The sequence below is a fragment of the Lycium ferocissimum genome, chromosome 2 (genome assembly GCF_029784015.1).
Source record: "Lycium ferocissimum isolate CSIRO_LF1 chromosome 2, AGI_CSIRO_Lferr_CH_V1, whole genome shotgun sequence".
Classification (NCBI taxonomy): Eukaryota; Viridiplantae; Streptophyta; class Magnoliopsida; order Solanales; family Solanaceae; genus Lycium; species Lycium ferocissimum.
The window spans coordinates 52,111,538-52,255,716 of NC_081343.1; the positions used below are offsets into that span (position 1 = coordinate 52,111,538).

The following is a 144,179-nucleotide window of genomic DNA, read 5'->3' on the forward strand; positions in this document are numbered from 1 at the left end:
ATTTTATACACTGCAAGAAGGATTAAACCCAACACTTACTTTGAAATCTAGTTTATTTGTTAATTAATTAGTATATTTTAAGGATTATATACAAATGGATTTTGTTGTACGTTTGCAACTACTGCATCTTTGTATATCAGGGATGGCTAAAAATATGAGTACAGTTACATGAACTTTGGCACTATGGGCATGTGATTATTGTAAATAATTATCCACTAAATCAAAGGTACTTTTAAGCAATGGATTGATCATCCATGATTTGAGCAAATCACCATGGTAAAACACTTCTTGTGGTTTGTTTACTTCTACAGATGTGTTTAAACTTTAGTTATCCAATATTCCATTATTAGTTTCGAGCAACTTTAAGTATGACTTTGTTGCTGGGCCAATATTAATTAAGATTACTTGGCCGATACGTTAACAATTTCTTGCTAGCTAGAACACATATCTCTTGTCACTCATATCCTTTGACGGACCAAGTTGTTTCTCTGCTTGTGTAGCAGGGGTTCTATCTTTTGTTTCCCAAAGCAAGCTTGGTGAGCCATCACCATATTACATTAACTAGAGTAATATATTTTTTTGTTGTTTCCAAAACACTTAATTTTCTCTACAACTTATCATTTTGAAAAGAAACTTATTACACTTGTTTTATCTCCCTAAATATTTGTCGTCACTTTGCTCGCTGCCCTTTTTAAAAAAAAATAAATAATAACAGCTTTTCCTTGCCCTATGTTTTGAGATTCTTTTAAGTTTGATCATTGTGGGAAAGAACTGAAGTGAGGGTTTTCCTTTTGTCTTTTTTTTTTTCATTTGGGTCTGTTTTGAAGTTCTTCCCTTTTTACTGTTATTGCTTTCATCTTGATGATTTTGTGAACTTGTGTTCTTTTTCTTTTCTTTGTTTTTGTGGATTGTTTTGTTTTGTGATTCTCTCTGTTCATATGATGTTATTATTTGTGTTTTTGTTTACTTGGTTAGTTTATGGTTAACCTTCATGTTTGGTAAGTGAAAAAAGAAAAAATGGTAAGAGTAATTTTACTGTATTCTTCTTGTCTTTCAGATTCATATTTTTTCATGTATTGATTTTTTATGATGTTAAGATTATATTTATTCTAATCCTTATCAAATGTATTTATGCGTTTGTGATCTTTTTATGTGCTTATAAGACGTGTCTATATGAACTGTCAATACCACAATGTGCCAATTGCGGTAATGAGCTCACTCTCCAAATACTTGGTGTATTTGGTCCAAATGCTAATCTCTTGATATAATTCATGAGCAAGGTTGTCACCAATAAAGTTCAGCAAATGAATGTTTTTCTAGTTGATCCTAGTCAACTACATGAAAATAAAGTTGGATGTTGTTATCTCATCCGATGGTAAGCTTCTGCACACTAATCAGTTTAGAGTAAGAGCATTTGAGAATACAATAGTTTAGTTGTGCTATTTTGGAGTTTTTATCGGAAAATTGACTTTATATTGCTGGAAAATGACAAGTCGATTACCTTTAATAAACACTTTCGCTTTCATATCAAAAGCTGACCTTTCTAATTTCCTGTAATGGAAATTTAATAATTTATACATCTATTGACAATGTTAATAAATTCGTGTTTGCACTATCTAGACTTCTCTTCAAGTTATGTCTGCATTACTTGACTGAATATTGTCAAGGTAAATGAAATGCTTTAAATAAACTAAGTAAACTTCTTTGGGTGCTTGCAATTTTGCATTTCATTGTTCTATATCTCTATTGCCGAGATGGTAAATATTCGCAGGACGATGCGAGACTTATTGTTGTTCAAATTTTAAATGCAAGCATTTTGTCATTTCCAAGGTATGCTCCAAATGACTCGAAGCATGAAGTTTATAGGATTTTTATTTTCTGTGAGGACTAATTGCTTCTGTTTTATTTTGGTGTTGTGGTTAACAATGGTTTTCAATTGCTGGCATTACATAATTTCCTTTTGACCTCTAGAAATAAAGATGCTAATACAAAGCTTATTGATTATAGGCTTTCCGACTTTATAAGATGAGGTAACTTTTTAAAAACTCTTTCTTAAAATTTGTATAATTACTGTACCACCAGTCCGAAGCAGTCAGCTAGGTTAGCACACGTAGGGGTGGGCTTCAGTTCGGTTTTTAAGAATTTCCGTCTGGTGCCGCAATTTTTGTTTTTTGTTTTTTATTTTTTCGGGGGTATATACTGAATATCTAATCGAACTAACTTCGATTATGTATGGGCCCGGTATACTAGGCTCTTTTTCGGCTTAAAAACTTACTAGTAAAAGAGATGTAACAATTCTAGTTGAGATGCTCTATGCCTTTGTCATTAAGACAACCCAGAACAGGATATTTTTCTTGAATAATTCCTAGCTTTGATATCTAAAAACTTGAGAGAAATTATCCAATTTTGAATACCCTGTGAAAGTTTTTGTGTTGTAGTTCAATCACAACTTTGACAATTGACTTAGCACACCAGCTAATACTCAAAGAAGCTGTATTATTTAAACAATCTTGTTCTCTCAGTGCCATATACTGTCATATGAAATGCAACAGAGGTAGTAGTAGATTAGTGGTTGAAGTGTGTTAAAGTCTCTTTCTCTTCAAAATTGACAGGGCATGTCCATTTAAGTGGTTAGATACCATTTATTTGTGATAACACATAGGTTGAAACATACAATGAAAACAATCATGGATCTGCCTTCAAATAGTTACTTTTTTCTTTTCACTAGGAGACATTTCTCGTTATTTCTTTGCCTTGTATTGCAAAGTATAGTTGCTTTCACTTTCATTGCTAGAAAAGGAAGATCTGCCTTCTTTCATCTATTAGAGTGATTTGTATTAATCTCTTACAAGACTTGTAGATCGATAATGTATTAAGGCACACAATAACTGTAACCTGTGTAACCAGCAGGAAGTAGCTAAAGTAGTATACAGTTTCTATATTATAGAAAAGGTGGTTTCAACATGGTTGCTTAGGTGTCAATAAAAATCAAGTTGAGGGCATTTCAGACTTTTAACATCTAAGCAACGTGTGCTTTAACCCTAGAAAAAATCCGCCATCACATCAATTGTTTACTTTCCCTTTCCACGTTGCTCTAAAACGTTCAAGATCGCCTTAATTTTCATTTTTTTAATCAGGTTTTCATTGCAGTCTAGCTTTGTCTGTTCTGCTTATTTGCTGGTCAGTTCACTCGAAAAGAGAAAGGGCCGTCTACTGGTCAACATGACTCTAGTCCAAAACTCTTCTACTTTAGGAGCATGTACGTAATTGCCCCATGTCCTGTATTTATTGAGTCTTAATAAGCGTTGAATTTCCATTAAAGCGGTAGTTTAATTATTACTTTTAATTAATGGCATGGTTAATCGTTGATTTTTGATTTGTAGATTGCTTGGATGAAGTTTGCCGGCGTATCACCTGCACAGAGGATTTGGAGCTGGAGCAAACAATTGGCTTTTGCAATTTGAGGCAAGTAATTCCTTTTGGTGTTTTCTGTTGGGAAGGAAAAGGGAAAAAGATTCTTGTCATTGTGTATAGTTGATAAAGGAGTAGTTACTGGGACTTCTTTATTTGCTTGGTTTTCTTTAGTTCCTGCTTTGCAGCCTTCCTTTAGAGTAATGAAATTAGTTCTCTCTCACGAAAAGATTTAATTGTTACTTCTATGCATAGCAGTTTGAATAGAATTGAGACCACGAACTAATGTATTTATACTCCTTTAGTTAGTGGTTAGGAAAATAAATGACTAAAAACGTAGTAAAAGAATTAGTAAAAGCTATTAGATTTAGCATCATTATAGTAAAAGACAAAATAAATCACTATTTGAGTCGGGTTATAATAGAGAAGTAATTCTACAAAGAGTGAAATATTTCTTGGTGCTTAATTAGAGAGGGCGAGTTTGAATTCTGAAATAATAGTATGGAGTCTCTATTAAGCCAACATCTTCTCTCTGTTTATTGGCTGTGATGAGGTATTGGAAAACAAGATGAAACATTTTTTCTTTCGCTAATTGTATTGTGTTTGGAATCAAAAGGAAGAGTCAATTCAAATGTATTAACAGCATCTTTGTTAACTGATAGTAATAGATTTCACAACTTTGAGAGAAATGAGGAAGAGGAGTGGTGTTGGAATTGAATTCATGCCTTTGCCCCTCCCAACGTGCAACAAAATTTGAAGAGCAGTGATCGTCAAGCAAGCCCTTGGGTGACTGGTATGATTATTCACCTTTCTTCGTTTCCTTGGCTGGTACTGCTCAATTTGAGTGTTTTGCATATTTATCAATATTATACATATAAAAATATGTTTCTTGACTCTCGAATCTCGATAACATAGTAAAACTATTTACCAAGAAAATGGGTATGACCAAATTATTTTATTTCCGCTGAACCTCCGGAAAGTCACATACATAACTTCAATATTGTTGAAGAAATTGATTATATGTTAGGCTTCACAATACCTCTTCACGTATGCTCTGTACTTTTTAAAGTGGATCATGCCATTACATGAGAAATTGTGTTCAGAATCATGATTTACCTGTTACCGAAAATATGTTAATTGTTTATCTACCATATTGTTATATCTTCTATGTTAGATATTAGGACTACAAAATAAGGAAGTACTCAATAAGAGAGAAAAAAATTAGCACTCTATAGCCCCTTTTAGAGGGGTTAAATGCAAATTTACCATCTGGTTTGTCCTCCGCATAGTGAAAAGAAGTTTTTGTAGTGGATGAAGCGAGTGTACTTCCTGATTTCTCATGAAGACGCATCTTCAGAATTTTCAATATTCTAACGCTAAAATTCTTCATAGGTTAAATACGTTCATGGTTTCCCAGTTCAGACTTTATTCTTCATTGGCCGCTGCGGGTGAAACCAGTGTCCGGAGAAAGTCGATTTTCTCACATAATAGAGGTGTATCTGACTTGTACAACAAGGAATGAAGATAGTGTTGAAGGCAAGAGGTAAAGATGGAAAGAAAACGACAACAAATGGAGACAATGGTTGTGGTTTCCCTTCGGACCAACATTGACATAGTGGGAATTAATGTAACTCTTTATTAAGTTTAAGACTTATTTTATCTCATCTATAGGAACGTTTTTCATCTTTTGAGATTAATGGTACTGTTTGAGAAATTTGTACGAGATTCATATATAAATATCAGTTATCAACAATTGTGTTCTTTAATAAGCTTGTGAGAAGTGTACCAAATTAGCTTGAAAATGGCTCGGGAGAACTAAGATAATTTATAGTGACGAATTAGGCTTGTCAGTAATAGCACCATTTTCGTTACGCAGATAGTTTTCAACTACGAAATTGGTTCCTTTCCTAGACGAACAAATATGTCAGTTTATATATTTAGGGACGAAAACTTCGTTTCGTACACAAAGCATATACCTTTTAGTGACGTAATCACATTCTTTTAACTACAAATTATGAATAGCTTTAAAGACGATTGGCATCGTCACTAATTAAAATTATAGTTAGTGACAAAGTAGATTTGTCGGTAATAAACATCTTTTTGGCGACGATACAGAGTTTTTCGCTACAAAGTTTTACGCTATTTATGACAAACAAGTTTGTCATAAATACTATGCATTTGGAGACGAAATTATAGTTTGTAGTTAATAAACTTTATTTAGTGACGAAACACTAAGTTAGTCACAGAATCACCTAACAATTGAACCCTTGGTAACTCTTGGTCCTGTCCTTTAATTTCCTCGTGTTTTTTTTTTTTTTTTTAAATTGGACGAAAGATTGACGATTTTTTTTTCATTACGTTTCCTCGTGTTTAGTAATTATTTTCCATTGAAGACGTGACGAAATAGCTTGGGGTCGTAACGTCTCTGCCTCAGCTGTATGTTTGGCATGACAACTAAGGGTTATCTAGTAAATTAGAATAAAGTGCTTATTTTGATTGGTCCAATTAAGTAAAATAGTATGCATGCATTTTCAGCTTTTGACTGCAAAGATAATTTTGCCCATGCAATCGTGTATACTACGTTTATAGTGGACCGTTTCCACTTTATCAACTGATTTGATGCCAAATGGTTTGTGATTATTTTGTCCATATTAATTACTATTCCTTAAAATTATCTTGACCACATGAATTTCTTTTAAGGTTGTTAGTTTGTCATTTTTTTCTTAATCCAAATAGTGCTTTAACTACTAATGCTTAATTTAACTAAAGCTCTGCTAAACTATAAAGTGGACTAAACAAATAATACCAAAAAGATATTTTAATATAATGAATCAAACATCAGAGCTTATTAATTGGCCTAATCTAACATACTTCTTATGGCCTAATATGTCAATGATATCCACTTTAATGAGAAATTACTATTAGAGATTGTAAATGGGTGAAAAGAATCACTTCACTCTTATCAAAAGATTTCGGGTTCGAGTTGTGCATACGGAAAAAAAATTATACAATTATCACCGCCAGCTATCATCACTATTAGTCATTATGCATCTCAGGTTCATCATCGCCGTCCATTGACCAACTATTTCTAAAGCCCCACAATTTTATAAAAAATTACTGACAACGTAAAATTCAAAAACACTAAATTACTATTGCCATCATTTATAGATACTTTGGTTCTAATTACTCGAACCAATTTCAAAAGAGAAAAAAGAAAGAACTCCATAGTCACTGGGCCCGGGCTCAGCCCGGGGTTATTTCAACTAGTTTGTAACTAGATGTTGAACGGCCCGTAAACGGGCCCAATATTTCAATATTAAATCGTATTTACACGCATTTTTTTAATTTTTTAAAAATAAATTAATTATCAATGTTCTCAGCTAAGCACGCCAGGAAATTACATTGGAGATCAGAGTTTACAATTTTTTTTTATTTCTATAAAATTAAATAATAACTTAAAACTTGTCTAAGTTACCACAATTAACATTAAAAGATTTTATGCTTTAATACTCATTGCAACACTATGTCAAACACATACATCAAATTAAATGGTTAATTTCGATAGTATTCGTTCTACAGTGTATTTGAAAATTTTACAAGCAAATAGATTAAAACTATAAGTGTAATTATATTAACAAATTTTATAGAATTAGAGAAGCAAAAAGTATATCAATCTATGTAGGACCTACTCATAAATCCACACAAATTTGTCTTTCAAGTGTTCAATCAGTTTAAATATTCACCTACTTGATGAAGGTTTAAATGAATCACGTTATTCTTTATAACATGATAAAAAGATGAAAAAAGAAACTATGGTTTTACTTGATATCCTACACACAATAAAATTAAGAGAACAAATTAATACAATAAGCCAAAAAAAAAAAAAATCAAACGAATTTTGCATACATGATCAAAAAGCACCAAGGAAAATCAATGTGATATAAATTGTAGTAATTTACTGAGCCAAGTTAAAATTATGTTTATATAACTTGTTTTAACAAAAACATTAACTGGTGATGATATAAACAACTTTTGGATATTATTCTACATATATATACGTATTCTAATTTTTTTCAATTAAAAAAATGGTATAGTCTTCTTTACCTAATATGAGTAAAAGTAAATAAAATAATGTTCTTTAAGGAGATGATATATTTTCATAATGAAACAATATACAAATTAGAAAAGATAAAATCAAAGACAATTAATAAGAGAAATTACTCATGGAAGAATGGAGTATAAACAATACTACAGTCTATATAGCAAATGCATTTATGTCATATATATTGTCAGTATAAAGAAATTTTACATTATCAGGTACATTTTTTTTTATTGTAACAAGTAAGTTTGATTTCTTTATTTTTTTTAGATTACAAATCTCACCTATAGATATTTTTATATGACCTAATAGTAAGAAGTTCTTTCCTTTACATTGCATGTTACTTAAATTGAATTCTCACATCGATTAAGTACATAAATTGTAATATCATAATAAAGTATGAACAAAATTCATTGCCTAAATTTACTTTTGAGGTTCAACAAATTATATTTTTAAAATTACCCTTAGACATAGTGAAAATTTTCAATTTGAAATTAGTTTCAAATAATGTGGATAGATGAATGCCTTTGGATATTTATTATATCTTTTTTATTTTCCATTATTCTACTACAATATAAGTTTGTACTGTAATCAAATGTGCAAACAATAAAATTAATTCGTTTTTTTTTTTTTTTTTTTTTGTGGACACTTTCATTTGAAAAGTGAAAATTTCACCACATAAAAAGGGAATAAAAAATGAGTATTTTTACCGTGCATATACTCCCCATAAATATAGGCTAGTCATTTCTTAGAACCGACACAAAGCATTATGGAGAATGTTCTACCAAAAAGAAAAAAGCATTATGGAGAATGTGATTTGGTTTTTTTGTTGTTACGGATTTTTGACCAAGCTCTGAGGCATACAGCATAACCAAACAATGCAGAATATTTTTGGAAATTGACATTTTTGCCCTTGATCGTCCAACTCTTCATCTTTCTATATATACTAGTCATATATGCCCGTGCGATGCACGAGCTGAACATGTTTATTCACTTTAATTAGCCTGTCTTTAAGGTTTGTATTTTGTAAATAATTTTTAAAAATTTATCATAGTCATGGCAATGAAAGTTGTTCATCAATGTGAAAAAGAATATTAGTAAGAAGGTGGGGGAAAATTAATATTTTGATTTTAGATTTTTTTTCTTTTAAATTGTTTAATATCTTATATGTATACCGACAAATTGATATCCATCTCAATCAATTAACTGTTCAGATCTAAACATAAGAACCATTGTTGTATATATTGAATTTTTTAAAAGCAAAACTAATAAAATATTTTTATTAAATTATTTAAAAAATATGAGGAAATAAATGTGTCGGATAATTAAATTTGAAGTGCATACGTCTATGGAATAAATATTATATGATATATTAGAAATGTAATATGTTATATCGTAAATCACCAAATTTTAATTCCGAAATGAAAATATAAAGTAATACACTTTATAAATGTAAAGAAACAATAATCAGAGAATGCAAAGGAGAGTAAGATAAGTAAAGTATTGACAAAGAAGGAATTCCTTCAATCTTAATACTTTAAGCGTGAAAAGAGGACGAACAATAGCAATGCAAATTTGTACCAAAAGTTATATAAAGTGTACACTTTAACTAACTACTTTTTTATCCCACTTAGACATTTGTCATAGTCTCTCTCGAATAGACTATTTTCAAGAATATTTATTAGAAAGGGTTAATTTTATTTTGATTTTATAAATGAACAAGTAATTTGGACACACACACACATATTATATTTTTCAAGAACACGAAAAGTCAAGAGTGAACAAGTAAAAGTGCACGGAGGAAATAAATATGTGTCGGAGAATTAAAATAGAAGTGCACACGTGTATACCTGAGAAGAAAATAAATATTCAGTACTATGGCATATATCCACGTAAGATTTATTAATTGTCAAAGAATGTCAAAAGTCAAAAATGAACAAATTAAAGTGTACGGAGGAAATAAATTGGTGTAGGAGAATTAAAATTGAATTGCATATGTCTATACATGAGAAGAGAATAAATATTTAGCTAGAACACGAAAATCAAAAGTGAACAAGTAAAAGTGCACGGAGAAAATAAATGTGTCGGAGAATTAAATTTAAAGTGCATATGTCTATACATGAGAAGGGAATTAAATATTAAGTACTATGACACATGTCTACGTTAATATGGACGAAGGGAGTACTTCATTTTTATTAATTCTTAAAGAACATGAAAAGTCAAGTATAGTAATGTGGTCAAGTAATATAGGACGGAAGGAGTACTTCATTTATTAATTCTTAAATAATATGAAAAGTCAAAATGAACAAGTAAAAGTGCACGGAGAAAATAAATATGTGTCGGAGAATTAAAATAGAAGTGCACACGTGTATACATGAGAAGAGAATAAATATTCAGTACTATGGCATATATCCACGTGGGATTTATTAATTCTCAAAGAATGTGAAAAGTCAAAAGTGAACAAATTAAAGTGCATGAAGGAAATAAATTTGTGTAGGAGAATTAAAATTGAACTACATATGTCTATACATGAGAAGAGAATAAATATTCAGCTAGAACACGAAAAGTCAAAAGTGAACAAATAAAAGTGCACGGAGGAAATAAATGTGTCAGAGAATTAAATTTAAAGTGCATACGTCTATACATGAGAAGGGAATAAATATTAAGTACTATGACACATGTCTACATGGGATATGCATACGTCTATGAAATAAATATTAAGTACTATGACATATTAGAAATGTCCACGTGAGATAGGAAAATAGTTGAGTAAAGTGTACAAGTTATATAGCTTATGGTATAAGCATTCATTGCGTACAATAATCGGGAAGCTTTTGGTACGGTATTTTAAAGTTGTGTTCGTCCCTTTAAGGGACTTATATATAATAGAAAAATGTAAAAAGCCAAAAGTGAACCAGGTAAAAGTGCATAGAGAAAATAAATTTGTGTAGGAGAATTAAAATTGAACTGCATATGTCTATACATGATAAGAGAATAAATATTCGACTAGAACATGAAAAGTTAAAAGTGAACAAGTAAAAGTGCATGGAGGAAATAAATTTGTGTAAGAGAATAAAAATTGAACTGCATATGTCTATACATGAGAAGAGAATAAATATTTAGCTAGAACACGAAAAGTCAAAAGTGAACAAGTAAAAATGCACGGAGGAAATAAATATGACGGAGAATTAAATTTGAAGTGCATATGTCTATACAAGAGAAGGGAATAAATATTAAGTATTATGACATATGTCTACGTGGGATATAAAAATAGTTGAATAAAGTGTACAAGTTATATAGTTTTTAGTACAAATATTCATTGCGGGTACAATTTGAAAAGCGGTGGGTACAAGGAGGGATTGCTGTGTTCGTCCCTCGTTGGCACTTATTATATATATAGAAATGTTTAGGAGAATTAAAATTGAACTGCATATGTCTATACATGAGAAGAGAATAAATATTCAGGTAGAACACGAAAAGTCAAAAGTGAACAAGTAAAAGTGCACGGAGGAAATAAATATGACGGAGAATTAAATTTGAAGTGCATATGTCTATACATGAGAAGGGAATAAATATTAAGTGTTATGACATATGTCTACGTGGAATATAAAAATAGTTGAATAACGTGGACAAGTTATATAGCTTTTGATACAAATATTCACTGCGGGTACAATTTGAAAAGTGGTGGATACAAGGAGGGACTGCAGTGTTCGTCCTCCTTGGCACTTATTATATATATATATATATATATATATATATATATATATATATATATATATATATCATACACGACATGTAAGTAAAATCTCACTGGCATACATGACAAACAAAAAATAAGAATGACATAGATATAAATAGCTACATAGCGGTCTTTCCTTATTACGAAGATGTTAAGAGGCAACAATAGAGAAAAAGAAAGTAAATAGATAAGCAGTACTTACCACACACTGATATTACAATAGCAAGCGAACAAACAGCTACCACAATGAAGTGCAGAAAATGTAAAGAAAATAAAACAAAACATTATTAAAAAGGTACAAATAGTAGTCAACTCTAATCAATGAAGCAAAAAAATAGGCCGACAAACACTTTTTTGTTTAAAAAGATTATAGTAACAGGAGATGAGATGGAAGTAATAGTTGGTATTGTTCATCCATATATGCTCTCAATTTCGCAGCTACATTTTCAATGTAATAAGACTTTCGCTACTTTACGATTCTTTTTTCTCTTGATGCTTCGTTATCTTTTTAGAGAATTATCAAGGTTAGTTCTTGCGAATTAATAAATCAAACTATATTAAATCTGTACATAAATTGAAATGTCATTTTTTGACAATATGCTTTTTAAGTTGAAAGGCAGAGCTTTATTTTTCTACTATAAAAGCTAAAATAACTTAAGATTCCGACGACATAACCTGAAAGTTGAGATACCTTAAGATTCCTAAAGAAAAGATTTTATATCCCTACGTTTGCAATACTAAAATCAAAAGAGACACAGACTCTTAACTCATTATATGCGGACTATTTAAATAGAAACATCTAATGACATTTCTAGAAATATCGGTTCCAAAAACAACGCTTTTTGTATGACGACATAATGATTTTTAAGTAATACCAGTAGAAACATATATATTGCCAGTTTATGTTTTAGTCCGCAAGCTCGATACATGACATTCATGAAGTTTAAGCAACTTAATTAGGTTTCATCATGTTTATAAGAGACTTCTGGGAAGAACATCAAAGTTAACTAAGTAGTGAAAACATACTCATATTTCTCATAGTATTATTTCGCCTTTGTTAATACCATTTTTTGGTCCCTTTTTTTCATTATTTAAATTTTTTTCAGACAAACTGAGAAAATGTAAGTGCAGGAAATCAGCCTAAAGAGGATGATTTTGGCGGCTTATTACTACTCGATTAACAGAATAGGTAGAATAATCCGCAAACACCAAAAATCAGTTCGGTTTTCGAAAAATATTTTCTACAAACCAATAGGAAAAATATAATCAGTTACTATATACACTGAACAATATTGAGTTATGAACATTTGAATGAAGTGGTAACACCCATGAAAGGAAGATGAAGAAAAATAGAGAAAAATGGGAGGTAATTACCGATGAGCAGTACTGAAGTAGTAACACGCAAAATAGTCCAAAATATTTCAAAATAAAACTAATATTTACACTGATTAAACACCGATGTAACTGATTTTTCTTTTTTTCATACAGAAATCTATATCTTTATTTCTTTAAGTTCATGAGATTCAGCCATGGAATACAGACTTTTGATGAAGTTTAAAAAAATTGAAAGATTCTGACAAAGTTTAGCTATAAATTGTGAGCTTCTGCGAAATTGTTAAAGAACTTACCTGAAACCGGAAAACACAGAAGTGTAGATGAAGATGATCTGAGGAGAAGAAAACCCAAAGGTTTATTTATAATGACTCCGTGTAACTTACTATGGCTATCTGCGTCGGATTGTAAAACACGTGGTACGCGTGGAGTAAAGGAGAAATTTCAATAATGTATAATCCAGCATATAAAATTACATATAAAATTACATATACATAGCCAACTTTTTAATTTATATTCGCATAGCTATTTTTTTATGGTATATAATATTATACAATACTATATAATTTTATACACCTACTGTAGATAATGTATCAACCGAATATAAAAGTGTATAATAATATATAAGAAGTGTTTATACATACTTTTACACTAGTATACGATATTATACAAACTTATACAAGAGATATTTATACATAAAAAGGATTTATATATAATGCGTAAGAGGTGTTTATACACACTTTTACACCTTATAAAAGAGTATAATAATATATAAGAGGAGTTTATACACACTTTACCTGATTATTTTTGCTAATTGCTATTTGTAATCAAATATTATCTAAACGTGGTCAAATAGCATTTGAACACTTGTTAGGTTTGGTTGAATTGTCCATCTAGCTGGCCAAATATCTGTATCTAGACGTTATCCTATTCAACCTACCTTTGGTTACACTGTCCTTATAAAATATATGCTATTAGTATTTTAACAATTTGCGTTGGGCTTAACAAATTTTATATTATAAGAAGATATAATATTATAAAATATATATAGTTTCTTGTATTAGCTAGAAAACGCGTGGGTTAGGTTATTATCAGACAAGCTGTTTCTGCATCAGAGCTAATCACTTATTTGATGACATATTGCTGAGGAGAAAAAAAGAAGAACGAGAGAAAGATCTCAGCGGAGAAGATGCAGCTAAAGCGGGTAAAAGAAATAATATGGGCTAAACCGGATAATCATTTTACCCTAAATAACATAGAGCTAAAAATCCTGTTTTTATTGGCAAACTGCACGTGTTGAAGATTCTGGAAGTGTGCGAATTAACAAGTCTGCCCTTATCGTCCCAATTGTTCATTCTTCTATATACTCCTAGTAGAGTAGATGCGGCATGCCCATGCCTAGCACGGGCCCAACAATTTGAACCGCAATTATTATTTTATTCATTTTGTATTATCTATTTCTTAAATTTAGTCGTTATTTAATGAATAAAAGGATACCATGGGTATATAAGAAAACTAATGTTCAATTTCAGATGGGAAGTCAAATGCTTCCCTTTTGTTGTCAATTTCCTTTATAATTTCTTGAACAAAATGTAAACTGGTACTTACAAAAATTTGATGAATAGACGGCAGAATTTATACATTTTACCAACAAATGCACATGATTTACACTAATTAAGAAGCTAAACAACAAAAAGAAAAATACAAAAGATATTTGCGCCAATTTCCTCCCCACTGTTGCACATGAAACATCTGCTATAAAATGATACACCTCTCTTCTGTAGGTTGTTTTTGTATGAGACATGCATCATGCAAAAAATTGCCTTGCCAAGTCTTTTCATAAGAATCAAAGTAATCTTCAAAGTTGTTTCTTCAAGACCGTTGATAAGTGTACACACTCCCTTCTACCAATTTCAGTTGAACTGCAGAACTTAATTTCCACATATAACTATCAAAAGGGAAGAAAATCTGACCAAGTGTTGCATGTGTTCCAAAGAGAGAAAACGAACCTTTTACATGAAGGTATGCAAGGCAGTCAGGGATCTTCTTATTCAAGATTTTAATGTGCTGGGTTGTCCTCAATCCATATATACTGATTGAAATAGAACCACGTATTTTGAACCATTAAGAGGAATTTAGATAATAAAGCAAAACCAACTCCATTGCATGTATTCATTGAAAGCGACATTGTAACCGAAACCATTTGCATATCATCATAATCTAACAGTAGCTCATCTTACTAATAATATCACTAATAAGCTGCATTTTCCTATTAAACTTTTGAATGAATATTAATCACACCCTTTTCTAGTGCAAAAGACATTTTAATCTGCTTTTCTAGCTAAACATAGAGAAGAGAGCTCAACAAACTCTTTCATAAACTTCTCTTACTTTAATAGGAGATTAAAAAAAATTGTTTTAAGGGATGATGCAGAGACATCTTTGACCCAAAAAAAAAAAAAAAATTAAAAAAGTAGATTTTAGGTCATGACTGGTTTTAGTCTTTAGGTAGTCATTTCCAACAGTGTTTCAAGTACAACATCATGATTTCCCAGATTTACTCTTTAAAGTTACACCGGAGTTGTCCACATATACCGTTCCACCCTTTCTAAAGACAATATCTCTTTTAAATCTTTTCGATTTTGCTCTGAACAAGATAGGAAGACTTCAATCTCTTTGATAATAAATACAGACCGGTAGATAGACTCCTTTGGAAGCTCAAAGATAAATCATCTCCCAGTCAAATTTATAGCGCTATATCTTGTGTTGGATCCATTTTCAGGTAGATACCTAGAAGTAATAGAAGTGTGCACACAGTAAGATGAGAGTCTAAATTTACATAATCCTCCCAACTCCACACATCCACCAGCAGTTGGATCCATTTTCAGGTAGATACCTAGAAGTAATAGAAGTGTGCGCACAGTAAGATGAGAGTCTAAATTTACATAATCCTCCCAACTCCACGCATCCACCAGCACGACTTTGGAAGTCAATTCACAGAGATGGTGGAGAGCGGAAGTCAATTCACAAAGATGGTGGAGAGCGCACTTGACACCATTAGTGGCATTGTTCAGAGCAAAAGAGATATTAATCATCTGATATACGTACCGACATGAGCACTCTATGATGAGTAATTCATCATCGTGTTGATAAACCAATAGCTTTTGCTGCACGGCTTCCTAATGGATCTCGAAAGCAAGTACTCGTTCTATTTTTGAAAAAGAAATTTCAGATTTATGAGTTCCGAACAGTTTAAAAGGAAGTCATTAAATAAGAATGTTATATGTGAGTCGAACACCCGATAAATGATTGACAAGTTCTCCCCAAATTTATTTTTATACATTTTTAAATTGAAATGAAATGAAGCCATGTTCTAACCTGAGAAACATATTCCCTTAAAGCGATAATGTTTTCTACAAACTTTCACCGTGCAGCACGTCTTTGTATTGTTTGGTTGATGCAGCAAAATTCTAAAGCTTAAAGACCAGGAAGGTGTTTAGAAATTGGGTATTGTGATACCTAAAAATATCATATGACTCTGACTTTGAGTTTTCTTTAAGCTTCAAACAGTAGGATCTTCAATAAGCTCACAGTACTCTTAACCATGCTCATAGTTGAAGCTAAAGGAAATGAGATAAGGATTATTCAAAGCAAGATTAACAGAGAACTTGTGTCAGTCTCCGAAGCAACCTTTATTGAATTCATATTGCTTCCGTATCTGAAAATCCAAGACGGAAAATTGTATCTCTAGACCATTTTGCAAGTGAATCTACAAGGATGTCAATAGTGCTAAAATCCTGTTCACTAATTAAGCAACTTCTGATAGTATTAGCAATTGCAAAGTTATTTAATAAAGTTTAAATATTTGTGTTGATTTCTGCAATTCTAAAAAGGCAATAGAACTTTACTACTTTATCATATTATTGATAGAACTCCAAACATGGAGGAAATATATCATGCTAGACTAGCAGAATATAGTACTGTAATTAAACGACAACTAAACACAAGATTCAGGATCAATGATGCATGTAGCATATATAAAGTCTTTTTATTTGAAACGATAACAAGCATAGCATAAATGAAGTCTTATTAACCAAAGGTTCTTAGTACCAAAACTGTTTGGCCTAATAATTATGGGGTGTAAGGTTCAAAGGTAGAAAAGAAAATAATGGAAAAAGATTGTAAGGGGTGCAATAAGTAGCTAAGAAGACAGACTTCGAATGCAACACTCCTTGTTTTAGACATATTTCTAGGAAAGTAAGAAGGAAGGTGACAGCGAGGGATAAACCTAAAGAAAGCACACATAGACATACAAAACAGAGCAGTGCACATGGAATTTGAAACGAAGATGAACCAGTTATAAACTTGTCTTCTTCATCACAGGAATTACTCTGAACTTAGGTTAGCCTTCGCTCTCAACCAAAAAGTTTCATAAGCTTTAAAGTTTGTTTGGTAGATATTATACTTAAGTATGCTAAAGTAATGGGGCAAGATTCAAATTCAAATACGAAATTCAAATCCATTGGAGTTCAAATATTGGAGAACATGAATCATGTCCATACACTGCCGAGGAACTTACTTACTAATCATGATACAAATCAATCCAAAGGGAATTTAAATGCAACGGGGACGCCTATTTCGGTGCTTAATTTAGGCACAATGAACACCTCGGTGCAAGAGGAAAAACAAGGGGAAACGAGTGCTCCTAGGTGAGCAGATTTAGTTGAGGAAGAGAAGCATATTACTTCACCTCCTAGGAGTAAGTTAAGTCCTCAAGCACCTATATTTGTGCCTTCAAGTAAGACAAATCCATCAATGGCAGTGACAGGCACCTCTTCTAATTTATGTGCTACAAAAGTAAGATTGGCTAATAGAGATATCCCTCATTCTCTTGTTTCGCATGATATGGATACATTGAATGCAATTGATAACTCTAAAAAGAGCTTGGCCATTACCACCAAGGATATGGGAGTATTGCCGTGTCGCTAAGCCGAGTCGTAGTTTCAGGATTTAGTCCAAATACAACTAATGATATTGACTTGGGCGATGACATGTTCGATGGGGATGATGAGGACGATATGCTGGACTTATGCTTTTGATAAGGTGGCCAAGGATGGGGATCTCTCACCTAGGCAACAAAGAAGTGGAAGCAACAAAAGTAAAAAAGAAAACACATGGAAGACAACATAGTTGGGATGGCAAGGTGACAGATGAATTTGTTCCGAGGCATCTACCTATGCGACTGGCAAAGCAAAATCATATGACAGTGTCAACAACTTTAACAAGATCCAACAAATCCAAGAAGAAGTGATGAACTATCAAGTGTTGTTGGACAAATTTGAAGAAGAAGACAAGAGAGAAATACTTCAGGTTACTTTAGACGGCCAAACTATCTTTTTTAGTTCATACCTATATAAAATGAAGTTTGAGGTTGATAACTCAATTTTATTCTTGGCTTTTATATTTTTACATTACTTAAGTATCCTCATTTGTAATACCATCATAGAGTGTATTGTAAACTCTGTGATGATCATAGAATACTTAATTTTCTCTAGCTCTTATTTTTTTCATGTTTGTTAGTTAGTAGACGTTTTGTTACCTCATTAAGATTAGTAAGGTAAGGCCTAGCCCCCCTTGCTTGTACTCTTATCTGTGAGGTTAACTTTTATTTATTAATTAAAAAAAAAAAAAAGATCTAACCATACAACTATAATGTGGGTAAGGTATCTTAAAATCTTGACAGACAGACTGCTAACGTGCCCGGGGGGGGGGGGGAGGTGGCGCGCATACACAAAGAATGGCTTCTATTTCAATATGTTGCTGGTATTGTGCTATCCTCTGAAGAAGTAGGAAATATTTTCCTAATATATTTATCGAACACTTTATGGGTATCAGTCTATCAGAAGCATCCCCTGATCGTCCTCTAAAACTTAATTGGTTATTAGTATTAACATTACTTGTCATCATAATCATGTGTGTAGCAGTCAGCCAAGAGGGTCTATTAATGTGATCAGATACATTGGAGCTGGAGAAATAAGTGTTAGCATTAGAGATAATTCGTAGAATCCAGATAAACGTTATACTCATAAAGAACTGAATCGTTGTACTACCCAAGCTTCCAAAATACTCTTTCTTCACATGAATCAAATCCACATAACTTTCATTATTAAAACTCAAAATATAAAGAAGGCTTTTTCACTCTTCAAAACTGAATTCCCCACCTATTTTTCTCTCGAGCCGAGGGTCTATCGGAAACAGCCTCCCTACCCCACAAAGGTAGGGTGTAACACCTCGTGAAATTCGTACTAAACCATATTCATGACTTAGGAGGTTAAAAACCCAAGAAGGAGAGTGTTGGAGTCGAAAATAGGTTTCAGTTCAGAAAATCCAGCGTTACGCCACAAGGGACGGCCCGTAACGTGTGTTACGGACCGTCATTCATACCGTAATGGGTAGGCTTGAAAAATCACCGTCTCGTAACTTTTGGACAAAGGACGGTTCTTGGAAGAGAAGTTTTAGAATTCTATAAATAGAGTTCTTTTCTTCTCATTCAACAACACAATAGCATCCACAATATAGTCGTTTAGAGAGTCTTATTTATGGGGAGATTATTCTCTCCATAGTTTTTATGCTTTCCTTTATTTCCTTTATATTAGTTTTTTCCATAGTTCTTATGCTTTCTTTTATATTAGTTTTTCATATGTAGGTCAATTGACTGAACCCTATTATAATATTATGCCTTTTTAGTATGTCTTGCTTTGTCATCTGATTTATCGTTGTTCACGGTTTGCAATTGTTAGCTTCCGCATGGCCTTGATTATTTCGATCCTAATATCAAAATGGGGGTTTCGAAACGTAGCGCATCAGTCTCCAAAACTGATTGACTCGGTCGATTAATTGGTGTGGAAAAGGGTTAAATTTACCCCTGTACTTTGAGAAAAGGTTTATATTTATCCCTAGTAAGTTATACTACCAGCCCCTGTTCTCATCGTTAACAAAGTAAACAAAAATGGCCCTAAACCTAACGGCTGTCCACCGTGGCGTTGCCATGTCAATTAATAAGTCCACGTTGATTGTCCACCGTGGCACCCCAATCTCTCAAAATAACAAACTTGTCATTTCCTTATTGGACATTGAATAACCAAGTATGTTTAAGCTTCTTTTCTTAAATAATATCTCTTATTTTGAAATAACTTTTACTAGTGGGTCCCACTACCCATTTATCTTTCCCTTCTCCTTTTTTTTCGTCTCTCTCTTCAGACCCAACATGACCCACCGCCATCCAAATCCGTCCGCCATCTCCGGCAAGATGAATGGGTCTGAAGAGAGAGATGAAAAAGAAGGAGAAGGGAAAGATAAATGGGTAGTGGGACCCCCCAGTAAAAAATATTTCTAAATAAGAGATATTATTAAGAAAAAAAGTTTGAAAACACTTGGTTATTCAATGTCCAATAAGGAAATGACACACGTATAATTTTGAGAGATTGGGCTGCCACAGGGACAGCCGATGTGGACTCGTTAATTGACATGGCAATGCCACGGTGGACAGTTGTTAGGGTTGGGTGCATGTTTGCTTACTTTGTTAACGGTGAGGACACAGGCTAGTAGTATAACGAACTAGGGGTAAATATAAACCTTTTCTCAAAGTACAGGGCAAATTTGACCCTTTTCCCTTAATTGGTGAGAAAAAAAAATGAAATTCAATTGGCTTTCTTAAATTACAGAATTATAAAAATGTGCCATCCGGTGAACCAAGGTATTTACCATGGCAGGATACTATTCTACCACTCGATCATTGGTATTTGTTGGTTTAAAACTTTCAATTTTTTATTTATACTCTTCAAGCGTATTTTTTCGCAAAAATAACTGACGGACTCGATCGGGCCTTTTTAAATAAATGAAATCACTGACCACATCAGTCGGTAATTCGCTCGACTTCTCAAAATGAGTTGTTCGAAGATTTAACCATTGAAAATTATTTTAAATAATAAATCGACCATGTCGGTCCGTTTCTCAAGAAAAAGTTCCTTGCAAAAATGACTGACTGAATTGATCGGTTATTCTATTTTTCAGGTTTTGGTACTAAAAATTGATTGGTTTCTTACGAGGGTGTTTAGGAAACTATCTACTGACATGCGATGTGGGATTGCATACGTGCAGGCGCAAGCTAGACAGCAATGGGGAGACATAGACACCTACACACTTGTCACTTGGTGCAGCCAGCATTAGGAGGCTTTCTAGTGAGCCATGGGCACGCCCATGAGGCATGAGTATTAGCTGAAAAGCAACACATGACATTTCCCCCCTCCCCTTATATGGCGATATCCTCGGTGCCTTCCCGCAAGATATTTTTCAATGAAGTTCTTGAAGGCCTTGAGGTCTTTCGCTTTTTCCCATATGTTTTCCTGAGCATCACATCCTTTCCATTACCTGGAGTTCCTAATGGTTCTTCCTTAAAGAGTGAATCATCTGGTCATCATGTGTAGCTTCCACCTCTCTCTTGTCTGCTAACTTAACACGGATGTTTCGCTTGGTGAGCTAGCTCATTGAGGGATCTTCCATGAAAGGTTTCAGTAAACTAACATGGAAGTCTGTGATTTGATATATCTTTTTAGTTTTTTTTTTTTAAATCTATGCTAAGAAAACGATAAAGGATTTTGAAAATCTTTGTTAAAAATGTCACTTCTACATAAAATTGTGTGGGAGAGTTACATGTACTTTCCTTAGATTTGGACTCGTAACATGTGTTTCTCTTCTGCGATTTCAAATGTTACACCTACCTCATTTTTATGTTCTCTGTAATAAAAATGATATTATAATAAAGAGGCAAGTTTCTCAGTCTATATGATTTTTCCACCAAGTTGGGATATCAGTACATTAGACAACTTCCAAAATGTGTGTGACAATGGACAAAGGTCATGTACTTCTACAATAGGCGAGCGTCATGACTTGCAAGCAAGTATGTCTTTGGGATTTTAATTTCACCTGCACTTTATCTCCAACTTGATGTTCTACTAAGCAGTGATTCTAATGATCATCATGCTTCTAATCCGCTTTTGGGCCTTTTCAAGATAGCTCAGCACTATCTCTAGGCTTCGCTTCCACTCTTGCGAGAATTCAGCTCGAGGATAGATATTTAGATACATTTGGAGCATCCACAATATGTGGAAGGAACCGCTACTCCCAGGTTAGTAAAAAATTCAAAAACATTCTTATTGGTAGTCAAGCTCTTTTGTGCATTGAAACACAATTGTAGCAACCTAGCGAGCTTCACCTAGTTCTTTTGCTTGCCAGTAACAAATTAAGTGTCAAAGGTATTCGTCCAACATTCCATTAAGTCGTTTTGACCTCTAGATTGAGGATGAAAACTCGAACTATGGTTCTAGTTGGTCCTGAGTCATTTAATGAGCTCGGTTAAAAAAATTCTAGTGAAGCATGAGTCACGATCACTACAATGTCCTTCAGTATTAGCTATAACTAGTATACGTACCCGCGCAATGCGCGGATCGTTTCAAAGGAAAAAAATAGCGGCGAGAGACAATAGAAACAGTTGTATACGAACCATGTGTGACATGTTGCAGATTTTATATTCTCATCTTTTTGGAGACTAACATTTTCTATGGTATATGTAACTGTTATGATTCATTACTGATCATTTCTTCAAGCAATATACTATATCATTTGTGTCTTTAATGAGGGTAAAACAAATGTATGACCTTAGAAATGGCTTCATTATTATGGACCATTTGAATTTATTATTGTGGAGAAAATGTCGGCCTTTAAAGCCAAAGAAGGTATAAGCCATCTAAGGTAAGTGCCGACTGCCTTGTTAATAAAATATGGTATGTTCATGACGGCCCTGTATCTTCACATTTCTCTTTTGCTTTCTCTGATTGATAATTTGCTTTCAGGTCCATGCTATTGTGGGGCCTTTCTCCGAAAATGTGTTGTTAATCCTGCTCATTACTACCCCCAAAGCCAACAAATGAATTATCAAAAGACATTGAACTTGCAATTTTATATGTGCATTCCCAATGTTATCTAATCATCGTATTTACGATGATTAGATAACATTTTATAAGTTTTCGGAACAGTAATCCTGCAAATTGGTTTGCTATTATCCAATTCAATGAAGACTTGTCTATTGGATGAATCCATAATTATTTTTAGACCAACATATTCCTCACTTCTATTCAGCCAACATCCTCAGTTTTTAGTTTTTAGTTGACAAAGATGATAGCCGTTAAACAACAATAAGGTATAATGGGCTTCAAAATATCCATGAGACGCCGATTTAATGAAATATGTATAGCAAGATATAAAATAAGATATCTATCCCAAAAGTTGATCCATACCAGAAACCTGGATATCATAAGTAGCATATTTTCGAATAACCAAAAGAAATTTCCTAGGAAAAAAATATAAAAAAAAAAAAAAACCATAATCATGACTAAATAATGATTCTCCAAGACTTCTAGATACAGTAACCTATGCAATTTTCTTCTTCTTCAATGCTCTCTTGATTTTGTTTTCGGATGGTTGTGCATTTGGGTCATCATCAACTACCGTTCTAGTATCTGATATACCTATCTTGGCAGGAGTATTTACAATAGATATATGGTCAGTGTATTTACAATAGATATATGGTCAGTATTATGAGCAAAATCCTGCAAAAACCTCTGAACTCTCAGCAAAAAGGCAATAGAGTTACCCACGAAAACAGTTACTGCAGAGTGAACCAACTGAATTGTTTCTCCTCAAACGGGATGTACCTCTACCATTGCTTTATACTAAAGACTCATCGTTTCTTCTACCAACAACTGAGTCGGTTACATATCTGCAGCTCAAAGCTCTATTAATAGAGGCAACTGACATATAAAAAGATGCGACACGAACATCAAAACTATTGTAAATCATTCTTAACTACTATATAACACCGACAGTATTCATAGAGAGCATAAAGCACACACTTAGATAATTCCTGTTGCATGCTAGAAATAACTTACCTTTAGCATCTTTGCAAAGCTTGTCCTGTTGGTACCCTTTAACAGTCAATTTTATGAAGATTTCCTTCGTACTTCTTTTTTTCCTTGGATGTCGAATCTTTGTGTGACGGTAAACACATTCCTATCAATTCATCGAATATCATGGCCTCATAAAATTTCCACTATATAATACACTGCTTGTTTTATTTTCTTTTCCCATGTTATAGTTATGATATGAAGTGTAGAAATCCTCATAAAAACATAGACAATATTAAAAATGGGAACTTTTCTGTTATTGTATGAATTTGTCGAACATGTTTCATCTTTTCAGAAATGCAAACATACCTGTCTATTTGTCAAATTGATATTCAAAAAAATTATACTATACTTACAAAAGCTGATCTTTAACATAGCTCCTATGCTTTCGCAGGTTTTATTCCACTCCTTAGGCACACCGAGAGAGCATTGCGCAGTAAAGATTGCAGCAGCTGCTAGCAGTGATGGTGGGAATCGAAGTAGATCAATCAACAGACTTTTCAGCAGTAACAAATATGCACATTAGGATACCTCCAGAGAAATCAACACATACACAAGGCATTAACAAAAGATTTCTCTCTGGCTAAATGGTTCCAACATAAAATTTAACTGAAAGAGTTCCAAATTTCCTTAGCTTAATGTTCTCCTCTCCAAATTTCTCCACAATATTTTCTTCTTTAGGACCAAAACTCTTTTGGCTAAAAGTATTCCATTTACACAATTCCTGCTAAAAGTCTTCTATTTTACACGTTCGTTCTAAAAGTAATTCACTTTACACAATTCCTATGATAAAGCTGTCTCTTTATTTATTTATTTTTAAAAAGAACCCCAGCACACATAATCATAGCCTTCCAAAAACAAAAGAGAAAAGACCACTTCATTTGAAAGCTTTACAGGTTTGACTCTACAGTTATAACCCAATTAGTATCTTTGGAGGAAAGAATATAGTAGGATGTGGTTCTAATTACTTACCTAAAAAAGAGATATAAGGGCTTACTGCTGCACATTTTACTTCTAAAGCTTCAAACTGTTCAACTATTTGATTAGTGAGCTCTCTGCAATTCACAAATAAAGTAGTTGTATGTTAAATCATCAAAGAGCTTCTTAAAAAAAAAAAAAAAAACTCGATAACAGAAGAAGAAGAAGGGACTATAAAGCTCACCACTACACAATTCACTCCAGTTCTGGATCCTAAAAGCTTCAAAGTGTTCAGCTAGTTGAATAGCGAACTCTCTGGAATAAACGAAAAAGCAGCTGGAAAACTCACAACAAATGTCAATTTTAAAATCAAAGTATAAGATTCAATTTACTTCAGCAACGAACAGAAGTGTGTGGAAGGACAAAAAGACAAAGAGTAAAATGAAGGGCCAGAGTTGTTCTCAAGTGAGAAACCATTTCACAAGCATGTGGTTAGTTATGCACCCAAAAAACAGTTTGTTACTTCAAAAAAAAAAAAAAAGGTATCTACTTGCCACAGCGTACACTTGGTATTAGCCAACAATCCTTTTTGTCAAATGTTTTTGTCAAAAAGAGTCAAGCGGCGTCGTCACTAAACTGTTTGTCAAGGTTATACATCAAGTTGTGAATTTAACAAACATACTGAAATATAAATTTTAATAGATAGACTACCCATTTATTCCAGAGATTAGATCTTAAGATAATCACAAAACGCTGCTTCTTTTTCCAACAATTCCAGCAATGAGTTGACCTAATTCTTCACCACTGAACTCCTGTACGTGATGCCCTGACTCCTGACTGCATAATTCAGAAAATATATATGCCTTTTCTTTATAAACCAACAGTAACTTGAAACACAAGAAAGATATAACGAATATTTAGCTTTCATTATTTTTATGCATCAATGTAAGCAGCTTTTATCGAGCGGATCATAATTTAGAGCCATTAAAAGTTAAAACCATAGTGTAGGACTAAGAGTAAAAGTTGACTGCTAACCTTTTTGTCCTACATAATCAACTCAAATTCTATTACATCTTGTTGATGGTGATTTTGCTAATGAGAAGGTAGATTACGCAAACAAAATTGTTAAAGAACAAACATATTAAAAATAGTGTAAATCTTCTTATACATATACACAAACTAAACATATGGGCTTCAAATGGAGCAGACTACAAAGAAGGAAGTATTCAGACGGTTGCTTAAAAAAGTAAAAGCTTTTACTTGGCTATTAGGTTAGCGTAAAATCTTCAAAATCGCCTCGAATGTGGGTTCAGCCAGACCACACATTTGTGTATTTTTTTCAACAGTCATCCCTTTGTTACAGCGACGTTATTCTTCCATCTCATAAGCAAGTATGTATTAACTGTTTAACACGACCCAATGACTTTGACATGAAGAAAGTATAATAGGATTGCAAATGATCATCAAAATTTACCTCTTGATTATTCCTCAAAATTTACCACATCATAATTTTTTATGTCACAACTCCTAGAGATGCTCCTGGCAGAGTCATATGTAGCTTCCATAATCAATGTCATTACTTAATAGACAACCTCAGAGAATATTTTTTACATCCCATGTCCTTATTTATTCAATTTCTTTTGGAGAACAATCTCTCATATACTTTCTGAAAGAAAATGAAACCTTGCACAAATACATAGTAAGGAAAAAATACAGAAGGTTGACAAAAATCAGATAAGATATTACACACATTCCTTGTGGAAATCGCATTACAATGTGTCGTACGCTTAGATAAAGAGCAAATGAATTCTGAGAACGCTACCGAATACATTTAGATCCGACCACAAACTCATGAAACCATAATACATAAATTATTTCAAAAGAGGAGGAAAATTATGTTTACCTGATATGATATAGAATCAATTTTCAGTAGCCAAATTTGCAATATAGCATCCAATATCCTTTCACCATCCCTGATATGATATTAAAAAAAAACTTATACAACACATACCAATATGTAAATATTGATATTAATAGATTTTAAAAACGTTACCCTGACGTGGAGAATAAAAAGGAGGTTCTCATATCATTTTGCCATTATTCCATGACACAAGTTCCACAAAGTTCCTGGTCAAAGCAATTCCAGCTTTTGCATAAAAAATGCTTGACCTGCACCAAAATTTCACATTAATTTAAATGCAATTTAATAATTAAAATACCCCCTTTTGAGTAAAACTGAACAAAGTAACTACCTGTTGTCACCAACAAAGTCTGTTCAAGATACCCTTCATTATGATAAATTTAACTTGATCAAACTTTTTGAGAAATATTATTATATTAGCAACTTTCTAATGTATTATCTTACCATGTAATTAGCCGTTCAAACAAACGCACGAGAAGAATATGGTGGAATAGTAGTCTGCTCTCACTTGATCTCTTCTTAATTTCCTTGTTTTGTCACAACACAAAATTCTTGGGTATTTAGAACCTGCAAAATGTAACATATCATCAATCTGAATCAGATCATGCCAAGCATAAAGAAAAGGGTGAGATGGTGAATGGAACATGAGATAGACCTCCTGTAATCGAATTCCCTTGAACAGCCAAAAAAAAAAAAAAACAACTTGACAAATCTTTCGCTGTGCAGAAGTTCTGGAGCATATATTCATTTAACACCAATGCTTCATAATCAAATGGCTATTTGTTTATCAGTGGAAAGAAATCTCCGTTTCACCGAGAGAGAGTGAAGATTATTAGTGAGAGACGCGGTTTTTTCTAGCAGTCAATATGGGCTTTAATTTTAACGCCACTTTTGAGTAGTGCAGCTATCTGTTTGAGTAGGGTTTTATGAATTTGCAATTTTTTACAGTTTTTTCGTGAATTTGTATTTTTTTTCTCTTTTTGTTTTTTATTTCATTCTTTTTTTGTCTTTTAATTTTTTTTTTAAATAAGATTTTTTTAGCGATGACACTTGTCATCATATCATGCTTTTGTCTCTCCTCTTATATATAGATAGATATTTAACAATATTGGTGAAGAAGATTCAAAGTCACGTCTTTCGTCAATACATAGTTCGGAGATGTAATGGAATTAACATACGTGGAAACCGGTTGACCACTACGAGTATTATGATGAGGTATCCCACTTTTACCGAGCCGGTGATGAACTCCAGCTAGAAGTGTCAAATGGGCAGGTTGGGCCGAATTTGGGTGGGTTAAAATGAGCTGAGTTAATAAATGATCCGTGAAGATTCTTGGGCAATTCGCGAGAAGACCTCCTTCTTTTGGGGTGGTCTTTAAATTTTGCCCCTCATTTGCGGTCTTTAAATTTTGCCATTATATTTGTGGTCTTTAAGTTTTTGCCGCTTATGTTTGATACTGAGGTTTTGGGTTCGAACCCCGCTCGAAGCAAAAATAAAAAAATAATTTAAGGAAAACTTTGGAGGGGAGTGTACCCTCCCAAGATAACTTCCTTAAGGAAAAACTAAAGTTATCTTGGGAGGGGCATAACTTTTCCTCAAGACATAGTTTAGTTATCTTGTATGGAGCAAAACTTTTCCTTAAGGAACTATGCGCCTTAGAGGCGTACTTTTAATTAAGGCATAACCAAAAGTATGCCTTAACTAAAAGTGTGCCTTGAAAAGTTTAAAAAAAAAAAATGTCTCGAGGCAAAGTGCCCCTCCGTATAACTTCCTTAAGGAAAAACTAAAGTTATGCGGAGGGAGTAATTTAGTTTTGCCTTATGGGGCAAAACTTTTCCTTAAGTAATTATGCCTTATGCGTACTTTTAATTAAGATACCAAAAGTACGCGCCTTAACTAAAAGTTAAAAAAAAAAAAAAAATGTCTCGAGCGCAAAGTCTGCCCTCCGCATAACTTTTAGGAAAACTAAAGTTATGCGGAGGGGCATAACTTTTCCTCAAGGTATAATTTAGTTTTGCCTTATGGGGCAAAATTTTTTCCTTAAAGCTATAACTATGGCACTTTTTTTTAATTAAAGATATTTTTAATTAGTAACCAAAAGCGCATTAACTAAAAGTGTGCCTTTAAAAGTTAAAAAAAAAAAAAAATGTCTCAAGGCAAAATCGCTCCCTAAGATAACTTCTTAAGGAAAAACTAAAGTTATGCGGAGGGGGCTTCTTTTCCTCGAGGCATAATTTAGTTTTGCCTTATGGGGCAAAATTTTTCCTTAAGGAACTATGTCTTATGGGGTATACTTTTAATTAAGGCATAACCAAAAGTATGCCTTAACTAAAAGTGTGCCTTGAAAAGTTTAAAAAAAAAAAAAAAAAAAAAATGTCTCAAGGCAAAGTCCGCCCTCCGATAACTTTGGTTTTCATCTCATGAGATTGTATCTTCTTCAGATCCGACACTCTCCCATTTCGTCTTGCGAAATTATTTTTTTATTTTATGCACGAGCGGGGTTCGAACCTAGAACCTCGTATCCAAGCGAAGGCAAAACTTAAAAAACAATAAATGAGGAAGAAAATTTAAAAACACCCCAAAAGAAGGGCAATCCATGCAAAAAATTGAAAGTTACTTAGGCTGAGATGGATTGGGCTATAATGGGCTAAAAAGCGGGTCAAAACTTGACCCCCAACCCCCTAATTCTTACTAAGTTTTAATGTCTTTGTTTGGTCTTTTATAATTTTTAGTAAAAACTATTTTTTCTTTATTATGGCTATATATAACATATCGAATTAAAACAAATGACTTTTTGAAAATATTTTGACAAGATTTTTCATGGGTCATTTGGGCTACATATCAACCAATTATTTGATGGACGGGTCAATAATCAACCCAATTTGGACGGGTTGGGCAGGTCATTTTTCATGGGATAATTTTGTAACCTGTAACTCCGGCGAGACACTTTCCCAAGGGCCAAGGCTTCTTTAGGACAGGCAGGGCCTATTTTTGGTATGTTGAAAGATTTGATATTCGAAACAAACTTCAAGTGCAAAATGATTTTCACTTATGTTGCTACAACGAACTAATGTAACTGCGAATATAATATACATGGTTGATTTGACTTTCTATGAGTATTATTGTGTAGAAACTAAACTCTTGCTAAATACTCCTTATATTAATTCATGTGATATTTCTGTTTAACAATTTGACAGGCACAATTCCCAATGAGATCGGTCATCTTTATAACTTCGAGTATTTACGCATGGATGGAAATAAATAAGAGGCTCAATCCCTTTAACCTTATTCAACATTTCATCACTTGAAAGGTTAGATATGAGTGATAACATGCTTGAAGGACCTTTACCGAGAGAGGTTGGAGAGTTAACTATGCTTTACGTGCTTGATCTTGGAAATAATAACCTGACAGGTATGTATAAAAGTATTTGTTGTATAGAATTTTCAAGATTCAATTAAATCTTTGGATATGTCTAATGATCACAATTCAAAATACATGTAATATGATTGATGAATAATTGACCCTATCTTTTTCTCATAAATAACAATACAATTATTTGAGTTGTTGATGTTAATATGGTTCTACCTTGCATCAAGAGGGTAACCTAGCTGTAAATACAACACGAATGAACCGTGAGAGACTAGAGATCCAAATTACTTAGATGACCAAAAAAACTACGTGTTTTATTTCTATTTATTTAAGCTTTGATGGAAAAAATTACCACATATTTGTGTTGATGGTAGGTGGCATATACTCAACAGATTAGTCATGGACACCATTATTAGTCAAAAGAATTATGATTCTGCCTTGTGTGATAATTAAAAAAAGAGACGAGTTCAGACTGAGCTCTATGAAAAACATAATTTAATCTTCAAATTCAAGTTAATTGGTTAACTTTTGATTCTTTGGCTATTCGTTATTTTCTTTAATCTTTCTCTAGTTGGAGTTGAAACTCAAATTGAGTTAGTGATACTACAGAGTAGAGCAAGAATTGCAATTTCCACAGTAGATCATTCCGTGCCTTCTTTTTTAACCTTATCTCCCTCTTAACTTAATGTGGCTTATAAACATTATGGTTCTTAGATTCAAACTAAACATAGATGATTTAATTTACTTTTGATAAGGTTCATGCCATCTATTGTCGAACACGTGCTTCCCTTTTTCAATTCAGGCATCTTATCATGAAAAGGAAAACACTTCAAACGTTTTTCTAAAAACAACTACTATTGAATTTGCCTCTCCTAAACAACCATATGAGAATTTGTTACACCATGAAGTACAACTTGTGCTTATTTCTATTAAAACTATCTGATAGTTATTTAAGGAGGAATTGAGATTTGTACTACTTAATTTCTCAAAATATATTTAGTTTATGCGCACAATAAAGTTCATGGTTTACCCCCATGACCCCATTAAATCAGTTCTTTCAGATTATTTAATTTGTTATTTTTGGTTTACAACTTTACAGGCATAATTCCTGATGAGATTGGTCATCTTCATAAATTGAAGTACTTGTTCATGGAAATAAATTCATTAATGGGTTCAATCCCTTTAACCATATTCAACATGTCATCCCTTCAAGTTTTAATTATTACTGCTAACAAAATTGAAGGACCTCTACCAAGAGAAGTTGGAAATTTGACTATGCTTAACATACTTGATCTTTCAATGAAGAAACTGACAGGTATGGGAAAATAACTAATCCACTGTCATTTTAGAGTTCCTGTTTTTGCATACTTCTGCCCATCCTAATCTTATTGAATTTTGCAGGTGTAATTCCAGATGAAGTTGGTAACATTCAAGAGTTGGAGGACCTTGCATTGTATTTGAATAACTTTAGGGGGTCGATCCCTATTGGTATCTTCAATATCTCATCTCTTGTATATATTTCACTCACAAATAACCACATTTCAAGCAACCTTCCTTCCACTATAGACCATGGGTTACCTAATGTTGAAGCAATATTTCTAGATGGAAACAACATTAATGGTATCTTACCTGGTTCATATCAAATTTGTCTAAACTTACCCATCTCGACCTTCGTGCAAATGAACTTACTGGTCCAATTCTTGAATCTCTAGGAAAATTAAGATTTCTTGAAATTCTCCATTTAGACACTAACTCGTTCACAAGCGAATTAAGCTTTATTACTCCTTTGGCCAACTCTAAACACTTGAGAATTTTGGTATTGTCTTTGAATCCCCTAAATACAGTGCTCCCAAAATCCATCGGCAATCTTTCTTCTCTTCAAACATTTTATGCAGAAGGTTGTAACCTCAAGGGCCATCTTCCAAACGAAATTGGAAATTTGAGAAATCTATCTTCTTTGAGGCTGGAAGATAATAACTTCATTGGAATTGTCCCGCCGACAATAAATTCGTTGAAAAAGCTTCAACATCTTTCACTTGGTGCAAATAGAATAAGTGGTCCTTTTCCAATTGTTTTATGTGAGTTACCCTACTTGGGCATGCTAAACCTTTCACAAAATCAAATGTGGGGTAACATTGCTAGTTGCTTGGGGGATATGACTTCTCTAAAGGAAATTTATCTTGATTCCAATAACTTCACTGCTAGCATACCTTCAAGTCTATGGAACCTCAAAGACGTTTTAAAGCTGAACTTGTCTTGTAATTTCTTTAATGACTCTCTACCACTAGAAAATGCAATACTTCTAGATCTTTCCTGGAAGCAAATCTCAGGCAACATTCCAAGTACATTTGGAGGACTACAGAAGTTGATTCAACTATGTTTGGCTCATAATAGAATTGAAGGATTTATTCCCCAGACATTTTGGAAACTCGTAGATTTAGAAGCATTGGATCTTTCATATAACAAAATATCTGGTGTAATCCCAAAGTCACTAGAGGCACTTAAGCAGCTAGACTCCTTTAATGTCTCATTCATAGGTTACACGGGGAAATTCCTAGTGGAGGACCTTTTGTTCATCTCCCTTATCAGTCTTTCATGTCGAATGAAGGATTGTCTGGTAACCCTCAAAAGCATGTCCCAGCTTGTCGGTTTAATTCAGAGAATCATTCTAATTCAACGAGAAGTAGACTGATATGGCCTGTACTTGCCTCTTCAGTTATCATTGTAATAGGAATTGCTTCAGCAATAATTTTCGTGTTGATAAGACGTTGGGGTAAAACAATCAATGCTGAAGATGAATGGTTGCCTGAGGTAGCACCACAAAGGGTTTCTTACTATGAACTTCAAAGAGCAACTCAGGGCTTTGATGGAAATAACTTGCTAGGTAGTGGAAGTTTTGGTTCTGTTTACAAAGGGATATTGGCAGATGGGATGACAGTAGCTGTCAAAGTTTTCAATGTGCAACTTGAAGGTACATTTCAAACCTTTGATAGAGAATGTGAAATCTTGAGGAATCTTCGGCACAGAAATCTCACGAAGATCATTAGCAGTTGTTGTAAGTTGGATTTTAAAGCATTAGTGCTAGAGTAAATGCCAAATGGGAGCTTAGATAAATTGCTATATTCTCGAGATTACTGTTTAACTAAAATGCAAAGATTGAATATCATGATCGGGGTTGCATCTGCTATGGAATATCTCCATCATGGCTACTCATTACCTGTTATTCACTGTGATCTGAAGCCTAGCAACGTGTTACTTGACAACGACATGGTGGGACACCTGACTGACTTTGGCATTGCAAACCTTTTAACTAAGGAAGAATCTATTGCTCACACTACAACCTTTGCCACAATTGGTTACATTGCTTCAGCTGAATTCTTTATTTAGCTTATAATAATGTTATGGATTAACGCGTTAAAAGTTTATTTTGACATACTTTCTTTTTTCTTTTTTAGAGTATGGTTTCGAAGGTCTTATATCCACGAGGTCTGACGTTTATAGTTATGGTATCATGTTGCTAGAAACCTTTACCAAGAAAAAACCTAGTGATGAAATGTTCGGGGGAGATTTGAATTTGAGAAGCTACGTGCATAATTTACTTCCTCATGAGTTGGATCAAATCTTAGATGCTAACTTGCTAACACTAGATGAAGTGAACTTAAGTCAGAAGCTGCAATATCTGTCATCCATTATGGAGTTAGCCTTGAAATGCACAACTAATATTCCAGGGGAAAGGATGAACATGACTGATGTTGTAACAACACTGAAAAAGATCAAACAAAAGTTTTCTTCTTGTTATTGAACGACCTAGCGACATGACATCAGGTACTTTGCACATACCTTTTGTAAGAACAGGAAAAAACAGCTGTATGTTCACTATGTACCATATAACTATTAGTAATTGTTCCTCCATTTTTTAATACACTCTGAGATTGCGTTTAATCTGCTTATATAATTAGGTGGAAGAGTTCTGGAAGACATTACTATTGGTATGGGAGAATGGGGAACAACAGAAATATGGTTTCTTGTCAATGTTGGCCGCTGATGATTTGCTCAATATCTTGTAGAGTTAATCCTCAATTATGTTTTGAAAAATAGTCTCAGATGGAGCTACCTACGAGTAATTGTTTTTATTTATAGTAAACGCTATCTTTTGTGTTTTCCCTTGTTTCATTAGAAGTGGACTTTTGGTTTTGGTTCTCTTGTTTACTTGGTTGCTACCAATTTTCAGCTCTGTAATGAGATCTATGTATTCTAGGCTATACATTTCACTGCCTTAATGTGGAGTTATGTTGGCAATATGAATTACTGGATACATATTATGTCAAAAGCTCCTATTCAGAAGTTAGCTGACAGCCACTATCACTTGTCATTTGTGCAATGGTATCAATATTTTGACCATCAACTTGTATCAAACAAGGAGGTTACTTGTTGGTTTTGCACTGTCTAAAACCGCTATCAATCTCTACATTAGAGGTGTTAACAAATACTCATATGTAATCACCATTTTTTGCTCATGTTAGAATTAACTATGAGGAATTATCAGGGTCATTGTGGTGCTTGGTTCCAAGAGTTTTGGACATAAGACAATCGTGAGGAAGAAAAATGAGAAACTTGGGTTTTTTATTTCCTTACAATATTGAGAGGTAAATATTTATTAGCACCAGGTGTTACACCTATCTAAAAGACTAGACGGCGCATGTCCGTGCAGCGCATGGGCCCAACACTTTGACATGTAGTGTATACATGTGTATGTAGTTGTGTGAATACAAAATTTATGTATTGGGTAGTGATAGATATATATATATATATATATATATATATATATTTTATACTGCTAATAAATGTACCTAAATTTGCACTGTCGATGCATATATATAAATGAACATTAATACATATACACAAATGTTATTTGTTTATTAAGTGGAATTATGTGACCATGATAAAACAATGAAAAGTAAAAGGAGTGTAAAAGTAACATGTGGCCAAAAACATAATTAATACCTTCCACTTGAAATGACATCATCTGTTCTGATGCAATTTTTATGAGCAGGGGCAAAATAGGGAAAGTATGAATATGTTTAAAACTAAGCTACAATAAGATTCTACTTTTAACTAATGGAATTATTCAATAGCAAGTGCTTTGACCAAATTGCCCTTGGTTGCCCTTGGTCGACGATCCACTTCTTCAACTCATGCTTTTATATAGTTTAGTTTTAAAAAAGGGAATTTGTCTATTACAAATTAAATTGCACGAATTGTCCTTCAAATGGGTTGGTATTTAATTTTTGCCTTTAGCAATTAATTTTAGGAATAATTTCAATAATATACAATCCAGCATAAAATATTATATTCACGTAGTTATATTTTTAATTTACATCCGTATAGCCAACTTTTTTTACAATAGTGTTTATACACACGATATACAACATTATACACTTACTGTAAATAATGTGTCGATCTTATATAAAAGTGTATAATAATGTATAAAAGGGTTATTTTGGGTAATATAAAAAATATGAGTCATTTCAGGTAAATATTTTTTCCAAATAGACATAGGCTGCTATTTTTCCTAAATTTTATGCCTAGTGGCGATAAGTTTTTAATGGTGCGGAACATAACTTGTGAGATATTATGATGCAGAAATATAAATTTATACCCCAAATTTTTTTTTTTTTTTTTAGGGACAAAAATTAAACGGCAATACAAAATAAGGGCATAAGTGACAATGAGCCTAAAAAATGTGGAGAAAGTTTTGATAGGACCTATAGCACAAAATAAAAGATGGAATATCCAATAAAACCGTTAGAAAAACAACGCAATAAGAGAAAGTGAATACTTTGATCTACCAACAAAGGGAGCCACTTTTTTTGGATAGTCATTCAAAAATACTGCAAATACAAATACAGGTGTATAGAAATTAATTGAATGAATCCACCATTATCGACTTAATGGATACTTTTTATAATTACGATATATTCTTGATTTTTTAATATGGTCCACATTTTTTTTTTTTTGATATTGCTTATTTTTTAATATGGGGTCCACGTTTTTTTTATTTTTTATTTTTTACATGAGTTGGAGGTAAAAAATAGTACCACCTTTTTTTTAGACTGTCTAAAAAGGAATGGTATATTTTTATGTTTAGAAATCATTTAACTTGATTTAAATTTACACAAATATCTATAACTTCTTTTAGATCACAAGTTTCAAAGATCTTTCCTTTCTTTTTTAAACTTCGTGCCTAGTCAAATTATGTCACTTAAATTAAGACAGAGAGAATATCTTTTAGTAATATAATTATGAAATTTTTATTACAGAAAGTATTATAATTCAAGTAATTGAAAATATCAACAAATTATTTTACTTAATCCGCTTCTCCTATATATGACTTTCCTTGTTTGGTTCTCGAATTGAAAGATTTGAAATACACTTTCTCCTATCAAGTTTCATGCCATCATCTCTTTCTAATCAACAACACTGAAAAGCGCTTTCATGTGTCAGCATCTCTGTAGTCTTAAATTTTTAAGTATAGACCAACGTCATCATTTTAAGAAAATAAGTGTATACGTTTCTTGACCGTTTATATTTCATCTTATCGATGTTATTTCTCATTATTTGTGTGAGACGTATGTGTCTAAACTTATACCCAAAGGTATAAGCTTTAAATCTTTTAGTTTTATGACTTCTTTAACAGTTTTTGTGTTCAATTTAAATCGTTATTTCTTTTTTCTCGAACTTCTCTTCTTTACATTTTCTCTAAGCGTAACTTTACCATTTTCTGAACTTATTATCATTATTCAAATATCTTTTTTTTCTGTTGCAATTGTCTCCAACTTCTTCACGTGGACCCACCTTAATTTTTTTCCTAGCAATTGTCTCCTACTTCTTCACGTGGACCCCATCTTAATTTTTTTTTTTTGGCAATTATTTCCTAATTCTCCATGCGGACCCCTGCCTTAATTTTTTTTGGCAATTATTTCCTAATTCTCCATGCGGACCCTGCCTTAATTTTTTTTAATCTCTACTATTATAGAAGAGTGGTCCCCACCTTAAATTTGTTTTTTTTCATTCCTACTATTATAGAAGATTGGGCCCCACCTTAAATATATATATTTTTTTAGAATTTTTCTACTATTAAAGAAGATTGGGGCCCACCTTTTTTTTTTTTTTTTTTTTTTTTTTAGTGGTGACTGACGACGTCTATATAGTAGAAATTAGATTAAGCCAACTCACGGTGACTCGCAAGATGTCATGTGTTTTAATTAAAAAACAGACAAAGGAAACCGACAAACCCCATCAACCTGATAATCCGAACCAAACTGAGAAAAAAATCTGATTCGTGGTTTGGTTTGATTTTAAAAGAAAAAATCCGACCACTCTTGGTTTGGTTTGATTTTAGCTAAAAAAAAGTCAAACCGAATCAAACCAACCCGATATTACAAGTATAAAATTTCAAAGATATTTTATACATAAAAGTATTTATTTATAATGTAATTTATAAATATTTGTTAAACTTTTTCATTGTTTTTTGTCTTTAAATATTATTTCAAGCTTGAAATTAGAATTTTGAATAGTCCAATAAGTTTTATAGCCCATAGATATTAGTAACTCAAATAAAACCCAACAAATATCAAATCAATACTAATGCTAACAAAAAAAAAGTTCAATTCTAACACTAGGAATGATAGTAATGTTGGATATCTATTCTTTAGTTGTCATTGGTTTAGAGAGTGAAAATAAATAACATAATTTTACTTTTTTCTTTAATATTTAGTCACGTAATTAATACTTATTAGCCGTACTTATTTTAGCATAACTTAGTACTTTTATTTTCTATATGCCTTATAAATTAGCCGTATTTATTATAGCATGCCTTAGTACTTTTAGATTATGATCATTTTATTTTATGCAATTTCATTGCTTTTTTTGTTGAATATTTTAGTACAATGTCATCTCTCATTTAACATTTTATGTTATTTTTTTAAAAAGATCTTAATTAGATAGTCGTATCTTACTAGAACTAAAGAAATATTTGAAGTACAAGTTATATATTTTGTAGAAGACTTTACCGAAAAAAAACCCAAAAAGCCCGAGCAACCCAAAAAAACCCCGAAAATCCGAGGTTGAAAAACCCGACTTTTATTGGTTTGGTTTAGTTTATAGATTTAAAAATTCGATGCAATTGGTTTGATTTGGTATTTGAAAAATCCGAACCAACCCGATCCATGTACACCCCTAGTTTTAATTATCAATCTTCTGTGCTATATTTTACCGTGAAAAGGACTGTATATAATTATAAAAGAAACATTTGGAATAGACCACAACATTGATTTTTCATTTGGTTCAACCATGCATTCAGTTGATAACTACTGGAACAGATAGCGCCAGAAGTTATTCCTCCATAGTACTCCATCCGGATAAAAAAGAGTGTTCACTGTCGACTTTGCCTTTTTTTTTTTGAGGTAAAAAAGAGTGTTCATTTATCAAATCAAGATATATTAACCTTATTTTTTCAGATTTGCCCATAGTAAATGCTATTTGATCAAATCCAATACCTATTTAATTAGGATAGTTTAATCAAATTGTCTATTTTTGCCTAGGAGTTAGTATTTTGTTACGGGTGTGCAAATGACTAAATGAACACTCTATTTTATCCGGAGAGAGTAATTTTTAAATGGACAGATATGCTAAGCAAATTGGAGATGAAGCTACCAAAGGAAGTTGAAGAAGTGAATAAATTGCTCTTTGTTCCAAGATTTGTTAGATTTACTTGAATTGTTACAAGTTATTCGATTTTTTCGAACATGGATTAAAAAATACTATTATTAGCCTATTTGGCCAAGCTTTTTAAATCAGGTTGGAGGTGGAGGTAGAGGATACTTACCATATGAGTAACGCCTTCTTGTCATTATTATCAAGTAATTAAGGTTTTCCCGCAAATATTAAACTGTCATATATTTTTTTTATAGTAATCAATAAAATAAAAAGAACGGAAAAGAGCCAAATATACCCTTCGTTATACTTTGGGTCCAAATATACTCCTACTGTTATACTTTGGGCCTAAATATACCCCTCCTCCGTTAAAGTTGTTAAAGTTGGACATCCAATCCTACGTGACACTGCCATTTGATGATGTAGACGCCACATGGCATGCCATCTCATCATCCCTAATCCATTTTATCCTCCCTCTATTTGTTCTTCCACACTAAAATCTCTTTCCTAATCGTTGCCACCATCATTACCATCAATTGGGACTTAATTTTTTTTTCCTCCCACCATCGTTGCCTCCTTCTACTAAGTTTCTAAACCCCAAATTCTCCAATTCTTTTCTCAATACCCGTAAGGCTCCATTTCAATTCTCTTAATGGGTTATCTTTTTTTCTTTTTCTTTTTGAAATTGGGTTATTATTGTCTTTGACATTGTTACTGTAAACTATTAATTATTGATTATACAAAACAGGGCCAAATATATTCCTCGTTATACTTTGGGTCCAAATATACCCCGCCGTTAAATTTTGGGTCCAAATATACTCCCTCCCATTATACTTTGGCACAACTATAACCCTCATTTTAACGGAGGGACACATGTCATCATTCTATTGGCCTATTTTAAATTAACTCTTAATTAAAAAACCCATACCCGAAATATTTGAGTCAAGCTTCTTCAATGGCTGCTTTCTCTCTGTCACTGAAAAATTAATTTGCTTCTTCTCTTTCAATGGCTGCTTCTTCTCCTTCTTTTTCTTCTTCTTCAACACAAAGCATCTTCGTGGACGCAAGTTAAAATAATAGTATTGGTTTGCACAATGGACCTCCAACTGGATGACTGTGGATGAAAATTTCCCTTGGTCCAAAGAAGAGAAAACCAAAACAATGACAGAATGAATAGTCTTTCGTGCCTAATTCTATTCTTCTTTTATTTTTCAAGGGTAAGCACATATACTTTCCAAAAACACTCACTAGTAATTGTCCTAAAACACTTGCATTACGCACAAAGACTGCATAAAAACGTACCGCATCCATTTCTTAAAAAAATCAAAATCGTTTGTTTACAAAACCAACGCAAATCTATAACACCCGTAGTTGATTCTTCGTTCCTCATTTGTAAACACAACCATTGGACAATACTACTACTGTCGGAAAAAGGATTGCAGAAGCAGCAATTGAAGAAGCTTTGAACTTGAATTTTATGGGTCTTTTAATTGGATATGAGTTATAGGTTGGGTTTTAATTAATTAAGAGATAATTTAAAATAGGCCAATAGGACCATGACACGTGTTCCTCCATTAAAATGAAGGGTATATTTGTCGCTAAAAGATAATGATAGAGATAATTTGGACCAAAGATATAATAGATATTTGATCCAAAGATAACTAGAAAAGCATATTTGACCCTTTTCCGATAGTACAAGGGTATATTTGGCCCTTTTAGTTGATTATATAAGCAATTTGGTTGGTGGTTTTTTCTTGAGTTGAGTAGTTAGTGATTGAGACGAATGTACGAATGCAATTTACAGTGTTTTATTCCTCTCGATGTTATTAAAGGACTAACTCGTTGAACTTAGGATTTGTTTTTATTTTATTTTGTATTATAGTTTTATTGAAAAGTTAGCGACTTTATGTTTATCTACTGCTGAGACAAGCTTCTTGTGTTGGCAATTATGGTAGATTGAAGTGGCGAGAGCGATTTTCGAGAGGTTCCAAAATACGAAGAAGCGATGTTTAACACTTACTATATATACATAGAAAAATAATTTTAACCTTCAATATATATTATAATTTTCTGCCATCCGAACCCCCTCGGTTACAGTTGGCTCCGGCCCCCGTGGAGGGGAAGGAAATTTTAGAGGGAAAGGGTAAAATGAGTTAGGGGTGATGAGGTGGCATGCCACGTGGCATCCACCTCATCAAATGGCAGTGTCACGTAGGATTGCATGTCCACCTTCGACAACTTTAATGGAGAAAGGATATATTTTGGACCTAAAGTATAACAGCAGGAGTATATTTGGACCCAAAGTATAACGAGAGATATATTTGACCTTTTTATGATAGTACAAGGGTATATTTGACCCTTTTCCGTAAAAAGAAATACTTGTTGGTTTTTCAACTTGTTTTTGGTGACAACTTTTTCTATAAATGGAATTGAGCTAGAAAAAGCTAATGCATATAATTTGAAAGATATTTTCATTCAACAAAATAAATCGAAGTCGGCAATTATATTTGGATAAAAGTTTGCGGAATGTCTAACAATGCTCTCGTCCTCAGTGTCTATTCCTGTATCCGAAAAATAAAGTAGTGGCGTGAGTTCACTAAATCAATGAATGATTACATTATCTACACTTATAATAATATAGCAGTATTTTAATCATATCTTATAATGCAAGTATTTTTTTCTAATATATATAGCACTATACAGGTAGATAAAGGTTGAGGTAAACTATAAAAGCATCTGATCGTGAAATTGATACAAAACTAATAAATAAAATATCATATTAACAGAAAATTTTAGGTAAATTACATCTTAATAATTATAAAATTTTGTACAAGATTTAAACGAATCAGATCTATTAAGAAAAAATAAGTAATTGTAAGAAAAATTAAATGCACTTAATAAATGAATATCTGAATATACTTCTATTGTGAAAAAAATAAATAACATAAACAAGGAAAAGAACAAAGAGAAGTAGGGGAATAAAAAAAGGGGGAAAGTCTTTAGGGAAAGTAGGCCTAGGCTTGAACATTAAATTGTCGGGTCTAGTTTTGCGAGTCAAATTCGGCTTTCCAGTCCACCTTCAATGACCCCACCTCTCATCTTTATCTTCCCCAAATTTTGTTACTTCGTCCGTTTCAAATTATCTATCGTGCTTTTAAAGAAATAATCGTTAAGATTATTAGTGATTTTAAGAAATTCAAGATAAAATTTATTTTTTCCATTTTAATCTTTATGTAGTAATTATTTTTGAAGATCACAGACACTTTAATTATGAGTAGATGACACATAAATAAGTAAATATTAAATGAAGAGATATTATAGAAATAAGTGTAAAATAGTCAAAATTCCTCTTAATTGCTAACGGGTTGTTTGGTAGCGGACTAAATTATTCCGCAATTATAATTCTAAAATTATAATTTTGGGATTAATTTATCTCATCTAAGTGATGGAATAAAATAATCTCACGGTTAATACGATATCGTGATATCCATTATTAAGTTTGGGCTTATTTTATATCCTGTTTGATAGAATGTATAAATTTACATCATCTATCAAATAGAGTACAAAATTAATCCTAAATTTAGTGCTGGAATATTCCACCGTATCCTGTGTTCCAAATGACCCGTTAATATAAGAGAGAAACATGACAGGTAATTTGAGACAAAAAGTGAGTTTATTAATTGGGTAAAATTCGTAATTACCTGGAAACCTAGGGGCTATACCAAAAAGAGAAGAAAGTAGAGGGAGAGAGAGAAAACGCAAAAGAAGAATAGCTGGATTCACATGGCTAGCTAGCTATTTTACAAAATGGGTCCTTTTTCTTTCGCTTTCTCTTCACCTAACCGACAATTATGATCTTTGAACCTTAAACAAAACATAAAAAAACTCAACCAAAAACAATTCTTTCTTCTTCTTTCTCATCCATTTTTTTTTACATTGATTTTTTTTGAGCTGGAGAAGTTATGGCTGATGATAAGGTATTGTGGGGCTTTTCTTGTTTACACAAAAAGTTCATTTCTTTACTTGTTTATAGCTCTTTTTTTTTTTTTCATTTTGGAAATTATACTGGGGTTATTGGGTATTTCTTGATTTTTGAAAATTCAGTGTGTATTGTGTGGAAAGATTATTTCTTTTTAGCCAATCTAAGTTCAGGTTTGTAGTCCAGTGCAAATCTAACTTGTTTTAAAAAAAATATTATACAAATCTGGGTTTTAGTAGAAAAGTTGTGGAATATTTAAAAAGAAGATAATGTGTTTTTGTTGCATGTTCTTGCTCATTTTATTATGAAATAAAAATGAAATCTTTGTTTAGTATCCCTGGGCCTGAAGTTAATAATTTGGACCCTGAAATTAGATTTAGTTTCAAATATCTGATCTTTTTATCTTGAGGATGCTATATTTGTTCAGGATCTGGTTTTGTATGTGTATTTACCTGTAGGGGTTTTTTGTTTTGGAGATTTTTTTTGTGATAGATATGTCTCTAATTTATTTGGATGTGTTGTTATAGATCTGATCTTAGCCGTCCAAGATCTGTTGGTATTAAGTACTTGATCTAGCCTCCCAGTTTCGCTTAGTCAAATAAATCTCTATTAGCAGTTGCCAAACTTTTTTTTATATTGTGCTTCAGAATGATAGTCCCATGTTTGTTTGCATGTTTTGCCCCAGGATAGAGTTGAAAGAGGAAAGGGGGGGATGTTGTTGTAGTCTTTCTTGTTTTTGTTCAATATGCTGTATCTTAGTTATTGAAATGTTGTTTTTGTTGGTCTGAGATATATGTTTGATGTGGAGTGTAGGAGATGTCAGCTCCTGTTATGGATGGGAACGATGCGGTGACTGGTCATATAATTTCCACAACCATTGGGGGCAAGAATGGCGAGCCAAAGCAGGTAGACGCGATGTCTTTATCAGAATCATAAGTTTATTAGTTAGACATAGTTTTTTGTATTTTTGATATGTAATGCTTCTTCACTGGGTATGTTGTTGTTGTTGTTGTTGATATGTAATGCTTCTTCACTAGAAGAATGATCAAAATAATTCTCGCATATTACACTTTATAAATTGACACAAATGATTTACCCTTTATATTCTTATTCCCATATTCGCATGTTCCATATTGAATCATGAGCATGTGTAACCTGATTTATTACACAAAATTGAAATTCTGTTTGCCTTCCAATATAATCTGGTGCAGACGGTCAGTTACATGGCTGAACGTGTTGTGGGGACTGGATCGTTCGGAATTGTCTTTCAGGTATTTGAATATGTATCTTCTTATTTTACTAATCATTTTTTTTTTAAACAAACTATTTGTTTGACGTATGCTTCTCTTGTGAAGGCAAAATGTCTGGAAAACGGGGAGACTGTGGCAATAAAGAAGGTCCTGCAAGACCGTAGATACAAGAATCGTGAGCTGCAGCTAATGCGCACTATGGATCACGCAAATGTTGTTTGCCTAAAGCACTGCTTCTATTCAACAACGAGTAAAAATGAGCTTTTTCTCAATTTAGTCATGGAATATGTTCCTGAAACTATGTATAGAGTGCTAAAGCATTATAGCAATATGAACCAGAGAATGCCGCTCATCTATGTTAAGCTTTACACATACCAAGTGAGTGAAATGCTTTCCTGAGTGGTATTTTTGTTTCCTAAGTTTGAGCAATACTAAGTGGTATTATTGTTTCCTAAGCTTTGAGCCATACTAAGATTTAGACGTATTCAGGTATTTAGAGGGCTGGCTTATATGCATACTGTTGCTGGTGTATGCCACAGGGACTTGAAGCCTCAGAATGTTTTGGTAATGCATCTTTCAAACTGCTAAATTTGTGTAGCAAATTATGGCCCTTTTTTTCCTTATTTCATTGTTTCCTATCACAGGTAGACCCTCTTACTCACCAAGTAAAGATTTGTGATTTTGGAAGCGCAAAAGTGCTGGTAAGTGTAGAATCATAAGAGTTTATTTCTGTAGCTATCCTCAATTTTTGTACTAAAGAATTATGGATTTGTTCCTTGTCTTCATTCTAAGTTACCTCCCTTAGCATCTCCCCTGAACTGACCACTTCATAATGTAATGCCTTTTTCTTTTTCTTGGGAGGGGCAGAATGGGGGCTATATTTACATGAGGAAATTTATATTCCTGCCGTGAAATACCTTTGATGGGGTTGTCACTTTTTCAGTGGCTCTAAATAAAAACAGCAATAGGTTCCCCACTGACTGTGACTTCATTAGCTTAAATTAACTTTTGCAAGCTTATGGCGTAGACTACGTCATTTCAGAAAGCTCCTTGACTTTTTGTGAGAATTACTTGATTTTGAAGTTGTGGTTGGTTCTTATATTTATGGAAGTACCTTATTTTATCAGGTTAAAGGAGAAGCAAACATCTCATACATCTGCTCGCGGTTTTATCGGGCTCCTGAACTCATATTTGGTGCAACAGAGTATACTACTTCAATTGATATCTGGTCAGCAGGCTGTGTCCTTGCTGAGCTTCTTCTGGGCCAGGTTTGTAGTGACTTAAAGACTTCTATGGATTACATATTATCGTGAAATCTCTGCTGGTGCACTATTCCAATTTCTAACCAATTTTTGCAATCATCTTCTTGCAGCCATTGTTCCCCGGAGAAAATGCTGTGGACCAGCTCGTTGAGATAATCAAGGTGCCGTGTGATTAACTCTTATAAACTGATGCAAATGTTGTAGTGGAATGTGGTTTCATTTGCTTCATCTTATAGGTACTTGGAACACCTACAAGGGAGGAAATTCGCTGTATGAATCCAAATTATACTGATTTTAGGTTTCCACAAATCAAAGCACACCCTTGGCATAAGGTATGCTTTCATTTGATTTTAGTGGTACCTAGTGGAGCAACAATTTGTTGTTTTGCTGCTTGCTGTGTAGATCATTCCGAGCTCGTGTATATCATGTTCTATGATTCTATCTGCTGCTGACTTACTATGTTATGCCTGGTCTCAGGTTTTCCACAAACGGATGCCTCCTGAAGCAATTGACCTTGCTTCTCGGCTACTGCAGTATTCACCAAGTCTACGTTGCACTGCAGTAAGTTCAATTTAGTTTTTTCCTTTTTCTCTAATGGGATTGTCATCCATTAAAACAACAATTCCTGTAGCACGATTGGCATGTCTCCATTTGGGGTGGCCTTTTTTTTTGGTTCCTTTTATGCTCCCACATCTCCTTGTGCTGTTTTTACTGACTTGTTACCAGTGCTCAGTTCGCATATTGTTTCTTTGTTTATTGAACAAAGAATTCCTAAATCTATTAAATTAATATGCTTCTCATCTTGCAGCTTGAAGCATGTGCTCATCCTTTCTTTGATGAACTTCGTGAACCAAATGCACGCCTTCCCAATGGTCGCCCATTGCCGCCTCTCTTCAATTTTAAGCAGGAGGTACGGCTTTCACATGTTTATTCTTAAATTAAAGGTTACACCATCCGTGCTTCATTCTTCCTGATCTCAGCTGAAGGGCACTCCAGGGCAGGCACAGTAGGAATTCAATGTGATTAAATTCTTCATATTTCCCAAAGGGCAGAATGTAGAAGTATGTTTGGCAATTAGCGAAGATTAGAACGATTGATTCCATGAACCCACTGGAAGGCAGATACTTTTTTCCGACACGCTGTAGCTGGTGGTTGATCCAAGTCCATAGTATACACTGGAGAATGAACGTAAGCAAATTCTTATTCTGGAGCATGGTTGGGTTATGCAATGACTCACCTATTATACTGAGTTCATGTTTGAAGTTGATATTTTGGAATGGCAAGCCTGAAGAGGGTAATGCAATCTTGCATGTAATAAGTTATGCTACTTGGAGGTAGTTCCGGCAACTGGTGTTGAAACAACATGATGACATGGGACTCATTCTGGATTGGCAAAGAATGAGGGTTCCCTGACCAAGGAAATGAAAAATTGGGAGGACGAAGGAGATGGAGATGAGACAGAAAACAGGAGGAGAAGAAAGAAGGCGGCAGAAATTCACAGGCATCCTTTATGTCTGAAGATTGACAAAAAGGATCTGTAGCCTTTCCTTGTACTCAAGGAGAGTAGGTCCCTTGGTAACTGGAGTTATTTTTGTTTCTTTTTTTTTTTTTTTTGGTTAGTAGCTGGGGTAGACTAGGCTTCTAAGAAATGGACTGAACCTATACTTATTTGGCCAAGAATAAGTTGGGCTACTCAAAATACAAAATTAAGGTTTACACAATACCACTGGATTAAATGGCCTAATCGTGGTCCTTCCATATTGTTCTTTGAGACGAGCCTTTGAGGTTCTTACGACTCTGTAAGAAAGCTATGTTAGAGGTTGGGTGAAAATCTTTCTACAAGAAGTTCCGATGATCAAATTAGTGTCGACAATGAAAACGAGTAGAGAAGTCTAGTGGTGAGAAACATGTCCAGTGGAGAGTGTCAAGTATTTATTGGAGTGGTTTGACCTTGAGGTGTTTGAGATGTTACACCTTGAATAACGGGAACGCCCTTGCCCATCGTGTCAGATAACAGGCTCTAAGTGAGGTATGTTGGTACAGCATCGACTGTAAAGAAGCTATGTATTGTCACTGAATCTTAATGAAAGAAAGCCCTTGTATGTTTCTGGGAGAAAGAAGCTGAAATAGGTGTCCGTAAAGCAGAAAACCTCATTCTTCGATGATCTACATTCTTATTGGCTACTGAGATGTTAGTCACAACAGCATTTCAGTTCTAAAGATGCAAGCAAATTGTTAAAGCATGTATTTCTACAAGCATAAATTAACTGGACATATCTTTAGCTGGAATTTCCATCTTCAATTGTCCATTACAATTTAGAAGCATGTCTTCGCCATTTATATTGTATAACTATGTTACTGTCACAGTTACGCATTCTGTACTTACCTATCTTAAGTTAACTCCATTGCTTATCCAACTGTATTTTCCCGGTTTCAGTTATCTGGTGCCTCTCCAGACCTCATAAACAGGTTGATACCAGACCATATAAAAAGACAGATGGGCCTACATCTTTTTGCATCCCACGGTGACATGACGTAAAGTAACTGCTTAGAAAAGTATGCTAGTTGATGATCTAAATATATGAAGGGATCAAAGTTTACATCCCTTCCAGAGGAGTCCAGCCTGACAAGCGACAGCATCTCCTGGTCGACGAGGACAACGTAATGGGCTGCAGTGCATTTTAGTTCTGTATTTGGTATTATCTTTTTTGTTCCACTCTTCAAATTATCCCTCTTAGCGGCCAACTAGTGAAAAAGGAAATATGTTTTTGTACATGTTTGTTAGTAGTAAATTGATCAGAAAGCTTCCAGGGAAATGATTGAATGTGACATGTATGGACAAGTTGCAAGGCTCCAAAAGGATTGCCAGGAGTTGAAAAGGGCAAGTGTTTTTCTTCTTAAGTTAATCTTGCACTTCAGTTTGTATTTAGCAGTCTTTTGTTTTGGAAAGAGTTGCCAGCAAATTGTGTTACAGTTGCTCTATGTGATTATGATTAATGGAACATATCTATTGTATTGCCTCTCTTGATTTACTCTTGTCGTCTTTGCCTTAGTTCTTAGTGATTTCCTGCTTTTCATCTCATATTTTGTGAGGCTGACGCCTTTTGGTTTGGAACTGTTCTCGCTATGCAGGTTGATAATTACATTGCCACCGTTGTGAGATGGTAGAAAATAGATATCATTTTTGTTAACAGTATTGGCCTAGAGTTGGTATAAAAAATATAGCCAGCCAGCCTCTTATTCTTTAGACCTTTCATTGCGAAGAATTCATATTTCTTTGTTTTCCTTCTCCTCAACTTTTGTTTTCCTTCTCCTCAACTTTTGTTTTCCTTATGGCTTTCATTGTTCAAAAAAGAGCGTTAGTGAAAGTTTTCCTCGTAGTGCTCTCTATTAGTTTCTTCTCGTTTATTTATATTTAAGGTTGTCTGCTTGCATCTTAATTTATCTGATGTCAATACCACTAGATAATTATGGATTTATTATCCTTCTACACTTGCTCAAGTTCCTCCATTGTGCGATCATGGTCTTATGTTGTGGGTAGGTAATTTGCTCTGCTTACTGATATGTTCTTGTTCCTTAATTTATCGAAAGCCATTTTGACTAATTAAATCTTATTGATCGTGAAAATTTCATTTTTTTTGCGCGGATTGCCCTTCTTTTGGGGTGGTCTTTAAATTTTACCCCTCATATTTGTGGTTTTAAGTTTTGCCCTTCGCTTGAAATGGTGAGCGAATACCTGAGGTTCTGGGTTCAAATCCCCGTTCAGGCATAAAATAAAAAAATAATTTCGCAAGGCAAGGTTGGGCGTGTATGTCGGATCCGACATATACTCCTTAAGGAAAAATTAAAGTTATGTCGGAAAGTCTGCCTCATAGGTAGAATTTTTCATTAAGGCATAGTTTAGTTATGCTGGTGCAGACTTTTAGTTAAGGCATAATCAAAAGTATGTCCCATAAGGCAGAATTTTTCGTTAAGGCATAGACTTTGCCTTATAAGGCAAAAATTTTAGTTATGCTTTAAGGAAAAGTTTCACCTTATGAGAAAAGATACTAGCTTATGTCTTACGATAAGATGCTTTCTCATAAGTTTACCTTAAAAATATTAAATATATGTTTCAAGGTAAAGTCTGTCCCCTCCGGCAGATTTTAGTTAAGCATAACTAAAAGTTTGCCGGAGGGGGCAGAGCGAAATTCAAATTTCTGCCTTGCGATTTTTTTTTTAAATTTTTGACTAAATGTGGGGTTCGAATCTGGAACCTGTGAATTTTAAACGAAAGGTAAAACTTAAGGGCTAGTAATTTGAGGGCAAAATTTAAAGACCATCCCAAAAGGAATTGCCGAAGTTTCTCCGGACTTGACAAATGCAATCAATTTTCCGTTGTAAACTAATTCCCTTAATCCAATTGTCATAAAGACCCAAAATCGGTATCTAAACTTATGCAGCGAAATATAAACTCAAAACTCCACCTTAAGGTATAGTCTCAAGCTCTCAAAACTCCACCTTAAGGTACAATCTCAAACTTAAGGTAGAGTTTGCCTTCAGGCATAATGCAAAATTCTACATTAAGGGATTTTTTTTTTTTTTTTTTTTAACTTAATTGAAATTTTACAAAATTTCTATCTTAAGGTTAATTTTTGCCCGAATAGGCCTAATTTTGCTACAAATTTTTGTTTTGCAATTTTTTTTTTACTGAGCTGAAGTTCGAACCCAGAACCTCGGGATATTAGGCGAAGGGCCAAAATTAAAGATCACAGGGACAAAAATTAAAGAACAGTGCCTTTGAAGGGTAATCCGCACAAAAAAATGAATGGATACCATATTGGGAAAAGGACATATATGGCCGCTCGGCCATAAATAATCCCATCCTCTAGCCCAATTTTTTCCAAACTCAAAATGTAGCAATTAAACAAATCCCATCCATTAGCCAAAACTTAAATAAGAAAATTTTCAAATAAAAATTCAAACACAAAAATGTTTGAGGCGATTTTTATATATAATGTGTCATTTGTGTATAAAATATGTATTAGTACCTATCTGTGATGTTCAAAAATTGTATAAAATATGAATCACTAAGGTATGTATCAATTTTGTATATAATATGTATCACTTGTATATATAATATGTATCAAGACAACAAGAACCGTCCCCGTATAGAATAGAAAATTGTATCATTTTTGTATATAATATGTATCATTTTTGTATAGAAAGTGTATATATAATTCCGACGTGTATATATAAAGTACGTATCGCTCTTATATAGAAAGTGTATCATACGTATAAAAAATGTATTATAGAAACCGTATTATTGTGGTATATAACATGTATCACTATTTTATATGTAAAATAAATAAATAAATCATATCATTATTGTATAATATGTGTATAATTAACGTATAATTTATGTATAATAAATATATAATTAATTCCAAATTATGTATATAAACTGTATCATTCTTGTATATAAAGTGTATATGCAATTCCAACATATGTATATATGCTCTAGCAGCCCTTTACGTTGCCACAAAAAATCTTTTTTTTTTTTTTAAAGCGCCTGGGCTGTTGGGTCTGCCAGCCTTGGCATTATTTTGAGCCGGCCGGTCATTTTTTGGCATTAATTTAGACCGACCGGACTCCTAATGAAATTAAGCCCAAATAATAATTAAATGTGAGATTAATTTGGCTAAATGGACACACAGTGTCCTTTTCCCTTTCATCTACTAGACTTGTGGTGGCCCAAGCCCGTTTAGTCAAGGTTCATATTCAAATTTTGGTACTAACAGTAACACATCTGAGTAGGAATCCCCTTGCCAATCAAGTGTTGTTTCAAGCTTAGAGCCTGTTTGGATGGGCTTAAAATAAGTTTTTATAAAGTTTCGAATAAATTATAGTCTTCCAAAAAAAAAAAGTTAGAGTAGACTAACTTTTTTTTTTTTGGCTTTTATAAGTCGTTTTCGCCTATAAGTTCGCTTAGATAAGCTAAGCCAAATGGTCCCAATTATTTTTTGGGCTTATTTTATACACAAAATGGCTTTAATTTGCCACCCAAACACTCAAAAAAAAAAAAATTTATAAGCAACTTATAAGCCAATCCAAACGGGCTCTTAAATGCGCGTCGTCAAATTTGATGTCATTTTTCATTTAGACATCTTATCCTAGAATCATTTTTTTGCGCCGATTGCCCTTCTTTTGGGGTGGTCTTTAATTTTTACCCCTCATATTTATGGTCTTTAAATTATGCCTCATATTCTTTGGTCTTTAATTTTTGTCCTTCGTATTTAACTCTCGAGCGTTTACGTGTAACTCGAGGTTCCGAGTTCGAACCCCCACTCAAGCAATTAATTAAAAAAAATTTGCAAGACAAGGTTTTGTCGCGTGTATGCTGGGCAAGGCGATACACTTCGTTAGGAATTACCAAATTTATACCACACATACTCACGCCTCGATTTACAGATGGATCCGATAACTTTGGGAATTCCTTAACGTTTATACCCGAAAGTATAATTTTAATGGCAAACTTTTATGCCGAATTTAAACTTCGTAAGGAATTACAAAGTTAAAGCCGACACTGATACTTAGCCAAGTCTGCCCCTTTAGGCAGAAACGGTCCGATAACTTTTTAATTCCTTAACAAGTTATGCTCGGTGATACTTTAAGGCAAAATTTTCGACCAAAATAAAACCAGTGAAGGAATTAAAAAAGGATACCGGGCACGATACTTATGCCAAGTCCCCATAAGGATAACAACGGGTCCGATAACTTTGAATCTTAAAAGTTTACGCCGGGCATACTTTTAAAAGAAAATTTTATTTGGGCCGCATAAACTTGAAAGGAATTACCAAAGTTATCGGACGATACGCCAAGTCTCCATTAATAGGTAATGCGGTTCGCATAACCTTGTAATTCCTTCACAAGTTGTATGCGGACAGCATAAAATTTAAATCCTGTCTTGCGAATTTTTTTTTAAAATTTTGATCCGTGTGGAAGTTGAACCTAACCTATTAATTTTAAATTAAAAAAATTTAAAGATTTCAAATATGAAAAAAATTTAAAGATCATCACCCCAAAGCAGAATTGCCTCTCCTAGAATTGACCAATTAAACACATGAAATTAACATATATTTGCCTATGAAGTCTTCACTGACAGCCAAACGAATAAACGAGGCACGTACAATTTACATGCGGATATTGTGGTAAGAAACGAATGGAACAAATAACTTTGGCTTTTGATGCCAAATAATTCAAACCCTTTTTGAGCCAAAAAAAAGAAGGTCGTCCATACATTTAATACGAAAGAAGAAATAAAAATAAAAATAAAGGTATTCTTAGAGAAATATTTATTGACATTTGATGTCACATCAAATAATAAATAAATAAAAGCAAGAGCTGTGTTTTATTCTTAATCATTTCAAAGATACTTTAGTATAGTTCTTATGGTTATATGATTAATTTTTATGTGTTTATTGGGCTGTGGATTAATTGTCAGTTCCATTTGATTAATTGTCAGTTCCATTTCGTAAGAGTCAAACCACTCACACAGCAAGCGCTAATAGCGAGCACATCAAAGCTTATGAAATGATTCACTGCTTCTTCACTTTTACTACCCACATGATACTATCTGTTGATTGGTTAAAATACAGGGTAACCAATGAATACCATGTGTTTACTATCCTTCCAGTGTTGCTTAGCACACTGAATCTCATCGTAAATGTACTATTGCTGTCCTCTTACGGAAGACAAGGCGACACTCCCCACATCTCAAGATTTCTCTTACTTATCTTTTCCCACGCACTTAAAACTATTCGTTTTGTCTCAATTTATTACTTTTCGCTTTTTTATATTCAAATGGGAATTTTTTTTACCACAATTTATTCATATGTCGATTAAATATTTTAAATTATTACTCTCTTTATTCCATAATAAGTGTTATCTTAGTTAAAATAAATTATCCCATAATAAGTGTCACATTAGGAAATCAAGATATAAATTGACTAGTTTTTTCCAACTCTATTCTTAGATAAAAACTGACAAATTAAAGTAATATTTAAATGATGATTGGAAAAGTCACATAGTAATTTGGTATTATTGGATTCTCAATATCAAAAGAATTACTACTTTTGCATGCTCTAATAAAGAGGAAAAAGTAATTCATTTTTATTATATAGGGGTAATTTAGTAAATTTTACATTGCTTTATTGGTTTCTTAATATGCGTGGTTTTGGCTAATGTGACATTTATTATAGGACAGAGAGAGTAATTATTGTGACTTATAGTAGTACATTTTATGTTGTTTATGAATATATAATTGTTTTTTAAGAAACTTAAAAATTGTATGATCGAATTTACTAAACAAAAAAAATTGATTCTCGATACCAAATTATATCACATAAATTGAGACAGAGGAAATCCTACCACTATAATTTGCTTGCATTATAAGAGTAATAATTGTTTATTTTTACTTCTCCCAAAAGTTTTCTTTTTCAAGAAAATATCTTATTAGAAAGTGTTTTTTTTGTTTTGTTTAACCATCCATATCCTGTTCTCATTTATCGGACTAACTCAAATTTGAGTTGTGTAGTCCAATTAAATGGAGGAGGACGTCCTGTAAGAGATTTCAGTATTTTCAAAACTCAAACTCGAGATGTGTAGGGATGCTATTTATCCCACCACCCTTTGACATAGGCACCGGTGGAGCTAATATTCTGCTAATGTGCTCGGCAGAACCCGATAATTTTGACGTAAATTCTGTATTATGTGTTAAAAAATTCATTTAGAAGGCATAAATAATTTAGCAAGAACTCAATAACTATTTTCAAAAAAAAAATTAAATTTTTTATTTAAAATCCTTGGACAGATATACTAAAAAGTGCTTCTTGCTGCAATTATTTCGTGGGGTTTCCAATTTGGGTTGTCGAGGGACTATTTATTCAGTTGACCATTAATAACAGTAAGAAAAAAGGAGTACAAATTTACACTCCTTTGCAGGATGAATCTGATTAGTAGTTTTCTAGTTACAAAATTTGGGGAGTATTTTATAGTTACAACTTACAGTGAACCAAAAGGAAGTTGGTGCAAATTACTAGTGTACTACAACTTCGGATTCCTTTTTCTTAATTAAATAAAAACCAAACAAGACTTTTCACCCATTTATAAGCTCGAGGGAAATATTTTATAGTTCTAGTCTACTGCTACACAATGATGAATGCTGCTAAAAAGAACCTTTTTCTGAAAGCTCTGCACCAAAATCTTTCTTTTGGTTAGTTAGCTTTTTGGATCCAAATGGTAACTTTAGTAGTACTACTTATTTTCTCAATCTTTCTTCTTTGGGTTGGCATTACTCCAGCTTCCATGAGTCTTCTTTCACCTAAAGGTGTCAACTATGAAGGTAAATTAAGATTAAAACATTACTGTACCCTTAACATGCATTTCTTGTTTTTCCAGTGAAAAGTTAGAACTTGTTGCTTAACACTATTTATGAGCATGGTTTTTGTTTTTTTGTTTTCTTAGTTAAGAGTGGAAAAGATTAAAACTTTACTTACATGTTTATTGAATTTATTGTGGGGTAAGCAGTGGCAGCATTGATGTCTATGAAGAATAAAATGAGAGATGAATACCATGTGTTAGATGGATGGGATATAAATTCAGTTGATCCTTGTACTTGGTACATGGTTGGTTGTTCTTCAGAAGGCAATGTTGTTTCTCTGTGAGTATTTTTCTGTTACATCTTGTCCATTTTTTTTTTCTATGAAGAGATTTTTCCTTTTTTTGTTTTGTTTAATGCTTGGTTATTTCTTTAGATTAGTGTGGTAACCATTCAGGATGAGCTTTTTGTTGATTCTTGGCAGTGAAATGGCGAGTATGGGGTTATCTGGCACACTTTCTCCTAGCATTGGGAATTTAACTTATCTTCGGACACTGTGAGTAAAATAAATCTGACTTGAATTTCCTACCTTTTTCTTGGTTTTGATGCTACTCCAGTGTTTCTTCAAGATATGCCAACATATGTGGTTCTTGAAATTGAAATTACATACTTAGTTTAATGCTATTAAGAGTGACAATTAAGTGCTTGAACTGCAAGATATTTGAACAATATCTTTTAGTATGAACTGTTAAAAGCCATTTTTTTCATTGGTTTTTGTTGTAGGTTGTTGCAGAATAATCAGTTATCTGGTCCAATTCCTGCTGAGATTGGAAAGCTCTCTGAACTGCTGACCCTTGACCTATCTGGTAATCAGTTTGATGGAGAAATTCCTAGGGCGTTGGGTCGCCTGATTGGTTTAAGTTACTTGTGAGTGTGGGCTAAACTCTTGATTTTGTTTTATCTGTGTCACTCATATGTTACAGTGCCCTCGTTGGCTTTGTGTGTAATCCTTTTGGTATGGCAATTTTCAGGAGGCTTAGCAGGAACAGGTTGTCTGGACAAATTCCTAAACCTGTGGCATACCTTTCAGGTCTTTCATTCTTGTATGTCTTCCATCCATGACATTTTTATGTCCAATACAAGGGCTAGAGGAGAGTTAAATAACTAGTGAATCGTGTTGTGTAGGGATTTATCATTCAATAACCTTAGTGGTCCAACTCCAAAAATTTTGGCCAAAGACTACAGGTAATTTTTGTGCCTCTATGTTTGCTTCTCAATGTTTTCAGTTTGTCATGGACTGGAAGAATCCTTCTGGTTACACTTCTACATTTTTACTATTAGGAGGATGATCTATGCCACACTAATGTGCCAAATATCTAATTCATTAATGGAGTTTACGATATAATGTAGATCTTGTAAATTCAAATGTGAAATACAAATGCTTGATACAATGATGCATCTGCGATGTGCCATCTGGCCCAGTGCCATAAATGATGTTTGTGTCGTAGTAAAATTACGTTTTCTGTAGTTTCAGTAACTGTCATCTTGCATTACTTGAACTGTTGTTTGTTGTGGTATGTCCCTTCACTGGGAACCAACAGTCAGTTTCCACAGACCTGAAAGTAATATCTCAAATCTAATTATTTGAAGTATTATCCTTTTACCTGGTCTAATAGAACCTCCACGTTGTTATTTTTATTTGTGTATACTTCCTATATCTCTAATCTGCTAATATCAAGCAGAATATCTGCCTTGATAAAATGTCTTATGTTATAGAAGTTTTGTATCCTACTTGCAATGTTTATTGTTCATCCTCCACAACATTCCCCATTCCCCTCGACATCATTCTTGCAACCTCTCATGTTCTTTTGTATTCTATTTTCAGCTTATATTTTTTTGTTGTTGCCTTAGTATTGCTGGAAACAGCTTTCTTTGCTCTGCATTGCACATGCAAAATTGCGGGGGTGTGCCAAGACCAGTAAATGGTATTTTTGTAAATTTACCAGAACTTATCTATGATATTGAGGCTGAAGCCTTTTGATCAAACTCTAGATTTTTACCATGCAGAAACAAATTCAGACAGGAAGACTAGCAATCATCATCGATGGGTTGTTTCTGTTATCATTGGGGTCAGTTGCACATTCATACTTACAGTCATGCTGCTTGTTTGTTGGGTGCATTGGTACAGGTCTCGTTTCCTCACAGGATATGGTAACTACAAGATTAGCAACACATCTCTGATCTCCTGCACATTAAGCCTAGATACATTATGAGTCTCTAATATTTTAATCTGCAGTGCAACATGATTACGAGTTCACCATTGGCCACCTGAAGAGGTTTTCATTCCGTGAACTGCAAGTTGCCACTGGAAATTTCAGCTCTAAAAATATACTAGGACAAGGTGGATTTGGAATAGTCTACAAGGGATACCTTCCAAATAGGACAGTAGTGGCTGTCAAAAGATTGAGAGATCCAAGTTTCACTGGAGAAGTGCAGTTCCAAACAGAAGTTGAGATGATAGGCTTGGCTGTGCATCGGAACCTTCTACGTCTGTATGGATTCTGTATGACTTCAGAGGAAAGATTACTTATTTACCCTTATATGCCAAATGGGAGTGTTGCCGATTGCTTAAGAGGTTTGCTTTGAAGTATATTCACTTGGAGCTTTTGCTGAACTAATTCTTTTTTCTTGTCACTATTGATTCCTTAAACTGATCAAGTTTCACCTATGAATTTCACTTATTTCCTAGTGCTCTTAAAGTTCATCTGGCATAAATTATAGAAAGGTCATGGACATGGTTTGTGGAAATTGAGGACTTTGTGCAATTTTTGTACTGTTCTCCGTCTGAAAACCCAAGGACCTATGATGAAAATACCTTTTGATTGATTAGTTAAAATTGGAGTTACATTATCAATGTTTCTTGTGCAGTGGAACGAAATCTATATGTCAAAAAATCAATCAACTATGCATCAAACCCAAACTAGTTGGGGTCGACTATATGAAATCTCCGTATCCATTGCTATTAAAGCCCTTGATGTGGCATGTTCCTTGGTAGGCATGTTCTCTAGCAATCTACTGCAACCTTCTTCCGTTCTGGTTTTTGACTGGTGTGGTTTTTGTAGCTCACATAAGTGGAGTTGGAATAATAACAATATATCAATAGTTATTGCTATAATGGTTAATGTGGGAGGTAGTTACTTGCTAACAATTTCTACCTTTTGCTGAAAGTTACCCTAAACTTATGTGTTATTAGCTTAAAATTTTATGTGATAAAGTTTCTATCCATCTTCTGAAACTCTACATGTCGTTTGTGGTATCGACTTACATCATCCATGAACAAAATAGATTGTTATTTGGCAGTAAGGTAAAAGGCGTGTTGTCATTAATTTTTAAACATGACCAATTTACATTCAATTTTAGGTATATGAAATCTAAATCAAATTGGAATTTATATTGGGATGTAAACAGATTAGCTTGACGTAGTGACTGTCATCTTTTGCTCTATTCTCACAAAAGCTTTGGTTCTCTACCAGACAATGGTCAGGATAAACCATCTTTGGACTGGAGCAAGCGCATGCATATAGCTCTTGGAGCTGCCAGAGGACTTCTGTATTTGCATGAACAGTGTAATCCTAAAATAATTCACAGAGATGTTAAGGCGGCTAATATTCTGCTTGATGAGAGTTTTGAAGCTGTTGTTGGTGATTTTGGTCTTGCGAAGCTTTTAGACTGTAGAGATTCACATGTTACAACCGCAGTTCGTGGTACTATAGGTCATATAGCCCCGGAGTATCTATCAACTGGCCAATCATCTGAGAAGACAGATGTGTTTGGATATGGGATACTACTATTTGAACTCATTACCGGACACAAGGCATTAGATGCAGGCAATGGTCAGGGTCAGAAAGGAACTATCCTTGACCGGGTGTGTAGCTTCTAACCCTCCTACTATCTGAAGCTTCATATATTTGTGTGTGCCTATAATTTCTAACTTCTATTTGATTAACAAGTTAATAGCTAATCTTCATGCAGGATTTTGTTTGAGCATAACCAAAACCACTATTTGACTTGAAATTTTCACCAAAATTGATGCAATAACTAGGGTGAGAAGCAGAAGTTGCTTCCTACGCACGTTATGAGAGAAGTACAGTTCCGAAATTCTTAAACATTGCTCGATAACCTGCTCTTTCTGCTGACCGCATAATCTGGTCATGCCTGCGGGGCTTGTGGAAAATCTTATTCAAGGGTTTTTGAATATCGCTTACTGATCACTGTGGTCTTTGATGAACAAAATTATTGCCGTGTATTACCTTACTCTTGCATACTTTAAGCCCTTAAATAAATTATTTGGTTGATATTTATCACATAATAATGTAAAACTTGCATACTTAAGCCCTTGAATAACTTATTTGCTTGATATTAATCATGTTATGTCGTTATCATGTAAGTCTGAACAACCATATGTATTATGCTAGAATAGTCGTGTGGAAAAGGGTACCAGTTCTATGCTTCTTCAGTTATGATTTTTCTCCCGTTTCAGGCTGTTTTATGTGGAGCAGAGATTTTCAGAACATGATAGAACTCAGACTTTGTTATGTCTATTATTCGGTCCTATTCATTCTGACAACCTGTCCATTTTACAGGTCCGGAATTTATTTGAGGGAAAGAAAGTGGAAATGCTTGTGGATAGGGATCTAAGAGGATGTTTTAATGCAGAGGAGCTAGAGAAAACAGTTGAAGTGGCTCTACAGTGTACTCAATCTAACCCCAATAATCGGCCTAAGATGTCGGAAGTTTTGAGAATCCTGGAAGGCGTTACGGAACAAATGGGGCATGTGGACGAATCACAATGTGGAAGCAACATCTGTGAAACAAGGGCTTTCAGCTTCTCCAGGAATTTTAGCGATATTCATGAAGAATCCTCATTTACCTTTGAACCAATTGAGCTTTCAGGACCCAGATAACAAAAGTAGCCTGCTTTGGCCTAATCCTAATAAGCGTGCAATCTTGATATATCTAGTTCAGCCGTACATGTGCCTATATTGTCGCTTTAAGTGTATGTCCTAGCACTTTGTAAGTTACTGTAACTTGTAAATTTTGCTGCAAGATATTCATTATACTAGTTTCATGGTAGTTCACAATCTGTGTTAGAACTAGCTAGACTAACCTTACTTTGAAACTTCATTCTTTGGAAATGACAAACTGCCATACTAGTTCTGCTGTGTTTGTTGAACACGTGAGTGATAGCAACAGGTCTATGCATCACAGAAGCTTGATTGTTACTGATAATTTGTAGTGAGATACACAAGAATTTTAGTTGAAGGATATGCTCATCGTATTTTGAGCAGCTGTTGTTGGAGTGTTTATATGGAGTTAAGACAATGCAAACTTATTTCCATGTTGAACTGTTAAAGATACTTAAAACAAACCTATGGAACTATTGACTTTCATCAACATCAATAGATGAAGCAATCCAACTGAGAAGCTGCTAGGAAAAACTGATGAGAGGAATAAAGAAAACAAAATTATCACTTATCCGAGGGTCTTGAAATCAATAAATTACAGTTGATGTAATGTGGAGTTGCTTGTTGAGCTTCCTCATGGTTCCAAGGTAACTACTATAGGACTCCTAACAAAGTGCTTGGATGAGGTCCATTTCAAAAATCCTTGAACGAATGTGGCATTAATGCTCGAAAATAATTGGTTAAATGTTACTTGATACGTTATCTTCTGATACATCTCTGAGAAGTGCAAGGTGGAAGGCTCAACTTTCACATCAACTCCTTCAGGTGGCATAATCTCCAGAGCATAAGATGAGTCGGGCTCGCCAACATTGGTCACAGTCCTTGTGTATACCTGAATATCAGATCCAAGTCTAATTGAAAAGGATGGATAGTTTAGTTCTGCTTCAGGAATGGTTGATGAGCAGTTAACTTCTTGCAATACAATCAAACTAACACCTCTACTTGGGTACAAGTCACATAAATAAGGTATGTAATCGTTGGGTTGGATGTCATAGATCAGCCCTGGATCACTGGCTCTTAATGGGTTAACGTGGCCTGCACCAGTAGCAAAGAAGTCAGCACGGTGGCCCCTTTCGTCTTCAACGGGATTATTGCCAAAGTTCATAAGATCAGCGGTTGTCATGATTGCAGACTTGATAGCAGCTGGAGACCATTCTGGATGTGCACTTTTGATTAATGTCACAACTCCCGAAAGGTGAGGACAGGACATTGATGTACCAGACAGTGTGTCAAAGGTAGACTTTGTGTTGGTGTTGTTCTCCACCGATGTTGGCCATGCTGCAAGGATGCTGATACCAGGACCAATAATATCAGGTTTCAATATGCCAGGGCTCTCGGGAAAAGGTCCTCTAGATGAAAAAGCTGCAACTGCTGGAGCATGATCATCTCCAAATATCGTTCCTTTAAACAAAAATGAAGCCAAAGGTGTCGACGTTGAATTTATGTAGGCTTTGATCTTCAGGCCATCAAGAAAACTGATATGTGCTGCTGGAAGAACATGAGGTTCAGCTTGTATAGTGAAGCCTTGTGGCTTCTCATTCATGAGTATCATTCCAGCACCCCCAGCACCCTTCACAAAATGTCCTTTATCAAGTCTTTCTATCTGACCGCCAACTTCACAAAAGACAATCTTTCCCTTCACATCAATATTTTCCAAAGACTCGGCACTGCAAAATGGGGCCATAGGATCACTAGTATTCATTCCAGGGTAAACTAATGGCAGCAGAGTTTGAGAGAAGCCTTCGGGTTGGAAAGCTGATTCACCATGAATTTCGTCACCGTTTCCGAGCAGTACTGTTGCTCTTAATTTTCTATCAGTGGTGCTAGCACCAACAGTAAGAAGCCATGGAGCTCCATTTACAACTGTGCCATGTGCTGGACCTGTATTACCAGCTGTAGTGCTCACAAGAATGCCATTCTGAATTGCAGTAAATGAACTGAGTGCAATAGAGTCTTTCCAGAAAGGTCTAGAGATATCGTCAATGGAAATTGAAATTACATCAACGCCATCTTCGATTGCAGCATCCATAGCAGCAAATGTGTCACTCTCAGAGCAAGCAGCGCTAGCATCACATACTTTATACATGGCAACATGGGCAAGGGGGGCCACGCCAGAAGCCGTCCCATTAGCAAGGCCAAAAACATTGGCACCATAGACAAAGTTTCCAGCAGCCGTGCTTGAAACATGCGTGCCATGCCCGTTCTCATCCAATGGCGTCCCATTTCCAACCTCCTGGAAATATCTTGCTCCAATGAGCTTGTTGTTGCAGGCGGTAAAGTTGAACTCACACTTGCCCTTCCACTTAGCTGGTGGAGGAGGCACTCCTTCGTCATGGAATGATGGATGATCGGGTGTTATACCGGTGTCTAAAAATCCAATGATCATACCTTTACCATAATTTATGCTTTGCCAGAAGCCTAAGTTCTGGTGCAGCCCCATGAAATGAGCACTATGGGTGGTTCGTGCATGCAGTAGTCTTTGCGGCCGGACCGATATGATCCCTTCTGTCCCCTGTAGTAGCTCTGCTTCGTCTGGTGTTAGTCTAGCGGCAAAACCATTAAGGACATTGCGATAAGAGTAAACTATGCGCGAGGATGACGAATCGTTTGAGATTGTATTCTTTGAGGGCAGAAATAAATGGTGCCACTTCTGTAAATCACCCAAGTCAGAGAAAAGTTGGCCATGAAAAGACTCAAGATGTACTATGTAAATATCCGAGTTGCTCTGCTGATTGGTATTATTGGCATGTATGGCTGAAAAATAAAGACTAAGAGTAAAGATGAAGCGTAGAAAAAGTGTCAATGCCATGTTTATCAGTGCAAATTAATGAGCCACATTGCTTGTAAGCCTGATATATATAGTGTTAATTTCTTCTGGTTTCTTTTGTTATCATTTTTTTTGACAATGTCTTCAGTATTGAAGTAATCGAAAGAATTTGAGTGAGACTGAAGTTTTGGGAAGGAAGTGATTGGTTCTGTATTCTCCAATTGGCTTGAAATGCAATCTCTGTTTGATCTAAGAAATCAAAGGCTAAGACAAGCCATTTGGAGCTTGCTTTGGTTGTTATTGCAATAAAAAGATCTTTTCGACTAGGCGGCTGCAAACTAATTTGATTATCTAACAAGTTTAACTTGGGAAGTAACCAATAATTTGCAGGCTGAAGACTGTTTGTTTTATTGCAGGAAGGATCTATTCTGATGGAAATAAATCCAAAGACTTGCTTACAAGCATTGTAGATAAATTCAAGAATCACTTATCTGCTACATGGTTAAAGTAAAATATTTGTGGGGGGTTTTCAGTTTCAACCAAGGATTTGGAATCTTAGGAATAATTAAGTAGCATTAGAGCATTATTCCAATATGATTAGAAATTGCTTTTAATATTGTTGCACACTTTCCCTCTTGATCAATTTTCCTCAAGGATGTTTGCTTTTCTAGCTGATATGCATGTGAAAAACACCCGAACAAGAGTGAAATATCTAACAGATTTATACTTGTTTGCTGTCCATGTTACGATTTAGGATTTGCTTTCTGTATGAATGATAAGTTCATATGTCGGTCCGTGAATGCACAATGATTAGAGGTAATAAAACTTCTAAACATGAACTCCAATGAAAAAGTAAACAAAAAGGAAGATTTCACAACTTCTGTTAAAACTTGAATGGTTCCGTTTCAATTTTTTTTTTCTACAGCCTTCTGAGAAATTTATGCAATTGAAATTAGCATATTCTTATGGAGGCCATTTGATCATCAAGGACAAGACGTAGACATTGACAACCTCATCGTTACCTGATTACGTGGGCTGGAAAATATTTAGAAAAAGTTCTGTTACAGTGATAACTGACAACTAGTCCATGAATGATGAATGTTCATACAATTATCATATCAAGAAAATGTATGCGGCAATACTTATGAATTGGGAATTAGTGAATAACTATGTATTGGCTTTAAACTAGTCCAGGTTTGAATAACCTTTGCACTATTAGTATAGTTTAACTAGTTAAAACCACGTTACTTACCACTCAATTTAAGGTTAATTACCCATGACAGAGTTTACACGTATAGTAGTCATCCTTTTATGAATTGCTTATGTAAATATTTTCACAGAAATTCAGTGAGTTCAAGGAAAGAAACTCATTTCGATATGCATTCAAAGACACCTACAATAGATGGACAAGTAAAACTTGAAACCAAATTGAGTAGCTTCTCAAAGTACATTAAGGAAAATCTGATATACACTAACTAGATAAAGATTACTCTAGGTCTTGAAAGTAAGATATCCCTATGGTTGCAGGGAAAATCGTTATGAAGAATGCATATTGATCGATACATGAAAAGTTTCCTCACTACTGCAACGTGACTATGATTGGGCTCCTAACGAAGTGCTTGGATGAAGTCCATCTCAAGTATCCTTGAACCAAAGTGGCATTAATGGTTGAGGTAGTTGATCGGCTAAATGTTACTTGATATGTTTTCTTCTGGTCCAACTCAGAGAAATTCAAGATAGGAGGGTCAACTTTCACATCAACTCCTTGTGGAGGCACAATCTGCACAGTATAGGACGAGACAGCTTCACCAACATTAGTCGCAGTCCTCGTGTACGTTTGAGCTTCTAATCCAAGTCCAATTGAAAAAGAAGGATAGTTTAGTTCTGCTTCAGGAATTTTCGATGAGCAGTTCACCTTTCTCAATACAATCATACTAACTTCTCTGTTTGAGTAGTTTAAACTACACAAGTAAGGAACATAATCCTCAGGTTGAATATCATAGATTAAGCCTGGATTAGTTGCTCTTAGCGGATTAACATGGCCTGCACCAGTGGCGAAGTAGTCAGCAGGAACACCCCTTTCATCCTCAATTGGTTTATCGCCGCAGTTCACAAGATCAGTAGTCGTCATGATTGCTGATTTGATAGCAGCTGGAGACCAGTCGGGGTGTGCACTCTTTACTAATGTTGCAATTCCAGATACGTGAGGACAAGCCATTGAGGTGCCAGATGAAATGTTAAAAGTAGACTTCGTATCCATATTGTTCTCAATGGAAATTGGCCATGCAGCAAGAATGTTAACACCAGGACCAATAATATCCGGTTTCAAAATGCCAGGACTTGCCAAGTTTGGGCCTCTACTTGAAAAGCCAGCAACTGCTGGAGCATGATCATCTCCTATTACGGTTCCCTTGAATAAAAATGTGGCTAGATGGTTCAATGTTGAATTGATGTAGGACCCGATCTTTAATCCGTCTGCATAGCTGACATGTGCTGCTGGAAGAACGTGTGGATCGGCTAAGATAGTGAACCCTTGTGATTCACCATTCATGAGTATCATTCCAGCACCACCAGCATCCTTCACAAAATGTCCCTTATCAGTTCTAGTAATCTTACCACCAGACATACACAACACAATTTTTCCTTTGACATTAATATTCTTCAGTGACTCCGCGCTGCATAATGCAGCAGTCCAATCACTGATATTTGTTCCGGGGAAAATCAGGGTTAACATCATCTCGGAGAAGTCTTTGGGCTGGAATGCTGATTCACCATCAATTTCTTTTCCATCTCCAAGGCGTATTGTCGCTCTTAGTTTTCTGTCAGTGGTGCTTGCACCAACAGTGAGAAGCCATGGAGCTCCATTAACCACAGATCCTGGTAGGGGACCTGCATTGCCAGCTGCACAACTGACGAGAATCCCCTTTCGCATAGCGGTAAATGCACTCAGTGCAACAACATCTGACCAAAAATTCGTAGAATTTTTACCAATGGAAATAGATATTACATCGACCCCATCTTCGATTGCAACATCAATCGCAGCCAACATATCGCTCTCAGAACAGGTAAGAGTAGCATTGCAGACTTTATACATGGCAACGTGTGCAAGCGGTGCCGTACCAGATGCTGTTCCGTTAGCCATGCCTAAAAAGTTGGCCCCATTCACAAAATTTCCGGTACGTGCCAAAGTATGTGTACCGTGACCATTTTCATCTAGTGGCATCCCATTACCAAATTCATGGAAATATCTTGCTCCAATGAGTTTGTTGTTACAGGCCGAAAAGTTGAATTCACACTTCCCCTTCCACTTAGCGGGTGGAGGGGGCACTCCTTCGTCATGGAAGGATGGATGGTCGGGCGTTATTCCACTGTCTAAAATTCCAATTATGATACCTTTCCCATAGTTTGATTTTTCCCAGAAGCCTGAGTTCTGGTGTAAGCCCAAGAAATTTGTGCTATGAGTGGTTTGTGCATGAAAAAATTGTCGTGGACGGACTGATATGATCCCTTCCTTGTCTTTCAAAGTTGCCACTTCTTCTGGATTTAGCCTAGCGGCAAAGCCATTGAGGACGTTGCGATATGAGTAAACTATATGTGAAGAGGAAGAATTGTCTGTGTTTGAGGGCAAAAATGAATGGTGCCAATTATGCAAATCTTCAAAATTCGAGAAAATTTGAGCTTGATCAGGTGACTCTAGATGTACAATGTAAATATCTTTGTTGTTTTCATGGCTTGCAAATATGACTAAGGGTTGAAGAAAAAATATGGAAACGACACTTAGATAAACTAGTGCTGGAGTCATATTCTGTAAGTTTGCTACTGATTCACTTCTTCTATAGAACCTACATATTATATACTGTTATGAAGTATGAACTATGAAGTGAGAAGGAAAATAATTTATTCATAAACCCAATAATTCTCCACTACAAGAAAAAATTTAAAAGCAATCTGTTTCTAATAGTGCAAAAACTATTTTAACAAGAAACGAAAAGTCTATTCCTAATGAATAAGACTATAAATCATAGACATGAATTAAATAAACTAGCAAATATGAAATTCTAAATTTTTTTGATTTTCTACAATTTAAAATTATTTTTCAACAAATGGACGTTGTTCTATTTAATTATTATACACTTCGTTTAACAGTTACTTCTATTTAGAAGTTATCGGAAGTTCAGTGGAGATTTGAGAACGGAACTGTGATTTTTTTTATTTCTGTTCCAATTGGATTGATTTGAAAAGTCCCTTTTTGGACTATGAAATAAACGCCACTGGCGTAGGCATTTGGAGCTTTTTTGGTTGTTTGCCGAATACATTACTCTTATTTTTTTTTATATTTTTAAAAACAATCATTTGCAGGCTGAAGATTTTGTCATACAAATGCATAGTTTCCCAAATTGCCAATTATCTCTAAGGGTCTGTTTAGAAGCCACCTTGTAATCGAATTCCGTGTAATTACTATGGCAGTGATTATATAATCCAGTAATTACACATCATAATAATTACGGAAAAGGCTTAACTGTCGAATTTTTATGACTCATTTATCCATTGGAGGATATTCGGGATAAGGTCCTCGGTGGAAGACAAGATGCGAGAACGCCATTGAGATGGTTTGGGCATTTGAAGAGGAGAGACACGGATGCCCTTTTTGGGAGGTTGAGAGGTTGGCATGGTTTCTTATTTTTATATTTATTGGGGAGAGGTAATTAGACACGACATCAACTTTGCCGAGGACATGACCTTAGATAGGGAGGGTTTGTCCCAAATTAAGGTAGAAGGCTAGTAGATAGTCTCGTTATCCGTTCTTATTAGTAGTCGCATTATTGCAATATAAATTTTTATGTTCTCTATTATCCGTTATTTCCTATGCTTTGATTATCCACCCGATTGTATTCGTTATTTCCGTGTAATTATCTATGGTGTCGCTTGCATTATTTCTTCCATATCGCTTTGAATCTCTCTTTTCCGAATCTCTTAACTTTATCTACTTCTTTTTATGCTTTTATTGAAGGGGTCTTTCGGAAATATCCCCACTGGTGGTAGGGAGTAAGGTCCTAAATGACGGCTACCCTCCCCCGGTGTGCGTGGGATTTCACTGGTTGTTGTTGTTGTTGTTGTTGACTCATTTATGCCTTCGAACTATCGGAAATGATTCATTTGTGCCACTCATCAATAGTTTGACTCATTTATGCCATCGCCCGTTACCAAAATGACTCATCCATGCCATTTTTTATTAACGCCGGTTTTATAATACTAGATATATCACATGGCCTCCAATTAGAGGTCTACGTTGTTTAATTAAACCAGCCCAATTTTAAATCCGAAATTACTAAAGATCCGACCCATACACCTGCATGACCCACCCACAACCATAATCTATTTGGAGGTCACGTGTCATATCTGGTAAAACCGGCGTTGACGAAAAATGGCATGGATGAGTCATTTTGATAACGGCGATGGCATAAATGAGCCAAACTATTGATGAGTGGCATAAATGAGCCATTTCCGATAGTTCGATAGCATAAATGAGCCAAACTATTGACGAGTGACATAAATGAGTCATTTCTGATAGTTCGATGACATATTTGAGCCTTTTCCGTAATAATTACAATGATTTGTTTATTTGTCATAATGTAATTAAAAACATAACACTTGGTTGCACAAGTGCACTTACACCGTTAGATCTTTTAAATTGATAATTATAAAAAAGAAAATGTTAATATTTGGCAAATATGTGTCTGTATAAGAAATATTACCACATTTTACCTACGTATTGAAGATGAATATTATCTTTTGAAAATATAGTATCAAATAATTATAAATATAATTGATATATGGTCGTTTCAATAAATAATATTTTGGTTGAATCAATTGTAAAATTCTAACCAAGCATACATTTTTCAAGAACATCACGGACCACGTTTGACAAAAAATCAATATCGACAACTACAATTTCATAATAGTGCTCAAATGTTTGATAAAAAGTAATCTATCAATTCTGATATCACTCAATATAAGTCAAGTTTGTCTATAACCTCATTCAACAAGGAAATTCAACTTTAATGACATAACTTATGATTATAAACCAAGTTTGTAACTGACTCACTTTCTATGATTCAGGAGATAAAATTTCAAGAAATTAGAATAATAACACAACTAAGCAAAATGAAGAAATTAAGAAGAAAACAAAATAAGAAAGAAGCCAAAATATGAGAAATTACATGGAAGCATATGAAGTAAAGGTTTGAAAATGATAAGTAAAGAAATGAAATATAAACGATGTAAAAAGAATAATATATTCAAAAAATAAAAAAGATTTTAAAAAAGCAAAAATAAAAATAAATTAAGTGAGGGTAAAAATAATAGAAATAGAAAGATAAATGAGAAGAATAGAAATTAAAATTAAAATAAAAAGGAAAAGAAATTAAATTAAAAAATAACCTTATAATTACACCATGTAATTACCACAATTCTCGACCCCCTTGAGAATTGTAAAGTGTAATTACTCCTCCTCAATTACATGCTGACCAAGTAAATACTTGATCAGGTAAATATACCATAATTACATTCAATTACGCTCAATTCCAATTATAAGGTGTCTTTCCAAATCGGAATAGGTCCTAAGTTTTCTTTAGTTAGTAGCCATACATCTCTATTTCTAATGGAAAGAAAGCCAAGTGCTTACTAACAAAGCTTGTTGTAAACTTCAGGAATTAAGTTTTTTCTTCACGGAGAACTCAAGTTGTTTTTATGTATAGTTGATGTTTCTTCTGTCCTCACCGGTAGTTTCACCTTTTCTAGTGTATTTCTTAATCTTTTAGATTTGTTTGGTAGTATTATAGAAAATGTAACCGAAATAAGCCACTTTCTGATATTTAGTTACTATAAGATATTTTTTCAAAAATAAAATTTTCCAGAAAAAGGAGGAAAATGACTTAAGGTAACTTACGAGCGAAACTCATTTTCCTTAACAACTATATCTACTTTTAACTTTAATTATATCGCTTCTCCAACAAGCACTTAGGCTTGCGTTATGTCAAAATTAATATTAAAAAGTTTCATCATAACACTATTTGATTTTCTAAGATATTATCAATCTTCAATAATCTTATTATTGAAATTAAATATATTTTCAACTCATTAACCAAATACCTGATAACATTTTCCAGAATTTCATAAAATAGCTTATTATCTAGAAAACATATTCCATAAAATGACTCTCGCCATACCAAACACATGTAATTCTAGGGTACAATACAAATGCATTTGAGCTATACTAAATTCAATACGTCTTACCTGGAGAAAATGATACTAAGCCCAAAGTTGTGGTATGCTTAAAACATCTTTAGGTCCAAAAAATCCGTTTTGAAACTTCGATTAGTTAATGGAAAAAAAGTCGATTAGGTCAAAATTATAGGAATCGAAGATGATATTTTCCTCGAAGAAGTGAAACGAGTAGTTTGGTGTACATATTACATCATGTATTTCATGTAATGGTTAAGGTATATATCATTTCTTCCATTGCATCTCTTATACTTTTTCCTCCCCCTTCACACACACACCCACCGCCTTTTTTTTTTTTCTTGTTTCAGAATTGTATCATTTGAGCTAATTTGGACTAATGATAATTGCCAAAGGTTAATTATGCAGAAGGTCACTCAATTTGTCGTATAATTATAGTAAAATTCTTACTATTTTTCTAAGGCCGGAAATCAACCCATTTTATTAAAAATAATCATGCTTAAGCTGTTATTATTTGTAGTATAACCTATATATGACAATGAGATTAGCTGAGAGTCAAATTAGGAGCCTCTATATGATCAAGAGATATTCATTTTCATCGTTGACCTACTTCTGCTTGCACCTAATTTTTCTATATTTTTTTCAGATTATTATTTCTGCAGTTTAATTGGATTTGTCTTCAAGTACAACCTTTATTTAATGCATAATCCAATCTACTGCAACAAAAGGAAAATGTGTTACAAAGTGAAGTTCAAATCTCAAGGGAGGTATAGACAACTGTCCCTAGAATTTGTTGATCAACATTGAAGACGCCTGATGGTGCATTCACTACTCCAAAACAACTGCAATGGGACTTCGAACGGAGTGCATATCAGATGACCATTTCAAATATCCTTGTGCAAAGTTCGTGTTGCTGCCAGTGCCTGATGCTGAGCGTGTAAACGTCACTTGATAGGCTATCCTCTCGTTTACTTCAGAAAAATTGAAACTGCTACGACTCACAGTTACCTCAACACCTTCAGGTGGAGAAATCTCCACATTGTAAATTGAATTAGCCTCACCAACATTAGTTACAGTCCTTGTATATTCCTGAGTCTTCGAACCAAGTTTGATAGAAAATGAAGGATAATTTAGCTCTGCCTCCGGTAGACTAATTGCGCAATGCACCTTCTTTTGCAAGATCGCGCTAACTTGTTGATCCGTGTAGTTTAAACCGCATAAATAAGGCACGTAATCCTGAGGTTGGATGTCATAGATTAGACCAGGATCATTTGCTCTCGACGGATTCACATGTCCTGCTCCAATTGCAAAGATGTTAGCTGGTAAATGTCTTTCATCCTCGATTGGATTGTTGCCAAGATTGACCAGATCAGCGGTGGTCATAATCGCGGACTTAATAGCAGCAGGAGACCAATCTGGATGAGCACTTTTAAGCAAAGCCGCTACTCCAGCAAGGTGAGGACAAGCCATTGAGGTGCCAGAAATCATGTTGAATGTCAAGTTTGTATGAGTATTATTTTCAATAGAAGTTGGCCAAGCTGCAAGGATGTTGAATCCGGGCCCAATAATATCTGGTTTTAATATGCCCGGATTTGCCCTGCTGGGGCCTCTGGACGAAAAGAAAGCAACTGTAGGAGCATGTTTATCTCCAATTACAGTCCCTTTAAATAAAATACTGGCCATAGGGGTTGACGTCGTGTTTATATAGGCTATGAGATTTTGTGCATCTGCATAGCTAATGCGTGTTGCAGGAAGAACATAATCGTGTGCAGGTATAGTGTAACCTTCAAGTTCATCATTCATTAGAATCATACCAGCAGCACCAGCATCTTTCACAGGCTGTCCTTTTGCAATTGCTGTCGCGCCACCCGTTGCACACAACACTAATTTTCCTTCAACATTTGTAAGTGATTCTGGGCTACAAACAAAAGCACCATAATAACTACTGTTCAATAATGCTGGGTAAACTATTGGTAGCAATGTTGGAGGGAAATCATTTGGTTGGTAAGTTGATTCACCATCATATTCTACGCCATTTCCAAGTGCAACAGTTGCCTTCATTTGTCTATCGATCGTGCCAGCACCGACAGTGAGAATCCAAGGGGCCTCATTAGCTAAGGTGCCATTATATGGACCACCATTTCCAGCTGAGCAACTTACAAAAATTCCCTTTGCCATAGAACTAAATGCACCAAGTGCAATATTGTCATCCCAAAAAGGGCTAGAAATTCCACCAATGGAAATGGATATGACATCAACACCATCTTCAATTGCGGCATCCATCGCGGCCAACATGTCACTTTCGGAACACGCGCCACTTGGATTGCAAACTTTGTACATAGCCAAGTGAGCACGGGGTGCAATGCCAGCCGCTGTGCCATTAGCACTGCCAAACACATTCGCGCCATCAACGAAATTTCCAGCAGCAGTGCTTGAAGTATGTGTACCATGTCCATTTTGATCTAATGGTGTCCCACCTTCAAACACCGAGAAGTCTCTTGCTCCAATGAGCTTGTTGTTACATGCTGTAAAATTAAACTCGCACTTCCCCTTCCACTTAGCAGGGGGAGGAGGCATTCCTTCATCGTCAAACGAAGGATGTTCGGGGTATATTCCAGTGTCCAACATACCAATAATCACACCTTCACCATAGTTAGATGTATTCCAGAAGCCTAAATTTTGGTGCAACCCAAGGAAACTTGGACTATGAGTTGTTTGTACGCGCAATACCCTTTGAGGTCTTATGGAAATAAAGCCATCTTTCGTTTCCAATGCCTTCACTTCGTCTGGTGATAATTTAGCTGCAAAACCATTGAAGACATTTCGATAGGAATATATTATGCGCGAGGGCACATCAGATAATAATGAATACTGATGCCAGTCATGTAAATTTTCAGGTGACTCAACGTGAACAATATAGATTTCTGAATTACTCTGCTGAGAAAGATGATCACTGGCTAATATGATTGATAAATGAGAACTTACAATGAACAAGATTATAATTAAGAAACCCATCAAGGCCATGTGTTTGTAATGGTGTCAAAACTCCTATGTAGAAATTTGCTTTTATATTGTTTTTTCAGCTGATAAAACTATGTTCTACTTTAGTTTTATTCATCATATACTTAAAGAACTTATTGGAAGAACATTGGTAACTTCGACAGGTTTGGATTACAGCTCATCTTTCATTGTATATAAATACAATTTTCCAAGTAAATAGCAACCTAAGCCTTGTTTTGACATTTAAAAAAAAAAATTATGTTTGCATTGTTTTTAAAGATGATTAGTACATCTATTTCTTGCACAATGTATACTACTGCAGAAGCTGATATTTACAGCTATGGTGTCATGCAGATTTTGAAATAAAAAAATTCACTGTGGAGACAAATCTCAAGCAATGGGTAAACGACTCATTATGCAATTCAACAAATTATTTACTTCTGCCAGATAAGGAACAATCATATTATTCTAAAAGTGGAAAGCCTCATAGTTAAAAGTTGGATTACGATAATACCCTTCAAACAAAGTTAATCAACTAAATTACCTTCAATCTAAAATTAAATTACCCTCATTAATTAATTATTTTGTAGTTTTAAATATTTTGCCTATTAGTTAATGGGAATAATAGACACTTCTCTTTGTTTCGGAGAATTCAGGAGGTTATTCCATTACCTGAAGGGATTGCAATATTTAATGTTTACGTTAAATGGAATGCCAAAAAAATGAAACGTATGTTTATTCATTTTACTGTGTCTATCATTATCGTTTGAAGGGGTTATATATCATTAGTTATCTTCCTATCCTTTTCTGTATTTCTACTTTTAACCCTTCATCAAGCATGTGAATATAATTCTTTCTATCTTCCACAATTTTCTTAAAATACTTTCCTGGGAAAATACAACTCAATGAACTAGAAGCCAATGGAATTGACACAAGCTGGCCAAAATGCCACCTTGAAGGTTCTTCCGAGTTTTTTTTGGTAGAGTTCTTGTGATTTATTATGCTTGTATGCAAGGATGGATGTGGCTCGCCATCTATCCAGTCGATCACAATTTTTAAAACATTCCTTTTGTTTTAAAATGCTTCAGGCTATATTTTTGCATGTGTGCCGCTTATACTGATCAGGACTTGGGAGGTAATTTTGTGGATACTTTCATTTCGCTAAAATAAATAGCCTCGTGGAATTAAGAACATTAGAGGATGATGAAATAGTCAAAGTAATAAAATGTATAAATCTAAAATTATTTGTCTAGGAAGTTGCTATAATATAGTGTATCTTCTTCACTCTTGAAATCTTTCTCATGTGCCTTGGTTAATATACATTACACTACTTAATCTTAGTCACTTGACATGTCAGTTTTATTTTATTAACTCATATTTCCTGTCGTGTAGTTTTCACAGTTTATGTAAATTATCTTACTCTGCGCTTATATTGTAAGCCTTTTTATTTTTTCAGCTTATTGTTTTTATAAGCTTTCCATGGGTATTAGAATTAATTAATGAGAAATATTCATGCTAATATTTTATTTGTCTATATTTCTCTTATTGATCTGCATTATTTAGTAATTTGAAGCAGCTTAATAAAGGAGTACAAAAATAAAACGGGAACAGTGTTCGTTGGCCGCTAATATTCATTGATGAAGAGGTAACAGTATTTTACTCTTGCATTATATTCGTTGATTGCTATAATACCTTTTTTAACTACTGACTATGGCTTTGTCCCTCTTGATACAAAGGCACCAATACAAATTACTCTTTCTAACAATGACTTTATTCCTTTAGTAGACTCTAATGCTTGCACCTGATAAATCAAAATGTTATTTGTCGTTCAACAATCAAGTCAATTGATTTATATTGTTTGTTCTACTCGATGGGACACACGTGCAATGCACGTGTCCAACAACTAGTTTGTTTAAAAGAAGCAAGTAGCAATACTTTATAAAATACTCACCTCAATCCTGATTCCTGAATGAAGGATCAATATATATATATATATATATATCAAAATCATTGGCCGGGCTTAAGAAAATTGGCATTGTATTCCAAGAAAATACTAATAGCATACCTTAGATGAAAATCTTATATTACTCCAGTACTGCTTCCGTTTCTATGTTTTCATCACAGTCGAATAAGTTCTTTTCTGCAAAGATATTTTCTAATTGACAATTTATTTACAATGTCTATTAATGGAAATGTTCTTTTACTCAAGTTCTCCTTCATCTTAAAGGCCATAGCAAGGTAAGGCCATAATTTTAGCACACGAAGAGTTTGTTTTTTGCCCAGCATGGTCAGAATGACCATATTTTCGACTGGCAGCTCATAAAAGAAAAAGTAATTTGCAGAGCTCGACATCCGGCAACAGTTAGCCACTGCCTTTACCGTCGCATGATGAAAAATATGGACAAGTTATGTGTGTCTATATATTTGTCCTTTTTCTTTAAATAACTTGCATGCCATGTTCATTAGATTTCCAAGAGGAGGTTACTTAGAAATCTAATGGAAAGGTTCTGCCCGTTGCTACAAGAGAGATACAGAGTATAACATGCTAGGGAGTTGTATAGTAGATTGGTAGCAAATGAGATCAAGGAAAAATAATTTTGTTATGATTATGCACAAAATTGGAGTATAAAGTTTAATTTCTTAAACAAATATGGATCATCAAGAATAAGAAAACGGTACACAAGCTATATCTGTGGCATTTTGTAACAGTAGTCTCCGAAATTGTGGTAACTTGTTGAAGAATGAAGTAAATGAGCTTCCATCCTTTTAACTTCCAATAGCCACACAATTCACTGCAATAAAATTCGAGGAACAATTACTAATGGTTAAATGCTACTGAACTTAATAACACTTTTTTTCCAAAATGGATATGGAAAGTACCTGATGTCATGTCGTTAGGTAATCCAATAACAGGAACAAAGCTTCTGTTTGATCTTTTTCAATGATGCTACAACATCAGTCATTTTCATCCTTTCAACTGGAATATTAGCTGTGCAATTCATGGCTAACTCCATGATGGATGATACAAATTGTAACTTTTGGTTGAAGTTTTTTTCATCTAGTGTTAGTAAGTCAGCATCTATGATGTGATCCGGCCAGCTCATCGGAAGCGAATTATGCATGCAACTTCTCAAATTCAAATCTCCCGTGAACATTTCATCATTAGGTTTCTTCTTGGTAAAAGTTTCCAGTAGCATGATACCATAACTATAAACATCTGACCTCTTGGATATAAGGCCTTCCAAACCATACTCTAAAAAAGAAAAATTAAAAAATGTCTGGAAATAAAGTTGTAACGCGTTAATCCACAACATTGTTACAAGTTACATAAATAATTCACCTGGAGCGATGTAACCAATTGTGGCAAAGGTTGTAGTATGAGCAATAGATTCTTTGTTAGTTAAAAGTTTTGCAATGCCAAAGTCAGTCAGGTATCCCACCATGTCGTTGTCAAGTAACACGTTGGTAGGCTTCATATCACAGTGAATAATCGATACTGAGTAACCATGATGGAGATATTCCAAAGCAGATGCAACATCGATCATGATACTCAATCTGATGAGTTATAACATTTCATAGTTTTGATGATTGACACATACACCAAGGACCAGGTCCTTGATCAGGTCCCCAGGATTTGTCTAACGTGAATAATGTGAAGGTAGTGGGTTCGTATTCAACTTAGCGAGCTTTTGCAACAGTAGACGATGTTGCATGTCGGCTAAAAGACAAGATCATTGTAACGTCTCTATCTATATCACATGCCACTCACATGATCCTCACATGCTCTCATTGGTTCCCTATATAAACAACATGTTGGCGTTTGTTTGACAAAGACTTCAAATCATATTATTCTCATTGTTGAAAAGAGCAGCTACCACTTTATTTTTATTTGAGCTTTCAAGATCAAGACTAAATAACTCCAGGACGGATTCAAGATCAAGATGTCTTAAGTCCTAGGTTGTTTATGTTAACACCCAATTTTCGGCCCTCCTTTTTCCTTCAATTAATTTCTCTGTGCTTCTTAGTCTTTGATAATTTACCAAAATAGTTTTTCCTATATTTGACACAAATTTAAATAAATTCTAGTGTCCTTATTAATGCTTCATAGTATTTATTATATTATATCTATTTCAGTTTTAACTTAACCATTTTATCATATTATCGTCCAATTTTATAATTCGTTTCTTTATCTTGAACCATATATACCCGTGCTAATTTATTAGTATTATGCTTCATATATATAATTTATATTTAATAAAATATTTGGGCTTGTTTCAATACATTTCTAGTTTCAATATTAACATTCCATATTTTACTTGATTATGTTATCGCTGCTTTAATTGATTTATTAATAGTATCACTCATTTCCATTAAGTGCAAATTTTTATTTTGAGCTATATATAAATATGACAAATCATTATATGATAATTTACATATAAAATATATTTTGGAGAATTAATTAGGACAAAAGAAGCACATTTTAATTAATTTGAAGTGAAAAAGTATGGAAAATCCGGATCTATTCTTCAAAAGTATGTATGTACGTAGGTATATATATATACACACACTCTTTTCTTTTACTTATTTTCCAGATAGAATCCTAACCGTTGATCGATTTCATCCAACGGTCCGCATTAATCCTAGCCTAATAAGTCTACACCTAACCTAAACCCCAATTTTCTCTTTCATTTCACACAATGCCAGCCGTATATTTTCTCCACCCTCTCTTCTCCTTTCAAAACCCCAGCCCGAACAGAGGCCACTAAAGTCCAACTAATCCATATTTTGGGATAAGTTTTCATATTACTTTTTTCTCATCTTCATCTTTACAGTCAATCTCTTGCTCCCTCTAAAATGGCTATTTTTAGATTCAAACACTCATTTTTCATCTATAAATAGATGGTATTTGTTGCAATTGGAAAGAGTTTTGAGAGTTGGAATCCACCCCTTTTCTAACTTTGAAATTCTCAAGTTCATAACCACAGCCTGATTTCCTAAAGAATTGATTAGCTTTCAAAACCTCCTTACAGCTTTAAGTTTCTAGCTCTCAGTATTAGAATCTCTTTGCTTAAGCCTTTCTTGTTTTTTCGATCTTTGGTGACGAATCGAAGACGACTAAAGCCCTAGTTCACTGCACACGAAATAGGTCAGTCACCTTATTCTTTTTTTATTACACGAAATCTGGACGAAGTTGTGTTTTAACGTGTGTTGTGGACGTACTGTTAGTTTCATGTTAATTGCTTTCGTGTTTCGATGATATGAAAAAATAAATACATAGTAGAACCTTAGTTGATCATTGATTCAAATCGACATCCTATGTTCATTTCCTTCTGTTAAAAAATCACATGTTAAACTATTTTTAACCGCTGTCCTGTTTTCTTTAAAAAAATCATGTGTTGCGGCGAGTTCATTTCTAGCTGTATAGACTATTAGATGCTCAACCAAATATGTTTTTGCTCTGTGCATATTGCGAGGGTGTCGTTGGCTTCCTTGTGTTTCATATTTTGAATGTAGAGTTGAGAATTCAGCATGTCTCCTGTTGATTTTTGATGCTTCAAAGTTCTATGTCACCATTCTTGTTGATTCGATTGTTAGTCTAGATTTCAGTTTAGTTTCGAGATATGAATTCCTATCTGGTAGTTTAATTATTAAGAATTAAGTTCAGTTTTTTCTTATGTTGTAGTTTTCGAAATCATGTCCTTGTGTGCCCATTTTTCGGTCGGCTATGTCGGAGTATATTCTCGATATAGATATTTTTAAACTATGCGAAGAATACATTTCTCTTATCTGTGACCCCAAACCTTTGCATACGCTTGAAACTGTGTCGTTAGGACTTGTGATTATTGTTTCTGAATCATTACGTGGAACAATCTGTTTTCATTCATATAGTCTTGTTTTATGTAAAATATATGATGTGTAAGTTAGCATCACACTGAAATCACACCGTTGGGATTTGTACTCCGCTGAATGTTATGTTAGAATATTGTTTTAGAATTCTTGCTTTTGTGGTAAAAAAGGTATTTTTTTTTCCACTGTTAATAAAAAAGGTGCTTTCTTTCCATATGTAGTTTAAAAAAGGGGTGCTTTTCTTCTATATTAATGAAAAGATACTTTCTTCCTACATTAATTAAAAAAGGGTATTTTCTTTCCAGATATAAAAAAAAGGGGGGTACTTCCTTTTGGTGTTGTATTACTTTACTGAGGTGCTAATCGCCTCTTGTCACTGCACATTTATTTAGATGTCAAGATGAACGAGTCTTGCTTAGGTTACAAAAGCACCATGCTCGGCAGATTCGTTTTAATTTTTACTTGAAGTTATGAAATCAGAATCTGTTTGTTTAGTGTGTTGCATCTAAGGTTCTAGGCCAAAGTTATTGTTGTACTTCATACGCCGCAAATTTGAACTTGTGCTTGTACAACTGGAAAGTAGAAACCATGACATTAAATTCATTGTTCTATTTTTTCTGATGTGTTATCTATGGCGTGCTGCCTTAAATTTTATATAATTTAGTATCCATAATTAGTTGCTATGAAGGAAAAGCCATTATATACCCCTGTTTACTTTAATGTGACTCTTGCCTTAAAAATAAATGATGTTAACTCTTTGTTTGCCTAACATAGGAAGAGAGATGTTAGAGTTAATCTACTGTTTATCGAAAATGCATTTTGCTGAAATGTTTTCATCGATACCTCGCTTCCCATAGTCTGGCAATAAAATAAGAATTTATTGCAGCCCGTTGTCTAAATGATTGTGCTATCTATGGGAGGGAACTTTGCAAATTAGGCAGAATATATACCATCTCACCTTGTTTGTAGATTCAAGATTTTGTTGCTTATTCTGTTAAAAAAGAAAACCACTCCATAGGTGTATTCATTTTCTTTTGGAGCAACTGATATAAAACTAGCCTTAACTGTCGTGATATTTCATGTATTGAGAAGTCATGCGGTGCCTTTAACTCGCCGTCGAATATTTGGGTGAATGGAAGAGTCATTATATTTAATCTATAGCTTTAATGTTTTCGATAGCTGGTATTAAAGTGTTTGAAACGCTGATCTTGGAATTTGTTTAATCCTAGCCTGATTTGTGAAAACGCAATAAAAGACAACTGCCTTTTGATATGATAGGTTGAGTTTTAGTTATTCTTGCCATTATTTGTTTGAGACAGTTGAATTTAACAACCTGGAGTTTCCAATTATGTCTTTGAACCATGTACTAATTGAACTAATTGATTGAAGTCTCGTAATCGGTTTGCTGGGCTTTGCTTAATATCGAGTCATAAATTGAAGTGTGTTATGTATTTAAAGCTATAGTACTACCAAGAGCCTTTCCACAGTTAACTGAGTAAATGTTAGATGTTGAACAGATACGTTTGTATGTGTATGTTATCCATGTAAGATTATTCCTTCGCTGTCTAATAAGTTTTTGTTACCAGTTTAATGATAAGGTGCGTTGCTTTGGGTTTAGTTTAAGACTAGATTGTATGAGATGTTTGTCTAATGTTTGGCATACCAGAAAATACTACCCAAAAAATTCTTTTGTCAACATATAGTTATAGCAGAATGCATGTATTAGTTAGGTGTCCGAACGATTTTTAAGATCTGCTGCAACTTTCTTTATGCCTACTGTTAACGTGTGTATTTGGAAGTTTAACACTCATATGTGTTTATATTTGCCTTATTTAACAGTTACGTACGTTTCTAATCCTTATTATATTTTCCTTTTCATGTACACTGCAGGAGTAAATGGAGTCTTCATAAGAAAACTCTCGCCGCCACAAAATTTCTCATTCCGAGATTCGATATCGCCGCTAGATTTTGAATCCGTGTCTATTCTACATTCAGTTCTCTCCTCTCTTGAAAACATCTGAATAAAAGCACGGAGAAGAGGGGAGAAGAAAGGAGCTACTGTTGCATTTTGCTCATCTTAAGATTACTAACTGTTTTTTTTTGTTTCTTATTTGTGAATGTTTTATTTGATTCCCATAAGATTATTGACCTTAGAACACTTAAATTAGAGGGGATATGGAGAATATTATTTTAGTGAGTATAGAAAGTAATAATTCCCAGAACACTACTCCAAGTTCCTTTTTTTTTTTCTTTTTTTTAAAGTTCAATTTTAAAGAAGTAGTACTTCAACATGAAATATGTTTCTTTTCTTTATTCACAGGAGGTTCAAACTTTTTTAAAGAATGATCTTTGCATGTTTTTTAAGTACATTTCTTGCTCCAGATCTAAGCATCACAAACCTTTCCAAAATTAGTTCTTTCAAACTTACTCTTTTCAGGTTCAGATACTACACGGTGAATTCACTGAAGTATGTTGCAAATGATGAGTTAAGAAAAGATTTGATTCATATGGGGAATTTGAGATGAATTATTCTGGCTTTGCAGTTGCGGTTTAACGCCATATTTTCGGTCCATCAAACCCACCATTTTCTTTTAAAAGTTTAAATAACTGGAACTGAATTCCTTTGCATTTCAAATGAAAGTAACTTTTTTCTAAGAACCTAGTTCAAGTTCAAAACTTATTTTAAACCCTGTAAGCAAGTTAATGTTTGGTGTTTTTCTTTTAATTGGAAACAAATACCTTCAAGCTCTTTTGATACGTTAAAAAATCAGAGTTTTTCAACCCATTTGATCCCCTTTTTAATAGCAATGGCTTTACGTTCACCTCGTTTGGGATTTTATAGTTAAAATAAATAAATTTTAAGCATTACCGTATTTTTTAAAGCTAATTTGCACCTAGTTATAATAGACATTATTTTCCTTAAAATATTTTAGTAATATATTTTAACATTTTTGATTAACCTAAGTTTAGTCGGTTAACCGTATTTAACGGATCTTAAAGGATGCTTAACTCCTTCCCTTTAGGATAATTAGAACTCTTACTTAGAATCGTGTTAGTTAAGTAGATCATTAATTGGAGTTAATTTTTTAGCATTTATTAATTAATAATTACGTGTCTTAATTCACCGTTAAAATAATTAGGTGGCGACTCCTTAAGCTAAATAATATAGGAATCACCAATATGTTGTACTCTACTTTGACCGGTTAAAATGGGGTGTAACAGTTTAGTCTTTGTCTTCTTGGTCTAAATATTGTAAACCTATAGTTCTTTTAAGAAGGGCTTTTGTAGATATTTGGTTTATTAAGCTTTTTGTGTAAACGCCTGACTATAGTTAGTTATGGTGAGTTGAGGTTCGGCTAGAGTTAGTTGAATCAGTTGGTTCTTGGCTAGAATCGATCAGAGAGTCTTTAACTAATAGAGTTATTGTAAGAGGGGGGGGGATTAGTGGGCTAATTCCTTGGTTGCAAAAGGGAGAAAAAGACCAAAATAGTACATTATCTTTGTGTTTGGATTCAAAATCATACATGTTCTTCTACCTGGAGCATTAATAGTCCATTATGTTTGCATAAGTGGTGCACTTTTAGTCAACTCCCGAATATTATGTTAAAAATTTAATGGAAAAGGCAAAAATGCCCCCTGAACTATTAGAAAAGATCTAAAAATACCTTCATCCATCTATTTGGATAAAACTATCCCTCAGTTCAACTTTTTAGCTTATTTATGCTCTTTGACTAGACCAACACTAAATTAAAAAAAAATATTTAAATCACACATGTCATTTCATTACTAGTCCGATTTTCTAAATCTGAAAAAATTGAATTTTTATAAAATCTGGAACAACAAAGTTTTTTTTTTTTTTTAAATGTGGTAAGCCTCGTTTTTTTTAAAAAAAGTGGTAAGCCCCTTTTTTGAAAAAAAAAAAATTAGGATTGGATTTGTATTAACAAATGTGGAATTTTTTAAAATTTGGAAAACTGATTTTTTTAAATATGAAAAGTTGAATTTTTTTAATTAAAATTTGGATATTTTAAATGCAAAACTAAATTTTTTAAGTAAATATGCAAAACTAATGCTCCATGGTTTTCTTCTAGATTTAAAAAAATAGTTTTCTGGATTTGTTTTTTAAACACGAGTTTTCCACACTTTTTGTAAAAAAAAAAAAAAAAAAAAAAAATCATTTTTTCCAAATTTTATAAAAATCCGGTTTTTCAGATTTTGAAAAAAATCCACTTTTTCCTTCTTTTTTTTTTTTTAAAAAAAGTGTCCTAAAAATAAAATCATGAAATCTAAATTTTTTAGGTCAAAAAAAAATCAATTTCCCTGATTTAAAAAAAATATTTTTCCAGATATTTTAATATAAAAAATCACATTTTCCATTTTTTTTAAAACTGGTTTTAAAAAATCATTTATCTTGATTCTGAAAAAAAAAACCATTTTCAAATTATTTAAAAAAAATTCCTGTAATAAAATGGCATGTGTAATTTAAATAATTTTTTGTAAATTTTTTTTAGTATTTGACTGTTAGTCAAGGGCATAAATGAGCCAAAAAGTTGAATTGAGGGGTATTTTTAGCAATATAGATGAATGAATGGTATTTTTAAACCTTTTCTAATAGTTCAGGGGCATTTTTGCCTTTTTCCGTTAATTTTTTCACAAAATATTTAGAAGTTGACTAAAAGTGCACTACTTATGCAAACATAATGGACTATTAATGCTCCATATAAAAGAACATGTATGATTTTAGGTCCAAACCCAAAGATACTATTTTGGTCCTTTTCTCTTGCAAAGGCAGAATCAAAACGTTGCTCGTTAGTGAAGTTGGAAATCCTACTCAGTATAGGCCGTGGTTTTTAATCCCTTGAAGCAAGTGTTTAATTTTACACGTAAATATTGTGTCTCATTTACTTTCTATTTTTTTGCTTGAGGGAATAGATAAGGAACCTGGTCCGTTATCTGTGTTTTGGTGGACACTTAGTTTCTATCACAATCTTTGCATTGTGTTTAAACAATAATCTTGAGAATACAGCAGCTGGTCTAAGCTCTTATGCGGCATGTACTCAAATATCAGTGCTTTGAAATCCAAGTTACAACAACTGCTTATGATCTTGGTGAGATTTCTATGACGAAGATTCCGCAAGATCTCACATTCTCTACCAAACGTTTGAAATGTTCTTTCCATCTGCACATTGAAAACTTTAACAGCTACTATCATCCCATCTTCCAATGTCCCTTTGTAAACAAAACCAAAACCTCCACTACCTAGCAAGTTATTTTCATCAAAGCCCTGAGTTGCTCTATGAAGTTCATAGTAAGAAATTCTTTGTGGTGCTAGCTCAAGCGACCACTCATCTTTAGCATTGATTGTTTTACCCTGACGTCTCATCAACAAAAAAACTATTGCTAAAGCAAGCCCTGTTGTAAAGATGACTGAAGAAGCAACTACAATCTATATCACTCTTCTTTTCTTTGAATTTGAACGATTGTATAAATTTGAGCGACAATCTGGGATATGCTTTTGAGAATTACTGCACAATCCTTCATTCGACATGAAAGACTAGTAAGTGAGATGAACAAAAGGTCCTGCACTCGGAATTTCCTCGTGTAACCTGTTGAATGAGACATTAAAGGAGTCTATGCCTAAGTGCCCCTAATGACTTTGGTATCACACCAGACATAGTGTTATGAAAGATCCAATGATTCCAAATTTATAAGTTCCCCAAATGTCTCAGGAATGGATCCTTCAATTCTGTTGTAAGCCAAAGATAGTTGAATCAATTTTTGTAGACCTCCCGTTGTACTAGGAATGATGCCTGAGATATGGTTTCTAGAAAGATCCAGAAGTATTGCAGCCTTGAGGTTTCCAATTTCCTGTGGTAGAGAACCATTGAACAAATTCGAAGACAAATTTAACTTCAAGATGCCTTGAAGGTTCCATAGACTTGAAGGTATGCTAGCAGTGAAGTTATTGGAATCAAGATAAAGCTCCCATAGAGAAGTCTTATTCTCCAAGCAACTAGGAATACTTCCCCACATTTGATTTTGTGAAAGGTTTAGCATTCCCAAGTTGGATAGCTCACATAAAACAATTGGAAAACGACCACTTATTCTGTTTGCACCAAGTGAAAGCCATTGAAGGTTTTTCAAAGGACTAATTGTCGTTGGGACAATGCCAGTCAAGTCATTATCCTCCAGATCTAAATAAGATAAATTTCTCAAATTTCCTATCTCACTTGGAACATTGCCTTTGAGATTACAACCTACTGCCGAAAGCATTTGAAGAGAAGAGAGATTGCCAATGGATTTAGGAAGCATTGCATTTACGATATTCAAAGACAATATCAAGCTTCTCAAGTGTTTACAATTGGCCAAAGGAGTAATAACGCTCAGTGCACTTGTGAACGAGTTACCATACAAGTTGAGAACTTCAAGTAGTCTTAAATTTCCTAGTGATTCAGGAATTGAACCTGTAAGTTTATCGTCAGGGAGATCGAGACTAGCGCACGACATTAGACAAATTTGTGATGGAACTAGTTAAGACACCATTAATGTAGTTTCCACCTAGAAATATTCCTTCAACATTAGGTAACCCATGGTCTATAGTGGAAGGAAGATTATCTGAGCGGTTATCTGTGAGTGAAATAATTACAAGAGTTGAGATATTGAAGATACCAATAGGGATCGACCCATTAAAGTTATTCAAATACAATGAAAGCTTTGCTAACCCTTGAAGGTTGCCGACTTCATCCGGAATTACACTTGCAAAATTCAGTAAGCTTAGCAAAAGTAGAAGTATCCAAAAACCTGAAATTCTAACATGCTACGAATTAGATACTTTTCCATACCTGTCAGGTTATTCATTGAAAGATCAAGTACGTTAAGCATAGTGAAATTGCCAACGTCTCTTGCTAAAGGTCCTTCAAGCATGTTATCACTCATATATAACATTTCAAGTGATGAAATGTTGAATATGGTTAAAGGGATTGAGCCTCTTAATTCATTTTTTTCCATGATTAACTTCTTCAAGTTATAAAGATGACCGATCTCATCAGGAATTGTGCTTGTCGTATTGTTAAACAAAAATGTCACATAAAAATTCATATATTGAACAAAAGCTTAACTTCTATTCAATAATACTAATAGAAAATCAAACTAACCATACATAAAGAGTAAAGTTCCTACCAAGCTCTAAGAACGATTATAGCCCATCATTCGAGGGTGAATGTTCCTCTAAGTGGGAAACAATATAAAGCCCCGTAAGTTTTGAAAATTTAATCGGGCCAATTAATTGCCTTATTGATATGTTTAATATGTCACGAAGATGTAAACTGACTCCTAAGAAGACGGTGAAGTGTTTGGGGTATGAAAATATAAACTCCTTTTGTTTCAATTTATGTGAACCCTTTACAATTTGAGTCTAATTTGATGATTTTTGATCACGTTTTCCTTGAATTTTTCTAAATTATAAATTATCATGACTTATAGTACTTTTAATGTAGTTTTTGAATATATAAATTTTATTTTTACAAACTTGAAAAATCTATGTCAAAATTTAAGGTCAAAGGTCTAAAGTTTGACTCTCATACTCCGAAAAGGTTCACATAAATTGAAACGGAGGGAGTATATGGTATAATTTGGAAGGGTATGAAATGGTGAGATGCCAACCATGTTATAGTCTTTTAAATTAATTAATATTGTGGCAGCATTTATGTATGATTTTAACATTACATCAGTGATGATTAATGAAACCTAGAGCAAGGAATATGGGCATAAGACATGGTGGACCCAAAGGGGTATCAATGATGGCTTAAAAAGGTCATGACTCATTTTCCCTGCAATAACACAAGGTTCTTTTGAGCTCTATGTGACGTGAGAGGGAAAAAAAAAAAAAGGAGGGGGGGGGGGGGGGGGGGGGCGCTTTCGGTGGAGCCATGGAAGCTTAGATCAAGCAAACGTCCTTTTACAAATCAAAAGTGGCGACAACCTCAAGAAATTTTCTTAAGAACATAAAGAAGAAAAATTTCTAGAATTACATTTTCTGCTACTACTCCAAAACACTTATTTTTTGCTTAAAAGCTTGACCAAACAACTCAACTATAAAATATAAGCACTTCTTAAAATATAAGCACTTCTTGTGAGTTCGAATCACCAACGGAGCAAAGGAGAGCTCCTGGGGGAGGGGTTAAAAAAAAAAACTATAAAATATAAGCACTTCTTAAAAATTAAAAAAATGCTTTTAACTTTGCAGAAGCTTGATCAAATAGGCTATAAGTATACAAACCGAGAGCAGAAACAACGGACCAATTAGTGAAAACAAACAAATTTTCTTTTTTCTACTATTTAAAAGCACTTATATGTTCTAAAGATTGGTCAAACACTTCAACTCTCTAAAATATGCATATTTAAAAAAAAAAAAATTAAGAAGTTTGGTAAAATAGGCTATAAAAAGTGTTGTGTTGTTGGTGTATATAAGTTAAATCCAATCAATAATACTACAAGTAAAGTTAAACTCCCACGAAAAATGATAAACACATACCTTCAAACTTGTTATCTCCAAGATCTAAATGTTGCAGCAGTTGTAATTAACCTAATTCTCTTGGAATGGTTCCAACAAAGTTATTTCGAAACAACATTAGGAGTTGAAGTTGCGTGCATTCAGATATGCTTATTGGTACTTCTCCGCTTAACATGTTGGAGCCAAGTGCAAGCTTTTGCAATCTGGGAAGACGATGACATACATTAGAAGGGAAATCACCAGTTAAACCAGCAGTTCTGAGATCCAAAATTTCAAGTGTCGAGATGTTGAATATGGACAGCATGTTGGAGCCATTGAGTAGTTTATTGTTTCCTAAGATGAACCATTTCAAACACGGAAGAGTGGCTAGTCCTATTGGAATTTCTCCGGTGAAGTTGTTGTAACTAAGATTAAATGACTCTCAATCTTCGTAAATGAGAAACTTCTGGTGGAATTTCACCGTGGAAATCATTATCGCTTAGATCAAGTGAAACAAGAAAAGAGAGGTTGCCAAGTTGTGGCGGGATTGTACCAGTTAAGCCATGTATGAAATATTCAGTTCAATAACTCGCTGATGACGAGAGTGTAAGATGTGGCCTTCTTTGGCATGTGCCAATTTACTTGGTCACATATATTTCTTGGAGCCAAAGTTTGATTTATTCTTGGAGAGCAAGTTTGTGTGTGAAGGAGAAAATCTTTTCTCTATAAGTGGACGATTTCTCTTCCATAGTATAGACACACCATTTTGAGAAGAATTAGTTGAGTTTGTGTTCTTCTATAGAGAGTATGTGTAAGATAGTTGTGTTGGGAAACACTTTTGTGAATCCATTCTTGGAGTGATCTTGTGAGGTTATTCTTTTGGGGTTTTTGGGATATTAGAGTATTTAATTACTCTAATTTCGTACTCTCTTTTGTGCTGTGTACTCTTTTTTGTATTCGTTGGTGTTAATAAATTTGCTCCTCTTTTGGTTGTGGATGTAAATCAAGTTGACCGAACCACATTAAATCTTTGTCTCCTATTATCCTTGTTATTGTCTTTAATTGACTGTTTTGTCTAATTCCGCACTATCCCAAACTCCCGATCCTAACAGAGAGCCACAAGTGATTCCAATCCAATCGCGAAATGAGGTTGAAAGAAGACCAGTTTGTGGAAAGAGTATGATTAGGATCTGAAGTGATGTGGGCTTTCAAGGCTAGAAGAGAAGATTGATCGGTGCTTATATTGATGGCTAAGCATATTGCAATAACGTGAAGAGAGATTAATTAAAATGCTAGAAGCGGAAAGTAGGAGGAGGATGTTTTCTCCATTGATGTGTTTGTTGGTTGGATTTTTGCAACTATATAATCTGTACGTACTGGAACAGATGAAATTTTATAGTTGAGAAGATAATGCTAGTAGTTCTATATTATTTAAACTAGTAATTAAGAACATAATATTAGCAATTGTTGACTTTGTTAATTGTGCAAGCTTCGTGCTAAAAACTAAAAAGAGGGGTTGATAAAATAGTCAAGATCTGGAAATTAAATGCTAACACATGACAGAGCAGATTTTTGCCAACTGACATGTGCACACGCTTTTATTTAGGAACTTCATTTATACTTTGAATCAGTTTGACCAAAGATCACGTTTAGCTTTAGCATATATAGGCGAGTGCATGAAACAAACAAGCTGTTAATAGATTATTTGAAAACTCTTTTTTATATTCATACATGTCTTCAAGAGTTGGGAAGTTAGAGGGTCATCAAAAAAAAAAAAAAAAAAAGAAAAAAAGGGTAAATCTTTCAAGAAACCTGTAACAACTCAAATTACCCAACACCATGTTGATGTATATTATGATCACTGAGAACACAAATTACAACTGAGAAATGGAAACAACAAGCAAATAACGAGTAACAATCCAAAAAGGAAACTGAGAAAATAACATTGGAGGACAAAGGCCAGAAAGCACACAGATAGAAAGGTTGGAAGTTAGGCGCTGCAGATGAATTCTGGGTTGGAATGTTGTTGGAAGATCTACCATTGGGTGCTGCTCTTTGGTATAGCAGAACAGAGAACATTATTTTTTCTGGCTGGAAAAAATCGATAACCAGAATCTGGTGAAGATTGATGGCTTCCAATCAATCTGGTGGATGTAGGATAGGAGTTTAAGCATTCAGTTATTTGGTGATATAGGTAGGGGTAAGGTCTGCGTGCAACCGACCCTCGCCAGACCCCACCTATGGGAATATACTGGTATGTTGTTTTTGTTGTTGTATAGATTGCAACTCTTTTCTGTGAGTACTATTAAATAGGAACTGTAATAGGAACTGACTTTGAATAAAACCTCCTCTCACAAGAAAACTTTGAGAAAGGAGCAGGAGGTGTAGTGTAACATAAAGCAGTTATAATGCTTCATCAGAATTCAGTCTCAGTAGGGTGGATCTAGGACTAGAACTTTATGATTTCCAAATTTGCTTGTCCTGTTAAAATTGTGGATTATTTTTATTATCATTCACTGAGTCAGTGGACTCGCACCACGTCTTTATGTATTCAAACTGTTGAGCGTCTATTGCTCAAAGAAGTACAATGGATAACCGTGGATAATGGCACCAGGTAATTGTGATATCCAACTTCATCCAAAGTGTTTCTGCAGCCATGTTTTACCATTTTTTATTAAAAGAATATGTTTTTATTAGCTTTGAAAGATGATAAGTACCTCTATTTCGTGAATAGCGTATAGTGCTGAATGATTCATTTCTGCTAAAGCTGATATCTACAGCTATGGTATCGTGTTGATAAAACACCAATTTTCATAGGGAGACAAGACTAAAGCAATGGGTAAATGACTCATCACAGTTCAACAATGTCATTTGTGGATGATCATTAACACAGGCCAGATGATGAACACTTTGCTTAAAATTAAGAAGCACTGCAGTTTGTTGATCCTTAAATTAGCAACACATTGTACAGAAGACTCATCTCAACGAAGGACACTTACAATATCCACACAATCTCCTGCATAGCATTTGCAGAACAATTATTGATGGTTAAAATACTAGTGAAATTTACAGCTTTGTTTTTACATCCCAAAAGGGATATGGAAAGTACCTGATGTCATATCATTAGGCCGTTCGATCAATATTGGGAAGAAAGCTGTTGCTTGATCTTTTCTAATGCTACTACAATATCAGTCATGTTCATCCTTTCAACTGGAGATTTAGCTCTGCAATTCATGGCTAACTCCATGATTGATGACACATACTGTAATTTTTCGTTTAAGTTCTCTTCGTCTATTGTTAGTAAGTCAGCATCTATGATTTCATCCACCTTATCATGAAGTGAACTGTGCACCCAGCTTCTCAAATCCACATCTCCCGTGAACATTTCATCATTAGGTTTCTTCTTTGTAAAAGTTTCCAGCAACATTATACCATAACTATAAACATCAGACCTCTTGGATATAAGGCCTTCCAATCCACATTCTAGAAAAGAAAAATTAAAATACGTCACCAACTAAACTTATAAGGCGTTAATCAAAAACTTTGTTACAAGTTAAGTTAATAATTCACCTGGAGCAATGTAACCAATTGTGGCAAAGGTTGCAGTATGAGCAATAGATTCCTCTTTTGTTAGAAGCTTTGCAATGCCAAAGTCTGTCAGGTGGCCCACCATGTCTTTGTCAAGTAAGACGTTGCTAGGCTTCAGATCACAATGAATAATAGGTACAAAGTAACCATGATGGAGATATTCCAAAGCAGATGCGACATCGACCATGACATTCAACTGTTGCATTATATTTATAGAATAATCTTGAGAATATAGCAAATTGTCTAAGCTCACATTTGGCATGTACTCAAGTACCAATGCTTTAAAATCTAAGTTACAACAACTGCTAATGATCTTTGTTAGATTTCTATGATGAAGATTCCACAAGATCTCACATTCTCTATCAAAGGTTTGAAATGTTCCTTCCAACTGCACATTGAAAACTTTAACAGCTACTATCATCCCATCTTCTAATGTCCCTTTGTAAACAGAACCAAAACTTCCACTACCTAGCAAGTTATTTTCATCAAAGCCATGCGTTGCTCTTTGAAGTTCATAGAAAGAAATTCTTTGTGGACCTTAGGCGACCACTCATCTTCACCTATGACTAGTTTACCACGACATCTTATCAACACGAAAACTATTGCCGACGCAAGCCCTACTAAAGCGATAACTGAAGAGGCAACAATAATCCATACCACTCTTCTTTTCTCTGAATGAGGATGATTCTTTAAATTAGAAGGACAACCTGGGACATGCTTTTGAGTGTTACCACACAGTCCTTCATTCGACACAAAAGACTGGTAAGGGAGATCAATAAAAGGTCCTCCATTCGGAATTTCACCGTGTAACCTGTTGAATGAGACATTAAAAGAGTACAGTTTCTTGAGTGCCTCCAATGACTTTGGAATCACTCCAGAAATCATGTTACTTGAAATATCCAAAACTTCCAAATTTAATAGGTTTCCTATTGTCTCAGGAATAGATCCTTCAATTTTGTTATGAGCCAAATACAGTTGAATCAATCCCCGTAGACTTCCTAATGTACTAGGAATGTTGCCTGAGATTTGGTTCCAGGAAAGATCCAGAAGTATTGCAACCTTGAGGTTTCCAACTTCTGGTGGTAGTGAACCATTGAAGAAATTTGAAGACAAGTTCAGCTTCAAAATGTCTTTGAGGTTCCAAAGACTTGAAGGTATGCTAGCAGTGAAGTTATTGGAATCAAGATAAATCTCCCTTAGAGAAGTCATATCCCCCAAGCAACTAGCAATGCTACCCCACATTTGATTTTGTGAAAAGTTTAGCATGCCCAAGTTGGGTAGCTCACATAAAACAATTGGGAAAGGACCACTTATTCTGTTTGCATCAAGTGAAAGCTGCTGAAGTTTTTTCAATGAACTTATTGTTACCGGGACAATTCCAGTAAAGTCATTGTAATCCAGCTTCAAATAAGATGAATTTCTCAAATTTCCAATTTCATTTGGAACATGGCCTTTGAGATTACAGCCTACTGCCTCAAATGTTTGAAGAGAAGAAACATTGCCTATGGATTTTGGAAGTATTGCATTTAGGGGATTGAGTGACAATATCAGTTCTCTTAAGTGTCTACAATTGGCCAAAGAAGTAATAAAACTCAACATTGAAAACTCACTGGTGAAGGAGTTACCTTGCAAGTTGAGAATTTCAATAAGTCTCAAGTTCCCTAGAGAGTCAGGAATTGAACCTGTGAGTTCATTTGTACTGAGTTCGAGAACAGTAAGCTTAGACAAATTTGAGATGGAACTAGGTAAAACACCATCAATTTTATTTGCACCTAGAAAAATTCGTTCCAAATTGGGTGCCCCGTTGCCTATAGTGGAAGGAAGATTACCTGAAATGTGGTTTTGTGTGAGTGAAATAGATGCAAGAGTTGAGATATTAAATATACCAATAGGGATCGACCCACTAAAGTTATTGAAATCCAACTTCAGCTCCAGCAACTCTTGAAGGTTACCGACTTCATCTGGAATTACACCTGCAAAATTAAGTAAGATTACCATCAGTAGAAGTAGTCGAAGAACTAGTATTCTGAAATAATGTTGGATTAAATATTATTCCATACCTGTCAAGTTATTAATTCCAAGATCAAGTACGTTAAGCATAGTCAAATTTCCAACCTCTCTTGGTAGAGGTCCTTCAAGCTTGTTGTCCCAAATTGATAAAACTTGAAGTGATGAAATGTTGAATATGGTTAAAGGGATTGAGCCTATTAGTGCATTTTTTTCTATGCCCATTTGTTTCAAATTATGAAGATCACCAATCTCATCAGGAATTGTTCCTGTCAAATTGTTATGCAAAAATGTCAAATAAAAATCCTAAGGAGCTGTGTGCAAAAATTAACTATATTTTCAGAAATTAAGTTGAACAAATCTCAATTCCTCTTTAAATAATTTATCATATATCTTGGACAGGTATAAGCAAAGGTCTACTTTATGATGTAACAAATTCTCACACCAGGTGAAAAGCATATATATGCTTGTTTTGGAGAGGAAAATTGAATACTTAATCTCGATCACCATCTAGTTAAAACTAAAAAGGGCATGCTGTGTTCAACACAGAACAATATCTTCAATATTTACTATGTTGATATTGTTAATAAAGTGGTTATGAAATACATGAAAAAACAAGGTTGTTGATCTTGCTCTAATTTCTCTCTTTGTATTACTATTTATTTATTTTACTGGAAAAGGAAACTGTAATAAGCTAGTTTATGCATGACATACCTTGTAACTTGTTGAACCCAAGAGTTAAGATTTGCAGCAGTTGTAATTTCCCAAGTTCTCTTGGAATTTTTCCGATAAAGTTGTTTTGCAACAACAATAGGACTTGAAGTTCTGAGCATTTTAATATACTTCTTGGTATCTCTCCACTTAACATGTTGAAATTAAGTCCAAGCCTTTGCAATCTTGGAAGTCGACGGCACAAATCAGATGGAAAATCACCAATTAAACCAGCATTTCTGAGATCCAAATATTCTAGTGTCGAGATGTTGAACATGGAGAGCACATTGGAGCCATTGAGTTTATTGAATCCAAAACTCAACCATTTCAAACTCCGAAGAGTGGCTATTCCTGTTGGAATATTTCCTTCCAGATTGTTGTACCTCAAATTCAAGAATCCAAGATTCTTCATGTTAGAGATAGAAGAAGGAATGAACCCACTGAAACTATTGTTTTCAAGAGACAACATTTGAAGGTCTTGAAATTCACCCAAAAATTTAGGAATTTGTCCAGTGAAGTTGTTGAAACTAAGATTAATAACTCTCAATTTTCGCAAACGAGAAAACTCTGGTGGAAGTTCACCATGGAAGTTGTTGTAGCTTAGATCAAGCGAAACAAGAAAGGAAAGGTGACCAAGTTGTGGTGGGATGGTACCCGAAAATCCCATGTCTGAAATATTCAGTACAGTAACTCGTTGATGACGAGAGCCACAAGTGATTCCAATCCAGTTACAAACAGAGGTTGATGAAGTCCAGTTTTCTGAAAGAATCTGATAAGGGTCTGAAGTAATTTGGGTTTTCAAGGCTAGAGGAGAAGTTTGATCAGTGCTAATATTCAAGGCTAAGCAAGTTGCTATAACGTGAACAAATAACAAAAATGCTAAAAGCTGAAAAGAGGAGTATGATTTCCTCATTTTCTTTGAGCGAATGGGAGAAAATGTTGTTTATGATTATTGCATAGATTGCAAAAATGTGGCGGTATATTTAAATACTTGAAACATGGATTCACATCCCAGTTGGATAAAAGACACAGAAAAGGAAAGAAACAAGCAAATTCCCATTCACTTTGTTAGTAGGGTCTCAATTGTAAATGTGAAAAGGGTGATATGCATTTAGACATTGATTGCTTAGGAATCAAAACTCAATTCAAGTAGGGCCATCTACTAAATAGATAAAGCTATGCAAGTGTTAGTCCATAATGGACTTTCCATCCACTCCGTAAAATTTAGGTGTATAAGTGGTTTTTGGAACAAGTTTAAGGGATAATTTATGTAATTTCCCCCCAAAAAATTGTGTATTCACACCCATGACCCATCCACAATACCAACTGTCAACTGAGGCTCTGCCCAAAAGAATTGATCAGATTATTTCTTCGAGTAAAATACACTTCCTTTATGCCGAAATGTCGATCAGCTTTCATCTTTCCAGATTTCAATTAAGTAAATTGTTTAGGCTGATATTTCTGAAAAAAAAAAATCACATTTTGATACGAGTGTACTTTGCAACTTATAATTCCTTTTCGTGGTTTTTAATAGTTAAATTGTAATTTTAAAAAATTGTATTCATCAAGTTTGATTGGAAGAGAGAATGGATCAAATTAGCACGTGGAAAAATTTGAGATGGAGTAGGAACTTTTTTCTTTTGAGATGAATGACTAATTCATACTTCTTCCCAGTTTGTATACTGTCAAGTTCTACCAAGTGCCTTTGGATGGTCCTGCCGGACAATATTTTATTTTACAAAAGACCTTTGAGTTTAATTCTAAAAGCAATGTAAAAAAAAAAAAAAAAAACCATCTAAACTTTAGATTAATAGTGGGACATCTAGATTTACTGTAAATGTTTATTTATCATTTTTGCTAGTTCAACATGCTATTATATACTTAACCAATATACTCCATTACTTTTTAGAAATAAAACTACTGATTTTGATCAGCTTCTATTACAGTGGGCAACCATGGTTATTTCCCTCAACTTAATTCTTTGAACCTTTTTATCCATTCAGATTGACTTCTTTTGTGGATATCAAGATCCACTAGATTTTATATAATCATGCCAACTTTTCACTTGAGTTTTGAGCTGACGATTTCTCTATATAAAAAAAATATACATTTGCTTAAAGCGATCCATTTGCCTTTGGTGGTGCCATCCAATTTTGAAAATTTTGGTACCGAAAAAGAAGCCAAGTTGCCAACCACGCTTAAATTCCTACACTATCATCATCTTCTTTGTTTTCATTTTCCCTTTAATAATCCAATATATAAAGTTTATTTGTCCGATTAATTTGAATTCACATCTATTTTCAAGACTCGATCAAAGACTATTGATTAAAAGTGAAGACATCATAAGCATCCCATGACATCTCTGGTTGATCCTTCACTAGCATTTACACTGTATCTACACTATATTGACTTTCTTTATTTAGAACAATTTTTTTTTTTTGGTCATTTTAAACGATTTTCGCTTCTCTATTAGGAGTCAAAATCACTGGGTTAATTACGCAAATAGTCATTTAACTTGTAACATTTTTGCAGTCAAGTCACTAAATTAAATTTTATAAGTTAAAAATCATTGAATTTTCTCCAATTTGTTTGGAAAATGACTTTGGTGGAAGACCCACCGGACCATATCTAACAGAAATCCTACTTGGCATTCCACTTAATTAAAAGATGCCAAGTGGCTTTCTATGTCAGCCCCACATCATAATACCGTAGCATCTCAAAGACTTTAATTTCCACCCTTAAAAAAAAAAAGAGAGAGAGAGAGAGAGAGAGAGAAGATAAAAGAATCTTTCCTAGGAAAATAAAAAATAATTCCAACAATCCCATTGACTTAAAGGGGGAAGAATTTGCGATGCTAAGCTCACAAATGTGGAAAAAAGGGACTAAAAATAAAATCAGCATTCAAGGTAATTTCTTGAAAAGCTTCAATTAAATTAGGGCCACTATATTTTCTGCGTACAAACTGTTTGATGCATTGTCTGAACAAGAAATAGAATTTCAGTTTCCACTAATATTAGAAAATGCAGAATGCAAGACAAAATTCCAATATTTCCATTCTTGCCGAAGAGATTATTGTGGATATTTTCTTAAGATTACCTGTTAAAACTCTCTTGCAATTAAAGTGCGTGTATACATGCTGGCGCACTCTGATTTCAAACCCCTGCTTCATTTCTGTGCATCTCAAGACATTTCATTCAGACCCTAATGACCATTATATCCTTGTTCAGACTCGTGCAATAAATGGTTTGATGTTGACCCCTTTATGAAGTCCGAGCTGCTTGATAAAGCTTATTGAACCCTATGGCTCTGATTATTCTGTTGTAGGTTCAAGTAATGGCTTGGTTTGTCTTAGCTCTATTTCTCGTAAATTAATTTGCCTATGGAACCCTTCGATACATCAATTTAAGTTGCTCCTTATGCACAATATTAAGGCTCAAAAGACACGTAAATGTTACGTGAGTGTGGGTTTTGGATATGAAAAAGAATTACGAAATGTCGCGAGATTGTGAAGAGAGTTAAGACTGATGTTTGCTAAAATGTGACTACCTCTAGTTGTGATGCAATTGTTGAAGGGCTTACGATCAGTTATATGAAAATCAAATGAACCTCATAAAAGCGTTTCGCTCGATCTGGCGAGCGAGATGTTCGATAATTCCAGTCAACCAAGTGTGGTTGTTGAATCTCACAGTTTTAAGGCCATGTACTATCAAGGGTCACTTGCATTGCTTGCATACTCTTCACACGATGAATTCAAAAAGTGTCTTGAGGTTTGGATGATCGAAGGTGGTAGCTGTGGAGAGCATGTATGGCAAAAGAATTTCACCTTTGGCACGGGTTTCGATTTTTCTACGCATTGGGGTCTTACCAGTGGAGATGTAGTAGTTGAAAATGCTCCAAACATGCCGTTCTTGTTCAACTTGAGAACAAAACAATGTAGGATCATAGGAACACATGTTATTCATTCAGTTTTCTACAATACTGAGAGCCTTTTATCGGTTAAGGGCTTCAATTCCATAGAAGAAAAGGCATGATAGAGCTAATAGGTACATTAGCTGAACTGAAGTAAGTGTAGCAATTCCAACATATTATATTGTAGTTTTTCTTGTATGTGTTTCATATACATTCCTATCATAGTTCTGTATCTAATCTATCATAGTTAGCTTAGGGATTTAAATGTTTAATGACTGGCGTCATCATACCTTCATGTCCTTGAGTTTATTAGTTCTTAATCAACTAGTTAGAGATGAAATTTGTTAAAGGAAAACTCAAACTTGTATTAGAACTTATGGGCTGCCTTGGATCACGTTTTTGATGTGTTGTTGATGGAATCCCCTTGTGTATGGATAGTAGTTAAAGTTATTGTTATATTGTTGTTTAGATACTTCATGAATTTGGAAGGCAGAAGTGTATAAGATATCGTATATGAAGCGTTTATTAGGACTGTCTTGGTGTATATCGTATATGAAGCGTGTATTAGGACTGCCTTGGTGTATACTCTTATATATTGATGGTTTGAGTTTAGAAATATTCCCAAGAGGTTATTGTTGTTGTGTTGGCTGTTGGTTGAGCTGTGATGATTAATGAATCGGGGAAATGCTGCCCGTTTCATTTTAGAATCGATTTATCGTTTGGTATACTCGATATATTAGCATCGTCTAAATTCATACTTATATTTGTTTGTTATAGAATTGGCGTACTAGTTACGACGAGTTCGTTGTCAGAGTGTATAGGTGACCCGAGGTATGTAATGGTTATCCTTTATTTTCTTGGCATGATTCCGTAGATAGTAAGTGCTTATTGAATCTTAAAGAAAGAAAACTATTGTTTAGAGCTATCATAGAGAGTGTAACGCTTCTAGATGTGGTATTGTATCTTCCGAGGGATTTCTATCCGCTCCTTCGTTCATTTTTAGTAGAGAGTTAGAAAGAGCCATGTTGACATCTTCATATATGTTAGTTTACACATGACATGTCGACATCTTCATATATATATATATATATATATATATATATATATATGTTCTTTTTTTCCTTAGCACCGGCCACTTGGTCGGTGAGATGACATATGCCCGCCTACGGGTCGGTGAGACGAATCGTTTGCCCCGGCCGACGGGTCAGTGAGATAGATTGCCGCTGACGGGTTAGTGAGATTTTCCAATTGTCTGGCCACTTGTTCAGTGAGATATATGATATTATTATATTGCATTTCATATGAGACAGGTCAGGTGAGATATTCAGGGCATTCTTTGGCCTCCAAATTATTATGTTTTCAGCTCAGCTTCATTTTCAGTTATCTATTACCTTACATACTCGGTACATTATTTCGTGTTGACGTCCATTTTGGCGGGGGCGCTGTATTCATACCTACAGGTACAAATAGACAAACTAACAGACCTTCCCAATAAACAGGACCTGATATGAGCTGATTGGTGAGCTCCCTTTGTTCGGAGTCGTCAGGTCTTTTGGAGTCTTTTTTTTGTGATTAGATTGGATGGGTAGGCCTGGACCCTGTCTTGACCATGATACAATTATGCTTTCTCTAGAGGCTTATAGACGAGTCATGTATATAATGTGCCAGTGTGATAGCCTCACCGGCTTTGTATATGTTTATTTTTTTTTTTTTTTTGGTGGACGAAAAATATTTTATTTATTTGTCACCTACAGTCTATTACATAGCTCTCCCTTTTGTTTTCTATTCATAGATTTGCTTTCTCTTTCTCATTACTTTTCCTGTACGCATGCTCCTTTTCCCGCAAGGTTAGGTAAGTAGTCTATCTATCCAACTTCTCTCTTTTTTGACTCGTCTTTTTTGCCTATCGGCGGCTTTTCCTCATTTTGCATTCTTGTTTGAGTTGTCGCATCCACCCTTCAATTGTTGGCATTTTCAGGTCCCATACTGCTTTGTTTCGTGCTTTCCATATCCAATATACCAAGTTGTTGCTAGCGTGGCTGTAGCTATCCCCCTACACCTTCTTCCTTGTATGCTTCGTGCCACCCTTTTCCATATCCCTTGTATATCTGTATGTTGCACCCCTGTACCTATCCACTCAAGAGTTGCTTTAAGACATTTCTTGGAGAAGTTGCACTCAAAAAATAAGTGTTGGACAGTCTCCTCATGGTCCCCACATATAGCACATTTATCATCCGGCTCATGCCAAGCCGGTACGCCGAGCTTTAGTCATTAGCCTTTGGCGCATGACTAGCCGGCTTATTATAAAGCCGTGCTTTGGTCAAGTTATCTTTGTTCCATACCCACCTGCCCCATTGCCATGTTTCCCTCTCTCCCATTCGCCATTTGTACCCACTTCCTATAGTGTATTTCCCTTGAGCTTTCAACCACCCATTCTGCACAAATCCTGGACCATAAATTTCTCTCATCTTGCATATCTTTTCCAAGATCGTGAAGAGTCCATCGGTGGGGCATACTGCCACCATTCCTCTCCTTTTATGTATATATGGCTTACCCACTGCACCCAAAGAGTGTCAGCTTTCTGAGCAATGTTCCACACATATTTTACTATCGCTGCCTCATTCCATTTAACACAGTTAAGTATCCCCAGACCCCCTTCTTGTTTGGCTCGACACACCAAGTCCCATGCCACTAAAGGGAGTTTTGTTTGTGGCGGTCTTGCCATCCCATAGAAAGTTGCGGCATAGTGCCGTTATTCCTTTGAGCACTGGGGGAGGATGAATATCGAGGACCAATAAGTGTGTATATGCATTAGAACCGAATTTATCAACAAAGCTGCGCCAGTATAGAGGTGCTCGGTTCCCCAACATTTTATTTTTGTCGCCATCTTGTCCAAAGAACATTTTCGCCGAGTTTAGATATCTTTTTGTCGAGATTGAACGCCTAGGTATCGAAAAGGAGGACCCTTTTTGATATCCTCGTCGATCTACCAGTCCGCAGTGGTTTGCGTGGCATATTAGCACCGAAAATGTTTGATTTGCTTGCATCGGCATAATCCAGAGGTGTTGGAGAATGTTTTCAGTCCTCTAAGCATTAGTAGCACCGACTGAAAATCCCCTTTGCTAAACATTACTACATCATCGGCAAAACAAAGGTGGTTTAGTTTCATACTCTTACATTTTGTGTGAAATTCGAAGCCTTCCTGCTCAGCTACTATGTTCATTATCCTTGTGAAGTATTCCATACAAATGACAAAAAGTAGTGGCGAGATTGGGTCTCCTTGTCTTAATCCCTTTTTTCCTTGTATTTCCACAGTCCACCATTGATTGCTATTGTGTATTGGACCGAGGTTAGGCAAGCTCATAATCCATTTTATGCATTTTTGTGGGAATTCTAGAGCATGCAAAGATTTCTTTTTACAAATCCCCATTCGACGAGTCGTATGCCTTCGAGATCAATCTTGATCAAGCTGTACCGCTCGTGGTCCGTTTCCTATTATATAATCTAACGAGGTCCGGCATATCGATGTTTTGGACTATTGTTCGCCCGCCACAAAGGCACTCGATTTGCCGAGATGATGCTTGGGAGGACTAGTTTCAACTGCTTTTGAGAGTACCTTTGATATTACTTTGTAAGTTGTGTTACAGCAGGCTATGGGCCTGTAGTCACCGATGCGTTTCTGCATGTTCCGATTTTGGTATAAGATTTAATACAGTGTTATTCCACACCTTGAGTATTTTCCCTCAAGTTTCAAAAAACTCTTTCACCCCCCGGAGATCCGTGTTTACTATGTCCCGGCCAGCCTTAAAAAATTGGCTTCCATAGCCATCCGGTCCCGTGCCTTGTCACCGCTACACCCCATAAGGCCTTTTTTTCACCTCGACCTCGTTACCTCCCCTATTAGTATCTCTTTGTGATCTCGCTTCAAGGACGAGTTTTTTTAACTGTGGCACTGCACACATGAGTTCTTTCAGCGTTTGAAGTACCTAATAGCGCAGTATAGAAGTCTAGAAATGCCTTAGCTACCCCGGGAGGGTCCGTCACACTCAGCCCACTGCTGTCTCTTATGTTGAACACTCTATTTTTATTCCTTCTTACTTTTAGCATATTATGGTAAAACGCTGCATTTAGATCCCCTTCTGTCAGCCAGTGGAGCTTACTTTTCTGTTTGAGGAATTGAATCCTTGCTTGATGTAATTTGTGGTATGTTTCCGCTAGCTGTATCTCCGTTTGAATTAAGTCTGCATTTGTAGGATTATGCTGCAGTGCAGTTTGGCATTCCTCCAGCTCTGTTTTTGCTTTGTCTGCCTTGATTTCCACCTCATTGAAGTGTCTCTTGTTTATGCTTCGGAGGGTACCTTTCAATCTATTTAGTTTGCCCACCAGCTGGAACATTTTAGTTCCATCAATTCTTTTCGTCCAGTTCTCCCTTACTTTTTGTTGAAAATCCGAGGCTTGACTCCACATATTAAAGTAGTAGAATCTTGGTTTTGTTCTTTGGGTGCCATCTTCCCAGTTTAGCATTGCTGGGCAGTGATCCATAAGGCCTTCATTCCCAAAGTGAACCTCAGAGCTCGGTAATGTAGTGAGCCAGTCTCCATTAACTAGGACCCTATCTATTCTACTATAGACCCTTTTATCATCCCTTTGTTTGTTGTTCCAGGTGTAAAAGCACCTGATGACCTCAGTTCAACCAAGGAGCAGACAGCCACACATTTTTTAAAATCCCTGATTTCCGCTGCTGTGACAGGACGTCCCACTCTTTCCTCTTTTTTTAGTACACAGTTAAAGTCCCCCATAACAGCCCAGGCCCCTCGTATTGAGCCCTGTATTTGCTCTAGGTCTTGCCATAGATCCCTGCGTAACGACTGGTCATTAAAACCATACACAATTGTTATACTAAACTTGTTTCTTGTACCCCTATGCTCCACTTCATAAAGGCATTAGTTGAGCCGTTGTCTTTAGAATGTTGACATTAACTATTAGATGTTTCCACAAAGATCCAAATCCTCCCACCTTGGTGATGGGACAAGTTCGAGCTAAAAGCCCATCCAGTACAAAGATTAAGAGCTGCTTGAGTAGCTTTTGCTCTCTTAATCTCTCGTTTGTGGAGCCCAAACGATTTACTTGTAATATTTCTCGCCGCTATCCCTTCTATTCGTTTGTTCCAAAAACCTATGCTATATGTTTATTTTGATTCATCATAGCAAAATCGCCGCTTATCGGGCCCAATTGGGTTTTTCTAAACGAGCCTGGATACTTCATTTTTTTAGTCCAACCAAGCCAACCATAAATTATTCTAATTGAATTATTCTAATTGATAATAGTAATATGAATCCAAAAAATGGATCTAATTGCACTACGCTCCAAATTTTTGATGATTCAATTTATCTTTCTTGGGCGAAACGGGGATATCTCGATCGGGAGAGAGAAATACTAAAACGTAACAATTTTTTTTTTTTTTTATTGTCTTTATAATATTCATATTGGTTTTTATCGTCAATATCTTTCTCTTTCGTGTCGAAAGTCCCCCTTGTATAGGTTCCTACCTTATTATTAGAAAAGGAGAAATTTTGGTACGTTTTTTGATTCGAGGCGGATCCACGACATTAAACAAATACTTCAAGTCCAACTAAATAAATTATTCTATTTACGGGCTTGCAATCAATAGTCAAATTTTTTTCAATTTTTTTTTTCTATCGTCTTTATACTATTTGTTTATATAGTGTGTGAAGTTAACTAATGGAAAGTGCCTATGAATTAGTTCCAAGATTCAAGGTTTTTATCGGCCGTTCACGTGTGTCGGGGAATAGGCGGTCTAACGACCCCTTGTATAGGATGTACTTGCTTTTCCCGTTTCTTCGATTAAGATTAAGGGTTGGTGTTCTATTTACCCACCTATAGTCAATCAATTCCTTTTTTCCGCGCACGAAGTTTATATAAGAAGTCTAATAGATCCATTGGCGGGGGTGACTAACTGTGGTTCGGCTGTCCCACCCTAAGGCTACGATCCGTTGGCTACGATCCGTTGGGAAACTCACCTGGATCCACTTTCCTCCAAGAGCCATACCGATTGAGAAGGAGATAAAGTTGAAAACAACCGAGATCGGATCTCTCACGGAAATTCTTAGGCCCCAATGTGGTCATTATCCATGTCTTTCTTGTACCCTTGAACAGAAAAGCAAATCTCATGAGAAATTTTTGGAGTTGTCAAATGAGAAATTGGATAAGGTTCATTCCATTCCTATTCCTAGCCACTATCGTTTTCTTTTTTTTATCTTCTTTGTTTGTTAATCGGTTCCATTGATTTCTTTCAGGCCCTACTTTCAAAGGTTGGGTTCTCTGTGGGGGGTCGAGCCCTCTCCTTTGCATTATGTAAGTGGGGCTGCTCGGGATCCGGAGGTCTGACCTTCGCCATTCTTTTAGTCGTTAGGACCCTGATTACTGCCGAGGCCGAATCAATAAAAACCATGATGGCTCCTTCGGGGGCCGGGGCCTCTGGCTCAGGATCAGGTGAGGGCGCTGGAGGAAGGGGCTTCGGTGGACGGATTTATTTGGTGATTTATTTGGAAGCAGTTCCCCTCCTAATTCCGAAGCCAGTGCCAACCAACCGGCCCCGGACTCTCCCAACCCCGGTGAACCCGCAGCGCCGCCTATTGCTGGTGTGTACCATCCCTTACTGGAGGATGGGCAGAGGCGTCGAGAGCTCGGTGATTATCTTCGCTATAAGACTATCACGCATCCCTTGCCCGAAGACATTTTGGAGTCTATTATTGAGACCCAATTCGAAACAGAGCTAAAGATCGAGGAAGCTCTTCGTTCGGACAGGTTCAAAAGATTCCATTATTGAAAAGAGGCACCGATTAGGTGGGCCCTCTTCTATCCTAAGGGTGAGGTACTCTCATTGCATACCTACGCGAAACACCTTAAAGTAATGAAAAAGCACGGGACCCACCGTAGCCAGCCTTATAAAAAAGTTTGGGATGAATTGAATAAAGGAAACTTGTTTCTGGACGTTCAAGGAATCAAAAGAGAGAGACTGGTAGAGCTCATCTTTTCTAAAGCGGCATTCTCCCTTCTATCTATCAACAATTGAATTATGGAACTTTCTCCCCGAGTGCGAACTAACAAGTCTATTAGAAAGTCGAATTAGCAACTTTTACACGAATTTTCAAGTGGATGAAATCGGTCGAGTGGTCTCGGTTGGAGATGGGATTGCACGTGTTTATGGATTGAACGAGATTCAAGCCGGGGAAATGGTGGAATTTGCCGCCGGTGTGAAAGGAATAGCCTTGAATCTTGAGAATGAGAATGTAGGGATTGTTGTCTTTGTAGGATACCGCTATTAAAGAAGGAGATCTTGTCAAGCGCACCGGATCTATCGTGGATGTTCCTGCGGGAAGGCTATGCTAGGGCGTGTGGTCGATGGCTTGGGAGTACCTATTGATGGAAGGGGGGGGGGGCTCTAAGCGATCACGAGCGAAGACGTGTGGAAGTGAAAGCCCCGGGATTATTGAACGTAAATCGTGCACGGAAACTCTACTTTCTCTATCTAAATCCTACGGTTCATCGACTCATTTTCTACTTGAAATTAGTATTCTTTTTAGTTCTCTTAATACGGACCGGGTTTCTCCTTTGGCACAACTTGTATGGACTTCTTTGTCCACTGCCCTTTGGGTGTTTTCCCCGTAGCGAAACCTTCTCCATTACTATCTAGGCCGTCCGCATCGACCCGAATGGGTGGAATATGTACATCAAGTACTAAGAACCACCCCCACCGTGTCCCCGACCTATGAAGTAATGGTGCGAGACTTGCTTAATACGGAAATTTGCTTTTCCACTCGAGAGCGATTTGCTCTTTCTATCAACTAATTTTCTATGGTCGAGAGGCTCCCCAATTCTGGATTGATCCTCTCGACCTCGATGCAATACTCAAACTCCTCTAATTTTTTTGTTTTCTTTATTTGATTTGCATTTTCTTTGGGGACTTAGATTCAAATTTAATGTGTCTCACAACCGAGAAAAAATTAGGGGGTCATTTTGGTTTTGGGGTCTCATACGAATAGGTTCAAGAGATGAGAGAATTAAGGATACCCACCGTAAAGACTAATCCAATCCATAAGGATGTACCGTAAAATACAACATTTTTGTTACTCGACCACCATCGTGAGAAGCAAATACAACGGGTACGCTAATCAATAAGATTAATGAAGTAGCAATTAATGCAAAAATGTACCAATGGAAAGCAAGAGTCATGCTTTTAATCCTCCAAGCTACCAACAAATGAACTATATACCATTTGATCCCTCTATCCCAAAAATATTAATTGTGATAAAATATGTCATCGAGGGATTTTACTTTATCATGAATCCATTGATTCTATATGACTATTACTACTCCCTTTCGCACTTTATTCATACATGGAGTGGGGTGGGGAGAAATAGAATTTTCTTTTTTATTTCACAAACGGGCATGCTAGATCATATATCTATATACGGATAGATAGATCGACCGTGGATTCGCCCCGAGATCTTTCTACAGATAGCGGGGTATCCACCCCTATGGCCATGTTCTATTCGAGGAATAAAATAAAAATAGTCTTTCGGAGAGATGGTGAGTGGTTGATAGCCCGGTCTTGAAAACCGGACGTCCGGGAAGATCCGCGAATCCCTATCGCTTATGTTAAAACTTTCCAAGGTCCGCCTACGGGATCCAAGTTGAAAGAGATAAATTGAACAAGTATGGTCGTCCCCGTGGGATGTACTATTAAACCTAAATCGGGGTTATCCGCTAAAAACTACGGTAGAGCATGTTTATGAATGTCTTCGCGGTGGACTTGATTTTACCAAAGATGATGAGAACGTGAACTCACAACCATTTATGCGTCAGAGAGATCGTTTCTTATTTTGTGCCGAAGCACTTTATAAAGCACAAAGCCGAAACAAAGAAATCAAAGGGCATTACTTGAATGCTACCTACAGCATGCGAAGAGATTTATGAAAAGAGCTATATTTGTTACTTTATGCGTTGTTCTCTTATTTGCCGGTGCGAGCAAATCCGCCCAATTCCCCCTTCATGTATGGTTACCGATGCTTGGAGGGGCCTACTCCTATTTCTATTTATACATGCCGCTACTATGGTAGCGGCGGGAATTTTTCGTAGCTCCCTTCTTCCTCTTTTCGCAGTTATACCTTACATAATGTATTTGATCTCGATTATAGGAATAATAACAAGATTATTAGGAGCCACTTTAGCTCTTGCTCAAAAAGACATTAAGAGAGGTTTAGCCTATTCCACAATGTCTCAATTGGGTTATATGATGTTAGCTCTAGGTATGGGGTCTTATCGAAGCGCTTTATTTCATTTGATTACTCATGCTTATTCCAAAGCATTATTATTTTTAGGATCCGGATCCATTATTCATTCAATGGAAACTATTGTTGGATATTCTCCAGCTAAAAGCCGAATATGGGTCTTATGGGAGGTTTAAGAAAACATGTACCAATTACCCAAATCACATTTTTATTAGGTACACTTTCTCTTTGTGGTATTCCACCTCTTGCTTGTTTTTGGTCCAAAGATGAAATTCTTAATGATAGTTGGTTGTATTCGCCAATTTTCGCAATAATAGCTTGGGCCACGGCGGGATTAACCGCATTTTATATGTTTCGGATCTATTTACTTACTTTTGAAGTGGCATTTAAACGTTCATTTTCAAAATTATGGTGGGAAATAAAAACCCCTTTCTATTCAATATCTCTATGGGGTAAAAACGGCGTTAAGAAAAACTCTTGTTTATTACCAATGAATAATAATGAAAGTACTTCTTTTTTTTTCAAAAACGAAATATCCTATTGATAAAAATGGAAGAAAGATGACACGACCTTTTATTACTATTGCTCGTTTTGAGCATAAAGCGGTTTATTCCTATCCTTATGAATCGGACAATACTATGCTATTCCCACTATTTGTATTAGGACTCTTTACTTTGTTTGTTGGATCCATAGGAATTCCTTTCAACCAAGAGGGAGTGGATTTGGATATATTATCGAAATGGTTAGCTCCATCTATAAATCTTTTGCATCAAAAGTCGAATAATTCGATGGATTGGAATGAATTTTTAAAGGATGCGCTTCTTTCAACAAGATAGCTTATTTCGGAATATTTATAGCATCCTTTTTATATAAACCCATTTATTCTTCTTTAAAAAAATTTTGAGTTAATAAATTCTTTTGTTAAAAGGGCCCTAAGAGAATTCTTAGGGACAAAATTCTCAATGGCATCTATGATTGGTCATATAATCGTGCTTACATAGATGCTTTTTATACAAGATTCTTTGTCGGGATAAGAGGATTAGCCGAATTTACTCATTTTTTTGATCGACGAGTAATTGATGGGATGACTAACGGGGTCAGTTATTAGTTTCATTGTAGGAGAAGGTATCAAATATATAGGGGCGGACGCATCTCTTCGTATCTTTTCTTGTATTTAGCTTATGTTTCGCTTTTTTTATTAGTTTATTACTTACTCTTTTCGACTTTTTGAATCAAATTCTTTATTTGATTTTATTCAAATTTTTTTTTAACACACACACACATATACACACACACACACACACACACATACATACATACATACATACATATTGTTTATGTGTATCCAGATTGTGGCTTGCCAGCATGCTGGTATTGTCTGTGTGCAGGTAGGCCCTATCGGCCTAAGTTGAGGGTTACCCCTCCAGAGTTACAGGTGCAGGGTGGTTCGCTCGGGCCGAGTGTGGCACCCGGTGCCGGCCACGCCTCTCTAGATTTGGGGTGTGACAAACTTGAGCTATTTTTCGGTAACCTTGTAGATTGCTGTTGCATTCATGTAGTGTAGACACGTGATTTTTGACCCTCCCCGGGGTGTTTTACCTTCTAGTGTCTAAATATTTCTTTTATATTAATTTTGATGTGTCAATTTTATTCTATTTTATTTAATAGATTTATTTACGGAAATTTAAAAAAAAAAGAACAACAATATTTACTAATTTTAGAGTACAAGTTTTTGTGTTTTAACGAAAGAAAAACAACAAAAAATAGGTTTCTTTTGATCTAGTTTTTTTTTTAAATTTAATTACCTTTTAAATTTTTCCTTTGTGTAATGATTTTTCTTATTTTTTGTAGTTGATTAATATTTTATCTTGGTGTTTTTATTTAATTAAAAGAAAAAGAAAATCGAGTCAATGATGGCCTACACATGGTAAAATTCAACCCTATCCATATTCGTGGCATATTTCATTTTGGGGAAAAGAATATTGAAGAATATTTTGAAAAGGTTAAGCTAAAAGTGGCACAGCATAAATAGAAGTTTAGACCTAATTTTCTAACTTAGACAAAAAAAAAAAAAAAAAATAGAGAGAGACACACCTATGACCCTAAAAGATCACAGCCGCAATACATCATTCACGTAGAGAAGACTGAAGAGTACACCTAGCCGCAATTTACAACCTTTTTCCAGACAGAAGAAAAAAAAAAAAATGGGACTCAGCGTCCTCCTTGTCCAAAGGCTGACCAAGCACACAAGCAAAACAATCTCCATTTCCTTCATAATGTTACCTTACAAAGAAAAAAGGCACTGAGATAGATATAAACACACACACAAAGAGCATAATACGTAGTGGCATTTGGGGTCGTTTTCTTCCACAGATTTAGGCATCAAAATTATAGATAAATAGAGAATACATTGTTTACCCCGAATTTGGATAATCAATTGAATTTATGAGTGAGGTATAGGATATGTGGTTGAGCCTTAATCTATTTGATAGAGAAAAGAAATGTATGAATATGCTACGAAGAAGCGACTGATAATCAGTGGTTTGCTACAGATTTTGTATCTTGTATGTAGTATATGAATATTATTTGATCAAGCAGATTTAAAAGATGAACACGATAATCCGGACCAAAATCAGATGTTAGAGAGAGAGCTTTTATATATCTTGCTATTACAAAATGTTCTTGATATGGGGAAGCTAACCCCTCAAAAGTGGGCAATGACCCCTATTTATAGTGTTGCCTCAGTGACCCTAAAAAATAAAGAAAAACTCTAAAATGGATTAGGTTGGATTAGGTTGGTCGTACGGTCTGACACCCGTACGATTGGCGCTAGACATGGCAGACGGCATCGACGCGTGGCGGCCGCACAACGAATCTCCCGGACCAACGGCCACGATTAAACGGACTAACGGTCACGGTCAAACAGACCAATAGCCACGATCAACTCGGGTATGGAGAAGCCGGACCAAATAATGTCCTTCCCTCTCTTCCTTCGGTCTCTGGTCTTACCGATTTAACACACATCCGGCTTTTACCGTATACATACATATAGATGTAAGCACAAAGCACCTTGCCGGGTCTTCCTTCTCATAGAATTATGGTTCACGTTTTTTTTTGGGAGAGAAACAGAGCACCCATGGCATCTTGAGCCACCACCAAACACCATGTGAATTCCACCGAACCACCCTCTCATCGTCATAGAACCACCCCGAAACCACCAAAATACCAAGGGAGACAGTTCTTGAGGTCCAGCAGGGTTCCGCTCCAGTTCGTGGAGTTCTGGTCGAGGTATCTGTTCGAGGTCTCCATTCGTAGTTCTTGTCTCGGTTTAAGCAACTGGAGTAAAAGAGCGTTACTGTTAAAGCTTATCAAGGTCCATCATTTTCTTTCTCAACTCTGAATCTTATCTTATAGTATATAGTTATTTGGTTGTTTCGTTTCTTGGTTTAGTCGAAATAAGATTGTAGTTGCTATATATTTGTTCAATGTTTTTCGTCGTCTCTTTTGGGACTTATGGCGGATTGTGTATCTCCGTGGTTAAAAAATGATATCCGTCTTTTGACTCTAAGCAAATTGTATGTATTTATTTGTATGTTCTCTTTTCTTCAAACTCATGAAACCAAAATTCTCTCCTCATTCATTGCAAGTTTCCCATGCTAATCTAGTATAAGTTTATTAAAATTTCTCTTAGTCTTCAATGATAGTATTAATAATGGTAAAGGTGTTTTTGTGCAGAATCCCTACGTTGATTTGGATTTTTTTTATTTTTTTTTATTTTAAGAAGTTCACTGACCATCCTTAATTGTATAATAATCTTATTTGGCTCTTTCTTAGTTTAGGTTCATTTTTTAATAGTTAATTGTTTAGTTTTGGTTTCAATTATTTTGTCAAAGTTTCTTTTCCCTATTCCGAGATTGGGCGTGAAGTAACTTTAAAGGCTTATTAAGTGTTTCTCTAACGAATAACTATGTATATATACATCTTAAGAAGAAATATTGACAAAACGTGACAATAGTTTTATATTTACAAAATATAACATTACAAACCCTATATAAAATATATGTTTTTTTAAAAAAAAAATAATTTATTTTAAAAAAATTAATTTTTTTAAAATTTTTATTTTTTATTTTTTTTATATATTTTTTTTTGCTCAAAAATTTATATATGAAAGTTGTATGAAATGTGTATATCTCGCTCAAGGTTTAAAAAGTTCGCTCAAAATTTAGTGTATGAAAATGGTATGAAAAACGTATGAAATGTGTATATCTCGTTCAAGGCTTAAAAAATCAGCTCAAAATTGTGTGTATGAATACAGTATGAAATTTGTATCTCGCTCAAGTCTTAAAATTCCGCTCACATTTTCGTGTATAAAGTTCATTTTAGATTTCTGTAAACTTAATACAACTACAACAACATTGTATACAACTTTGATACAACATTCAAAACTTAAAATAATCACTCAAATTTTTGTGTATGAAATGTGTATATCTTGTCGAAGGCTTAAAAAGTTCGCTCAAATTTTATGTATGAAGAAAGTATGAAATGTGTATATCTCGATCAAAGCTTAAATATTATGCTCAAAATTTTATGCATGAGAATGGTATGAAATGTGTATATTTCGCTCAAGACTTAGAATTTCATTCACATTTTTCGTATATAAAGTTCATATTAGGTTTCTAAAAAATTAGTACAACTACAACAACATTGTAATAACTTTCATACAATATTCAAGGCTTAAAGTTTTCGCCCACAATTTTATGTATGAAAATTATAATAAAATTTCGCTCACACATACACATTTCATACATTTTTCATACAGCTTTCATACACAAAAATTTGAGGTAATTTTTTAAGCCTTTGAGCAAAAAGAAATTAATATTTTTTAAATATAAAATTAATTTTTTAAAAAAATAGATATTTTCTAGAAAAAAAATGAAAAATACATGAAAATCCGTCATGTTTCGTAATATATCGTTATGTTTTGTAAATAAGGAGAAATATCGTCACGTTTCATAAATATTTCTCCTTAACATGTATATATACGTAGTTTTCCATTTCTCTAATTGTAAACGGCCCATCTGAAACAAATTAAAGGACTCAGATGCACTCCTTGTTAATACTTTGGTTCCGTCAAAAAATTATGGCCCGATATATTGAATATGTGTGAGTTGAGCGCGATGGGGTGCGAACCTATTTCAAACCCCGTTGTCAAGTATAAAAGTAAAGAGTGTGGTAAAACCAATGGTAAGGGGGCGAGATGGGTTGTGAACATGTTTCAAAACTCGTTATCAAAAGAGTGAAAATTTAACCAAAATAATAATAGTCTCGGATTTTAGAGACAAATAATTACTTTTAACGCTAGATGAGGTTTAGGCTCGTTTTAATAATCAATCTTGTTTCGATTAAGAATGCGGTTACGCATCTTAGTTTGACACGCTTAAAAGGTCCTGATCGCGGTTACGCATCCGAGTTAAGGCTAATAAAAGTTCAACAATAAAAGTACGAGCAAATCAAGGCGCAGGAACATAATATATCCAAAATTGGTTTAAGCTAAGTATAAGTTGATAAAGCAATCGTGCTAGAACCACGGGACTCGGGAAATGCCTAACATCTTCTCCCCGATCAACAAAATTCCTTACCTGGTCTTCTGTTTTCCCGAACCATAATAAAAGAGTTATTTCCTTTTGATTAGCGATTCATAAGGTGACTTGGAACACCAAATTCAATTTGCTGGCGACTCTGTAAATAAAATAACCCCTTTTCAAAACCGTCACTTCAAATGGAAAAACCTTTAATAATAAAACCTCTGTGTGTTTATCGTGCGGGGACGAAAAAAAAAGGGGTGTGATATGTAGTGGGGAAGCTAACTCGAAAATTCTAATCTGTTTTAATTTTCCTTCTTTATGGTAAGATATGCAAAGCTCACTAGCTATGTTCTCCCGTATGAGCTGTGTACACACATAGATGAAGGTGTCATATTCTAAAAAAAAAAAAAAAAAAAAAAAATGATGAATGTTGTTCTGCTTTTGTAGTGCAGAAAAGATCGCATATCAGTGTATGTGTAAGACCCTTAGTATTGAATGCATTTTACTAAAATTATGGATTCAGACATAATATTTGTTGTGATTTTATATGTATCTATTTCGTGTCGAAAATTATGGGCTCAGATGAACCCATAGCCGAAAGGCTATATACGCCCCTGGCTGCAAGTATCAATGTGCTCTTCTTGATCAAACTTGGTTAATAATTCTTCATCTTGATTTTAAATATCTCTCTGTGTTTCTTCGGTTAACATTTTAATAATCACAATGATATTTCTTTTGTGGACCAAGATAGAGTTTGCTATTGGATAACATGAGAGAACTGATCAGCTTCAAGATAATGTCACACACGGACAGTCAAATCACACATCATAGGAAAATAAGAAAAAGAACGCGTTATAGACTCCATGGAATCTAACGCCTTTTTTGGGGCAAACTTTCAGAAGACTTATTAGTAGGCGTTTGGCCATAGAAGTCAAAAACTTTTTCACTTTTTTTTTTTTTGAAATTTTGGAGTTAATTGAGTAGAAATTTTTGTACTAGCTTTTGCGAAATAAGATTTTTTTTTGTTGAAATGTACTTGTTTTGGTTGTGAAAAACTTAAAAAATAAGTTTTTTTTTTCAAATTTCAAATTTCAAATACAACTTCAAGTTGTATTTGAAATTTTCATGGCCAAATACTAATTTTTTGAAAAATTGAAAAAATTCCGGAAAAAATTGAATAATGCTTATGGCCAAACGGGTCCTCAATAAAGTCAAGTCACTTGCCTCTGGAAAATTACAACCCCTTATCTACGGCACTGCTTGGCCCCAATAGCCCTCTTTCCTTGATAATAGGGTATTCATTGGTTAGCAACCTCTTATCCCTATTTATAGCTGAATACTTTATTTCTTATTTAATCTACCCAAATTCTAATACTGTAGTGTACCAATCACTTGTACACATGGAGAGAGCATACTCTTTCTTTCTTTTAGTAGTTGTCTTGCAACTCTACTTCTTAGAGATGTGCATTAGCAACATAAACACAGATCAATCAGCTCTTCTTGCCTTTAAAGCCAGCTTTATTCTAAACTCTTCTCATCCCGTAGCCCAAAATTGGTCTTCTCAAGCTTCAGTTTGCAATTGGATTGGAGTCACTTGCGGCTCTCACCACCGTAGGGTGAGCGCACTAAATATATCGAACATGGACATTCTTGGAACCATTCCGCCACACTTGGGAAATCTCTCATTTCTCATTTCTCTCGATGTGAGCAGAAATCATCTACATGGTGAGATTCCCAAAGATATTGGCAACCTTCGGAATCTAAAGGAGTTGGTTTTAGTCAGTAACAACCTTACTGGCTCTATTCCATTCACCATTTTCAACATGTCCTCATTGGAGACTTTAGCTCTCACATATAATCAATTATCGGGGAGTCTTCCTGTAGATATATGCCGCCATCTTCAAAGAATCAAGATCATATCAATAGTTTACAACAGTTTGAGTGGTTACATTCCAGCAGGTTTGTCCAATTGCACGGAACTGTATGAGTTGTCATTATCATACAATAACTTCGATGGGACCATTCCACCAAAACTTGTGAACTTGGAGAGGCTTGAGAGATTAAACCTTGGGGGAAACAACTTGCAAGGTACATACTTTTCTCAATTTGCATTTAGCATGCTTTGCGTTAGTTTTCATAATCATGTGTGTTTTAAAAGGCGTTTTCGGGGCCCCGCGATCCCTGGGAAGGGCGCCCAAAAATGCCGCGAGGCGATGGTGGGAGGCGAAAGTCTTAAAAGGCGAACGCCACAAATTTGCGCTTACACCTGGGCGTGTGAGGCGAGCTTTTTGAGTTGGGGTGTAAGCCCAGAAAACTTTCAAAACGAAATTTGTTAGATAAGTCTTTAATATATTAATGCCCAAATTCTCAAAAGTCAACTTGTAATTACTCAAATGTATTAAGAAGGAACTGAACCACTAACATAAAGTTAAGGCCTTTTTTAATTGCTAGATGCCCTTATGTTCTTTCTTAATTCTTTATCTTTTCTTCTACTATCTCAAAAAAAGTAACGACTAATCACTTGTGCTTGTAAGTAGCATATAATGAATTATTTTGATTAGTTTTTTGTGAGGATGGAACACATCTATATATATTTATAGTTTTCTTCAAAAAAAAAAAATTTATGCAAATTCACCTATTTAAAAATATTTATTGTAATTATATTATTTTATGAAATACTAAAAATTAAATACCCATGAGACTTAAACCCTGTGCCTCGGATCTTATGCCTCACGAGGCGCATGCGTAAAACATCTCGTCTTACACCCCCGTCTTTTAAAGCACTGATTTTATATTCTATACATAAAATTATTGATTTTAACTCAATAAATCGCGTTGCTCTGCCCTCATAATAATAGCGCCAGCCCTGCTCTATTTACATTACTACGTAGGCGATTGGACGTGTACATGATGTTTTGTTGGATGAGTTTTCTAAAATGTTTTGAGAAAAAAAGGAGAAGTATTTTCAAAATAACCACTATGGGAGCACCAGCTTATGCAATACAACGCTAAGTCTCGCAACATCCCAAACTAGTTGAGATCAACTATATGACTCATCATTGACCATGTCAATTCATTTAAAACTCATCTCACGTGGAACAACTTTTTCTATAACTTTCTCTTTTAGATTCTATGAACTTGAACCAAGGCTATGGGAATATTTTTAATTTTTTCATGTTCAGTTAGTCAAAATTTCTAAAAAAATATTTTATTTAAAAAAACAAATTTATTAAAAATAAGGAAAAAAAAAATGACTTTCTTAATGAAAGTAGGGAAAATAAATCCCACAAATGACATTTTATATTAATTGTTTCCTCTCCACCTCGAACTCACCCCACGCCCCAACCACCACCCTCGAACGTACCTCATCTTCACCCACCCCCACAATCCAACCCAACCCAACCTACTCCACCACCACCCCACACAACCCCAACCCCAACCCCGCCATCCATGTACCACTCCAACCCCAACCCTATCCCCACCACCCCAACCCATTTCGTTCCCCACCCACGCTACCACCACCCCCTCCCAATTTTGAATTTTCTACTTCATATATTTTATTTTACTTTTATAAAAAAAATGGTAGATATTTTCTTACCCACCACCCCGCCCCCTACCCTCCCCTCCCCTGCCGCTCCACCCCCTTCCCCCAGAATTTTCTAATCGGAAAGGGCCAAATATACCCTAATTATACTTTGGGTCCAATATACACTGTCATTATACTATTCGTTTAAATATACCCCTCATTCGTTAAATTTGTCTAAAGTGATCTAATCCTACGTGGCACTGACATTTGATGAGGTGGATGTCACGTGACATGCCACCTCAATGCTCCTAATACATTTTGCCCCTTCTCTCTATTTGTTCTTCCAATTCACCACCATTGCCCCTAAAATTTAATAATCAAAGGTTGTTAAATATTTGATGGAACAATGACAATCACTATTCCAGTTTCTCTTGAACAAACGTATAAAATTGCTAGAACACAGAGGAAATTGATACTTCCCATTTAATTACTGCAGCAGAAAGTCCAAAGTTTGCTAAATTTATTTGATTTAACAGATTCATCGACAATATGTTCATAAAAACCCCGAATCTTCGATATTAAAATTATCTTATCCTTAAATGGTAGATGCACTATCTACGTAATTGTGCGTATGATAATGTATCCCATTGTTAATTGATTCAATTTCTCGGTAAATCATACTTTTGGGTGTTCGAAGAAAATTGGGCCAATTTTATAGACAAGTTCGTACATTGTCTCGTGATTTCCCTAGTGAGACGTTGAAGGAAAAGGTTGGTGAATTGAAGGAGAAGAAGAAACGAAAGGATCCTCGGAAGAATAAGTTATTTGCAAGGTAATGGTGGAAATGGTAGTGAAGGGGAAAGAAATTTTAGTGCTGGAAAAACAAATAGAGAGAGGCAAAATGGCTTAGGGGACCAAACTATAACGAGGGTATATTTAAACCTTTTCTCATAGAATAGAGGTAAATTTGGCCCTTTTCTATTTTCTAGGTCATATATTTTATTTAACTTCTATAAAAAATGGGAAATTTTTTTCTACCCTGGGTGGTGGGGGTGTGGTAACTGGATAGTGGGAGTGGTGGAGGAGTGGGTGGGTGGTGGGGTGGAGGTGGTGCTGGGGTGTGTGGATATTTTTTGAAAAATGATTTCCACCAACCAACCGAACATGAGAAAATAAGTTTAAAATTCACTTATTTTTCAAGAACTCATTTTCCATGGAAAATATTTTCTTTTGTGCTGTGCACACCCCATGGATGTGTTCGGTATGGAGAAAAACATTTTTCGAAAAATATTTTCCAATTTTCTCATGTTCGTTTGGTCAAAAAATTTGGAAAACATTTTCTTTAAGGAAACAAATTTTTCAAAAATGGGGAAAATAACTTCCCTAATAAAAAAGAGGGAAAACAAGTCTATAAATGCATTCCACCCACCACCCAACCACTCCCACCACCCCACCCCTTGCCCTACCCCACCCACCCCTCGCCCCACCCCCCCAAAAAAAAAAAATTATTTTGAAAAAAAAGTTTTGAATTTTTTTTTTGAGTTTGCACCACCCCACCCCACCCCCCCACGCAATCAAACCCCACACCTACCCCCATCCCCACGCCCTACCAAAAAAAAAATTTGTTTTGAAAAAAAAGTTTTGAGTTTTTTGTTTTTTTGCACCACCTCACCCCCGCCCTACCCCACCCCACCCTACCCACCCCAGCCCCCACGCCTCAACACCCTCCCAAAAAAAAATTGTTTTGAAAAAAGTTATTTTGAATTTTTATTTTTTTGGTTTTTTGCACCACCCCACCCCCCGCCCCCACCCCATCCACCCCCTCGCCCTCACCCCCCACCCCCCGCCCCCCAATAAAAATTAATTTTGTTTTGAATTTTTTTTTTTGGTTTTTTGCCCCACCCCCACCCCCCTTCCCGACACCCCACCACACCCTCCAAAAAAAAATTGAGGGTGGGGGGTTGGTGTCGTATGGGTCCACACCCGGGCGGGGGGGGGATGTGGTGGTTTAGAAAATATTTCGGCACCAACAACTTAACAGGTGATTTTCAATCAACATTTCTTTTTTGGCCATCCAGATATACTCTTTCTGAGTTGTCTCGTAGAAGTCAGAACAAAAAAAACAAACTAGCATTAATTTGGATCTTTTTGCTCTTTATATCTTCATGTTAACAAATTGTGTGGCCCGATTCCTAACTCATTGGGGGATTTGAGACAGCTTGAATATTTGAATTTGGCTAACAATAATTTAACAGGTAATTCATCTATGGAAGTTCTTGATTATTGATTGCACTATTATCTATATATATTGATGCAGCATTGCTACATTTGAGCAAACAAATAAACTTATTAAGTCCATATATTCTCTTTCTTAGCGGTTGCATAGAAGTTAGAGTAAAATTAAAGGTTGATTACACTAACACTCATGTAATATGATTCAGTTTCGGATATATTTAAAATCAAACACTTACACCATTTGTACTATCAAAATTTTACTCCCTATGTGATACATTTGTAACTAAGTATATAATAATATAATTGTTAAAAGACAAACTAAAATTATAAATTAATTCTTTTTAAGTATTTATTTTTATAAAATTAAAAAAGAAGTTAAATATTCTTGTTGAAAGAGAACAAAAGATCCATATTTCAATAAATGTCTATTTGCTTTTATAATCAAAGGCTGAACAAAGATTTTCAACAAATATATATATATATATATATATATATATATATATATATATATATATTCTTTTCAAAGCTTATAAAATATAAATACATCAAAAAGGAGTGTATTCCAAACTGAATTCATATTACAGACGTTTATTGTAATTAACCGTAAAATTAAAATATAACATTAATCTGAATCCTCTTGCTCTCTATTATGTGGTGACTGTTATATTTAAGAAAGATTGGAATCTTCACAAATTGGAGGAACTATTTATGCAATATAATAAATTAAGTGGTTCCATACCGGAAGAGCTCTTCAATATCTCTACGCTAAGAGAGATGACACTTGCTTTCAATAATCTTTCAGGTAGTCTTTCATCTTCTCCAGACCACTGGCGAACGAATCTACAGTTTTTGAATCTTGGCTCAAACAACATACGTGGAGTTATACCCAGCTCAATCTCCAACTCCTCAAATCTAAAGACATTAGCTCTTTATGATAACAAATTGAGTGGCAAAATTCCGAACTCGTTGGGGGATTTGAGACAGCTTCAATATTTGGCTTTGTCGCACAATAATTTAACAGGTAATTCTCAAGCAAAATGTTTTTGTTTGATAATCTAGGCTAGTCTTGCATCATCTATGGAAGTTCTTGATTATCGATTGCACTATTATCTATCTATATTGATGTTGTGCTGGTACATTTGAGCAATCAAATAAACTTATTTATACTCTTTCTTAGCGGTTGCATAGAAGTTAGAGTAGAATTAAAGGTTAACTACACTACCTCCCATGTAATATGATTCAATTTCGTATATATTTAAAATCAAACACTTACACCATTTGTACTATCGAAATTTTACTCCCTATGATATACATTTGTAACTAAGTATTAAAAACACTTACACCATTTATACTATCAAAATTTTACTCCCTATGATATACATTTGTAACTAACTATATAATTATAGAAGTATTAAAATACAAACTAAAGTTATAAATTAATTCTTTTTAAGTATTTATATTTAAATAAAATTTAAGAAAGAAGTTAAATATTCTTGTTGAAAAATTGTACTCACGCCTTAGATTTGAAAACAGCACAAAAGATACTTATTTCAATAAATTAGTTATGGGACACGTGCAACATAAATTGACATTAGAAAATTTATTATTTAAAGACAATTATTTTTTCACTACATATATATTTTATGAAATAAATTGAGTTATAAAATATAATTAAATCCAAATAATCATGTCAAATTAGTATATCATATTGCATTACAAACTTCATCAATACTTTAAAAATATAATAGAAATATAAAAAAATACTAACATGACATGAAGAAATACAATATTATAAATGTATTTTGTTTTTGTTACGTGACAAAAAATTTTGATAGGAAAACAGAACCACAAGAAAGTATACCAAATATTGCTATCAAAAAGGAATGTTTTTTAAAGCTATCTATTTTAGCTAAATAACAAAGTGCAAGAATAAAAGATACATCATTATTACGGAGGGCCAGATGAAAATAGAGAAAATTGTTATAGACGACAGGAGGATGGGCGAGGTTAAATTTTTTGTGTGATAACACCTCACCCTCCTGTCTCTTGCTATATCTCACTCCGTCTATCATTTACATTAAAAGCAATCTTATATTCTTCACAATAATTAAGCTAGAATGATCGAACACCAATTGTCAATACAAAATTTGTTCAAGATTCTTTGCTCCACCAACATCCTAATGCCATCCTCTTATATCCATGCTTCTATGGTCTTGGTATAGGCGTATAGCATATCCACCAACTATATGTGCATAGTGCAATGTCTAAAAATATTCAAAAGTAACGTCAAGAGTCAAGACTTAAGCAACACCTCTTGGGTAGTGATGAAGGAGAAGTTTCATCTTGCTTGGCCTTTTATAGCAGTAAGAATAATGTGCTTTATTAGATAAATCTGGTTTGTATTAAATTAGTCAAATGAATCTAGTCTCAATTAACTTATTTAATGCAACTTTTCAATTCTCTTAATTTATACGAAACGAAAATTGGTTCGTGTGATTTTGGTTCATGTACTGCTTTGAATGAATAATTTATAAAAGATCATGCTTGATAAAAATTAATTATAAAATTTAAAATTAATATTTAAAAAATATTTGCCTTTAAATGATATTAAATTAGTCATGTAATAACACATTATTTCTTGAAAAAATATTAATTAATAATCATATATTTGTAACTACTATTGTAAAAAATAATTGATATATATTTTTCAAATTAATAATATTTAATTTTAATTAATTATAAAACTTAAAAGAAGACTTTTTTTGTGAGAATGTCATGGATTGGATCTTTGGCAAAAAAATAATATTTATAAATATAATGACATAACATTATTCAAATGTTTGACACAAAAAATCCATCAAATGTAAGTGAAAAATAAACAACATGCAATGTGAAAGCAAATAACTTAAAAATGAAAACATAACCTAAATTCAAAAGAAAAATAAAAAGTTTAACATAATACTCTTATGTCAAATTCCAACATTATATAAGTAAGTTCCAACGTAACTTAAGTAAATAATTCAAAAGAAAGGGAAAATATAAGCTTATAACCTCATTCACAATGAAATTCTATTTTAATAACGTCACTTTTTTTATGCCAAGTTTGTTAATGACTTATTCTTTCCAATATTAAGAGGTGTAGTTTCAAGAATTAGAATAATAACACGGTTATGCTAAATGAATAAAAAAAAATACGAGCAATTACATGGAACCACAAAAAGTAAAGGTTGGGAATGAGAATAAAGTAAATAAAAAATAAATAATATAAAAAGAACAATACATTTAAAAAATAAAAAAGAAATTAAAATAATAGAAATAAAAATAAATTAAAAATCAAAAGAAATTAAAATAATAGAAACAAAAATAAATAAAAATAAACAACAAAGAAACAAACAAAAAAGTAACCCGTGTAATTACACTCAATTCTCAACCCCCCCACCCCCGAGAATTGGAGAGTTTGATTACACCCTCTCAATTACACCCAATTTTTACCTAACTGTGTAATTACTTAGTCAAACAAACAGGCCAAACTGTGTAAGTACTTGGTCAAATAAACAGGCCAAACTGTGTAATTACATCCAATTCCAATTACCTTGGTGGCTTTCCAAATAGGCCCTAATTGTGTATATGTTGGTTTCCCTTGGATTGAAGGGACGATTAAGTTTAGTTTGAATAATAAATGCTCTAATTACTACAATTTATAAGGTCTCTAAATTACTACTATATAGAAGCATGGGTTTATACCCATGATTCGTCGTCCGTCTCCCTAAAAAAAAAAAAAAAAAAATAAGGTGGGCCCCATACTAAAAACACCAATAAATACTATAAAAAAAAGGAAAAAAAGTGGACCCCACCATCTCCAAACTCGTGAAAAAAAGTGGACCCCATATTAAAAAAATCAAGCAATATAAAAAAAAAATGTGCACCCAATATTAAAAAATCAAACAATATTCATATAATTCCCAAAGTATCCCCGTTAAGTCAATAATGGTGGATTCATTGTCATATGCGTATCAACCCATTAGTAGGAGCAAATGAAATTATTGTACAGCAAAAAACATGGACCCCATATTATTGCTTTTCTTCAAAAGGTTAAGTAGTCAAACCATACAATTTCCTTTCTTTTCTTATATTAACCGTGTTTTGAACATAGTGTGTGTATATATGACCCCATATTATTGCTTTTCTTCAAAGGGTTAAGTAGCCAACCATACAATTTCTTTTCTTTTCTTATATTAACCGTGTTTTGAACATAGTGTGTGTGTGTGTATATATGCATAAAAACAAAGGTAAACTTATGCATATTTATTAGTAATATATATATATATATATATATATATATATATATATATATATATATATATATATATATATATATATATATATATATATATATATATAACAACAACAACAACCCAGAAATCCCACATCGTGGGTCCGGGGAGAGTGTACGCAGACCTTACTCCTACCAAGGTAGACTACATTTCCGAAAGACCCTCGGCTCAATAAAAGCATAAAAAGAAGTAAGATAAGGTTAAGAGATTCGGATAAGAGATTCAAAGCGATATGGAAGAAATAATGCAAGTAGCACAGATAACACAGGATAATCAAAGCACAGGAAATAACAGATAATAGCAGAAATCGAAGCAGATAACACAGGATAATCAAAGCATAGGAAATAACGATAATAATAAAAATCGGAGCACAAAAATTATATTGCAATAATGCGACTACTAATAAAAACGGATAACGAGACTATCTACTAGCCTTCTACCTTAATTTGGGTCCTCCAAACCCTCCTATCTAAGGTCATGTCCTCGTAAGTCGAATCGCGCCATGTCGTGTCTAATTACCTCTCTCCCCAATACTTCTTCGCCTACCCCTACCTCGTCCGAAACCATCCATGGCCAACCTCTCACACCTCCGCACCGGGGGCATCCGTGTCTCTCTCTCTTCACATGCCCAAACCATCTCAATCTCGCTTCTCGCATCTTGTTTCCACCGAGGCCACCCCCACCTTATCCCGAATAACCTCATTCCTAATCCCTCGTCACTTGGGTGTGGCCACACATCCATCTCAACATTCTCATCTATATATATATATATATATATATATATATATATCTCACTACCCAAAGTGATAATACACTATAATCCAGGGCATAAGTACGAGTTTACCCATGCTTCATCGTCAGTCACTCTTTAAAAATAAAAAATAAATAAGATGGGCCCCATACTAAAAACACCAAGAATATTAAAAAAAAAGTGGATCCCATATTAAAAAATTAAATAATATTCATATAATTTCTAAAGTATCCCCATTAAGTCAATAATGGTGGATTCATTACCACATGCGTATCAATTCATTAGTGTTGAGCAAATAAAATTATTGTACAGCCAAAAACATGGACCATATTATTACTTTTCTTCAAAAGGTTAAGAAGTCAAATCATATAATTTTCTTTCTTTTCTTATATTCAGTGTTCTCCTGAGATCTAATCTGTAATATTCAACTGTGCAGGCTTTGCTATTCCGCCATATCATTTATTTGTTATGTTTACTAAAATAAATATACTTAAAATATTTATATTTTAAAATAAGATAGAATTTAATTACTTTTTTATTTTTTTCTTTACTCTAATAAATGTGAAAAGAGATTAATGTCATAAAAGAAAAAATAATATTAAATGGAGATCAAATAATTAATAAGGTAAATTAGTCAAATTAAAATTCTAATTGACGTTTCCTTAAAAAATGGCGCAAAATACAACATGACAAGTAAAATGAGCTAAACCAAGAATATTTACCAAAAATTAAAAAATAGTAGTTCTTCGTTTAAATAAAAAATTAAATTTCTACTTTGTTTCGTTTTAAACATGTAAAATTAATTTAATAATTTGAATTAGAATTATCCAAATCAAAATTTGATAAAAAATAATAAGTATTGTTTAGGTCCAATCTACATACATTAACAATAGAATATTTTACATCTTTAAATTAATTGAATTAAAATTCAAAGTATCAACTCGATGCTTAAATATTGCATTGCTTTTACCTCAAAGAGAGGAAAATAGTTTCCTTTTAAACAAGTTTTGTAAAAGTATTAATAAATTTTTGTCAACTTTGTATTTGTAGCAAACACTAATATAATGTTTTGAAACTTGAAGTCGACAAAACTACATATGTTATATTAATCGTGTTTTGAACATAATATATATATATATATATATATATATATATATATATATATATATATATATATATATATATATATTATATCATATATATATAAATATAATATATATATACATATAGATATATATAAGTCTAAAATTTGTCCCTGCGCCTGTTATCAGACAGGTTATACGCCATTAGTATGATATAAAGCCTACCATCGTCATCCATTACTCAGGAAATATATTGCTTTAAGCATAGATTATTCTTGGGAAAACCAAAAGCCTCCCTAAAGCTGATCGTCTTAATGTTCCACATTTGTTGTTTTTTTAAATATTTATTATGATTATAATTATATTTGTGTTTGTTTGAAGGAGAAAAGTATCATTCAACTTTACAATGGCATTTTAACGTGAGAACTGAATGGGGAGCATTAAAATATAACTGCTCAACTTCATTTTCACTCACACTTAAATATTACTCCCTCCGGATAAAAAAAAAGAGTCCACTTAGCAAATCAAAAAAGAATTAACCTTATTTTTTCATATTTACCCCTATTAAGTATTATATGATCAAATCCCAATGCCTATTTAATTAGGGGTAGTTTAGTCAAATTATCTATTTTTGGTTAGGAGTTAGTATTTTATTAAGGGGTGTGCAAATAGCTAAGTGGACTCTTTTTTTATCTGGAGGAAGTATTATTTAATTAGGAATTACCTTGCACACGTTTAGATAAGTGAATGTGGAGCATTAAAATAAGATTTATGAGCTTCTTATTCACTCATCCTTTTTAATTAGGATTTCATTCATTACAGAAAATAACTTAATGCTCCTGAACATGATTGAGCCTTCATGTAATGATAATATTACTATTTAATATTTATTATATTAGATATTTTATGTTTTATTACATTTTAATTTACAGCAGGGGCAAAACGGTAATCCAACTTTGATGGTAGGAGCTTCCCACTTTTAGTATAATATGATGTCTATTTTCTTTTATAATCAAAGGCTGAACAAAGATTTTCAACAAACATATATATTCTCTTTTTTAAATTTTATAAAAATTAAACACATAAAAAATTGTGTGTATTCGAAACTGAATCATATTACAGACCGTTTAATGTAATTAACCGTAAAATTAAAAATATATCATTAATTTGGATCGTTTTATTCTCTGTGATGTGACAGGTGTTATACCTAGAGAGATGGGGAATCTTTACAAATTGGAGAAACTATTTATGGGTGGTAATAAATTAAGTGGTTTCATACCGAAGATCATCAATATCTGAACACTAAGAGTGATGAACCTTGCTTTCAATAACCTTTGAATAGTCTTCCATTGTCAAACCTAGAATTTTGTATCTTGATGCAAACAACATTGATGGAGGGATACCCAGCTCAATCTCCAATTCCTCAAATCTAAAGAACTTAGATCTCATGAACAAATTGAGTCAAAATTCCAACTCGTTGGGGGATTTGAGACGACCTCAAGTTTCGAGTTTGTCCAATAATAACTTATGGTCTCGACGTACACGAGTATCTTAACTTCATTAGAAATGGATCTTTGAGAGTTATGGCATTAATGGTTAATCCTCTGAATGGTGTTCTTCCAGATTCCATTGGTAATCTCTCCACTTCTCTTGAACGGTTTTATTTAACTCGTTGTGAAATTAGGGGTAGCAAAGAAAAGGTGGGAATTTAAGCAACTTAAACACTTTGCTCCTATATAGCAATGAATTGAGAGATAACGAACTGAAGAACATTATGTAATTTACACAATCTTCAACGTTTAGGGCTTGGTGATAATAAAGTTGATAGCAAAAGGTACCCTTGGTCTACTACCTTTAACTTATTCTGCAATTAATTGGTTTGTCATATAATCAAATTTCGGGTATATTATGGGAGACGTACAAATCGGTAACACTACCTCTTTGAGAAGATTCATCTATGTTCAAATAGGCTCACAAACATACCCATGAGTACGTAAATGGAGCCTAACGTATCTTTTGATGCTTGACTTGTCAAATAATTCTTTGGTTGGTTCATTGCCTCCTGCTTTCGGTAACTTGAATCACATATGGTTAATAGATCTGTCAAGGAATCACCTTTCAGGAAGTATTCCCTCCACAGTTGGGGACTTGCAGAGTCTTGTTTATCTTTCTTTGGCTTATAATGAGTTACAAGGATCTATTCCGGAGTCACTCGGGAAAATGATAAGTTTGGAATCAGCGAATCTATCCAATAACATTCTTTCAGGTACGATTCCAAAATCACTAGAGTCACTTCGATATCTGAAGGATTTCAATGTATCATTCAATAGATTAGAAGGTGAAATTCCAAGTAAAGGACCTTTTCTTAATTTTACCTCTCAATCTTTTATGGGAAATGAAGAGTTGTGCGGCAATTTGCTTTTCCGGCCTTGTATGACTAGGTCTTTTCATCAGTCAAGGGGAAGCAAATTGCTTCTGATTATACTTGTCGCATTGGTAGCTGCACTAATGGTACTTGGCTCAATTGTCGTGTTTATGTTAAGGAGACGTGGGAATAGAAATGTTCCAACTCAAGCCGTATCCTTACCTGCAAGAACAACACTAGCAAGGATTTCATACATTGAAGTTGAAAGGGCAACGCAAGGGTTCGACCAATGCAACTTGCTAGGCTGTGGAGGTTATGGCTCTGTTTACAAGGGCATCTTTGCAAATGGGATGGTTTGGGCAATCAAAGTGTTTAATTTTACGTATCAAGGTGCATTCAAGAGTTTTGATTCGAATGTGAAGTTTCACTGAACCTTTGCCATAAGAATCTTACCAAAGTTATCACCAGATTGTACTAACTTGGATTTTAAAGCTTTACTTCTGCAGAGTACATGCCCAATGGAAGCCTGGAGAAGTGGTTACATTCTGATGGTTACTTCTTAAATATGATCCAAAGATTAGACATAATAATCGATGTTGCATCTGCTTTGGAATATCTTCATCATGGTTATGCCACAGTCGTTGTACATAGTGACTTGAAGCCTAGCAACGTCTTGCTAGACGAAAGGCTGATTGGACATGTGAGTGACTTTGGCCTGGCGAAGTTATTAGGAGAAGGGGAATCTATTGCTCATACTAAAACACTTGCAACGATGGGCTACATCGCACCAGGTAACTTTCTTTTCGTCCTTTTATAATTGCATATTAGTTTACTAGTTCTAATATTATGTATCACATTAGAATTCGGTAAAAGCTTGAGTGGATAGCTTAATTTAAGAAAATATAACATCACAGATTAAGCATGAAAAAAAAGGTATTGAAAACATCAAAATATGACTATGTCAAACTCTATATTCATGTATCTACGAAGATAAAGAAAAAGAAACTTGTGGTCAGATCGTATCAATCTTTTTTTTAATCAAAAGTTTCCCCAGAGGAGATTAAATAGATAAGCCAAAGGAACATAGAGGGGGGCTATGCCTGACCTCCGCAATACAAATATACAATACTAGGAATGAGGAATTCATCCTTACACTCTAGCCTACCAGAGAAAAGAAGAAAGGAAAAAAAGGGTTGCTCCTCATCAATGAAGCATACAAAAAGATATCTAGAATCTAGGATTTTTAGAGCAAAGCGAGCTCAACCAAGATAAAAAATAAAATTTCCTCTCCTCGCTCGGATTCTAATGTTAGGCTTGCCTACTACGTCATTCTTCAATGTGGATATAATCTTGAAAGGAAGATTTATAGCCTCGGTGAATAAGGTAGTTATTTTGCATTGTTCAGCCAAGTTAGCGAGCATGTGATAACGTCCAAAATGCACTCCTCAAAGAGAAAGTGTACACGGTCGTATGTAATATAATTTACCCAACTATGAGTCGGGGTCGATCCCACAGGGAATAATATGCTAGGCGATTAAGAAAGTAAGGAACTTTCACCAACTAAGCTAAAGCTAAACGATAGATAATATTTTGGGTTTTTGGAGAAAATTATAACTAATGCGAAAATGTAAACTAACCTAGAAAGCGAGTAAAATGATCAATGGCCACAAGTTTGGATACAAAGGAAATTACACTCAAGTAACGATCCAATGTATTTTACAATTTTACAACTAAGAGCGGGTTTATGTTAATAGATAATGATTTCTAAAATCTCATTAAAAGTCTTCAAACCAAATCAATGAATTTCACTCTAAGCTTTTTCAAGCCTTAGAGTGTGATATTAGGCACAATCAATTTAACCTCAAGTAACTATCCTCTTCCGAGCCCAAGTTATTAGATGAGTTTAATGACCCAAATTCTTATTAACTAATCTTTCCCAAATTGACTTTCCTCTCTCGAGCTCAAATCAAATTAAATGGGTGAGTCCTAGGGTTAGCTAATCCCTTTGGAAACATTCAAGAACGAGATTAATTAAAGAAACAATAACCCACTTCATTAGAAATAAAAATCATTCAATACATAAGCATAACAAGAGTTTCAAACCAAACTTTAATCAAGAATATTTTCATAAACAAGATTCAAGTCATGGAATAGAAAGCTACACACTTAGATAATCAATACAAAGTAAGGAATTGAAGAAATGAATTAAAGGTTTAAGAAGTGCTCAACAAATCTTCAAATCTTCAACCCCAAAGTGTGGTGTAGAAACCTGGTCTCCAAACTTGATGAAAAACTGCCAAAGATATGTTTTACAAACCCTAAAAAAGTATTTATATCATTCCAAAAATGGGAACAAAATCTGGGCAAAAATACCCTCGTGCACAACATGCTACTCGCATCTTGTGTCGCAGGTGCAACATGCGAGTCGCATGTTGTGCCAAAACCGTAGCATGTTGTGCCAATTTCTCTGTCAACACATGCTGCACAACATGCTGCTCGCATGTTGAACATGCGGCTCGCATGTTGAACATGCTGCACCAAGTCGCTAGCATATTCAACACGTCAAGCCGCATGCTCAACATCTTGCTCGCATGCTCAACATCTTCAAAGAATCGCCGCTAGCATGTACGTGCTGCTAGAAAGTGCTTCTTGTTCTATTTTTGCTCCATTTTGCTCCGTTATGCTCTCCGGGCATTTTATCCTACAAAACAACATAAATACACAAAAAGTAACAGCAAAAGTGCTTGAAGAGTCAAAAAGCTTAAGGAATTAGCATCGAATATCCCGTAATTTCACGACACATCAATACCCCCAACTAAAATCTTTGCTTGTCCTTAAGCAAATCAAAACAAAAATCTCAATGAGGATCCACTTTAAGCACAAAAACATGACTTTGGTTGGTACCAACAATTAGGCTACAAGCATGCGAAGCTTCAACCAAATAACTACCTCATTTCAAAATACAATTTCAAGAATGCAATAGAGATTTAAAACCATCAAGCAACAACACTCAAGCCTCAATAAGTGACTCAAAACTACTAACTTACTAGATATGCTCGGTTGATTCAACTTTGAATTTTTCAACATCACCAGTCTATCGTAATCCATATGCCCTCATAAGAATGAAAGTCCCAAAATCACTATATTCACAACAACGACGCAAGGGACAAATACACAAAAGTCGCTCACACTCAAAAAAGAAGTTCTAGTGCTAACAAATATCACACCATAAGCCTGCCCTTATTTTCGTTCATCACTAACTCAAGAGCATTCGGTTGGAGATCACATAGGCACTTTTTAAGCTTGTAATGTAGGCTTAGGGAAGGGTAGGATAAGTATTTGGGATACAAGTGACTACGCCCTCCTTGAACACTACACATACTTTATGTCCACTTTCCTCTTCATTTCAAAACATCACTCCTTCTTTTGCATACCAGTTTCCCCAATTATTCAAACCTTTTTTTAATTATTTTTTTTTTTCACAAAAAGTTTGCAACCTTCTTGTATTTTTCAAATTTTCTTCCTTTCTTTTGACTTTTCCACAACACCAACCTTCACCGCTCTCAACCAATACTAACACCCCCAACTTAGGCTTTTGGCCTCAAATTCACAATTTCATATTCAAGGAGGGAAAGGTTCAAAAGAGAGACTTTTCATCAAAAAGGGTAAAGACTTGTAATGTGGCAATAAAAGAAAAGGTCGTACGCTCAAATGGGGTTATTAGTGATATTATTTATGCAATGGTAGGCTAGAAAGGCTAAAGAAGCTCTTTCAAAAATCACAAAGATAGCCCAAGGTCATCTCTCCAACCAACATAATCAAAATTAGCATTGAACGACTAACCTAGCAAGTTCTAGATGATAAAAGTAAACACAAGAATTATTCAACAAACACTCACACACATGGCATATGAACTAGTCAAGATGGATCAATTTCACTTCCCAAGCAAGAACAACTAGTGCAATATCTCATAATCAAAAGCAAACACAACTAGTAGGTAAAGAGTCACCAAATGAGCCAAAAAGTTGTCACAAAGATCATTCTTTCCTATGCACCTTGCTTTTTAACTTTCACGAAACAATTTAGAGGGGTATTCGCATTTCAATTTCACATGCAAGAGACTAACTCTATTAGTACCAAACAAGCCAAGAGTTTTCACATTTTTCCTCAAAGAAAATAAAATAATAAGAGTGACTAATCCACAACATGTCAAAAGAACAAAATTTTCAAAAATTTTGAGCAAGTTTCAAAATATAATGTGCTACCACATGCCACTCCCAACTGTAAACATTGCAGCGTCCTCGCTGCACATAATCAAAACAAAACATAAAAATAGAAAGGAAGGGAAAAAAAATTCTCTGTCACGACTTGCGACATGACCTGCGATCGCGTGGTTATGACAAATTTAAAAAAAAAATTTAGCGAATTTTTCTTGGTTTGGGGAAATCCGAAAATCCGATATGCTCAAAACAACTCCAAAAATTCTAAAACTTTGCAGATTAGTCACAAACCATAAACTAAACTATTCAAAAAAAAAAATTCAAAAACGATTTAAAATTTTAAAAACGATGGGTTGCCTTCCACCAAGCGCTTAATTTAACGTCGCGGCACGACGATTGCCAACTTTACCGCTTTTCTCGCCATTTGGAGCTTATGAATTGGGCACCCAACTTGGACTCAAGTTTGTGACCACGAGCGGTGGGGGGTGGTAAGTAGATGCACAAGCCAAACGTTAATTTCTTCATTTTGTACTTCTTGGCTTTCAAATGAGGAATGTCATTTTGCCTTCTTTACTCTTTCGAGTTGCAAGATGTAAGGCACTTGTCTTTCTTCACCATCCAACACGGATGTATGTGGCTCAATTCCCATATCACCATATAAATCCAATGTTGAAAAATGCTTGGAGTGAGACTTCGACCTCCCAATTTGCAAATTTTTCCGGATTTTGACATTCTCATTTTCCCCCAAACTAGAGTTAACTTCCACCATTTTTCTCAAGACAACGTTTGACTCTAATTTCTTTTCTTCTTTGGCATCTCTAATGAAAATGGATTCGTTTGGAGGATTTTCAATTATTGATTCCTCCTTTTCATGATTGGCCTCCAACATGGGCATTCTCTCCTCATATTGAGCATTTGAGAATTCTTCTTGATTTTGTTCAAATGCCCACTAAGATTTTTGTATTCATTCATCAAGCCATTTTGGAGACTAGTTTTCAAGTACTCCTCCAAGGCTTTTTGCTTTTCATTTTCTCCTTCAAGTAGGCATTCCATCATGAGCTTGAACTCTCCATTTTGTCCATTCTCAACTTCTTCCACGTCCATTTCCCTATCATTGTCACAACAAAAAGTAAAATCGTCATACGGGGGGTTCGGGAAGGGAAGGACACATAAGCACAATTACTCCTAATGGCCATTTTGACCACCACATCTATCACATATGCTCCACTCGTTGGTTCGAGATTGTGCGCACAATCCTCCCCGAGACTTTAAATAATTTTGCCAAGAGTGGGGGTCCTCCACAATAGGGACAAGGGTCATCAAAGTATGAACAACTTCCATCCGACCCATTTTCATGGAATGATGCCATTTTTTTATATATATATATATATATATATATAAGAATCAAATAAAACAATGAAACAACAATACAAATATTCACAAGTTTGGACCAAAGCAAGTGAGCTAAAATTTCAAACTAACTCAAATACACTAAATTGTTCCCCGGCAACGGCGCCATTTTTGATAAAGTCCAAAATGCACTCCTCAAAGAGAAAGTGTACACGGTCGTATGTAATATAATTTACCCAACTATGAGTTGGGGTCGATCCCACAGGGAACAATATGCTAGGCGATTAAGAAAGTAAGGAACTTTCACCAACTAAGCTAAAGCCAAATGATAGATAATATTTTGGGTTTTTGGAGAAAATTATAACTAATGCCGAAATGTAAACTAACCTAGAAAGCGAGTAAAATGATCAATGGCCACAAGTTTGGATACAAAGGAAATTACACTCAAGTAACGATCCAATGTATTTTATAATTTTACAACTAAGAGCGGGTTTATGTTAATAGATAATGATTTCTAAAATCTCATTGAAAGTCTTCCAACCAAATCAATGAATTTCACTCTAAGCTTTTTCAAGCCTTGAGTGTGATATTAGGGCACAATCAATTTAACCTCAAGTAACTATCCTCTTCCGAGCTCAAGTTATTAGATGGGTTTAATGACCCAAATTCTTGTTAACTAATCTTTCCCAAATTAACTTTCCTCTCTCGAGCTAAAATCAAATTAAATGGGTGAGTCCTAGGGTTAGCTAATCTCTTTGGAAACATTCAAGAATGAGATTAATTAAAGAAACAAAACTCACTTCATTAGGAATAAAAATCATTCAATACATACATAACAAGAGTTTCAAACCAAACTTTAATCAAGAATATTTTCATAAACAAGATTCAAGTCATGGAATAGAAAGCTACACACTTAAATAATCAATACAAAGCAAGGAATTGAAGAAATGAATTAAAGGTTTAAGAAGTGCTCAACAAATCTTCAAATCTTCAACCCCAAAGTGTGGTGTATAAACCTAGTCTCCAAACTTGATGAAAAACTGCCAAAGATATGTTTTACAAACCCTAAAAGAGTATTTATATCATTCCAAAAACGGGAATAAAATCTGGACAAAAATACCCTCGTGCACAACATGCTACTCGCATCTTATGTCACAGGTGCAACATGCGAGTCGCATGTTGTGCCAAAACCGTAGCATGCCAGTGCCAATTTCTCGTCAACACATGCCGCACAACATGCTGCCACATGTTGAACATGCGTCCGCATGTTGAACATGCCGCACCAAGCGTTCGCTAGCATGTTCAAAGATGTACGCATCGCATGTTCAACATGTCGCTCGCATGTTCAACATATCCGCAAAGAATCGTCGCCAGTACGTGTCGCGTAAAGTGCTTCTTGTTAAACACAATCAATTCAACCTCAAGTTAACTATCTTAGATCTAGCTCAAGTTATTAGATGGGTTTAATGACCCAAATCCTTGCTATCTAGCTCTTTTCCTAACTTTCACTTTCTTTCTCAGGCAAAGTAAAAGTACTTAGGCACAAATAATGTTTGCAACCATTAAGAGACATTTAACCATGAAGAGTTAATAGAGAAACAATAAACCCACTTCATTAGAAATTAAAATCATTCAATACATAAGCAAAATGAGAGACTCATCCAAACCAAACATATGAATATTTGCATAAACAAGATTCAAGTAATGGAATAGAAAGCTACACACTTAGATATACAATACAAAACAAGGAATTGAAGAAAGGATTAAGAAATATCTCATTGAAGTGCTTCCAATCTTCTCCTCCAATGGTGTAGAAAAACCTAGCCTCCAAGCTTGTAAGAAAATGGCCAAAGATATCTATTACAAACCCTAAAAGAGTATTTATATCATTCCAAAAAACGGGAACAAAATCTGGACCAAAATACCCTCTCGTGCGCAACATGCTTTCACTCGCATTCAGGTCGCAGGAGCAACATGCGAGTCGCATGTTGTGTCAAAACCGTAGCATGTTGTGCCAATTTCTCTGTCAACACATGCTGCACAACATGCTGCTCGCATGTTGAACATGCGTCTCGCATGTTGAACATGCTGCACCAAGTGCTGCTAGCATGTTCAACATGCTGCTTCGCATGTTCAACATGCTGCTCGCATGTTCAACATGCTGCAGCAACTGCTGCTAGCATGTGCTGCCAGAAAGTGCTTCTTGTTCTATTTTTGCTCCGTTATGCTCTCCGGGCATCTTATCCTACAAAACAACATAAATACACAAAAAGTAACAACAAAAGTGCTTGAAGAGTCACAAAAGCTTAAGGAATTAGCATCAAATATCCCGTAATTTCACGACACATCAGCATGTCGGCAGGAGTGTTACCTTACTCTTAAGTTATGTGTGAAAGTGAATCGGTCAAGTGAGCTCATAGATTGAATCGTATAATATCATCTTTAATCGCGAAGTCATCATTTCAATTGATTTCCTTACTCTTGTTTCATTCCCATTATACCTTCGAGTTCTTAAAGTTTTTATCTATTCAAGGTTGATTCAACTATTTTTAGTATCTAGCAAATATATAGATATTATTTTCATTTTTATTTGGCCCGTCAAGAAACTAATTACTCTTGTAACATCGGATCGAGTATGGATCGAGAGATTGGTTTCTCGAAGATGTGATGTGTATAGCTACGGCATTATGCTCATGGAAACTTTCACAAGGAGAAGGCCATATGATGAAATGTTTCACGAAAATTTGAGTATGAGGAGTTGGGTCTGTAATTCACTAACTGTCGCACCAGATAATATTATTGATGTCACCTTATGGGAACCTAAAGACACTGATTTTGAGAAGAAGTTGCATTGTGTGTCCTCTATTTTGGAGTTGGCATTGAATTGCACCGTTGAATCTCCTAATGAGAGGCTGAACATGAAAGATGTCCTTGCAAATATCATGAAGATCAAGCATGAATTCCTTCGCAAATGATGTAACAAGGTTTATGCAACGGTAAGTATCCAACTTTTTAAATCATTCTAATGTCGTATGGATAGAAATGATCATTTTCCAGGAAGTCCTAAGAAAAAGGTAAAACGAGAAAGAAGAAAAGCACTGAAGCTTTGGAACTTACTATTGAGTTGGCTATCCTCATTATTACTTATTGAGTACGAAGAAAACTTCATCAGCAAAGTAAAATAAATCAAGTAACTTATAAGGAGAAGGATCAACATTTTTGTCCGTGGAAATTGAGTTATGATGAATTGTTGAAAACTGTACCTTATGTAGATATTGGTTAAGTGAAAAACTCAAGTCTTCTTACTATTAGTATATTTTGCGTGTGACTCAAGTTTGATCCCGTTTAAAATTTTGTACAGGTACTGCCGCCTTTTCGGCGTTAGCAAATTTAGTGACCCCAATTGAGATGACAACCAACATTTGGTCCAAGAATTGCACTTTCTTGTTTCTTATGTTTTTCTCTTGTGCAAGTTTTGAGTGTATGTGTGTCAAATAACTTTAATATATAAGATGTGTACTAAAGTTGGCATGGAGAATGCCTTGTATAATACTGATGATCATTATTATGTAGATATCAGCTTTAAGAGTCGACGCAAAGCAGTGTAAAATGTTGAACTATAAGCTTGGCTCTTTTGGTTACCAAGTTGAACGGAATTGTCCGAATGAAACAGCTCAACTATAGATTGAACACACAAATACCCCATATTTTTCACTCACTCGCAATTGATGTATAACATAGATTCTAATTGTGGAAAGCACTGAAAGACTGAACCCGCCCGATCACTAACACTTGGCATCTCCTATAATCACACTTTGCATATACAAAAGATTCACTCCCTTTTTGGTTCATTATATTAGTAATATTTCCATTAATCCTATAACTAACAAACCAGTGATATCTCCATTAATCCCATAACTAATACAAAAGCTTAACTCTCTATATAATAGTCCGTCTTTTCCAAAGTCTGGCTGAACTGTATTTGAGCCCTGGGAAATTGAATCTCTAAGAAAGCTTTTTACTTGGATTCAAATAGGTTAGCTTTAAGTGTACCAAAGATCTTCTAGAGGTAAGCTAATCATCAAACTTAATGAATAGCTCTCTACATCCAGCTATTGGAAACTCAAAGGCTGCAATATTCATAGACTTGTCATGAAACAATTTCTTAAATGAGTTTCCAGTGGCAGTTGGAGGTCGTATCAAACTTGATCAATTTTTTTTTAGCACACAATAATCTGACTACATCAACATTCAACAGACAACGGTGACGTGATAAGTTTGACTGTCTTAGACCTCTCCTTTTTTTTTTTTCTGAAACTGGTAATTGTGTATTCCTCAGCATTTAGGACATGTTGGAGACCTTCAAAAGTGTTGAGTAGGAACGAAAAAAAAAAACCTCTCTGGTCCAATCCCCAAATCACTTGAGAGTTCTTCAAATATCTCAGGTATTTCAATGTTTCATTCAATGACTTAACAGGTGAGATTCCTTTATGGGTCCTTTCAAAAGTTTCACTAGTCAATCATTTTTGTCCAATAAAGGTTTAGGTGGCCATCCCAAGTTTCCCGTCTCAGTTTGCAATACTGGTCCATCCAGCAACTCAAGAACTAAAAAGCTTTTGCGGATTATTTTGTTATTCGTTGCTGCTGCAATTGTGATGCATGGCTTATCCGGATTATCGTAATTAGAAGATATCTGAGGAAAGATGACAGTGAGAGCACAACCAACTCAATCTCTCAACCAGGACCACCACGGATTTCATATTATAAACTTTTACATGCAACAAACTCAATCTCTCAACCAGGCACGGATTGTCTCTATCTCAGCTTCTTTATACAATAATTTGACTTAGCATCTCCTATTCCTTAGCTGTTTTGTTCATTACATTAATATTGTCTGTAAAATAAGGGAAATTAGATAATAGTAAATCATTGGTTAATCTGTACTCTTCTTTGACAAATTGCTAGGTTTGATTAAAGAATTCTAATGTTCTCGACCAGGGTAGTTTTAGTTATTAAGTTAAACATATGAATATACTGAAGAGTTACCCAGGTATAACCAAGAAATGGGAAAAGCCATGTCATGTTTGTCCAAAAGGGTGACTATAGTCTTACAAATAGTATTAAATTGAGAAGGAATTAACAATCAGTATTGACTATCATTTGTCCGGTTTCTATACTTTCTATTTTTATATGTTGAGGAATTTTCGAGGAAAATGCAAATGAATTCAAGAATGACAATCAGTCCATTATGTTTCAACGATCGAAAAATGTGTTAAATTTCAACTTTAACATCATCATTGTTTGTCAACTTCCTCCATTTCTCTTGATTGACGCTGAAATGATAACAACTGCTTGAATTCTTTATTCAATTTGAAAAAAAAAAACATTTAGTGGTAATGGGGGTTTATACCTTGGTGTTTACTGGAACACACAAACTATTCTAACATAAACACAACCATGAAGAGCAAAACTAATTTCCTTTTTCCCTCTTGTAGTTTCAATATGGCATCATTTTCTGATATTATCAGCTATTGCAGAAGTCAATCTCAAAACTGATGAAGTTTCTGCACCAGGTGAGAGCATAGCATATACGAAGTATACTGCACCAGGTGAAGCTTCTTGTTTATCTTGCAAATCTTTTCCCCGTTTTGACAGGGTTAATGGATATAGGTGGAATTATTTCTTGAAACCAAGAAACAAAATTCTTCTGCAAAGTGAGTTTCTGGAAAATACTTGTAGATTGTACATCATTTATGGTGAACGAAATATCGTGCGGTAAACCTTTTATCTTGTATAACATTCCTATTGATCTAAAAGTTTAAGTTCTATGGTGAGAATGTGCAGATTAAGGTGCTTTAACTACTATAGCTCATAATAGCAAAAAATTCTCCACCTCAAAGTGAAAGGAGGCCCGTTTCCTTTTTCGTTTACCCAATCCTCAAAACATTGCATAATCTTCTTTGAAGCAACTTTAATCTGCCCACCTTTCACTTATCAAAAAGCAATAATAACGATCCTCCTTCCTCTCTGCTCTAAATTTTCTATCAAGCCTTTCAAGAGAGAGTTGAGGTCTTGAGTTAAATGGAAGGTCGGAAGGGTGTCATTCAAGCTGGATGGTCCAGCCAAAAGAGAAACACATAGAAAAAGAATGAAGGGAAAAGATGGAACTGGAGAATCAGGGAAGACCAGGCGAATTGCTAATGCTGCGCAGAATGACAAGTTAATTTTTTTTAACAGAATATCCAGGGTGAATTTTAGTATTTTACAAATTTGTTAAGTTTTCTAGAGATTTACCTACTTTGAAGAGTCAACAATATCGTAATCCAGAAGCAGCTAGTCAGTAACTCTAATTAGTTTCTCTGTGTGATGGTGATCTTGCAGTGAAATTACAATTACAATTGAAAAATAACAATGAAGCAATAAAAATATCTTCGGCTGAGGCGCGGATATCTCGCTCTCTTTAAGGAGATTCAAGCCCACTGCAGCAAATTTACCGGTCCAAGAAGAATCTTTCCGACTTGTCCCCTCCGATACAACGGCCCGAACACGTCGTATAACTCAACGAACTCTGGACAAGATGTTGAGTCCAAAGCTCCACCAAAAGAACACCTTCCTTCAACTAATAAACTCTTTTATTTTTCACTTTCCTCACTTTTCCTCTCTACACCCACAAGTTATGGATTGAACTTATTTTTTTTCTTGAATATATTAATTGGTGAATCATAATTCATCCTTTTATAATGGATGAAAATGTGAAAAACATGTTCAACAAAAATGTGAAAAACATTGTCACATTTTTTACTACAAAATAATGTGAAACTAAGACCAAATTAAATGTGAAACTAAGACCAAATATGTTCATATGGTGGCTACCATGGTTTTCACATTTTTTACCACAAATTACAATGTGAACTAGGACCAAATATGTTCATATGGTGGCTACCATGGTTTTCACATTTTTTACCACAAAAAATGTGAAAGATATGGTCAACTTTTGTGGCTACCCAAATTGCATGGCAAGGCACAAAACATGTGAGAAATTTGGACAAAATGTGAAAGATATTTGTAATATTAAAATGCCCAAAAAACCTAACACTGTGTTTGACAGTTTCTCTTCTTCTTTTCTTTAAGTGAAAGCTGAAAAAAGAACAAAGAAGAAGCAAATAGCTCCTTCCAATCAATTGACTCTGGTGACCACTATACTTGGATATCAAGTCCCGAATATCTAAGGGTTTAACTGAAGTTTTCTCCACTTTAGTCCCTCCAAATCCTTGCTACTTGTTCAGGTATATTTTTCACGCTGGACAGCTTATTGTTTTGTGCAAATCTCATCAGATGTAAAACTTAATAAACACCAATGTTATTTAGTCTTAGTATAAGTTCAAAGCTGAAATTATCCATCATACCTCAAAATAGCAGCGATTTGGTATATTCTTCGCTTAACTTTGGCATTGTAACTTTGGCTCCTTTTCTGCTGCTGCTGTTGCTTTTTGTTTTGTCTGAACAAAATAACAGTTATTCATCACTATATACATATAGTATATTGTTTTGCTAGTTATATGTGTGATTTAGTGTTGGTCTCTTCAAAACAGAGCCCATTAGCATTGAGGTGTACTCCATACTGCCTTGATGTCAACACCAAACGTTGCCTAGCGAGACCAAGCTGCAACTAGCTTCAAGGCTTAATCATCCACTTTTAACTGCGTTAATGTGTCTGCTTTTTAACAGCAGTAATGTAACGAGCACTCTAGTGCCTTGATACCTGCACAGAATACTGCCTAAGCAAGACGACACGTTGACACCAACTTGCGCTGCAGCTAGCTTCAGTGTTTAATTGCCCCTCAAATGGACTTTTTGCAACACTGATATGTGGTTTCTTTTTTCTTTTCCTCTTTTTTTCCTTTTGAGCAGGATCCCACCTAACCTAGGAGACCATTACATTGATACAACTTGTTAACAAAATGAAATGGCGTAACTCAACAGAAAAAGCTAATACATGGGATAAGGATCGTCCAAACCATATAAGTAAGCTACAGCATACAACATATACCCTCAACCTATGTGGGACTCTAACACCACCACCACCACCCCTCCTACCCGCTCCCCACCCCACGCATGTCCAAGATTATACCTCTAGAGGCCCAATATTGACTAAGACCAAGAATAGAGATGAGTTTGGCACATATACCACATTAAGAAAATGAACCTTCGGCGAATTCAACCCCAAAAGCTAGCTGTTGAGATTGAAATCTTTTGCAAACCAAAGGGCGGATCCACCCTTTCATGTTGGGGTGGCATGGCACCCCCTCGATTAATAAATTTTTTATATACTTATGTTGTAATTTGCTTAAATTAGGTTAAATATTTGATCATAACTTTGAGTTGTAAATTAGACAAAGGTGTCACGACTGGTAGACATAAGTTTGAATGTATCTTGAACATTTTTCGACTCCCATTTTTCTTTGCGCTTTGTACTTCCTTTGTACCGTCACAGGTAATTTTCCGCCCTCCCAATTTTCTATTTATCTTTTTGTTATTTATATTGCTTCCTTTTTTCTATTATTTTATCCGTGATCTCTAACAAGAACACACAAATAGAAACTTCAAAAACCCTTAAATCAAGCATTTCTCTTAATCTCAAATTTGTGAATATTTAAATCGAAAAACCTGGGTCTCAATGGGAATTTTGGATTGAGATCAAACTTCAATTTTTTATTTTTTTTATAATTTCTTTGTTTATTACTCCCTCCGTTCATGTTTACCTGTTTATATTTGACTTGGGACACTCTTAATAAGCAATAAATAAAATGAGAAATGAATTGGAGTACTTAATAATAAGGGTAAAATAGGTATAAAATGGTAAATTATGTCTTGGTTTTTCAAACTATATAACCTACAAGTAAAAGTGGACATATATTTTTAGTATAATGGACAAATAAAAATGGACGGAAGGAGTGTATAATAAAAATTTATGCTATTCTATAATTGTTAAAATCAGTTTAAATCACTTTACTACTTAAATTGTGATGAAAATTTCATAAGCACTGCTTAGAAAAAACATGAAATTTATGATTTATTTTTTAGAACTTGTAGTTTATCTAATTCTACATTTACTTATGGGGTGTATTTACCTATTGAAGAGTTTTTCTATTATTTTTCTTATTTTGATTGATGTAATTTGAAGATGTTATTTTACTTGTGCAAATTCATTTTTTAATATACATAAGAGATGCAAGTCCCTTGGTGAAAATATTAATTTTACTTCTGTTGTTAATGAGTGTTAATGGGTGTGATTCCTTATTTAAGATGCTAATTATGTTCGTTTCTTGATTTTTGAGATGTAATTTTCATATTTGCAAATAAAAAAAAGTCTATTAAATTGACCCGAATAAACTAAAAAGAGATGAACCCGACCCAAATACACATTCCTAACAAGATGTACATTGAAGAAAATTGTGGCACCCACCACCTTCAAATCTTAGATCCGCCTCTGCCCAGAACCATATAAGAAAACTACTTCTTATATCCTCCATTAAGGTGACACTCGAACACAACAAAGTGATATCGAAAGCAGGTTCTTCCACCTTCTCAAACAACGCAGTAGACTCCGAGAAAAATCACAAGTTCGGCAAAATCTTGTCGGTCCCTATCTACTGACCAGTAGACTTAACTTTAGTCAAATGATATTTAGACATTAAAGTTCAAGACACGGCTCTGTAACTTTTTGCCTAAACTATTTTACTTAACAGATGTTGATTAGCCAAAAGAAAAGGATGTTGTTCTAGAGTTATTTTCTTAGTAATTGGAGTATAATTAACCATCAGCGCATAATTCAATTCATTAGTGACGGGTAGTAAGGGCATTTAACCTTCACCACATGTACTGGGCCAGAATCATTAAATCCTATTCAAGGCTACCCATGATTTTACTTCTTCAATCTTTACCCGGTTCTCTATAAAAGGGATGCTCTTTAGAGCTCATGTTCTGGGCATAAAAATAAGAGAAGTGAATATCTCAAAGATAATTAAGTCATTCACTTAAAAATGCCTTATTTTGCATTACTTTTTACTTCTTGAACTTGTACTGCATAATCCTTTAACTTCCATCAATTTCCAAAGCACAATAAACAAACCAAGGCGATTATAAGATTTCAAGACACAAGAACTGATTTACTCTCATTATAATTTTTCTAAAAGATGAGACAATATAAAATGAAGCCTGAGTTAGTAGCAAAAACTTCCAGCAGATACAGTCGGGTTAACGACTTTCACTATTTCTATGACTTGTATATCCACAAGCACTGAAGTAAACAGCCAACAATTCTATCATAAACCATTCGTGTAGTATGCTGGACAAATAGAAATAGTTACTAATAAAAATTTAATCTTTGTCATATCCCTTTGTTTGAGTTCTAATCGCCTGAGATAAGTTATCACTACCAGATGGTTGAATAATAGTACCAGGATTGGTGATAAAACCCTTTTTCTACTGAATAAGGTGGAGGGTATTTTTGTATACTACAATAGATGTAATTTTCAATACAACAAACCGAACATGCAATAACAAATAATATCAGGATAACTAATTCCACTGTAACTAATGCCTACATAACTTATCTTCAAACCAAACAACCCCTAAGAAGAGTTACTCTTTTATAAGAGATGCAACAAAAAGAGGAAACTGCTTTCAAAAAATTACTTGCTGCTGCTTATTCTTAACTATTTGCTTCTAATTACCTCAACTAGCAAGTTTCAAAGCATCAATAAAGACCATAAGTAAAACCCATCTTAAAATTGTTCAAAAGAGCAATAGGAAATGTCACCTTAGACCTACTATAGTAAAACCGTGTCACATATTCGGTAATTAAAACACAAACTACAGCAGCAATCACGTCATTAACTCCTAAAGCTCCAAATGATAGAGAAATTGTTTGCGCCACATAAAATCCACCCAGTAATGATATGCCACCAAACAGTGTCCTTCTTGAAGGGGTTTTAAAGTAATTTCTTGAAATTTCAGGGACAATACGAATAATGTCAATTAGTCGCCTAGGTCCTCGTTCATTATCTTGTACAGCTTGAATTTTGATTGATTTGAGTGATGATTTTGACCTAGGTAATGCCCTAATTTTTGGAGTTATGGACTGTTGGATTAGGGTTGTAGATGGTAAAGACAGAGAATGGGTCATTTGATATTTATGTGATTAAGAGGGAAGTGAATATAGGATGGACGATTAAAGCAATTATTGGTTGAACAATGTATAAAAGATGAGGTATATGAACATGAATGAAACCCAATCCCCAAGATCCCTGTTTTTTGTTTTCCTTAAATACCCCTGATAGATCGCTAGCACCTCTTTTTTCTTGAAATCTTGTGCCAACTAATAGTAGAAGAAGAATCGGTGCTCATCTCTTGTGAATGCTTCAACTGTGTATATGTCTGTCAAATGAATTCAACTCATAAGAAGCATATTAAAGTTTGAATTATTAATTAAAGAATGCCTTAGTATAGCATTAATGATTGCAGTCATGTGGATATCAACTTCAAGAGGCTGCTAAGAGACATAGGCAAAGCGTTTAGACTTGAAAATAGCTTGACTTTGTTTTCTTTTTGTCCTTTCTGAGTGTTTGAATTTGGTTTTTGTAATAATTACTTTTGGGATTATTGTGAGATATTATCCTTGTGGTTTAATAGCTCTGTTTTCTGATTTTAAAACAACAGCGGATGGATTGAACGTGATAGTTTTAGATATGAAAAAAGAGACAAGAATAATTGTGGTATGAAACTCGCAAAAATGTACTTCCTCGGTTTCAATTTATATGACATACTTTTCTTTTTTAATCAATCTAAAAAAGTAACGACACATTTTTTTTTAGGAAAAGGGCCAAATATACCGTACTATTGGAAAGATGGTCAAATATACCCTTCGTTATACTTTTAGCATCAATTATACCGTTAATGTCGTTATCTATTGCTCAAATATATTCATCCATTAAAGTTGTCCACCTCAAAGATCCTATCCTACGATGCATGGATGATTAGATGAAAGGTGGATACTGCGTGATTATCACTTTCATCACCTCCTAACCCATTTTACTCCTCCCCTCTTCCACCACTAAAATTTCCATCCCCTCCACCATATAATTACAGCTCTAGAAAACGAAGGACTTACTATTGAAATTAAGAAAAGCGAAAGAGCTTCTTGAAGATTCAGAGCAGTTCGCACACTCACAGATGTAATTCGGACCCGGAATTGTACTACTGTACCTTTGTTCAAATTTTCTCTTTTGAAATCAATTTATTTAAACTATATACTTCCACTATAATTCTCGTTAGTCAATACCTCAATCCGAACATTTACAAATTGACATCCATTGCTAGGTTATTGAAACTTCTTCTTGATTTGCAGAAATTAGTGCAGTATGAAAAGGAAACGAAAATAAAATTCTTGGATTG

The 144,179-nt window shown here is 34.6% G+C and overlaps 12 protein-coding genes, 1 long non-coding RNA gene and 1 pseudogene across 18 annotated transcripts in view; 6 read left to right on the forward strand and 8 right to left on the reverse strand.

Annotated features, from left to right (window-relative positions):
* Positions 1-1,649: 1,649 nt before the first annotated feature.
* Positions 1,650-5,174, forward strand: LOC132048165 (uncharacterized). Its single transcript, XR_009412921.1, has 2 exons — positions 1,650-2,030; positions 4,883-5,174. It is a non-coding gene; the product is annotated as an uncharacterized LOC132048165 (long non-coding RNA).
* Positions 5,175-29,759: 24,585 nt separating this feature from the next.
* Positions 29,760-33,646, forward strand: LOC132047718 (LRR receptor-like serine/threonine-protein kinase FLS2; annotated as a pseudogene).
* Positions 33,647-42,296: 8,650 nt separating this feature from the next.
* LOC132043865 (shaggy-related protein kinase eta) lies at positions 42,297-48,037 on the forward strand. Its single transcript, XM_059434324.1, has 12 exons — positions 42,297-42,503; positions 43,319-43,411; positions 43,717-43,776; positions 43,861-44,133; positions 44,245-44,319; positions 44,400-44,456; positions 44,883-45,023; positions 45,128-45,178; positions 45,254-45,349; positions 45,495-45,578; positions 45,826-45,927; positions 47,455-48,037. Exons 1-12 carry the CDS (start codon positions 42,489-42,491, stop codon positions 47,554-47,556), a joined length of 1,149 nt encoding a protein of 382 aa, XP_059290307.1. The 5' UTR covers positions 42,297-42,488; the 3' UTR covers positions 47,557-48,037.
* Positions 48,038-53,996: 5,959 nt separating this feature from the next.
* Positions 53,997-59,516, forward strand: LOC132043851 (probable LRR receptor-like serine/threonine-protein kinase At5g45780). Of its 2 annotated transcripts, none has more exons than XM_059434318.1 (11): positions 53,997-54,399; positions 54,585-54,717; positions 54,860-54,931; positions 55,159-55,302; positions 55,407-55,478; positions 55,561-55,620; positions 56,287-56,360; positions 56,443-56,586; positions 56,672-57,010; positions 57,909-58,300; positions 58,408-59,011. In XM_059434318.1, the coding sequence occupies exons 1-11, from the start codon at positions 54,294-54,296 to the stop codon at positions 58,417-58,419; spliced, it is 1,548 nt and encodes a 515-aa protein (XP_059290301.1). In that variant the 5' UTR covers positions 53,997-54,293; the 3' UTR covers positions 58,420-59,011. The 2 variants fall into 2 exon arrangements, with proteins under 2 accessions (XP_059290301.1, XP_059290295.1); XM_059434312.1 differs by lacking the exon at positions 58,408-59,011 and adding an exon at positions 59,019-59,516 and having other exon boundaries at positions 54,000-54,399.
* A 145-nt stretch (positions 59,517-59,661) lies between these two features.
* LOC132043839 (subtilisin-like protease) lies at positions 59,662-62,227 on the reverse strand. The gene has a single exon (XM_059434308.1). The coding sequence runs from the start codon at positions 62,206-62,208 to the stop codon at positions 59,974-59,976; it is 2,235 nt and encodes a 744-aa protein (XP_059290291.1). The 5' UTR covers positions 62,209-62,227; the 3' UTR covers positions 59,662-59,973.
* A 1,518-nt stretch (positions 62,228-63,745) lies between these two features.
* LOC132047719 (subtilisin-like protease 4) lies at positions 63,746-65,968 on the reverse strand. Its single transcript, XM_059438723.1, has one exon. It carries the CDS (start codon positions 65,966-65,968, stop codon positions 63,746-63,748), a length of 2,223 nt encoding a protein of 740 aa, XP_059294706.1.
* Positions 65,969-70,236: 4,268 nt separating this feature from the next.
* On the reverse strand, positions 70,237-72,423 carry LOC132048166 (subtilisin-like protease). The gene has a single exon (XM_059439079.1). It carries the CDS (start codon positions 72,421-72,423, stop codon positions 70,237-70,239), a length of 2,187 nt encoding a protein of 728 aa, XP_059295062.1.
* A 2,560-nt stretch (positions 72,424-74,983) lies between these two features.
* Positions 74,984-75,993, reverse strand: LOC132048167 (receptor kinase-like protein Xa21). Its single transcript, XM_059439080.1, has 3 exons — positions 75,749-75,993; positions 75,289-75,661; positions 74,984-75,200 (listed from the first exon to the last, which is right to left on the reverse strand). The coding sequence occupies exons 1-2, from the start codon at positions 75,951-75,953 to the stop codon at positions 75,303-75,305; spliced, it is 564 nt and encodes a 187-aa protein (XP_059295063.1). The 5' UTR covers positions 75,954-75,993; the 3' UTR covers positions 74,984-75,200; positions 75,289-75,302.
* Positions 75,994-83,934: 7,941 nt separating this feature from the next.
* LOC132047720 (LRR receptor-like serine/threonine-protein kinase SIK1) lies at positions 83,935-85,353 on the reverse strand. The gene is made up of 3 exons (XM_059438724.1): positions 85,098-85,353; positions 84,814-85,056; positions 83,935-84,719 (listed from the first exon to the last, which is right to left on the reverse strand). The coding sequence occupies exons 1-3, from the start codon at positions 85,351-85,353 to the stop codon at positions 83,935-83,937; spliced, it is 1,284 nt and encodes a 427-aa protein (XP_059294707.1).
* Positions 85,354-88,803: 3,450 nt separating this feature from the next.
* LOC132043874 (probable LRR receptor-like serine/threonine-protein kinase At3g47570) lies at positions 88,804-94,248 on the reverse strand. 4 transcript variants are annotated; one of them, XM_059434339.1, is made up of 6 exons: positions 93,056-94,241; positions 92,395-92,610; positions 92,164-92,307; positions 90,317-90,802; positions 89,856-90,229; positions 88,804-89,762 (listed from the first exon to the last, which is right to left on the reverse strand). In XM_059434339.1, the coding sequence occupies exons 1-5, from the start codon at positions 93,963-93,965 to the stop codon at positions 89,883-89,885; spliced, it is 2,103 nt and encodes a 700-aa protein (XP_059290322.1). In that variant the 5' UTR covers positions 93,966-94,241; the 3' UTR covers positions 88,804-89,762; positions 89,856-89,882. The 4 variants fall into 4 exon arrangements, with proteins under 4 accessions (XP_059290322.1, XP_059290329.1, XP_059290317.1 ...); XM_059434346.1 differs by having other exon boundaries at positions 88,804-90,229; positions 92,221-92,307; positions 93,056-94,240; XM_059434334.1 differs by having other exon boundaries at positions 88,804-90,229; positions 93,056-94,240.
* A 6,637-nt stretch (positions 94,249-100,885) lies between these two features.
* LOC132047721 (uncharacterized) lies at positions 100,886-103,029 on the reverse strand. Its single transcript, XM_059438725.1, has 3 exons — positions 103,003-103,029; positions 101,978-102,000; positions 100,886-101,636 (listed from the first exon to the last, which is right to left on the reverse strand). The coding sequence occupies exons 1-3, from the start codon at positions 103,027-103,029 to the stop codon at positions 100,886-100,888; spliced, it is 801 nt and encodes a 266-aa protein (XP_059294708.1).
* A 10,471-nt stretch (positions 103,030-113,500) lies between these two features.
* LOC132047722 (receptor kinase-like protein Xa21) overlaps positions 113,501-144,179 on the forward strand; it is an 89,108-nt gene continuing 58,429 nt past the window's right edge. Inside the window, exons 1-3 of the mRNA XM_059438726.1 lie at positions 113,501-113,948; positions 118,424-118,642; positions 124,987-125,058. Of these exons, the coding sequence (XP_059294709.1) occupies positions 113,501-113,948; positions 118,424-118,642; positions 124,987-125,058 (739 nt within the window). The remainder of the gene's footprint in view (positions 113,949-118,423; positions 118,643-124,986; positions 125,059-144,179) is intronic.
* LOC132043944 (receptor kinase-like protein Xa21) lies at positions 125,775-135,582 on the forward strand. 2 transcript variants are annotated; one of them, XM_059434415.1, is made up of 4 exons: positions 125,775-126,543; positions 126,660-126,958; positions 134,369-134,719; positions 135,297-135,582. In XM_059434415.1, exons 1-3 carry the CDS (start codon positions 125,808-125,810, stop codon positions 134,696-134,698), a joined length of 1,365 nt encoding a protein of 454 aa, XP_059290398.1. In that variant the 5' UTR covers positions 125,775-125,807; the 3' UTR covers positions 134,699-134,719; positions 135,297-135,582. The 2 variants fall into 2 exon arrangements, with proteins under 2 accessions (XP_059290398.1, XP_059290392.1); XM_059434409.1 differs by having other exon boundaries at positions 125,776-126,543; positions 135,085-135,314.
* Positions 138,901-143,423, reverse strand: LOC132043960 (uncharacterized). Its single transcript, XM_059434423.1, has 3 exons — positions 142,546-143,423; positions 139,486-139,647; positions 138,901-139,222 (listed from the first exon to the last, which is right to left on the reverse strand). Exons 1-3 carry the CDS (start codon positions 142,909-142,911, stop codon positions 139,163-139,165), a joined length of 588 nt encoding a protein of 195 aa, XP_059290406.1. The 5' UTR covers positions 142,912-143,423; the 3' UTR covers positions 138,901-139,162.

What these genes read in the sequence shown, in the direction of transcription:
- LOC132048166 (XM_059439079.1), bottom strand. Translation starts at nt 72,423, where the DNA reads ATGGGTTTCTTAATTATAATCTTGTTCATTGTAAGTTCTCATTTATCA.
- LOC132043960 (XM_059434423.1), bottom strand. Translation starts at nt 142,911, where the DNA reads ATGACCCATTCTCTGTCTTTACCATCTACAACCCTAATCCAACAGTCC. An exon ending in TTTACTATAGTAGGTCTAAG is followed by an intron (nt 139,648 to 142,545) that starts GTGACATTTCCT and finishes ATGGTCTCCTAG; the next exon opens with GTTAGGTGGGATCCTGCTCA. An exon ending in TTAGGCAGTATTCTGTGCAG is followed by an intron (nt 139,223 to 139,485) that starts GTATCAAGGCAC and finishes TATTTTGTTCAG; the next exon opens with ACAAAACAAAAAGCAACAGC.
- LOC132047721 (XM_059438725.1), bottom strand. Translation starts at nt 103,029, where the DNA reads ATGGCTCTTGGAGGAAAGTGGATCCAG. An exon ending in TTGGAGGAAAGTGGATCCAG is followed by an intron (nt 102,001 to 103,002) that starts GTGAGTTTCCCA and finishes ATGGGCTTTTAG; the next exon opens with CTCGAACTTGTCCCATCACC. An exon ending in GAACTTGTCCCATCACCAAG is followed by an intron (nt 101,637 to 101,977) that starts GTGGGAGGATTT and finishes TGAGGTCATCAG; the next exon opens with GTGCTTTTACACCTGGAACA.
- LOC132043874 (XM_059434329.1), bottom strand. Translation starts at nt 93,965, where the DNA reads ATGAGGAAATCATACTCCTCTTTTCAGCTTTTAGCATTTTTGTTATTT. An exon ending in TGGGTTCAACAAGTTACAAG is followed by an intron (nt 92,611 to 93,055) that starts GTATGTCATGCA and finishes ACAATTTGACAG; the next exon opens with GAACAATTCCTGATGAGATT. An exon ending in TGGAATTAATAACTTGACAG is followed by an intron (nt 92,308 to 92,394) that starts GTATGGAATAAT and finishes TTAATTTTGCAG; the next exon opens with GTGTAATTCCAGATGAAGTC.
- LOC132043851 (XM_059434312.1), top strand. Translation starts at nt 54,294, where the DNA reads ATGGTAACTTTAGTAGTACTACTTATTTTCTCAATCTTTCTTCTTTGG. An exon ending in CTTTCAGGTCTTTCATTCTT is followed by an intron (nt 55,479 to 55,560) that starts GTATGTCTTCCA and finishes CGTGTTGTGTAG; the next exon opens with GGATTTATCATTCAATAACC. An exon ending in TCGTTTCCTCACAGGATATG is followed by an intron (nt 56,587 to 56,671) that starts GTAACTACAAGA and finishes TTTAATCTGCAG; the next exon opens with TGCAACATGATTACGAGTTC.
- LOC132047720 (XM_059438724.1), bottom strand. Translation starts at nt 85,353, where the DNA reads ATGAATTTTTATGTGACATTTTTGTTTAACAATACGACAAGCACAATT. An exon ending in TTCAATGAATAACCTGACAG is followed by an intron (nt 85,057 to 85,097) that starts GTATGGAAAAGT and finishes TTAGAATTTCAG; the next exon opens with GTTTTTGGATACTTCTACTT. An exon ending in TGTTGAAGGAATATTTCTAG is followed by an intron (nt 84,720 to 84,813) that starts GTGGAAACTACA and finishes ATAAACTTACAG; the next exon opens with GTTCAATTCCTGAATCACTA.
- LOC132043865 (XM_059434324.1), top strand. An exon ending in AGCTCGTTGAGATAATCAAG is followed by an intron (nt 45,179 to 45,253) that starts GTGCCGTGTGAT and finishes TTCATCTTATAG; the next exon opens with GTACTTGGAACACCTACAAG. An exon ending in CAAGTCTACGTTGCACTGCA is followed by an intron (nt 45,579 to 45,825) that starts GTAAGTTCAATT and finishes CTCATCTTGCAG; the next exon opens with CTTGAAGCATGTGCTCATCC.
- LOC132048167 (XM_059439080.1), bottom strand. Translation starts at nt 75,953, where the DNA reads ATGATCGATGTTGCATCTGCTTTGGAATATCTCCATCATGGTTACTCA. An exon ending in AATTGGTTACATCGCTCCAG is followed by an intron (nt 75,662 to 75,748) that starts GTGAATTATTTA and finishes TTTCTTTTTTAG; the next exon opens with AGTATGGTTTGGAAGGCCTT.
- LOC132043839 (XM_059434308.1), bottom strand. Translation starts at nt 62,208, where the DNA reads ATGGCATTGACACTTTTTCTACGCTTCATCTTTACTCTTAGTCTTTAT.
- LOC132043944 (XM_059434415.1), top strand. Translation starts at nt 125,808, where the DNA reads ATGCTTGACTTGTCAAATAATTCTTTGGTTGGTTCATTGCCTCCTGCT. An exon ending in GTTTAATTTTACGTATCAAG is followed by an intron (nt 126,544 to 126,659) that starts GTGCATTCAAGA and finishes TTACTTCTGCAG; the next exon opens with AGTACATGCCCAATGGAAGC. An exon ending in CACCAGGTAACTTTCTTTTC is followed by an intron (nt 126,959 to 134,368) that starts GTCCTTTTATAA and finishes GTATGGATCGAG; the next exon opens with AGATTGGTTTCTCGAAGATG.
- LOC132047719 (XM_059438723.1), bottom strand. Translation starts at nt 65,968, where the DNA reads ATGACTCCAGCACTAGTTTATCTAAGTGTCGTTTCCATATTTTTTCTT.